Below are 121,896 nucleotides of genomic sequence, written 5' to 3'. Positions count from 1 at the left end.
TTAAACCCCTGGCTCAAGAATTTCAGTGAATAAAATTTCAAGGAATATGAGAGTGAAGTTAAAAATCACAAAACACAAGCAAATCAGGCACCATAAGTGAGAGAGATATCAGAGATACCCAGAGTCAGACACACAATAAATTCAGATACTGAAATTATCAGATGCGGAGTATGAACCACTATGATGAATATGTTTAAAGGCAAAAAAAGATTGAAAATAATGAGCAAGGAATTAGAGACTATGTAAAATGACCAAATTTGAAAAAGAGTCAACTAGAATTTTGGTCAATGTTACAATTATTAAAGCTTAAAACTCAGTGAGAGGCTGGGGCGCCTGGTGGCTCAGTCAGTTGAGTGTCTAACTCTTGGTTTCAGCTCAGGTCATGATCTCAGGGTCTTGAGATGGAACCCTGCTTTGGGTTCTAAACTGGACATGGAGTCTGCCTGAGATTCTTTCCCCCTCCCTCTCTCTCTGCCTCCCCATCACCCACTCCCCACCCCCTGCTCTTGTGCATGCTCTCTCTCTCTCAAATAAATAAATAGAAAATTTTAGAAAAAACCTCAACGGGAGGGTTAAATGGCAGATTAGATAGAACTAAAGATAGAATTAGTGATTTGAAAGATAAATCTCTGAAGACAGTGAGAGATAAAAATAGTAAAAGAATATTAAAAGATAGAGATGATAGAGCAAGTTCTGACAAACATTTAATGGCAGTTCCAGAAGTAAATAAGAGATTAAAAAGCAAAGAAAGAGAAGTTTCAATATTTTAAAAGAGAATGGGTTGGGGGGGCGAATGGGCAACATGGGTGAAGGGGAGTGGGAGACACAGGCTTCCAGTTACGGAATGAATAAATCACAGGGATGAAATTAACAGCATAGGGAGTAGAGTCTATGATATTGTAACAGTACTGTTTGGTGACACATGGCAGCTACACTCGTGGTGAGCACAGCATAACTTATAGAGAAGTTGAATCACTATATTGTACACTTGAAACTAATGTAACATTGTGTGCAAACTATACATCAATAAAAAATAATAAATAAAGTATTTAATTTTAACAAAGAGAATGGATAAAAATTATTAATAGATATTTATCATCAGACCTAGCAAGTCCGGTGTATTACAAGCAGGATAAATTAAAAATATTTCCACATGCAGATTCATCATGGTGAAATATGCACCAAAGACAAAGAAAGATCTTAAAAACAAGAACAGATTACCTACCCCACCACCCCTTTGCCTCCAAGGCATTTGTACTGAAAATTGGTGTCTCAACAGCAACAATGTACAGCTCAAGAGGGTGGAATAATATCTTTAATGTACTAAGAAAAAATAAATTTCAACCTAGAATTATCTACCAGGTCAAAATATCTTTTGAGAAAGAAAACAAAATTAAGAGTGTTATTTTTTTTTAGACAAGCAAAAACAGAGTTTACTACAACTAAAGGAAATTCTAAAGTATATACTTTAGGCATATAAAAATTGATTTTAGATAAAAGATTAGAGATACAAAAAGAAATTATAAGGAAATATAATAGCAAATATGTGGATAAACCCAAACAAAAGTCAAATATAATAGTAAATATAATGTATACTTTATAGAGTTTTAAAAAAGAGCAAGAACTAAAGTAATATTCAATAATGGCACATAAGTGGGAGAGGGTGATGAACAGAGTTATAACATTCTAAGCTCCCAGCACTGTTCCAAAGGAAAAAAAAAAAGATACTGGTTAATTGTAGACAGCACTGAGTGACATATTAGGTAGGCATGTTAAAATAGCTAAAATCACCATAAAAGAATATAACTTTCAAACTAATAGGAAAAAAATGGGATTAAAGAAAGAAGAAAAAGCTATAATCAATCTCCCCCAAAGGAGTCAAGGAGAGAAAAGAAAAAATTGGGACAGATAAAAAGCAAAGATAAATCCATCCACAGTAGTAATCATAATATACATAAAAGGACAACAGTGAGAAAGGAAAGCCCTTCCTTATAACAGAAGGCCAACTAAAAAATGTAGAAAAACACAATTTGACAGTCTGCATAATAATAATTGACTTAAGAGTAATCAATAAAAGCTGAGATGAAGGAGTGAAAGTTTAATGAGAAACAGAATATTTGCATAATTTTACAGCATTTGCCCACAAGATACTTATTAGTTACAAAGGGAAAAATAGCAACTTTATATTTGAGAAATGTGGTAGACAGCACCTTAATTAAGAGATCAAAGTTGGGGTGCCTGCTTGGCTCAATTATGCATGGGACTCTTTTTTTTTTTAAAGATTTTATTTATTTATTTGAGAGAGAGAATGAGAGAGACAGAGCACAGAGGGAGAAGCAGACTCCCCCCTCCCGAGCAGGGAGCCCGATGTGGGGCTCAATCCCAGGACCCCTGGATCATGACCTGAACCAAAGGCAGATGCTTAACGACTGAGCTACCCAGGCACACCAGCATGGACCTCTTGATTTCGCCTCAGGTCATGATCTCAGGGTTGTGAGATGGAGCCCTGGGTTGGGCTCTGCACTGGGCATGGAGCCAGTTTAAGATTCTCTCTCTCCCTCTACCCCTCCCAACCCACCCCCCTACTCCTGCTCATGCTCTCTCCCTCTCAAATAAATAAAAAAAATAAATAAATAGTACAATTTTGTCAGCCACCAGAAATACATAAAAGCACTCTAATACTAAAGATCCCTAATCTGAAGGTGTTGTTTAAGCAAATCTCAAAGTTTCCTTGAATGAGCTCACATGTTCTCTCTAAAAAAAAAAAAAGCGCGAGAGAGATCAAAGTTGACATGACTAATAACAGCACAAACTGGCACCTGTCAGAAATGCGTATTTCTGATCCAATAGTAAGGGAACAGTAGATAAACCCAAATTGTGGGACATTTTATAAAATAATTGGTTTATCCTCTTCAAAAATGTCAATATCATGAAAGACAATGACCGAGGAATCTTTCCAGATTAAAGGATAAAAAGAGACACGCACTCGCCTGCCTGAATATAACGAGTGATATGAACATTTTATTTTGTTATAAATGACATTATTGGGACAATGAGTAAAATTTGAATTAGTATGCAAATTAGATTCTAATTTTGGTCACTTTCGTGTGGTCATGCAACAGAGGATTTTATGAAATACTGAAGTATTTATGGATAAAGCAGCATCTGCAACTTACTCTCAAATGATTCAGGAAAAAAAGAAAATATTAGTTATCTATTTCTCTGTAACAAATTACCCCCAAACTTAAAGACTTAAAACAATTTACCCATTAATATTTACCCAAGGGAATACCTTATGTTCACACAAAAACCTGTATGTGCAGGTTTATAGCAGTCTCATTCATAATTTCCAAAAATTGGAAACAACCAAGATGTTCCTCAACAAGGGAAAGAATAAATAAGCTGTAGTATATTCATACAGTGGAATACTCCTTAGCAATGAAAAGAAATGAGCCATTGATTCATGCAATATAGATGAATCTTAAAAGCATTTCACCAAAGTAAAAGAAGTCAGACTCAAGAGGCTGTATGATTACATACATATACTGTATGATTTCATTTATAGGATGTTATTAGAAAGGCAAAACTATAAGAATGGAGAACAGATCATAGGCTGCCAAGGGTTGGAGAAAAGGAGAGTAGCTGACTACAAAGGGGTTGATGCATGGGGAGATTTTTTAGGGTATTGAACTGTTCTGAACTGAAATGCTCTACGGTACTGAACTGTTCTGCATAACACTGGGGTGGTGGAGAAGTTATTTGTTACATTTGTCAAAATCCATAGAACTTTTACTGGAGGCCGATTTTAAGAAATCAACCAAGAAGTTGGGGGAGGCAGAAATCAAAGTATGAAATGCAGATTGATACAAGTGAATCTAACTGTATGTCTAAGTGTAGGGTGAAAAAAGGAGCTGAGCTCTAGGCAAGGTGAGGACATGGTGTTCTAAATGGGTACGATAAGGCTGAAGAAAGAGAGAACTATACATGAGCACTTCACACATGAGCACTGCACTCGAGGTGGTAAATTTGTTTCTCACAGAGGTTCTGGTTAGAAATTCTGAAACTGCTGTACATGTTTACTGGAGTTGAGCAAATAAGTAAATAGTTTGAAGATAAGTGGTGCTGGGTTATTACTTTCACAGAGAAAGAAGTTATAAATAAGCAAGGCAGGGACAGAAGGGAAGACCAGAATGGATTAGAGTTAGAGATATCAGTATAAATTTATGTTTATTTTTACATACTGATACAGAAATAAATACAGATACGTGATATACATGGGTTAGTGTATATACATTTATTTCCTTGCTCTGTCCGGTGAGAGGATGTAGGGACAGTTATACTCCAGTAGCAGTTAGTACATCCAGCACCCAGATCTTGGGTTTTAAATTCCATTCTCCAAAAAGGGAAACAGGCTCCTTGGAGAACTAACTGATTCTGGGGCTGGAGCAGGAAATATACAAGATGAATCTGGAGCATCACTTAGTGCCAGAAAGTAAGGAAGTACTAAAAATAAAAATAAGAAAGGATAGGGACATGTCTAAAGTACACAGAAACCAACCTGAAAGTGTCCCCAGTAATCAAAGCTGGAACCATTTGAGCAACAAATAGTGGCAGTATTAGATTATAACCCAAAGAATAAAACAAATCTCTAGGAGTTTATACTGATATAAACAAACAAATAAATAAATAAGGGAGAAGGGGCACATCTTCTTTAGAGAGGAATTCCAAATGATATATGTAAGCACTCCCCCTTCTCAGAGGTGGGGTTTAACTCCCTTCCTCTTGAGTGAGGACCAGACTTAAAAACTTGCTTCCAAAGAATGGAATATGGAAAGAGAAAAACAGTCATGTCACTTCTGGGAGATGTGGCTGATAATGCCTTAACAGAGTGATCCATGTGAACATCACCAGTGATAAGTTACATCGATGTCACGAATACCTTGATGTGATGCAGTGAGGAGGGTACTTCACTTCTGCGGTACTTTCCAAAAAAAACAACAACAAAAAAAATCCATAACCCCAATTTAAAATAAAAACAGCAGACAATCCAAAATTGAGAAGTATAAGATAAAATTCTATGAAATACCAAATACTCCTCAAAATTGTCAAGGTCAGGAAGAAGGAAGAAACCGAGAAACTGTCAAAGATCGGAGGGGATTCAAAGAAACATGATGACCTAAACCAGTGATGCAGAAAAATAAAACTGAGATATGACAGAAAATGACTTGCAGGTTGGATTGGGTGGTGAGGAAAGGCTCCCATGGGGAGGTGATACCCAATCTAAAATATGAATGACCAAAGGAGTAAGCCATGAGAATCAAAAAGGAAGAGATGTGGGGACAGATGGTGGGAAGCCTGTAAGATGTTCCTCACTTCACCCATGTTGGAGGCACAACGATGTTGGTGTGGCAGGACTGTCAAGACAAGGGTGAATGTGAGCTGGGAATGTCGCAAGAGGCAGATGACACAGAAATTCCTGAAAATTTGATTCGGCCCATGAGAACCAGAGGAAGGAAACAATTTTCACATGGTAAATACTTCTTCAAAGTACTGAGCTAGGATAATTACTCATTATGGGAGAGAAGATTGGAAAACTTACGTGCCAGGGACCTTGGGATCACAGGGAACTAAGACATCGAAAAGGTAGGGAAAAGGTTTTATGGAAATTTGAATTTATACTGGCTCTGACTTTTCTGTTTCCTAGGAAGAAGATAAAAACTTCTGAGAGATCCATGGGTCTTCAAAAACTATTTCATAAAAATGTTTTTTTGTTTTAAAGATTTTATTTATTTATTTGACAGAGAATGAGAGAGAGAGAACACATGAGAGGGGATAGGGTCAGAGGACGAAGCAGACTCCCCGCCGAGCAGGGAGCCCGATGCGGGACTCGATCCGGGGACTCCGGGATCATGACCTGAGCCGAAGGCAGTCGCTTAACCAACTGAGCCACCCAGGCGCCCCATAAAAATGTTTTTACTGGGATATTAACTCAGTGTTAAATGCAAAGCTACAGAAATTTATGTTTTCACCAGAAAGCATATAAAATAGAATTTGTTGTAGGAAATTTGTTCCAGTAATAGTGAATAAACTTTGAGTACAACCCACCCCATGACTGTTTAAATAATGAGTGACTTCTGGTAGACTTCTGGTAGATCCATCTCCTTTTGACCAGGTTTGCCACTGAGATCAAACAGTAGCCCTAGAAGATCAGAAAAAATAATACAAATAAATATAAAGTAAAAGTTCCTTCTGACAATATGATGATATAACTGGAATAGCAATTCCCAATAGAAAGCCAGAGATGGCCCAACACAGGATCCTGGCTCAGCAAACACCTGCAAGAGAGATGTTAAATGACTCCATGTGGTTGGATCCCAAGGGGCACGTAAGGAGCTTCTGTCTATTGGTCATCTCTAATTCGGGATCATTGTTCATTCCTTTGGTCAATGAAACTACAAAACTTAACCAAATTAGATAGAAGGGTATGGACGGGGGCGGGGCACCTTGTTCCTTCATGAATCCAGAGTGGGTCTTAGTTGAATGTCTCTTCTTTCTTTCCCACCCCAATCTGTAAGCCAACTCAGAAAGTGGGGAAATGGTCGGCATGCTGATAGTGTGCAATCTTGACTCCCATTGTTGGGACACTATGTAGCAGCAAGCAAACCCCCAATCTGTCAGGAACAAGTGGCCATAAAGTGATACAACAGCCTTTGGACAGTAAGTGTCTATATCACTTTGTGACTTTGTCTCTTTGTTGGTGAGAGGTTACCTAAAAATGAGGGGCAGTATAGGATTTTTGTTAAAAGCACAGGCTCTGGGGCCAGACTGACAAGTTCAACTATGTGTTTGAGTTCAAATCCTGGTTCCACTACATAGGGCTTTAGTTTCCTTGTCTGTGAACTGGAATAATAATAATAATAATAATAATAATAATAATAATAATAATAATAATAATAGAAGCTGACTTTGGGGCGCCTGGGTGGCTCAGTGGGTGAAGTGTCTGCCTTCGGCTCAGGTCATGATCTCAGGGTCCTAGAATTGAGCCCCGCATCGGGCTCCTTGCTCAGCAGGGAGTCTGCTTCTCTCTCTCTCTCTCAAGTAAGTGAATAAAATCTTAAAAAAAAAAAGCTGACTTCATAGACTGTCAAGAAGATTAAACGACTTATTGTACACAAAGCAATCACTGTCTTCATTCAACCAACATTTACTGGGCATCTACTTTTGTTTCAGGAATTGCTCCAGGCACTGCAGACAAGATACACAAAGCCCCTAACCTTTTGTGAAGTTTGCATAACCATTTAGTCCCTCCTGTCATAAAGGTTCCTAAGAACTCTCTAGGTCCTTACCAACCCAAAGTAAGGTCCGTAAACAAGCACCATGATGACGTCTGGAAATCTATTAGAAACGTACACTCTTGGGCCCCACCCAGACTTACTGAATCAGTATCTGCTCCTGAACAAGATTGTCAGGTAACATGTTCCCTGTGTTCTAAGGGAGAATAATATTGAAATTTAAAATTCACATTCAGAAAAACAAATTTCAAGATTATTTTCATGTAATAATGACATGTTGGGGGTGAAAATCTGTACTTTATATGTATATGCATTATGTTCCTACGAAAGTGTACTAACAGGGTTAATCTAGGTAAATGGCTCCATCTAGTGGAAATATTTTGATTTATACATCCTTGGGTGTACAATTAAAGTTCATGTTAAGAACCTTAAAGAAGGGCACCTGGGTGGCTCAGTTGGTTGGCTGACTGCCTTCAGCTCAGGTCATGCTCCTAGAGTCCTTGGATCGAGTCCTGCATTGGACTCCTGGGATCGAGACCCGCATTGGACTCCTTGCTCAGTAGGAAGCATGCTTCTTCCTCTGACCCTATCCTCTCTCAGCACTCTCTCTCAAAAACAAAAACAAAAACGAAAACAAAACCTTAAAGAAAATGTGCATGCCTACAATTGACAAAAAGGATGAGGCTTAACAAAAAGAAATTCTTATAAAATCCTGAAGTTCATAAAAAAAACCCCAAAAAACTCCCTTCTCTCATATAAAGAGTGGGCCTTCGAACATGAGTTAAATTTTTCAAAGTCTGAGTTGTGATAAGGAAATAAGTGTTAGGAAGACAACATCTTAAATATACTTTATTTGGGAAAATGTGCTTCAAAGTGAAAATATAAAAACAAAATAGAGAAGTTTATCAGTAAAACTGCCAGAAAGGTGAATATAGAACTCTATTACCTGGCCTTGTACAAAGTATTGAATACCTTAGAAGTTTAACAACAAAATTCTTATGGATCTTTACTTCCTAAGTATATCGGATTGAAATGATCTTGAGCTAACACATGATGTGTTACCAGAAACTTGCCTTCTTTTTTAGTTCAGGTCTGATTTTATTACAAAAAAGATGAATTTGCCATGAACTTATGTGTGAAATATACATGAGTACTTATTTATGTACCACTTAAAGAATAACCATAAAATGTAACCACAACTCACTCATCATGATTGCATCCTCAGTTCTCCAAGATGTAATCATCTTCATTTTGTACTATACATGTATGCATCCCTATTCATGTTATTTTTTAGTTTTGGCTTTTTTGGAATATTTATAAATGGTTTTTCTGTAGGCATTCTATCAAAACCCGCTTCTTTTGCTCAGGACTTTTTTTTTTTTTTTTTTTTTAAGATTTTGTTTTTAAGTAATCTCTACACCCAGCGTGGGGCTCAAACTTACAACCCCAAGATCAAGAGTCGCACGCTCCACCGACTGAGCCAGCCAGGTGCCCCTGCTCGGTTCTGCTTTTAAATTTATCCATTCTGTAGAACATTTCGACTGTTACTTTTTATTTTTTGCAATTACAATGCCGGTATGAAGATTCTTGTATGTTTCCTGGCACATATATGGAGCTATTTTAAGCTGAGTCTTAGCACATACAAGTGTTCAACTAATGGCAAACTGGCTTCCAAAGCAGTTGCGCTAAATAAGCATTGTGAGTTCCTGTTCCTCTGTTGTGCACTGTTATTTTCAGTTTTTGCTTATTTAGTGAGTGTGAAAGATATGTGGCATCTTTTCTTTTGTGGGCTATCGTATAGATTACTCAGAGAATGATTTAAAGGTCAAAGGGTATAGGTGTGTATTTGTAATTTTGAGGTGTATTTTGAGATTTCTAAATTGTCCTTCATTTGTATTAATTTCGTGCCTACTAAACAATGTATGAATTCCCGTTTCTGTATTCCCCAGGGAGGAGTACACCGTCACCAAGCCTTTCCAACATTCATCTATGTCAAAGCAATTTAAGTATAAATTTCAGTTGACTGATTTGAATATATGTATAAAACTATATTCAGTCTTCTGTGAACTATTACTATCCTTTTACTATTTTTCTATTGGGTTGCCTTACTGGCTTCTTTGTAATTTAAGAAAACTAACCATTTTCTGTGAAAGGAGCTGCAAAGTTTCCTCCAAGTTTTTACTTCGTCATGCAGAACTTTTAGGCTTTTTAAACCAATCTCAAGACTTTTGGGGTGTCAGACCTAGAAATGCCTTTCCCACATCAAGATTATATAAAAGAAACTTAAAGTTTTCCTGTAAGTATTTTTCATTTAGAGCTATCTAGAATTTTCTTACTCAATATGAGGTAGGAGTAAGCTTTCTTTTTGCAAATGTCTACCCGGTTTCCCCAACAGCTGTCAAATAATCCATCTTTTTTCACTTAAGTGTCATATAATAGTTTCATGTATATTTAGATGTTTCTAGATGTAGTTCGAGTTGCCTGTTCTTGAAGTAGTTTTAATTCCTGTGGCCATAATTAAAAAACAGCTGATTGGGCTTGCCCCATCCTCACTACTACCTTTCTTTCACAATTTTTCTGGCATCTCTTGCTTTTTCTTACGAACTCTGCAATAATCCTATCTCGAAACAAAAACCTGTTGCTTATCTTCTGGGGAAAAGTTTTTAAACTTTAGACAATACGAGCTTCCTATCATTTAGGGAAGTTCTGAATCTCTGGCCACTTTGACCTGCCCACTCTTGAAAAGCTTCCACATTTCTTGAACAATTTCAGTTTTTAGGAAACAAAGCTACTTGGCCTTGAGGCAAAGGAAAACCTATGGGCTCTCAACCCTTGGGCAAAGAACATAGCTCCTATTCTGATTTTTCTACACCCGTCAGTCTGCCCAAATGACTTCCATGGTGCTAAGCTAAACGCAAAGTTCTTATTCTATACATCAGGGTATCATGGTGCTCTAGTTTCATCATTTCACACTTCAGTGTTGGGAGTGTGTCTGGTTTAGTCACCATCCGTTTTTCCCGTCCTCAAACGATGTTCACCTCCATGGTTTGAAACACCACTAATACATTACCAGTTTTCTATCTGTAGCCAGGTCATCTCCCCTGCACTCCCAACTGCCTACTCTACTTCGCTCCCCACAGGCAATATCTCAACCCAAATGCTAGATTTTTTTCAATTCTAGTTAATGACATTTCCATCCTTCCAGCTGCTCAAGTCAGACCAAGCAAGAGTCCTCGAGTTCCCTCACAACCCATACCCCTATGCTGGCAAATCCGGATTCCTCTTTTAAAACAAATCCAGATAACCCTTCGATGGTTCCTTGACTCAGATGCAAAAATGACCTATACTTTCAGGCCCCTTCAGTTACCGATCACAACTAACTTCTCCCTCGAACCCAGCCCTAAAGGTACACCCTTCTCATTTGCATGCCAAACATGCTACCATCTTAAGGAATCTGTCTTTATTGTTCCCTTTACTTGCAATACCCATTCCCAAACATCCCTGGGCTTGCTCCGTTTTTGCTCAAATGACACCCTTTAGACCTTTCTCTATCTCCCCTCATCTCATTAAAAATATCAAGCCTCTCTCCCACCACTGTATCTTCCATCTGTATTTTCTCCCTGGTATTTTGCCACCATGGAACTCACTTATTTGCATTCCTACCAGAGAATCTAAGTTCCATGAAACCAGGGAATGTGCCTGTGACAGAAGATTTAGACAATTGTTAAATATGTAATAGGAAAACAGATTTTGTATATTGAATTTCCTAAAGTTAGAAAACCTTGCTATTAAATTACAATTTATAGCACACGGTATCGCCCACTTAAGTTGCTGCCGGGTATGGAAATTAGTTGTATTATCTGAAAGGAAGCTGGGCCACAGCCATCTTCTTTCAATATGGCAAGTGCACTAAGAAATCACTGCAGGCATACGCAAACATTTCAGCATGGGGACATTCATCATGACTTTATTTCTGAATAAAAAATGAGGACATCTGAATGTCCATCACTAGTAGTAAGACGGTTGTATAACTGTCCATGCAATAACATCGCTATCACATCCATGTATATTAACAGGCAAATTTGGATACCGAGAACAATGCACCAATTCACTATCTTCCTGTGTGCACAGTAGTCAATTCTTAAAATGTTTAACGAAGTTCTTCGAAAGGCAACATAAAGCTTGAAAAGAACGCTTAGAAGAAACAAACTGTCAGGGAAGGATCGCTGTAATAGGCATGGAACGAATCGCATAAAAGCCTAAAGGCTCTTAGTATACCAATTTTTCCAGTTGTCACTTTTGCCAATGGCTTAGAACTTGTGTTGAATTTCTACATTGTAATTTGCAATTGTGTTGGACTGGACATCAATGTGGATGTTTCAAGAGGTTCTTTTACATCAAGTGAACACAACTCAGATCAAGGATTACAAAACGGCAGTCACAGCTTCAGCAGTTTCTATTCAACTGTATGGGAATGAGGCAAAGTCCATATTCAGGAGCTGTCTAGTTCAAATGCTTCTTTTCCCATCATTCCTAAAGAATCAAATGTACATTATGGGAGTCACATGAATTATGAACTCATCACAAGATAAAAATGCCTGTCAGTTCAAAAGGAAGTATAAAGTGAAAACATCATGAAGTTTGTATTTCAGTCTCACTAAAATGTTAAAGACTTACCAAAAAAAAAAAAAAAAAAAGATTTTTTAGCTTCAGGCACAATTTCTGAGATTGCAGCAGCAAATCAGGATCCTGAGTAACTAATAACTAGGCTGCTTTTGAGTATCCTAAATCCTGAAATCTTACGTTCTTTCTTGAAGATGCGATTTGTATTTTAGAGTAAGATACCACCCAAGTTTCAATTTTTTTTTTTCCTCTCCAGCACAACTGAGGTTATCTCAAATATTTTCATGAGCAGGTAACAAAAGGAAAGAAATCTGAGGAGCCTCATTTCCCTTAATGTTTTTTGGGTTGCACTGATCTAATTTCAGGTTCCTTCCTTGTTCTGAGATGTTCTAAATCTCAAATAAAAAAAAGACTATTCAACAGCTGTGCACACATTTCTCCTGAAATGTATTAATACATTTAATTTTAATTAGTCACATGCAACTGTAATAATGGATTACAACCTGACCACTATTTTTATAACTATCAATTTCCAAAAACCAAGTCTGAATTTTTTGAAGGATAAATAGGAAGTCTTAATAGGACAAACATTCATACACATTCATGCAATCTATCCTTACAATGTTTTATTCAGGACTTCGTCTTTTAATTCCTTTTGCAGAGCAGTATTTTTTCCCTCCTCGCCCACCAAGAGGTGAACCTAGAATCTACTGTTTAGAAAATACACCAACAGCAGTTAAAAACGTGGGGCAAAAATTTTTACTGAATTATACAAATAAAAAAATACTCCATTTAAAAATGGTTGTCAAACAAGAGTGTACTATGTGTAAGTTAAGAAAAAAACCTCAAATGAAAAAAAACCCCAGAGAACAAAAAACAACACAACAAGACTTATCTGGACCCAAAACGGGGGGAGGGAGGGAAAGCTCATTTCCTTTCATTAAAAATCAGAGTGAAACATCTATAGTTAAACAACTTTATTAACATAGTCAAGCAGTGATTAACATTCACATCTATTATGTCACATCATACAAATGTAAATACAAAATTACTACAGTACAATATATATTCTCTGCATGATCCAAAATATTTGGTGGCCCCAAAAAACTCTCTTTAAAATTCAGCAGCTTATCAAAAATTAAAACCATATTCTATTTAAAATGAAGATCTGTTAGCACAGAGTTAGACTTCAAGAAATATCAATTTAGTACAGTTTGAGAAGTTGCAGGAGGATATATTTGAAGGACACATTCTAACATAGTGTGGCAGGTACAGGAAACATCAGATTTAAAGCTTTTAAGCATAACTCATACAACCTAAGTTGTCAGCAGAAAGATCCAGTTATTTATAACTAAAGCTAAAACTACTAAATTATTGCACCCAATGTTAACATGAATATTAATTGTAAAACTGCTTTATAATATGAAGTGAAGTCATTAACCACGTTTAAACATCTCTTCTCACAGATGATAATCTATTAAGTAAAATTAATTACACAGTATTGTCTAATTATTATCTCCATAAAAATCATCCAATCTTAATTTGGTTATATATCCACATAGGAAAACATCAATAAGGTAATATGGGGAAAGTACAGTAAAACCCCTTTATGAGGCTGGAATTAGGAGGGGACAAACACTGCCTTATAGGCTAACCATGTTATAGTAGGCTTTGAGGAAGATACTTAGATTTGCAAAACAACTAACTCTGCATAATACCAAGCCATAGTAAAAGGGGACTCTATGGTAGATGAACAAAAATTTTAACGAAAGGGAAAATACTATTTTCCTAATTAGTGATACAATGCTTGGCAAATAGATTTGGTTTGGTTTTAAAATATACAAGAGGTGAAAAAAACATTCACCATTTTAACTTCCCTCAAAATCGTGCATACAGTTTTTTTTTTTTTTTTTTTAAACACAATACATTCTGGGATACAAATCACAATAAACAGCTGCTATAATTAAATGTGTACCTTAAAATTAATATGTATAATAATTAGGCATAAAGATGAAGAATCTTCTACATATAAGTAATACCAATGGGGGAAAGGTCTACATAAGACTGAAAAAATTAGTCACAAGTCACCTGGAAAGTGTACAAGTGAATGACTTTTATGTAAAATTTAAGAGGCATTAGAAATATCTCCATATTTAATACAGTATGAAATGTACTAAGGTATACAATGCTCTTGCATGGTATAATTACTAGATGATATTGTTACACAGCTCTTTATTGATCTGATTTTTCAACTAGATTATCCCTTAATCTGAAGACCACAGTTTTAAGATTCCAAGGCCTACACTTCAATAACAGTACTATAGCAACAGTTAGTGTTTTCCCCCTTGTGATATTTGCAAAAAAACATAAACAAAAACACCTCAATAAGCAAAGCCATATGTATTTTAAGTACTACTAAAGAAGGACTTAAATTGCAGTTATGCATGGTACACTCTTCTCTTGGGAAGAGTGTCTTTTGCACCGTTATCTGTTAATACATTCAATATGAATAATATAGATTATATGAAGCAAAAAACCCACTTTTTTCTTTATGGCAAAGGACTAAAGTTAAATTTAGACTAAAGGGCTTAAGATATAATTAGTTTAGTTCTGGCATTTAAGCTATGCAGGGTAATTTAATATCGGACAAAAAAAATCCATTTTCCTTTCTTGAGGGTTTGGTGAAAAGGAGGACCAGATCGAACTCACTCAAGGTAAACCTGCATGCAAAAGGCTTGCCAGGAGGGATCTTGCTACCCTAGTCTGCTAGAGTAAGGACTGGAAAATCCGACTAAATGCAAAAATTCTTAATGAAATACACTAAAAAACAAATTAAGTATGATGACCCCTTATAAGCATATGTCACCAAAGCAAAAAGGATACAAGAGTATTCACCTGAGATAAAACTTGTATCTGAATATTCCGTAACTGAGTAGACAAAGCATTTCAATAGAGGAAAGTCAGTTGAAATTATTTTAAAATATACATCTGATCCTATTTTACAATATATGCAATTTAAGCAATTCAGATCAATGAAAAAGTCTTAACAAAAAAAATCACAGTGTTTATCAATATGTTAATTACAAAATGTAGGCTACTTATTTTGTTTTTAAGATGTAATGGCTTGGTTAAGTGTCTTAAAATCTATTCTTCTGAAACCTAACTTGCGTCACAAAATCAAGTAGCAATAATGTAAAGCATCAGAACTGGCTCTTAAAGATTATTTACATGTTGATTATTTGGGAAATAACCAACTCAAAAATATAAAAAAGTGATTTTTTTACACAGTATGAAGTTATTAAAGAGATTAGACAATACAAAAAGCAAAATTCTTTCCTGAATAAATGAATTCTGTGGCACTAAGTTCACCTGCTAATGGACTGGCTACGACACTGAACTGCCAAACATGCATTTAAATTATATTAAATACACTTTCTGTTTCCAACTTAGGTTGATCAGCAGCTTTTGTTCTGTTAGAATCCTTCAAAGAGAGAAGCTCGAACAGGAAAAAGAAGGCATATATAAAACAGTAAACACTGACCTCCTGAGGTTCCTACAACATAAAAATATTCAAGTAGAAAATCTACATCACTTAGCAGCGGCTATTTCTGTAGTTGAGCACACTAACAGCACTTTAGTGTGTAAGGAGCAGATGAAGTAAGCCGTGCTTTAAGCATGCCAAGAGGCAGAAACACTGGAATGTAACAAAGACAAACACAAGTTCATAGACATTCAGTCAACATTCAAAACTATTAAGACTACACCACAAGAATTAAGTTGCTTTATATATATCCCATGATGTATTAAGTTTTATCAGAATAATAAATGCTAAATCAGAGCTTACCTCAAAAGATAACTTAAATGGCTTCTGCAAATTCCTATGCTATACTATGTATCTGAAATATAAATTAGGGAGAAACAATAACCTCAAGGGGGGAAAAAACACAAAAAAACCCAACCCAATCAGGTTGCCAGTCATGTTTACTTAATTTTATTTTCTATTTTTAAATTAAATTTCCTTTTAATTTAAAAACAGTTAAGCGACTACAGAAACGGGCACATTCTTATGTTATCTGCTTAAGTGAAAACCAATTTTTAAGCAAATAGGTGACAAATTGCTTTTCAGTCAATATAAGAATTGTCAATCACAGGTCCAGATAACTTTATCGAAGGTTGTTTTTTATGTTTGTTTTAGTAAAGTGTTTAGAGAAGAATTTTGCCATATCTTTTCGACTTAAAATTTACTTACTCCAGAATACTAAGATATCTCCCATATCAAATTCTAAAAAATATTTGAGAAAGTACAGACTATCACTAGGATTTAAGAATAAAATAGCTACTTTAATCAGGTTTTGAAGACTATGAAGCAAATTTTGAGCTCCCAGTGAAGCAAGGTACTAACTAGAAAGCAAAATGCTACATACCCTTTGGATCCAACTTATAATTAAAAAAAAAAAAAAAAAAAATTGGACATTGTAAAATAGGATTTAATTTCAGGCTCTACAGACTGAAATTTGCAAAGCCAAAGTAGAGGAAAAAAGGTGAAAGAACATGTTTAAAAAAATACACACATATACACACACACACACACATACACACACAATAACAAAAACCTTTTCTGCATGCTACCATGCATCTGAAATTTTTGGAACGGTATTTTTAAATTCACACACACACAGCTCAAACTTCAGTGCAATGGCTGTATCATTCAACACCTTTAGAAGAACAGAACCATGCAAAGAGGAGCAACTGCTTATAAAAATGGTTATTCAGGATTTATTCCGCAATGCAAAGGTGACAAACTAAAATATAAAAAGGTTGTTATGGCTTAACATTTTTGTTGCAGATTAAATATGCAGCATTGAAAAATGGAAAGGTGTGGCTTCATCTCTGACCAGCAGAGTTAAAAAGAAAAATCTCTCCATTTTCCTTCATCATCATGGGATACACTGTTCAGGCAATCCAAATTAATAAAGACTTGCACTTTCATATGGACACAAGATCAAGTGTACCAGTTAGGTTTTCACATTCACAGTATATAAGAAAATACACATGGAAGGAAAAGTAAAGGGTTAACTTAACAAGGATTTATTCACAGGAATACATGTAAGTAGAGAAAAATAACAGAAAAGCTAAACAAATGAAATGAAGAGGATCCAAACCAACTTTCACTCTGTAGCTTTTTACTTGCACCCTGTGTGCATATATCTAGGGCACAGAGGGCCACCAACATGCGCCAATACAGTGTAGGAACCCTGCATTACATCCATTAACTTAAACATATCTTTAAGATCATGCTTTGAACAAAAAAAGAAAGCTTAGAAGGCAATATGTTGAGTGGGAATAAACACTGAAATATAGCAATCATGTCTTCAACTTCTACAATTGTCTTTATGTGCCGACTAACATTTATGCAGCCTCTTACAGATCTTTTACCATGTATTGTAAGTTTTAGCAGTTCTGATAACATCACTAGTAGTATATAACCATGCAGAAAGCACATCACACTGACAGCACATCGGCAAAGATTCTGCACAGGTATATCAGCTTTCCACATTGTGCAGGTTACACACGATACAATATCAATCTTACTCCTAACAAGATCCTAAGAAGATATTTCAAGGCCTAGCTGTAAACTACAGTACTTTATATCTATATTCTTAATAAAAATAAAAAATCCACAAATCTTAAAAAGGAATTTTAAATGCAGGGCTATATTGAATTGGTAAACTGCAACACAAACTGGCGCAACAGAGGTAAATGAATACCAATCTCACTCTATGTGATGCAAGCATGCTACTTTCCCACTAATTTAAAGTACTTTCAATCACTATGAGCCAGAATGCATGCCTGAACCTTAAACTGCACTTTAAAAAGAACGTCTTGGCCTAGAAATTAAATCTAATGAAGTACAACCATCAAATTATATCCACTACATTAATGTTATAATGCAAAATCAAGATGTCAATCTTTAGTCTGATATGCCCAACCCCATTTATTCCTCCCTCCCTGCCCACCCCACAAAGGTAAAAGGAGTGACTCATTTGGCATTTCACAGGGTGCTTCATTGTTTATATTTGTTTTGTTTTATTTCCAACTTTTTTTGGGGTACCTTAAATTGTAACTTCCAAGAACCTGCTTCTACTATGGGTAGGCAAGCTGATTTTAATTCTATTAGCTTCATTTGTGTAGTTCTTCATCAGCATGCAAAAAACAAGGCCCCAACACGTGGGAAAATTTATAAAAATCTTTAAATTAAGGAAAAAAAAAAAAGCTTCTTTACTGTTTGTAACCCCCATTCTTAGGTTTCCTTTATTGTGCGCTATAGAATTTTTCCTCTTTCTTATTATCCCTATGCATCATTTATGTGGTTCTTGTTTTGGTACAATTCCCCATAATATTCCAGGATGTACTGTTTTGTGAGTAGACTGAATAGGTTTTGTTTTTTTTTGTTTTGGTTTTTTTTTGTTTGTTTTTTTTTGTTTTTTTGTTTTTTGCTTCTTCACATCCAGTGCGGAGTTGTAATTGGAGACAGATTTCCACCCACAAAGGCTCCAGATGTTAAAACGTTTCCCAACATCGACTTAATACAGTGACGGCAACACCTCCCTCCCGCCCCTCCCAGTAGGGTTGGGATTGTACTGTATTCCCTACTGGTTTACCCTTCCCCCCTGTAAAGGGTAACATTTTCCCTGGGTGCAGAGGCTCCCTCATAGTCTCCAAGACTGAAGGACCTGTAAGAAAACAAAACAAAACAATTTTATATTTTAACAATGGTTTCTCTTAAAGCCAGTGAACACAAGATAAATCAAGTAAGAATGCTACCTCTAACTAGAGAAAATGAAAACTGGACAAACTGCCGAAGATCATGCTAGCAGTCAATGATAACCCATGTTGCTACCTTCCCCTATGGCTTTCAACGGTCATCTACATCAGATATGAAAACTGACAGCAAGCTGGGCACATGCAGAGAGATGTGTGGAGCACTACATTATACAGATGAAATTCAGGTGGCTGCCTTCCTTGGAGGATGCTATCAGTCTAATTTCTTATCCCCCTTAGAACAATGGGCCCCAGTGGGAATTGGTTATTCTTCACTTAACAAGTTGCCTTACTTTTTTCAAAATCAAGTAACACTTTCTTTAAAATAATCCTTTACTTGGTGAGAATGAAAACATTATTATTATTTTTTGCCAATATGTCCAATATTAAGCAAACAAAAATTCTAATCCATCAAAAAATAAAAGAACATTACTTCCTGTTGGTTGTCTGGTGTTCTAGCTTAGGAGGCAACTAAAGGTGTTCACACTGCACTAAGGTTACTACATTCAGTAAATAGCAAAAAGTAAATTTTAACATCTCCTTCTAGACGTTCCTTATTAATAATTCTTCTAACCCTATCCTACTCAGTCGTTTCCTATGTTCTCAGACCTCTTGATTTTCCTGTAAAGGACCTTTTCAACACTAGCAGTTTTAGTGATTCTGAAGCACATTAAGAAATAAAATTAGATCACTAGGATATTGTAACCAGTGCCTGACAGTGGTCCTTTCACAACAAAAATCTACTGCCCTCTCATGCCAAACACTGGACATAGATGAAGACTGATGTGAATTCACAGAGGACGATTAGCCCATCTGTGGGAAAGTGCAAGCAGCACCTTTTCTCTGCCTCTCAAAAAAGGCAGAAATAGAAGATCGTGATCTACTTTTACCTCTAATTAGAAAGAGGTAATTATTTCATGCCTTGTCTCAGAACACGATCAACTCAATAAATTCATAATTGGTGATATGATAGAGATCACAGAAGTTAATAAATCTGAAAGTGCTAAAGACTGCTCACTGTTGTATCTTTCAGGCTTTGATGTTAAGAGTCATTCCTCATCCATTACATTCTCATGATTTAACATAAAGACGATTAAGCACTATTTCAAAATGCTAAAGCCACAAAACAGCCAGAAGGTCTCAAAACTACAGGGGGGCAATACACAAAGGGCTCTGAGATATTCCAGAGGCTGCGAGTCCATTTCTATTGCCTTGTAGGTTACACAGCATGTATGTGGAAATCTTCCCAGGTTTAAAACCTAGCTCAAAGTAAGCAAGAGAGCAAACAAAACTCCAACAGAGAAGATAATTAAATTTGGTGGACATCTTCTGGACACACATTCAGTATACTCTCTGGTCCTCCAGTCAAGTGTGTCTCAGAGTTCACGTTCAAAACCTAAAGATTATCCTTGTTCACTGTACTGACCCATATTCCTAACATTTATTGAGCCACCTTAGTGTGTTAGGTAATATACTAAGTTCTGGCATCACATATAGTTTACTATTTAATCTTCAAAATAACTCAATGAAGGAACTGAAGCTATGAGATCAGGATTGTTAGTTTAAGTACAGAAAACTGAAGGAACAAGAGTCCAAATGGACTTACCCCTCTACTACCCCAAATCCAAACAGACTCGTCCATTGTCCATTTTAAAATATAGTGCAGGTCACATGGTAGGTGCTCAATAAAATACATGTTGAAAAATGAATATTAAATATTCCTATCTACAGAGCCCAAAACTAGTTGCAATTCTAGCGAGTTTTTCTCAAAAGCTCACACCATACTAGTCCTTGATATATCAGAGATTATAAACCCACAATTCAAAATAATGTTTACCCTGCCAAAGTGAATGTGGGTGACTTCTTATAGGGCAAAAATTTAAAAACTGGGATTAGTTTGTTGAGTAATCCAAATAGCATACTAACTTGGTTTTCTTTTTACTCAGGATTCAAAGTAGAACCATGCATTTTACCTTGCTTGCTAGTTTCTAAAAAAAAATTCTCTAGCCTTAAAGTAATTTTAAATTTCAAGTCTAACACTGCATGAGTTTTATTCAACCTCTGTAGAAAACATACAGCTTTTATTCTACTCAGTATTTTTAGATTGCAGACCTAAGTTTCTTTACCCTGAAAAACTCCCACAAACTTCTTACAACTTACCCCTAATTATGGGACTGCAGCTTAAGTGTATGAGATTAAACACCGTAAAAGGCTGCAAGACGCTCTTTTAAGGGAAGCGGAAACTGGTCAGAGAAACGCCTCCAATTTTCATCCCCAACTTGATTTTTAAATCCATGAAGGATCTGCAAAAAGTGAAAAAAATCATTATTCATCACTAAGCAAGAGAAAATTCCAATCTGCAGAGCTTCTGAAGTAAAACACTACTTATTGACTTTATTTTTCTAAAATTTTATCCATTTTATTTATTTTTTTTAAAGATTTTATTTATTTATTTATTTGACAGAGAGAGATAGCGGGAGCAGGAACACAAGCAGGGGGAGTGGGAGAGGCAGAAGCAGGCTCCCTGCCGAGCAGGGAGCCCGATGTGGGACCTGATCCCAGGACCCTGGGATCATGACCTGAGCCGAAGGCAGACGCTTAACGACTGAGCCACCCAGGCACCCAAATTTTATCCATTTTAAATCAATGATTCTCAAACTTTGTTGGATTCTATATCACATGTCTTGCCTAAAAGCACCTCATAATATATTCTAAACCTTGCTTTTGAAAAGTTTAGAATTCAAGCAAGTGTCCTAGTAACAGATGTATGCGAAGCAAACTCCGACCTATCACTAATGGAAAACAAACAAGAAAGTACAGAATTCACCCAAGGGATAAAATTTCCATGCCACATTAAGTTTTTTCAAATTGGAAACATACAAAGCTTTAAGTTCATGTCTGCAACCACAGTTGACTAATTTTAATAGGAGAGGATTCAAATGGGTAACAACATTTTATTTCTTATTTTGTTATGGTTGAGTACTGACTGGAATTAATCCAAAGGGACACTACTAAAACAAAGAACTATACAGATTTAATCCCTGTGGAAACCACTTCAGATTTACTTTGTTCAATAGTTTACATTATACTCCAAATCAGTCAGCCATCTTTGAAAATACATGCTATTTTGGATAGGTAGAATAATGGGACCACATGAATCAGTGGTACTGCTTGAGAAAATATCTTTGAAGTGTGTCCCCTATGGATACGGACTCACTGTTGTACCTTAAGAAAAGATCAAGCCAACTTCTTCGCCAAGAACAAGGGATATGGATGTGTGTGTGTGTGTGTGTGTGTATATATATGATCTACCAATATTGATTCGAAGCAGAGTCTAAGTTTCATATGAAATATAAAAATAATTTAAACTGTCCAACTAGTATTGTAATAGTCCCAAGATGTTTATCATAAAGACTTTATGGTTACCTTACCTTACAGAACATGTCTCTCAGATCATCTTTTGGGTTAATCCACGATGCAACAGCATCACAAAAAAATATAAAATCCTGTAACAAGCAGGAAATACACCTTAGACTGCTACTTGTCAAATACAGCAAAATGTACCTATCATGACAGAATCCTACCTCAAAAAAAACCATTTTTTCTTATTTTTTAAAAATTTTATTGTTATGTTAATCACCATACATTACATCATTAGCTTTTGATGTAGTGTTCCATGATTCACTGTTTGCGTTTAACACCCAGTGCTCTGTTCAATACGTGCCCTCTTTAATACCCATCACTAGGCTAACACATCCCCCCAACCCCGTCCCCTCTAGAACCCTCAGTTTGTTTCTCAGAGTCCATAGTCTCTCATGGTTCGTCTCCCCCTCCGATTCCCCCCCCCTTCATTTTTCCCTTCCTACTATCTTCTTTTTAACATAAAATGTATTATTTGTTTCAGAGGTACAGGTCTGTGATTCATCAATCTTACACAATTCACAGTGCTCACCATAGCACATACCCTCCCCAGTGTCTATCACCCGGTCACCCCATCCCTCCCACCCCACCCCCCACTCCAGCAACCCTCAGTTTGTTTCCTGAGATTAAGAATTCCTCATATCAGTGAGATCATATGATACATGTCTTTCTCGACTGACTTATTGTGAAGATGTCAATGCTACCTAGAGCAATCTACACATTTTAATGCAATCCCTATCAAAATACCATCCACTTTTTTCAAAGAAATGGAACAAATAATCCTAAAATTTGTATGGAACCAGAAAAGACCCCGAATAGCCAGAGGAATGTTGAAAAAGAAAAGCAAAGCTGGTGGCATCACAATTCCGACTTCAAGCTCTATTATAAAGCTATAACCTTTTTTTTAAAAATCAACTATGATAAGGAATTATAAAATAATGGCTGTCCCTATTATTTCACCATCAAGGAACCTCTACTCATTGTTTATATTGGAATGTGCTTTTGTATTTTTTACATCACAGAGCCCCAGTCTAGTAAATATTTAGCACCAACAATGGAATGAAAGTACCAAATGAGCACCAATTTTAAAAACCTTCATTTGCTGAAATAAAGAAATACATAAATTCAATAATCTCACAGTTCTGACTGGCCTAGAAATAATTTAAAGCTAAGTATATGTCAAATAAGCCTGATTTAAATTTTTCAGTTTCAGACTGAAACTTAAAATGACCAAAAGCTAGAAGGAAAAACTAATTATGTAGTTTAGGTATAATTAATACCTAACTCAACCCAACCCATTGCAAACAAAAAAGAACAAAAAAAATCCAATGCTCAATTACTAGAAAAAACTGGGTTATTCTCACTACAAGAACAAGGTGACAAAAGGTATATACTTTAAATGTTTCATTTAAATATTTTTCAGTCTTGACTATCATACTGAAACAGCAGTTCAATACAGAGCATTTAAGATATCGCTTATGTTCTGATATGTCAACTATTTAAAATTTTACTGTCAGTGAACTTTCTTAATTTAAAAATTTACTGAATGATGTGCATAAAACACATATTTAAGCAAATAAAATTCCAAATGCCTGAGGTTCATGGTTTATTCAAATCGATTCCTTGTCTTCCAATATCAAAGTCTGATGTTAAAAATTTAAATATACACATCTACAATTTGTGATTAAAAATTTAAACATAAATAAAACATAAGGTATTCTTTTAACCACATCCAAATAAAATATGTAAAAAGCAGAGATTTCTACCAACCCTTAAGTTGGTAGTGATTTAATGACCACATATATATGTGTGTTACTTACTTTCAGAGTCTTAAACGTTAATTCAAAAACAAACAAAACAATAAAATTCTGATGGGAAAATGCTTCTTCTTAATATAATATACATTGTATCAGATAACTCTAAAACACATTTAAGATGACACAAACTTCTTAAGCATTGAAAAAAACTAGAAACTTAATTCCAGGAATTTATTTTGCAACTAGGAACTATTTCCAAAGATAGTACCGGCTTGTTTTCATACTAAGCTATTGTTTTACAAATGTGAAATTAGTCAAAAGATTTTTTCCATTTCTAATTTGTAAGTTTTCAATGCCTATCACAACATTAATTTGAGTTTTATAGCTGGTAATTAATAATATTTCTGAACAAATTAACAAACAACACAATCATTAACACAAGACAGGAGGTATCAAAGAGTATTAATTAAAAGATGTTCAAAGCATGTATCTCCTGGAAACGAAAGGCTATTTTCTTGAAAATACCTCCCATACTTTCTTTTCCTTACAATTCATCTGCTGAGCAACCTGGGATACTTAACCTAGAGTTCCACCGCCTGCATTTTGTTGAGTTCATACACACGAGGTCAATCAACATGTTCCTCTGTTTTGTGTGTCTTGCAATTTGACACTTGGATCCAGAGGTTATCAGACTCATATATGATACTTTTGCCAAATAATTTTTTTAAATGCTAAAAATGTCCAGATACTATCTAAACAAAGACAGGAAACAAACAGAAATAAATCCTAAACTTTCCAAGTTAAAGCAGTTTCATTGGTTAATTCAGTATTCTGAATACTGGAAAAAATTTTTTTTTTAAGATTTTATTTGTTTGACAGAGACACAGCCAGAGAGGGAACACAAGCAGGGGGAGTAGGAGAGGGAGAAGCAGGCTTCCCGCTGAGCAGGGAGCCCGATGTGGGGCTCAATCCCAGGACCCTGAGATTATGACCTGAGCAGAAGGCAGACGCTTAACGACTGAGCCACCCACGTGCCCCCACTACTGAATTTCTAAGTTTAATTCTGAATAAGAGAAAGTAACCTACTACTTGGGTCACTCTCTTAAGTGTAGCTATCTGGAAATTCAACAAACTGATACTCAATGAAAGGAGGCATGTACAGAGTGAATGTGGATGAAAGATGCTCTGGCTTAATATAAGGCAAGAATATAACTTCAATATCCTAATGTACTATTTACTTCATGACAAAAAAAGATTTAGGGAGTCATAAACAAGTATTATCATTTCAAAATATTAAGAAGTATACAACTTTTTAAAGATAATTTTTTATTATCTTTCAAAAAATATGCAATATATGTGATACTTTCATAATTAAAGTGTTAAAATAATTCACCCTTTAAAGTTTCATTATTCAGAACATTAAAAATTGAAAAATCTTTGTGACATCTTACTTGGATTACTCCACTGGGATTCACACTGATCATGGTACAAATCCCACGAAATGCTGAATCCTTTTCCTCATTGTCCCTTATGTTTCTCAGAGAGGTGCACCTATTAAATTATAGAACTGAGATTAGCATTTAAGTAAAAAGCAGGTTTAATCACAATACTAATGGACAGTATTTAATGGAATAAGCACCACAGTATAGATAATGTTTAGATTCAAAGAATTTTCATAATAAGCTTTCTCATTCTTCCTGCATGTTTGGCCCATCTAATCGCAATATAGTGGAAGCCTTGAAATTCACATTTTCTTATTAATAGATTGCATCTATAAAATGGACAGTTGATTTTAATCTCCCATTTAAACTATTAATGAGGTTGAGCCAAAAGTAAATTATGAATTTTTATAACTGCATTATGACTTGTATTCCATTAAACACTACTAAAAATGACTTGAATTGAAAGATTATCAATTGAAAGAAGCAGAACATAGGATTTACTGCCACAATATAAACTATTATTACACAACTTATGGTGTAGATGTTTAACTTTAACATTAACAAGCAAATAAAGTTTTTATACATAACGTAATTTAAACATGTATTTCTTAATGCAATCCAAGTTTTCAAATTAATTCTAAAAAAGAAACAATGCAAAAACCTAAATTTATAGAATTTGCATGCATCTTTATTTTACTGGTGGATATTTAAATGCTTTTCATGTATAGTCAAGCTTTTTAACACAGCAAGCATGTGACAATCTTATCCCATGCATCAATTAGTCGTTAGCCACAACATAAAATAAATATACATGACGATGCTACTGAAAAACCTCACAAACCTGCTAGGACAAGATTAGTCACATGGTTGGCAATGATTAAGGATTGTGATTTTTGTAACCAACTGAAAATATATCTAAAAGTGAGATAGAAAGAGAAAGAAAGAGTGAAGAAAAATGAATTAAAAAAAAAAGATTGAATAATACACACCAGGGTCTTATAAACTGCTGTAGCATGGGGGCCACCTCTTGAGGACAAACGTAACCAAGACGACCAATTGTTATTGCTAAGGTAACGCAATCACGGTTATACACCACCAAACGCCAACCAAGACATGAGCAAATGAGGGGGAAGGAGAAAAAATAAAGAAAAAACAACAAATAACTCAGAAACAGAAACCAACAGAATTTGTGTATGATAATAAACATAAGATTTCACCAGTGCTGTTTATTACCACCCCCTAAAATAAGGGGCAGCAACATATATGGCATACTCTTGGAAAAAGGAAAACAAAAGGAATTAAAAAAACTTTAAAGGTTGAGAGAACACCAAAAACCATAATGAATTGCTTTTCTCGCTCAATCAAATAAGATGTTCTGTTAATAAAAAGATGAGCGATTAAATGCATGGATTTAGAGATTCTCCATTCAAAGCCAGTTGAAATTTCAGAATTTAATAATGAAATCTATGTTTTTCCCCCAAGAAATATTAGTAAATGTGAATGATTACATTTCTGAATTGTTTACTCAAACACAGTTCTCAGAAGTTAAAACAGTTAAAATTACTTCTCTATGTCTTTTTAAATAAGTGATTTCCAATCTTCCAAAATCAACTAGGAATTTAATCGCAATTTAGGTAGTTTTGTTTGTTAACATTTCTAGTGGACCATTTGTTGCCTGATATCAAAATCAACCATCAAATTTTAGGTGTTGCAGTATGCAACCAATGAATGAATTAGAAAATTGCTGTGCTGTGTCAAATTCCATTCCAATTAACCTCTGATGGTGATGATAATGGTAACAACTTGGATAACAGCCCACTAATTTCACAAACCATATTTGACAGGAAGGAAATTTACAGTCCACTGTAATGATGTGAAATGTGGACGAAAGGAACAAATAATCTGTCTTTGCTATATAAAAGGCATAGCACAAACTAGATAAAACATTATACTGATCACATGCTAATATTTTACTTAAAAATTTCGAAGTGGGAATTACTCAAACATATTCACCATCAAAATTCATTCAGGAAGTCCTTAAACTTACGAAGAGCTAAAAGAAGTTGCAACTCAGAACTGCATTCTGCAATTCAAAGGTACATACATATAAATACATTTATACACAACGGGAAAAAAAATACAAACAGAAAACAAACCATAAGGTGCTTTAATGGTGTTCTCTCAAAAACTTACAGGTTAACCTTTCATAAAAAAAGGGTGGGGGGGGGTAAAGAAAAATGTTTAAGGATTACTTGAAGCAAACTACACAGATAATACTAAAATCCAGCAGATTCATATGAAGCAAGAGAAAGAAAACCTATGTTCAAAAGACACAAACTATGCAACATTCTCATTAAACAGGCAAGTATGAACAATCCAATGAAACATGCGATAAAGCAGATGATGGTCCATTGAAAAAGTTCAGTGTAGGATATACTAATTGGAAAAAGAGCAAATAACTGCATACACTAAGGAATTGGCTTTATGAAATATTAAGAAAACGGTAATTAAGTTGCTAAAATCTACAGACATTAGCCATTGACAACGGTTTTATTTTTGTAATTAACATCCACCCGCCCCTTTTGGATAAGGAATAATGGAAACATTTTTTGCAGCCCCTTGTGATAAGATTACTCCAGTGAATCACAAGTGTTTTTTCAATCATATCAATTGAATCTGTCAACTTGATGGGCATTATCAACTACTTTTTGGTTTAGATTAGAATCATACTTAGCATATAAACTTATAAAGCCAATTTGTTAAAGGAACTGTCTAACAAATTCACAAGCTGATATCCCACAAGAAACTTTAATATACATTACATTCAACATTTATCTGCAGTTATGCATTCACATTTAAAAATAAATAGGAAATTTCTTTAGGTTCAACAGTAATTTTATAATGGCAAGTGTTCCAAATCTGAATGTCATGTATAGGTACTGCATTCTAAAGAGATAAAAACCTGACAAGACTTCATAACCATACATAGATTTTTTTGTACTTTTCAGCAAGAAAATCTAATTCACTTTATGATATAAACAGTACCCATACAGCCAAACAGCTATATAACTGTTTCTTAATTCAAAGATTTCCTTCCATACCAATAAACATATCAACTTTAATCACATTAAAAATACACTTTCTATAATTAAAAAATATAAAATTAAAATGTCTTTGAAAACAAAGTTTTCTTATTTAGAAGACCTTATTTTAATCTTTGTCCAATATTTTGGTAAAACCCTCACTGACTATGAATATATTTACTGGAATTATCTTAGTTATATAAAGAAAAGGATGTGCCTGATTGAAAACAAAATTCACATCTTTTATCATTATTAACAAAAATCAGGGAGGGTGGAAAGAAATCAACCTGAAATGTGTTCTATAGTATGGAAGGTACTCTTTAATATCAACATGCTCTCTATAAATGCAAAAGAGAAACAAGCCTCCTGAATAAAAACCCTACAAGGTACTGCCTAAGTTCTCAATTTGAAGGAAAATATACAATGAAATACAAAATACACATGCCATTGTTAACCAATTAGCCCCTACACTGATGTCTATTTTTGGCCACAGTTTTATAGATTAAAAAAAAAATTACTTCCCAGCTGCCAGTTACTCTCTGAATTAATATAAAATTAAAATTCATATTGTTCAATAGTTATTTTAGCTAGGGTCCATTTGAGGGAGTATTAAAACACAGAATAGGGGAGAAGTGTTTTTTAAAGTCTCTGAAAATTGGTTATGCAATACAGTTAAAACAGTACATATCATTACTGAAATCTCAAACAGCTGTTAATAAGCTGGGTTTCTAAAGCTAGCTTTGCTTTGGTTTCTCTACGCATCTTAACTTTAAAAGGCAAATAGTTTTCTCTTCACCATTAACAGTTCAGTCATATGGTACCTGTATTCTCTAACAACGTCTTTGGTGTGTTGGGTCTGTTAATGATTTCTACAAGCTGGTGCAACACCATAGGAATATAAGGCTGCATCTCTATACCTAAATCACCCCCAAAAGAGAAAACAAAAGAGAAAAATTTTAATGTTAAAATATCAACATAAAATACCTTGCTCCCTTTATTAACTGTGACATAGGTTAATAATAAATTAATAATAAATATATATGTATAAAACCCACTTAAGTTAAAGAGAAAAAGCAATTACAAAAATACTAAGACATCTAAAAATTTACAGTGCTTTTAAAGGGGAGAAAGGTCTTACCCATTTGAATGGAGATTTCTCCAATTGCCCATGTGGCATTATTGCAGACTGAAATGAACTCTGGATTTAGGTTGGTTCCCAGTATAGGCATGAAATCAGCTAGAAAAAAAATTTTTTAACAACTATGTAGTAAACTTTTCAACAGCAGTGTATTGTGCTTTAAAGGAAATCTACTAGGTGGAAACTGAAATCTAGGCAAGAAATAGCAATTTTTAAAAGGTTTGATAATATATAAAGTGAAAAAGGCATTATTTGGCCACTGAACTTTCTATGAAGTAGACCAGGAAACATAAGTTTTGGTCTATTTTAGGTATCTATTTTAAAAGAGTTGGTCAGAGTAATTGCTCATCATCAGACGGAAAAAATTCAAATTAAAAATGAGGAAAACATGATACAACTTTCTTCAAAGCTAGTTTTTCACACACACAATTTTTTTTAAAAAATCAATGATTTTGGCTTTTAAAGTAACTTTGACCTTAGTGCTCAGATTATGGTCTCTAAATATCATTTTCCACTTAAAAGGAATGAGGGCTCTCAGAGAAATGTCTCATTGCAGGCTAAAGGCAGGAAATGTACAAAACAAGCCTGGACTATTTTGTCATACCAGGAAGGACTAAGGAGCCAGTTTGATTAAGCTCCCACTGCCAGTGGTAGGACAATTTGAGCATCATGAATTCATACTGACACTCAAAAAAGAACCAAACACAAACAAAAACTGAACTCCGAAACACAATATAGATACCTGTGGAAGATGCTGGGAATCAATTCATTATTTTGAAAACTGGTAAACAAAGAGAAAGAATCAAGTAATTATCCTGCCTCCCCTATACGGTTTGTACCTCACGGTAATAATACACTGGTATGAGAAACGTCTCTCTGTATATATTCTCACTGTTAAATCAAGAATTAGAGTAGCATCTTTTTAAATCCCCAATAAGTTAGATTTATTTATTTTTTTAAAAGACTAAGAGAGTGTGAAAACGAGAGAGATCACAGAGGGAGAGGGAGAAGCAGACTGGCCGCTGAACAGAGAGCCCGATGCGGGGCTGGATCATAGGACCCTGAGATAACGACCTGAGCTGAAGGCAGATGCTTTACCGAATGAGCCACCCAGGCGCTCCAAGTTAGAGGAGATTTAAGCCAGGGTTTCTAAATCTCAGCAATACTAATAATTTGGTCCAGATCATTCTGCCATTGCGGGGAGGTTGGGGCGCATGAAGGGTACTGTATCATTCGTTTAATGTTTAGCAACGTTCTTTGCCTCTACCTACTAGGTACGAGTAACATACCCCCAGGGTTAAATAAAATGTCTCCAGACACTACCAAATGTTTGGGGTTGAAGGTGTTAAAATTGCCCCTGGTTGAAAAACCCTGATCTAGAAAATAATCATCACGGTCGATAACATAAAAAAACAAACAAAACGATAACTAGACACAGTGTACCTCCTGAAGAAGATATACATGGTTTATAAAGTCTTAAAAAAAAAAGAAAGAAAATCCTTCATACAAGTTTAAATTCATAAAAACTACATCAGGTGGTAAGTATTGGTAGAAAAAGCTTTCCATAAAGTAAGAATTCATTACACTTTCACTTAAAGTAGTTAGGCTTAAACTTGAGGGTTTAATATAGCATAATTAATGTTATTATTCAAAGTTCAGAAATACAGTTGTTACTCAAAAGCACAACTGGGAATTGGGTGGGGTTGGCCAAAGGGTACCAACTTCCAATTATAAGTCAGTCTTGGGGATGCACTGTATGACATGATGACTACAGTTAACAATACTGTACTGTATATTTGGAAGTGCTAAGAGAGGTCTTAAAAGTTCTCTTAGTAAGAAAAAAAATCTTTTAAGTATATGAGGTGATGGATGTTAACTAAACTTACTGTGATTTTGCAATATAAACCTATATCAAATTATGTCATATACCCAAAACTTAAACAATGCTATGTCAATCATATCTCAATAAAACTGGGGGGCAAAAAGCCAAAAAAACCCGCAAAGTACAGCTGTATCAAATGAAAAAACCATTTCAGGTCCATGCTTTAAACCATGGTCCACTAAATCATGTATCATAAGAAACTAGCATCCAAAACACTGGGATATAGAAATCAAAGAAAACCAAAAACCCATTTAATCCATGATTTTGAAAGCAATTCAGTTTACGTTATTCAAGGAATCCCTTATTATCGTCACAAAAGGCTAAAGACAAATGCTATAATATTAAAACAAAAACAAATTATTTACTTTCAAAGTAAATTGTTTGAAAAGTTTCCTATGATATCTGAAAAAGTACACTGGTTTATGAGAAAGACTATTACTACTTGTGGGTACCTCTAACCCCCCCAAGAAGGCGTCTACTCAAAATTACCAGTAAACTAGCATATTGTACCAAGGTTTTGCAGGTGGCATGTCCTTCACACTAAAGTAATACTTTTCCAGCTTTTCTCCAGTCATACGACTGCAGCCTAATGAGCTGTTCAAGTGATTATGAATTCAAGGAAGCAAGGGTGTTCCCATCCTACCTGCTTCACTCAGAGCAGCTTTAACTAGTACATTTATAAATGTTGGGATTCCATGACATTGCAGTTTAGTAATACAGAAATATAACTGATGTAAAACTAATGTTAAGCACATCATAGCAGTAGGAAATATTCATACCTATACAAGGCTTAACATGCTGAAAGCAAGCTTTCGTCAGGTCACCTAACAGGGCGAAGGAACTCTGTCGAACTTCTGGCATTTTATCCTACAAGGAATAAGAAGAAATTAACCCCAATGTGACACAGAGAATCAGGTCTTGATACGTTTTAATTTAACAAGTCTCACCTGCATGCATTGATACATTAGTGTTAGAATGTTACTTCGGGCTACTAGCTGTTCAATGTTGCCTCCAAGTCCTTCAGCCAGGCCACTGAGTAAATCAAGAGCCACTATCATAAAATCTTTATCAGGAGCCTCATATTGATCTGGTTGAGCATTGTTCAGCTGAAATTAGACCAAAAGTTTTAAAAAACAGTCTGAATCAATTAGATTAAAAAATTTGTATACATTATGTCTACCCTTAGAAAAATGTTTATGATGCCAGGGACGGTGGATATAAGTATTGTTTAAAAATACCATGGCTTGTGCAAGAGTCTTCTGTACTAGGTTTACACAACGCTGGTACACAGGTTCACAGTATGGAAGGAAACCAGACTGCAGGGCTGTGGCAACTGAAGATAGGCACTAGAAAAAATAAAGTACAAATGTAAATTTCTGGATATACTTAAAATTATGATAAATGCTTAAGAGCATACTCAGTAAGTTTCTGGTCATTTATGAGCCCGCTCTACTATTCTACAATAGTAGGTTATCTTTTCAGACCTCTCCTTTTTGGATGCCACTCATTGCTGTTAAGTTTGCTGCTGGTAAAGGGAGGTTTCCTCAAAAAAGTTTCTGTAATGAACATTATCGTTAGAGAACCAGGTTAACTATTATGTATGCTTATTTTTTCATCAAATATAAGAGATATCTGTTTATCCTCTCATCCTGCTCAACGATATGGGTGGACTTTTTTTTTTTTTTAAAGATTTTATTTATTTTCGAGAGAGAGAATGAAAGACAGAGAGCATGAGAGGGAAGAGGGTCAGAGGAAGAAGCAGACACCCTGCTGAGCAGGGAGCCTGATGTGGGACTCGATCCCGGGACTCCAGGATCATGACCTGAGCCAAAGGCAGTCGCTCAACCAACTGAGCCACCCAGGCGCCCGATATGGGTGGACTTTTAATGGGCATATTCTGAGCCCCTGCCTTAAAGTAAATTAATGATTTTTCTCGTTTTGTTGGGCCCAGAATCAGCCATTGCTTAGGCATGGAAGTTTTTACTTCTCTGGCTAGGGACAAACTATGGCAGAAGTGATGACCCCTGAAATGACAGGGGAAACAAGAATGACAAGGATTAAAATGGCTTTACCAGTATCAATTCATTTATCATATTTGATTGCATGTTCAGTTATTTGAATAACATCAACTATCAAACCTCAACCTGGACAGAAAGGGTATGAAACAAAGTCCCTCCCTTACCAGCATCAAGACTCAACGCTACTTCACATTTGACTATATGTCTGTATATACAATAGGTATAGAACACATTAAATAGTTGTGTGTGTGTGTATTTATGTGTGTGTGTGTATATATATATATATAGCTATATAACATAAAATAATTTGAACTATATTGTCATGGCATAGCTATATGTATCTATATAAAAAAATGCAATTAAATACAGGACATATATATGCGGATATGGAAAGATCTCCAAGATAACAGATTATCACTGAAGCAGAGCAGGTGAGAAAACATGTAATATAATCCTTGGACGACCTTAAGAAAAACAAAATGAAACAAAACAAAAACAAACCAACTTAACACATCCATTATGGTTTTTCTATTTAACAGTATTTCTTAGTATGGATGTACCATAATTAAATAAGGGCAGTTACACACTTATTCAGCATTTTTGACAGAAATGGTTCAAAATGTACATCTATTAACATTTTACTTCTCACATATCCCCACATTTTATATTTACACGTGTTTTTGATGAAACACACTATTAGATTAACTAAAGGTTACCCAGCTTAACATACCTCAAGTAAAGGGAAGAGATCTTTATCTTCATCCTTTAACATGTTCCATTTCTGGATCAGCGGAGGCATTAGCATCTGAATATATTCCTATTTGTGAAAAACACATAAAGCTCCACTATCATATGTAAACAAGTCCATTTTGGGTCTATGAAAATTAAAATCTGTTTAGAGTAATTGTGTAAAATCATTACTGAATGCATTTTAAGACTCAGTCTGCTCTACTTAGCACCTTTAAAATTTTTATTTTCCACTTTTATATAACCTTGTTCTATTTTTAAGTATCTTATATCCTTTTTCAAATAAAATGTATACAAATATACCACTACCCAAAAATTATTTGATCATAATCAGGGATAATTTGTGTAAGTTTTACTCTGAATTTTTTCAGTCCTGGAGCTTATAACATGTAGTATGGTCCTTGCTGTATACTATGTTATAAATTACAGGTAAACTTACAGAGGCATTTGCATAAGAGTCACAATCATTTAAGTGTCTTTATTTAAACTTTAGAATCCATAAATACTAAATAAACAATAGTAATCATGTAAACAAGGGGCACAGATTCCGAAGGGTCTAACACATTCAGAAAAACATTCTCCAACCCCTGCACACAAAACAAAACCAACCAACATCGAAGCAAACCCACAAACAAAGCGTCCTGCACCAAATTTTAGGTATAACTTCTATACACAATTTTTTAAAGACTTTTCATATAGCAATTATAAACGTGTACTCTATTCCTCTGCTGGGAATTTTCAGCCTGAAATTCTATTATTTAAATCCTATTTAAACAAAGCCAATTCCACCATCCTCTTTTTAATTCTACTAAAAACAGAGTTTGGATCCTTGGCCATATCACTATTTAGCATTTCTAACTAATTATTATCCCAATTTCTAACTGTCTTATCTTAGTGTATATTCCCCATACTTCTAAGTTCCAGTCAGAAAACAAAGATGTCTAAATGTGGTACTCTAAAGCTTTAATATTTATGAAGTGGTAGATAAATACTTGGAATTAAGTAAAAGCTGAAACCCACATGTAAGACCTTTATCATCCCTTTTCTCAAAAGTGTTGGTGCATTCATGTGATATGCTGATAGGATTTCCACACCAAGAACTTATTTACTTTTAATACTATCTAAGTAAATATACTTGCTGACTTCTTAAGATCTGTATTATTAAAGTAGCCCACACTAAGTGTTCACATCTCCCCAATTTCATTTCTAAATATATGTTAACCTTTTGATTATAAATATGGTACATATTCTTTTCTTAATAATTAATCACAGATACTCACTGGTTTGTTTAAATGATGTCCTACTGAATCTGCTAAAGTTCCTATGGCATCATAAAGAATGAGCAGGTTCTTATGCTGGTATTTACTAAACGCGAAGACCAAGGTATCAAGTATATAAGCAAGGTAAGGAACAAGTTCCGTACAAGCCTCCTCTTCTAAGGTAGCAAAGGCACTACAGTTAAAAAAAAAAAAAAAAAAAAGAGAGAGAGAGAGATTATTACTGCTGTAGTTTATGACAGAGATAGGAAAATAAGTCTATAGAACATCTATTTACACTTTATATGCCTATCTCCTTACCTCACCATACCAGAGGCTTATTTTTATTATTTCTTCCCTATTTCTTTCAAAGAGGCTGTCACCTACGGGCATTTGCTTCACTACAGTAGTAAAATCTAAAACTGTTGTTGGTTCTTATATTCAGTCATTCAACAAATTTAGCATAGTGTCATGACCTCCGAAATGTTTCTCTTAGCCGGAGGGGGAAATGGGATGATGGAGGTGGTCAAAGGATACAAATTTTCAGTTGTAAGAATAAATTCTGAAGATCTAAAGTACAGCATGGTGACTATAATTAATAATGCAGTGTAGTATACTTGCAAGTTGCTGAGTGTAGACCTTAACTATTCTCACCACACAAAAAGACTTACTTAAGTCAACTATGTGAGGTGATGGATGTCTTAATTATCTTGATCTTGCTAACTGTTCCATAATGCATATGTTTATCAAGTCATCACGCTGTACATTTTAAATACATGGATTATTTTTGTCAATTTTTAATCAATAAAGCTTACAAATGTTGGTCTAAAGTTCTACACCATACATTAGAATGCACAGTGTGTTTGTTACTACAGATTTGCCTTATGTGTGGCTTACCTACTAAGACAAATATACACAAAAGGCAAACACTCCAGAGTCTGAGTAGTTACTTCAATTTAGGCCTAAACTTGTTTGGACTCCAAGGTGTACCTGGCTCTTCGTTTCTAAAATTAAGGTCTGTATTATTTTCTATTCTACCCACTCACAGCAATTTCCTAAAACATTAGGCCATTTATTAGTGAAAGCCCAGTCTTAAATTGTGAACTATGTATGTATATCCTTTACAGCACTTGCCATGAATTATGATTATACAGTTAGTTGTTTAGTATTCTATACTAGCCTCTAAGTTTAAAGATGGCAGGGACTGTAAACACAGCATTTAATATATGCCTAATGACTAGTAGAGAGTTAAAAAAAAATCTGCAGGAAACCAAACATAATCTGTATCCGCCCCTCATTTAAAAAAAAAAATGTAGTGCTAGTAATTCCAAAGCCCCTTTGGTTCAACGTTCTTTCAATCAGAATGCTTTCAGGTATTTTTGCTTCCCATCTGGTAAAGTACAACTCCACTTAAATTTATTTTCCTCTTTTTCAACAGCTATTTCTTACTAACAAAGTCAAGAGTAAAACAATTCTAATTAAAAAGTTAAGAGCTATAAATGTGTAAGGCCTTTTTAGAACACAAAGGTTTGTTCCAGAAAACTGGAATATTTATAGTAATGAAACTAACTGCTGATCTGATATAAAAACACAGACAGCCCCAAACCCAAATGACAGAGCAGCTACTGGAGTGGATTCACTAAGTGAAAAATGGTAAGTCACTGTGGGACTTTCTATGGAGTTGTGGTAGCTGACCTTTAAACTAATGATGTGAATCTGCTCAAACTTTGTTATTCCTTCAAGAGCAAGACCCCCACTATCACCCCTCCAGATGTCTGCGAGAATTAGGATGAAAGAGAACTCTACTGTTATCATAGCCACAGAGAAAAAAAATGAGTTGAAGGAACAGCAAAGACTGACACCTAGTTGACTCACATTTTGATTTACAGAATCATCAGATAAAAACTACAGGTAATAAAAGCTCCATTAATGGTTTAATACCAACATTCCACCACAAAGCTAAAAGTTATTTTCTCACTGAAATACCCACTCCCTTTCCCCACAATAAACGTTATGGATTTGTCCCACCTGCAGGCAGCTTCTTGTACTCTCTTGTTGCTGTCCAGGATTCGCTTTAGCAATTCTGTCATTAATGGCTTCAGGTACGTATCGGGGGGCTGGCTGACTACCCAGTGTGCATAGCGGCTAAGAGTCCAGCATGTTATGGAACGCACAAGAGCCTTTTTATCAGAGAGGCACTGAATAAGGTGAGGAATGAGCTCAGGCAGGTATGGAATCATGCCTTGCATACAACCTAGAAAAAAAAAGTAACAGATCTCTCAGAAAGTGCTAAAATTCAGTTAAAATTATTTCAGTTGAATACTAAACTGATACATGCAGCCATGAAAAATATTCAGATCAAAAAAATAGAAAAAACACTGAGATCATCTCCACTGCAATAAATATTCCCTAATAATCTGCTCCAAAATTTAAAAAAAGAAATGAAAGCTACTTGCTCCTAGGTCTTCTGGTAGGGTTAGGAAAGCTTATTTTACTTCTGCTACACAAATTACGGCTTTCAGAAGTGCCTACAAAATACTTCAGTTTCTTGTAAATAGAGGCCTATCTCCAAGACACAGTAACCTTTATGGGGGTTGATGAGGTTCCTACCATGTTTCTTGCACTTACCAATGGAGAAAATTATTTTTCTGGCAATTGGGATGCTTCTGACATCAGTCTTCTCATTCTGTTCCTTTTATTGTAACAGAAGCATTTGTAAAATATCTTGGTGGGGTTAGAAATAAGCCTATGGCTGTTTAATAATAGTTAACTGGTTCAAGGTAAAAACTTATCCTAGGACGGCTTTTTTTTTTTTTTTTAATTGCATTCTTTTACTGTGAGGTTGAGCATCTTTTCATGTGTTTAAGGGCTATTTGTCTTTCCATTTTTGTCAGTTATCTGTTCATATCACTTGCTAATGCTTTTTTCCTAGTTCATTCCTTTTATTTTTTTAAAATTTAAATTCAATTAATTAACATATAACATATTATTAGTTTCAGAGGTGGAGGTCAGTGATTCATCAGTCTTATATAATACTGGTGCTCATTTTATCACATGCCTTCCTTAATGTCCATCATCCAGTTACCCCATCCCCCAACCCCCCTCTCCCTTCCAGCAACCCTGTTTGTTTCCTATGATTAAGAGTCATAGGACTTATGGTTTGTCTCCCTCTCTGATTTCGCTAAGACGGCTTTTGAATTTGAACATCTTTTTTAAGGTTAACATAGATCATAGTGTCATCTATTCCACATGAGCAACACAAAAGCAAAAAAGTGTATGAATTCCAGACTGAGTAACAATGCTTATTAGAATAACATTCCTTAAAGTGGTCCATCTGCATTAGGGCCTATTAAGGACTTCACAGTTCAGTTTTGACCTAGACTTACCTTCAGCAATTGCTCCTAAAACCAAGATGCCGGATTCTTTAACAACCCATTCATGATGAAAAAGTAATTCTTTCAAAAGGGGCAAAATGTGTGGCAAAAGCTCATCACGATACACATTTGCAAGAACATCTAGGGCAGCAGCAGAACATTTTCCTGAAGAAATATTTAATTCAAAAATATTACATTAAACTCTATTATCATAACCCTATTATCATATCTGTTATATGTACAACACTTCATTCATATATCTAGAGTTTCAAAGAATTCAATTAAATAGGAGGCAGTCTGTTTCTATCAACAAGAAATAGTTTATGACCAAGAATTAGCAAACTAATTATGAAGATACTCTATTGTGTACATGACGGTCACACCAGGATTCTTTTGTCTATACAGAAAAATCAAAACACTGTTCCACTCAATTTAATGCTTCTACGATATGATGCCCACTTCTAACAAACCTGCAGTAAAATGTGTACACTTAGTATTTCTACTTAACATTCTTAGTGATAGATCATTCAGAATCAAGTACGTAATGACTCAGCAGGAGGTCAGGCAAATACATCTCACCAAGTCACCAGCACATGAAGCATTAAATAGGCCAGAAAACATTCCTTCCAGATAAAGGAACTATTAGCCATGGAACTATGTATCAATTCAGATTTCATTTAATGTAATAATTAAGAAAACAAAAATTTTAAACAAAGATATAATTATAAAAATTTTTCCCAATGGGATTAGGCATACTAAACAGTTGAATACAAATCATTAAACAATATTAAAATACTTTTTGAAAAAAAGGCCGTTCAATTGGCTAGAAGTAACACCTTACTCATCTGTAAGGGTCTTATTTATACCGTATGGTAGATCCATATAAATGAGTACTATACTACCATGAAAGACAAAGAATCTTTATGTACTGATACAGAATGAGTTAGTTATATGATAAATGGAAAAGAACCAACAGAATACATTTAATCTCATTTCACTGCTGGGAAGTCAGCCTCTTCTCAAAAAAAAAAAAAAAAAAAATATATATATATACACACACACCACACACACACTCTTTTTCTGCATGTGAATAGAAAAACTTCTGGAAGGATATAAAAATGGGTGGGATGTTAAGAGAAGTAGTTCCCTCCCCCAATTCAATGTACATTATTGCTTTTATAAAGTTACCTATATTATAATCTTTTTTTTTTTTTTTTTAAGATTTTATTTATTTGACAGAGAGAGACACAGCGAGAGAGGTAACACAAGCAGGGGGAGTGGGAGAGGGAGAAGCAGGCTTCCCGCCGAGCGGGGAGCCCGATGCGGGGCTCGATCCCAGGACCCTGGGATCATGACCTGAGCCAAAGGCAGATGCTCAACGACTGAGCCACCCAGGCGCCCCACCTATATTATAATCTTGCCTCCAGCCTAAAAGTAGGGATATACTATGAGGTATAGTAGCCCCCCACTGCATCAGTTTTGCTTTCCATGGTTTTGGTTACCTTCGGTTAAGTGCAGTCTGAAAGCAGATGCTCCTCCTTCTGATGTATCACCAGAAGGTTAACAGTAGCCTAACACTGTATCATAATGCCTAGTTCAATCACCCTCCCATCTCATCATGTAGACATTTTATCATCCCATATCATCACAAGAAGGGTGAATGCAGCACAGTAAGAAATTCTAAGAGACCACATCACATAATGTTTATTATGGTATATTGTTATAATTGCTCTACTTTATCATTAATGTTGTTAATATCTGTGGTACCTAATTTATACATTAAGCTTTATCGTAGGTATGTATGTGTTAGAAAAAAACAGTACATACAGGGTTTGGTACTATCTGTGATTTCAGGCACCCACTGGGGAGGGGTGTGTCTTAGAACATATGCCCCTGCGGATAATAGGGGCTACTGCAATCTGATAGCAGTGAAGACCTTAGGTTCTCTTATTGTGGGAGATTTGGGTTCCAAAATGAAGTGTGCCGTCAGTACTAGCCATGTTAATTAGCCAACCTCGGGTTAGTTTCTCTTTTTGCAGTTTCCTTACCAACCTAAGGCTGTTGTAAAGATTAAATGGGATATGCACATGCCAAGTCTTTGTCCTAGTACTGGGCATACTGGACACTCTAAAGGAACTGTTATAGGAAACTAAACGGGCAAGAGGAATTAACATTATTTAACCAAGTGAATTACATAGTCTGGGCTAATGATTCATGTCTTTAACTGGTTCATCAGTTACTAGAAATCTCAACACTCTGAACTGCAGCAGTGGTTCTTAACTAGGGGCAATTTTGTTTCCCAGGGGACAACGGGCAATTTCTGGAGACACTGTTGGTTGTCACAACTGTGTGTGTGGTGGGGTGCTGCTGGTATCTACTGAGTAGTCAGGGGCGCTGCTCAACATCCTACAATGTACATGACAGCCACCACAACAAAGAATTATGTGGCAAAATGTCAACAGTGCCGAGGTTGAGAAACCCTGAACTAGAGCAGTGAAGCTTTAAAAACCAGCACACCAACAAGAACAAAACACAGGTCTCGGGTCCCTCATTTCACTAGACTGTAGCCCAGAATGCCAGTTCAACAGATGATAGGGATTTGCAGCCAAGGCTAAAAACTAACAAGAGATTTTACAACACTTCTTTTGTAAGTTTGAGTATGACAAAGCAATTTATCCTATTTTACATTGATACTTGATGATTAACTAACACACGCAAATTATCATGAAAAGTAAGTTTATGTTAAGAAAACAGGAAAAGCTTGTGGCCAATGGTCCTATTTCATAATGTCAAATAAAACGTATGGCCTTTTGAGAAATGACAGTTTGAGGTAAGAAGTCTTTAAGAAATAGAATGAACATTAGATATAATTAGGTAAGAACAGGTCCACCAGGAAAACGCAAGCCAAAACCACAATAAGATAATCACATCTACTACGATGGTTATAATAAAAAGGATAACAAAAGTTGGCAAGCATATGGAGAAACTGGGACCCTAAAGACAATGCTGGTAAGAAAGTAAATGGTGGGGCCACTTTGGAAAACAGCTTAGTAGTTCCTCAAAAGGTTACACGAAGAGTTATCACATGACCAGTAATCCCACTCCTGTACTTGCAAAAGAAGTGAAACATATGTCCACACACAAACTTTACATAAATGTTCACAGCATCATTACAACAGCTAAAAGGGAGAAACAAAACGTCCATCAACTGATGAATGGATAAATAACATGCGGTATGTATATCCATATAATGGATTATTTTTCCACATTATAAAGAAATGAAGTATTGACACATTCTAGACCATGTACAAACACTGAAAACATGCTAAGTGAAAGAACAGTCATGAAGGACCACATATCGTATGATTCCATTTATAGGCAACATCCAGAATAGGCAAATCCAGAGACAGAATAGAGATTGGTAGGGGTTTTGGGCTGGGGGACTGGAAGAAAATGGGGAGTGACTGCTAGTAAGAACAGGGTTTCTTCTTGGAGTGATGAAAGTGTTCCAAAATTTACTGTGGTGATGGTTGCATAACTTTGTGAATGTATGAAAAACCACTGAATTGTACTCTTTCATGAGGGCATTGTACAATGTATGAACTAGTTCTCAATAAAGTTGCTACCAAAGCAACTTTTCTTTTTGACTTACTTAGATTCCAGTCAGAAATTGTATCATCATCATCAATTTCATCGTCGTCATCATCTTCCTCTTCAATTCCATCTTCATCATGCTGCTGAGCCACTGTCCTTGATCGATGAAAACGTGGCCTTATATCCTGTTCACTATCAGGAATTGTTTCATCTTCTTCAACATCACCCTTTTTTTTTTTTTAAAGAAAAATTTTGATGATATTCAAATATAAGCTATTATGTACATGAGTAAAAGAATCAGAATATTGAGAGATGATGCCATGTACATGGTTTTGAAGTAACCCCCACACCTCTTTATTACCCCCACACCACTCCCCTCTGCAGAAAATAATTCTTTGTTGAGGAGAGAAAAAACTATCATATAACGCATGTTAGGTTCAGGCCCTTTTAACTGCATTACACTGTCTCCCATCAGCTGGAATAATCCAGAGTATCTGAATAAAATTCAGACCATATTTAATATATTTTAAAATAAACTACAAATAACTTGAATCAACAGGAAATTTATGCTAACTCTACCAGTGTCACCATCTGGTTCCAATGAAGTTAGAGTACATTAGCACCCAAATTCATTGTTAGCTTCTATCTTTGAACTCTGTAGCATATAATATATAAGAAGAAACATACTTACACAGGGTCTATTTTAAATAAATATGCTATTAGTCAGATTCAAAGATTCTCTAAAGTCAATAAAAAACAACCATGCCTATTAATCAGAAAACAGTTTCCTTACCTTAAGTAGGATAATATCTATATCTGAGTACTTCATGCCATTCACTAATACAGGAATCAATCTATAAAGAAATAAATTCATGAAACAAAGATCTAAAAATCTCATAAGAATTATTAAGAAGTCTTAATGACCTTAAGTATACTAGAAATACCAAAGAGACCACCACTGCTAATCTGGTCTTGGAGCATATTCTGTGATGTCTGCCCTTCTCAAATGATGAGTATTCCTAATACATATCCCAGGCCTCTTACATACTCAAGCATGGGATCTACCGGATGGAATCTTAGTAAAAATAAGGTAGACTGTCAATAGTGGTTAGAAATAAGACTAGTAACAAAAAATTTAGTAATTTCTCCCGTAAGAATTTATCCTGAACATCCTAAGAAACATTCCCATTCTTAAAGATTGAGGTTTCTTGATGAAGTAACAAAACTGCAAACAATCTGAATGTCTGTCACTTAGGGCTGGGTTAAAAATAAATTACAGTAAAGTTAAAAATGAAACAAAAACGTGTAAAACACATTTAACGTGGTTCCAGTGGAGTTAAAATAATGAGATGACCCATGTAATTACTTGTATAAACAGACTATCTAGGAAGTATATACAAAAGAAACTGGTATTTTTGAAGAGAGAGAACTGAATAGGCTAAAAAGGGATAAAATTAATCATTTCCTTTATTTCTAAATAGTGTGACATTTTTACAGTTAGCCTACATTCAATATTTGTACTCCTTTTAATAAAAGAGACGATGGTGTTTAAATATATATTAAGTCTAAAGTAATTTATTCAAAAGAAATAAAGAAAGAGCCCTACCGATAAGGTTATTACAGCCTTCAATAAAGAAGTTAGGAAATTTTAATTTTAATTTCTTAAGAAATTAAGAACTTACATTTCCAATAAGAAAATACTTAAATGAGGATATCATATCTAATCTGAAGCATTAAGGTAATCATTAAAACAGAACCAAGATGTCTATAAACATGGAATCCCAGGTATTGTGGAAAAGTTGGGAAAAAAAATTTACCAAAACACATAAAAGGTCAAAATACTAACTTTAGTTCCTTTTGTAGCTATGAGAATTTTAAGCTTTGACCAGTTTCTTAACTTTTGAAGATTTCCTTTCTCACTGGCCCATCATATACTTAGAAGTCTACTGAGGATAAAAGGTTTGAGAAAACTTGAGAAACATTTAAATAAGTCCAGTTATAGGGGGACCTGGGTGGCTCAGTCAGTTGAGTGTCCAACTCTTGAATTAGGCTCAGGTCATGATCTCAGGGTCAGCAGATCAAGCCCCACCTAGACCTCCAGGCTCAGCACTCAACCCAGAGTCTGCTTGGGATTCTTTCTCTCTGCACCGATGCCCCCCACCTCCCCGCCCCACTGTTGGCACGTTCTCTTTCTCTCTCAAAATAAATGAATAAAATCTTAAAAAAAAAAAAAAAGTCCACAGTTCTCTGCTTCTGAATTCTACCTTTAATTGTTCTGAGTGGCTTGGGAAATGTGAACAGCCAAAAGAAATTCATATTCATGACTACCAGCTGTGGGTTTATTAATAAGCACTTTCCTTATAATCTAGTGAGAAAGATATTATGATCTTCATTTTACAGATGAGTCAACTGAGGCTCAGAGAGGTTACATTATTTCCAGAAGGTCATTAATTTTAAGTAATGGGAGAGTCAGAATTCAAAACCAGTTTGGCCTGACTCCAAAAATAATTTTCTTTCCCCACACCAGATATAAGAAACTCTCATCTCTACGCTCATGTGTTAGGCCTTTGTAGAGGCCTTACTTCAAAGAGTTAAAGCCTTTAATGTCAATTAAATAAATACGTGCAAAACCAATTTTGAGTACAACTCTACCATCAATGAGATAAGTTTGTAAACACTTGTTAACTAAAGGAATAGTAAATAGGGAAAAGGAGTGGGATTTAAAATTCCCTAAATAAATATAAAAAATGTGGGACAGCCACACTTCCACGTTGAAAGTCCTTCTAAATTCTAAAATACAGATTAATAGTAATTTAACATTATAGCTAATATAACACACAACTATAAATAACACTCTATTTTATAAGCTACATGCATTTTGCAGCAGAGTCAGATCCATTTCAATCACCAACAATTAAATCATTTATCATCTCTGTCAGTAATTTGGGGGAAATAGTGAGGACAGATGGCAGGCTATAAAATACTGCAGTTAATATAAGGTGAAGTAAAGAAGTAAAGACAGTGAGCCCTGTCTATTCTAAGATGGAAAAAATTATAAAGTTACGGAGAAAGAAGAGAAAGTTCAGAGAGAATATAGCTATTTGATGGAGTGAGGTGCCTGAAGAAAAAAATTATGCTATCCAAGACCATCAACTGAAACACTGGTTAGGTAAAAGACAACTCATATGAAAATCTATCTTTAAGTTTTGGGGCAAGATGAAGGGTCACTTATTTTCCCTATAAAGCAAAAGTGCTCAGAATGAAAGAAGAGAATTCAGAAGAGCAATAAAGGTTTGAATAGTTGCTCTAGTGAATGGAAGATAAAAGATGATCTGGAACAAGAAAAACTAGCAGCATGAAGGGTCCACTTGACACTGAAAACCATGGATTTCTATAGCCATCAATCCTCCTGGTGGTGGAACTTTTCCCAACAGCGTTAAGACAAGAAGCAAAGAGAGTTTATTAGTCCAAAGCAGGGGAGATGCAGGGTAGCTGGACGTTTATGGTCAGTAGAGTTGATTTGTGGATCATTGATGTCTGTGCCAAAGAAAGAAAGAAAAGATGTGCAGGAAATAAGGGACTGATAAAGATGGGTAAGAAAATGAAGCTGGCAAGTGAGATATGGGGATTAACTGTGACCACATAGCAACATGGCATGTCTCTGATGAATTCCAATCTTGTACGGCAGATCATTATTTTTAGGTCTAATTGTAAAGGAGCTTTCTCCGAAAGCCTCATGTAGCCAATGAAAAAAGAGAATTTTTTCCCCTTTCTTTTTAAAAGTCAAGCTCTACGCCCACATGGGGCTTGAACTCATGATCCTTAGATCAAGAGTAGCATGTTCTACCAACTGAGCCAGGGAAGGTGCCCCAATAAAAAAAGAAATTTTTTTAAAAAAGATTTTATTTTTATTTATTTGAGAAAGAACAAGAGCTGTCCCGGACAGGGAGAGGGAGAAGCAGACTCCTCGATGAGCAAAGAGCCCAATGCAGGCTCGATCCCAGGACCCTGCAATCATGACCTGAGCCGAAGGCAGATGATTACCTGTGCCACCCAGGCGCCCCCAAAAAGATTTGAGAGAGAGAATGCGAGTGAGCATGAATGGGGGGAGGGGCAGGAGAGGGAGAAGCGGACTCCCTGATGAGCAGGGAGGCTGACACAGCTCAATTCCAGGGTCCCAGGATCATGACCTGAGCCAAAGGCAGACGCCTAATCAACTGAGCCACCCGGGTGCCCCTGAAAATTTCCACATCTTAATGTTCTTTCATGAGGCTGTATTACTTTATTTTCAAAAAAAGGTTAAGCATTACTTCTTCTAAAAGTAAATGATTTTAATACATGTAATCAAATCATGTCGTACACCTAAAACCAATACAATGTTTCAGGTCAATTATATCTCAATAAAATTGGAAAGAAATAACCTGATAAAACAGCATTCATTGAATTAAAAATAAGCTTAGTAATACGCTAACCAAAAATTAAATAGCATCACAACTACTGGAAAATCAGGTTTTGGGGAGAAAAAACCCCATCAGAGTCTAGAGTCAAACTGAAATGATTAAAAAAAAAAAAGAACCATGCCATGAATTATCCAAAATTAAGATTATGGTTTAGAATAAACCATCTGTAATAAAAAAAAGTCCCAAAAAACAATTGCTTCCTGAAAAATCTTTTTATTTTTTAAATGTTTTTACTTATTTATTTATTCATGAGAGCCAGAGAGAGAGAGAGAGAGAGGCAGAGGCAGAGGGAGAAGCAGGCTCCCCGCCTAGCAGGGAGCCCGATGCGGCACTTGATCCCAGGACCCTGGGATTGTGACCTGAGCCGAAGGCAGACGCAACCATCTGAGCCACCCAGGTGCCCCCTTCCTGAAAAATCTCTTTAGTTACAACCTATGGTTATGCTAAGTAAAACTAAGTCTGACTTCTTTAGAACTTCATCCCTGATAGCAGAATGCAACATAAAAATGTAAAAATGAGGAATCATTGTTAAATTTAGGAACAAGGTAGCATTCAAAAGAAGGAACACTTACTTAGGAAGATGCCTTACGAGTACATCTTTGCATATGGGTTGCTCAGCCAAAGTGAGCCAGAATTCACAGGCTTCTAAAGCCACATTTTCATCTTGATCTTGCGTCCTCTGTAGCATGTACTGAAAACAAAGCAGCATTAATATTAATCAGTTTAAATCACAAAATCAAAATAAACCTACTCCTTTCTCAGCAAGTTAAAGGTCCTCTGCTATCGCCTTGAACTTTACAGTGATTCTCAACCTCAGCTTTGGATTTTTTATGAAGTTTCCAAGTCAATTCTAAAATGCAGCCAAACTAAGAACAACCGCTTTAGAATGCTGCCTAATGAAAAGTGTTCCAACTATGTACGGCGTTATCTGCTTCTGTACAGGCATGTTTTCTTTTATGAAACCACTGAGATTTTACTTTTTTAAAATTTTTATTCTTTTAAAGATTTTATTTATTTATTTGACAGAGAAAGACACAGCGAGAGAGGGAACATAAGCAGGGGGAGTGGGAGGGGGAGAAGCAGGCTTCCCTTGGAGCAGGGAGCCTGATGCTGGGCTCCATCCCAGGACGCTGGGATCATGACCGACGCTGGGATCATGACTGGAGCCGAAGGCAGACACTTAACGACTGAGCCACCCAGGTGCCCCGAAACCACTGAGATTTTAAACATGTATTAATCAACAGTTTTCTTAGAAACATCAAAAAAGTCCATTATACTTTTCATTAAAAAATGAAGAATCTTTTTATAACAATTATTCAACCTGTCTCTTGTATATATTTTCAAGTCTGTAAAGTGATATATACATATTATACAATTATGAAACTTAAATTTTTTTATATTTGGAAGTAGGGACATTTCTTAATGCAACTATTATAATCTGTAGTCTCCAACATGCCAAGCCAAATTCACTCTTAATTGTAGGAACACCTGATCTGAAATTCAAAGGCAGTGTCTACCCCTCTTTAAAAAACCTTCACGTGCAAAAACAAAATAAATATAATCAAAGGTACGCATATGATTTCCCAGTGTACCTGGGCCTGGAAATGGGGTCAAGTGTTGGATGAAGCCTCTGTACATATCCTCTTCTAGACTGAAATATCTCCCATGGCAAAATGTGGCAACGCAAGAGTTGTGATAGGCCAAGCCCTATTACATTCCACACCATGTCCTACTACCATGCTGAATACTGCTAAATAACTGTAGCATTTTAAATTAGCTCCCCCCCCCCCCCCCAGCCCCGTGACATGGCCCTAGCAAATGATAAGTATCTTTAACTTTCTGGTTAGCTCCAACTTTCACTAAACCTTCAACCAACTCGACCTGATTCTTCTAAGCACTTCAGAGAGAACAGGTTCATCAGATAAAAGGTCACTATTCCCATCTAATGCTGCTACGTATCTTTACAACTATATTTCCTTATGTTTTAGAAAAGGAGTTGCTATACACTATAGATGCTAGCCTTTTTCTAATAGGTCTTAGACCCCTATCCTTTAAAAAAAGATCTTCCCTCTCCACACCATATAAATCTCTGGAGGTGTAAAGGAGAATCTAAATAATGTATTATTTAATACACCTGGAAAGCTCTATATACTACTCACATACTATGATCCAGTAATATGAAAATGAGGTGGTACGGTCTGCAGCTAGCAGGACTGAGTATTGCCCAAACGAAGTTATTTTGTTCTAATAATAATTTTATCTTGTTACTATGTATTACTTCCTTTAAATATGGTTAACCAATGATCACCGTACTCAGAATTTCCTAGTAAAATTATTTTAATTGCATAGGGATTGAAAGAGTTTTAAAATCTAAATGGTTTGCTGGAACTAACTGTAGCAATTACGTATTTTCTACTCAGAAATTTCACTTCTACCATAAATCGTAAGTGAATCAGATCAGCTTTAACAGTAATGGGTGGAAAACAAACACTTATAATTACAAACTCCAATGACACAAGAACGTGCCACTTAACCTACCACAGTTCTAGTGATCGTTTAGCCTAACACATATCTAGTGAACACAAATAATTTAAATATTTCTTAGTTATTCGTGTTAAAAGCTATCTATTCCTTTAAATAACTTTCCCCCTCTATAAGCATCTTAAATCTCACGAAAGAAAAGTCACCATAAAGAGAACTTATAATTTTAAGATAATCATGAACTGTTTTTCATAGTTCATTGCCAACAATGTGTTATACAAATTTAACATTATACATTTTGTTCCCAAGATCTTTCTTGGGCGAAAAAGGAGGAGAGCGCTTTTAAGTCACCTGTATTACCTCAACTATGTTATGCATGTGAGGAAGCAGGCGATCCATTCGAACTTCAAGCAACATCACAAGTGCCCGGCACACATTTTTCCGTACCTCTGGTTCTTCATCACCAGCCAATGCAAAGAGGTTCTATTGCATGAGAAACATTTTTTTCTAGTTAAGCATTCCAATATATTAGAAAGGTTTATACATAATAACCAGTCATCTGTAAGTTAGTAACATTTAAAGAAACCCTAAGAAGATAAGATACAAATAAAGACTGAATTAACTGGCCTGTAATATTAGGTCATAAATAATTAATTAAATATAGGATGACAACTGCCAAAAGTATGATTTTGATAAATAATCTAAAGCCATTCTTTTGGCTCAGGTCATCATCTCATGGGTGTGAGATCAAGCCCCATGTTGGGCTCTGCACTCAGCGTTGAGTCTGCTTGAGTCTCTCCCCCTGCCCCCCCCAACCCAGGCTCACTCTCTAAAAATAAATAAATCTTATTAAAAAAAAAATAGCTGGAGAGGAAAAGACTATTTAAGTCTCATTTAATGAACACTGAAAATAAAAGTGAAGTGCTTAAGGAACTTTAACAATTTGTTCACAATTGCTGTTATTAAGTGGTAGTAGTTCTGAAAAAGAATTCTATTGCTTTGAGCTCGTGGCCAGAAAATTATGCTTGACTTTCTGCTTTTACCAAAAAAGTAAAAGGGCCTTTAGAAATGCTTGCTGAGATTTAAGAGTCAAATTTTTCCCGACACCTCTAATTCTACAATGGAAACCAATGGAAAATGAAGCACCAGCCTTTTATTAATCTGTGCCTTCAGATTCTTAATAAAGAATAAGTTTAAGGTTAATTTTAAGTTTAAGATTATTCAGACTCAATGTTTTATGTTTCAACTTCTGCAAATGAACTGGGAGACTCAATTTACATTTGGAATTTGAATAGTATATTCAAATAAAAAATTTCTAGTTAAGATATTAAACATCCACAAACCATAATTGATGTTTGTACCATAAGTAAAAAAATCAGTTTAATAGAGGAAAAATGCTTTTATTTTCAGTTAACAAAAATGACCAAGTCTACACTGTATCCAATTTTAATACTACGAGAAATAATTTAACATTTTCTAACTTTCCCAAAAGCGAAAGGGGGAGGGGGAGAGACAAATCTTACCTCAATAAAAGAATCAATGTGCAACATCAGAGCTTGAGTCCTACTGATGATAAACTGATTGACACATGCAACAGCATGAGACCTAGAAACAAAATTTAAAATTTAACACATACTCACTACAGCTTTTTTCTATTTACAGAAGATTGACAAGAACTTAACTATTCCTCCATAAAATAATCATGGTGTATGTATAACCATAAATGTATGTGTTTATACATACATATACATGTATATACACATACACACCCTGAAAAGCATGAGTTAAATTTCTTTGTATATTTAACACAGAATATGAGTGATATTAAGCAAAAAACACAGGTTCCAGAGCATTAAGTTAGTACTTCTCTTCAAGTGTAAAGTGTTGGAAAGGACATGTGCACATTTTTAATAGTGTATACCTCTGAAGAGTGGGAAGGTGGATAGAGGCATAATGGAAATTTATTTTGCATACCTACAGATTTTAAAATAATGGCTATTTATTCCTTTTAAAACTAAAAATGAGGAAAGTCTATAGTCTTTGTGTTCAGACATAGCCAATTCAATTCCACAGCAATTCCTAATGGCACTACCTTTAAAGCCAATCACTTCTTCCCTAGTCCAAACCATAATTTCCTATCAGGATTACTCCAACAGGCTCGAACTGGTTTCCTGACCTCTACTATACCAAACCCCACTACAACCTTTTAGACACAGATGAGTAACATCACATTACACCCTTTTATAGATTGCTCCAAAAACACACAATCTACTTTTCCTACAAAAGATCAAGTGGTAAATATTATAAGACCTCTGTGGCAGCTTCATTCCCCATCCCCCAAACACAACCTTTTAAAGTATAAAATCATTCTTAGCTCACATTATGGGCTCAATTTGGCCCCATGGGTCACAGTTTGCTGACTACCGGCCTAGACATTCCACTATAGTGTGGTTACTCCTACTTTCCTAACTTCATTTCTTACTGCGCTACAAAGGTTTCTTCTTTTGTCACTGTAAAAGGCTTGTCCCTAACTCCAGGACCTTTATACTTTCTGTTCCCTGTCTTCTATGTCCTTCTCCCTGACCTTTCAAAGATTTGCTACTTTACTTTGTTCAGGGTCTCTGCACAAATGTTACCTTTACAGAAAACCTTCTATATACGATACCTGTGAATCACTGTCTAACCCCTTATTCTCATTATTTTTCCACAGTATTCATCATGAAATTATTTCATTTTCCTGTTTCCCTTTTCTGATAACCCAAGAGAAAAAGACAAAAGAAAAAGGTACTACAAACAGCCAATAAACCTATGACAAGATGTTCAACATGACTAATGACAGGTAAACCATCAAATTCTTAATGAAACATAATTTTTTATCTATTTAACTGGCAAAAATTAAAATACATGACAACACTAAACGCTGTGTACCCAGAGAATCTTATGCTTTGTTAATAGAGTATAAATTGATGCAACTACCCTGGAAAACTTTGGTGGTCTTCCCTTGTTATTTACCTCATGTCCCAGAAATTCCTCCCCAAAGATTTTACATCTTTCTAGAGAAACTCTTGCAAATAAACAAACAGAGACAAGCAAATAAATGTCTTCAGCTGCACTACCCACAACAGCAAATACCTGGAAGCCACCCCAAAAGCTGGCCGGGGGTGGGGGGGGTGGGGAGGAACATGAATAAACTGTGTAATCAGATGCCAAGTAGTATACAACAGCCAAAACAAATGAGCTATAATGACAAAATATGGATGAATCTTAGCAACATAATATTAAATTTTAAAAGCTGCCAAAGATTAAATTCATGAAATACTTTTTATAAAGTTAAAAGCAAAGACATACACACACAGACATGCATTTTACATATATATGCAATACATTTATTTTTTAGGGACGCTTGGATTGCTCAGTCGGTTAAGCATCTGCCTTCGCCTCAGGTCATGGATCCCAGGGTCCTGGGGTCAAGTCCTGCATCGGGATCCTTGCTCAGTGGGGAGCTTGCTTCTCCCTCTGCCTGCCGCTCCCCCTGCTTGTGCTCTCTTTCTCTCTCTAACAAATAAATAAAATCTTTAAAAAAAACTATTTAACAATGCAAGAAAAGGAAAAGTTGGGATTAAATGTGGGTTGTTGTCATCAAGACCTTAGCTTTTCTTTTAGGTGGTAGATTTGAGTGATTATTAAAAATAATAAGTAACTAAAGACAAAATGGGGGGCGCCTGGGTGGCTCAGATGGTTAAGTGTCTGTCTTCGGCTCAGGTCATGATCTCAGGGTCCTGGGATCGAGCCCCGCATTGGGCTCCGTGTTTGGCAGGGAGCCTGCTTCTCCCTCTCCCTCTCCTGTTCCCCCTGCTTGTGCTCTCTCGCTCTGTCAAATAAATAAATAAAATCTTAAAAAATAAATAAATAAAAACAAAATGGAAGTGGGCCACGATGAAAACGCCATGAGCTAAAAATCATAACCCAACTTTGTGTACCTCTGGTATGATTTAAAAAATAAAATGGCTCTAATTTTTCAATTGCTTAGTCATGTGATGGATAAAACTACATTCCTTTGCCTCATTCTATATTCTCAAAGTTCAATAGTTATTGAGATGGAAAAACATTTTTAAGAGTACAGAAGAAATATCAGTTAAGCTGTATAAATAAGATATTAAATAAAAATGTAGAATAAAAATCCTATAAAGACGGAGTTTAGTGTACTGCTAAAATATACAGCAGATACATTTATCCAAATATACATTAAAATGGAGAAAAATGTTTAATGGTATGTAGAACAGATTCTCAAACGGGTAATAATGAACATTCATTGAATGGAAACATTTCTGTATTACTGAACTCTACCTAGTTAAGTTTAAACAAATGACCAGCTACAAAAATGTATTAAAATTACAAAAAACTTTTATGTCTAGCAATGGACATAACTGCCAGGAATATGTTTTTTGGATTTTTCTGTTTTTCTTTTACTTGCTAAGAATTGGTCACAAAAAAGTGAGTTTCTGAGAAATAACAGGCAAATTACCACAATTTCTTTCATCACCTTAGTTCAAAGATTAAAAGACAACTTCCTAGGGAACATGAACTCTATCTAGTTAACTATTTAGGGATGAGTAGCATTTTATTTTGAAAATGTTACTACTTATTTGCATGACACTACCATAAATGAGCATCTATTAAGTTTCCTCTCTGAGAACAACGCTGCATTAAGTACCACTTAAGATGAGAAGTAACTAAAATTAAATCGAGATAAAAGAAAAAGAACTAAATACCGAATTTAAGCAAGAAAAAGATGCCTGATTACCCTCTGGTCACACTGTTTAAACCATAATCCTCTGAATACAGCTTGGAATCTTGGAGTAAGCTCTGAAGGACATCTAAACTAACAGTTATAGCATATGCATTAAAGTCCATGCTGTTGGATGGATATCCTTAAATAACCACATCTAGGATCCTGCATAACTTCTACTTTAAATAGTAATATGGTTTTTGATCATTCTACATAAAAACACGAAGCACTGACAACTGGAAACAAAAAAATCAAAGCAACTAACAATCAGAACAGCAATGACTTTTCCACAGTAACAATAAACAAAAGACAAGTTGGATTAAAACATGTAATTGGAAAAGAGGGGGGAAAAAGTACAGCAGTTTGGGGGAACTTCTGGTGTAGTTACAGACAGGAATCTTACACTTAAATAGTGTGAAAGCATCATGATAATTATAGCTTGATAGGACAACAGATGATAAATTAGTCAAAGGTTAATTTAATATTTAAATATAATATTTCAACAACTATATGCTAGGCACTGTTCAAGAAACTAAGGATATACAGAAAAACAAAGCAGGCCAAGGTTAACTTCTGGCCAAGCAGACCTACTGATTTCAAAGCGTACTCATAAATCCTTCCACCTTCATGCTCAAAACGTTTTTAATTAGATGCAAAACTCTTAATCTAAAATTACTAAATAATCCAGATGTCATACTGGAGGAATTTTTACCACACAGCTGCAAATGAAGGTACATGTAACTTGGCAAGATCCATAAATTAAAACAAAAACAACCCCAAAACACAATGAATTTCAGCCTTACACAAAGAACCTTAAAAGCATGCCTGTTAATCACTACAAATATAATTAGCTATATAGAAGGTAAAGAACTATCCTGTTCAATTACAATTTCATCAGAAAAAGTTAACAGTTCATGGGTTTTGCTATTAAAAGGAGTACATTTCAACTACTGAAGTTCACCTTTGTAGAACATCAGTATCTTTTGCCAGTCACAAAAATATTAGGTAATGCAAAATATGAGAGTGGTCAGGCTTAGAGTTTATGAATTAATTTAATACTGGCTACACAGATACCTTATTTTTGGACTACTGTGCTTGAAGAACTGTAGAAATTTGGGGATCATGATGTTGAGAGGACGATCTAACACATCACTATCTAAAATCTCAGCAGAATCTTCACAGATCTTCTGAAGGGCGCCAAATGCTCCCTGTGAAAGACATTTATATTATTAGAATTAATTAAAAATGAAGCCATTTTAAAAGCAAATTGAGGAATATTGACTAACTTGTATGCATTAATGTTCTCAGCCCACATAAAATACTGCCTCGTAAAATCCACAAATTTAGTCATCAATTCTAAGACAGAAATCACCATGCCACTAAGTTACCTAAAATCTCAGTCCAAATATAATGGTACGTTTTTATCTTAGCATTTAATAACTTAAAATTAGAGGATATTCTGGTTGGCAGAGACTGCAATAAAAAAGCTAACTTCTAAATATTCTTGTTAATTTTAAGTCAGAAAGAAGTCTTAACATCATTTAAAAATTATGTATATGTAAACCATTCACTGGATAATGACGAAGTCAGTTAAAAGGGCAGAAAATTCAAATTAGCAACTATTTCCCTATAACCATTTTTACACCAAAGGGGCCAACCTAGAGCTCCTATACACAATAACCTGCTAATCACCTCAAACTCTAATTTACTGCTTATAATTCCATCAGCAGCAGAAACCTGGTGCTTATTTCCATGGTACACTTAACTGAAGAATACTTTCTCTTTAAAATGTGACTTACATAGAAGCTCCATAATTTCATGATTATTGCAGTTTTAATTTTTTTATTCTTGGTAAGTGCTTGTTTTAAAATTCTGATCTCCTTTCGTATTATTACCACTATACCAAAGCACAATTTAAATTTAATCAATTCTTACTCAATGGTTGAGTACTAGTATTATTTTAGTTTTTCTGGAATCTTAATGTATTTCTTTTCTTTCTTTTTTTTTTAAAAGATTTTAGTTATTTATTTGACAGAGAGAGACACAGCGAGAGCAGGAACACAAGCAGGGGGAGTGGGAGAGGGAGAAGCAGGCTTCCTGCTGAGCAGGGAGCCCGATGTGGGACTCGATCCCAGGAGCCTGGAATCATGACCTGAGCCGAAGGCAGATGCTTAACAACTGAGCCACCCAGGTGCCCCTCTTAATGTATTTCTAAGATGTTATTGGAAAATGTATATATGAGAAAGAAAGATTTTTTTCTAGGGAGGGAGAAGCGTAACTTTAAAGACCCCTTTGCTCACTCCCTCTCTCCAGTCCTGCCTTTCCCTCTTTCAGATCTGGTAACAAACTGCCTTTTTTGTTAGGTTATTCCTTTAAAGAGGCAAAATACCTAAAATGGTTTCCATTCAAAACAGATTTCTACACAAACTAGAGGCCCGGTAATGAAAGAGATATTTACAAGTACTGATAAATAGTGAGAAATCCATAGACTCCCTTTCCCACATGGAAAGGTTGCTACTGATCAGTGGCAAACAGGAGATAATTACTACATGATTAAAGCTAGATTACATACACTTCAGCCATGTCACAAAATAAGAGGCACAGAAACAATTTAGAGAAGGCAAAAAAGTGCTCATGGTTGGTAAATTTAAGCCTATCTTCCAAAAATACCACATTATGGATTAACTGATTATACTTCCTTGTAGTAATTATAGTAAAGAGGATTTATAACAACAGTCCTTATAGAAACTGTAAGATAAATGGTCACTAATGTAAAGTAAGAGGGTAACTTGAAGATTTCAAGTTTTTGAAGTTGTAAGTTTCAGAAGTTATTTTTTCCAAAAGTTACAAATACACAACATGACAAGAAAAATAGAGAAGAAAATGTAAAAAGCAAATTTCTTTACCTCACAAGTGTTGTAATCTTCAGAATCCAATAGGCTACAGAGTTTCGGTAGGAGGTCAGGCCAGTTCTGCAATTCTCCTTTGGAGGCTATGGTTGTAATCAAAATACCTTAAAAGAAAACACATATATTTAGGCAATCTGACTGCATTATGTTAGATACTGCCATGTGAATGCACGCATGCACACACATTCATTTAAATGACCCACATCAGTCCAGGACCTCCAAACCACATAAACAGTAACATTCACCAAGGACCCCCTTTTCACCACATCTGTAGAAAAACCATAGCATAAATTGGAGGTTTCTAATCTTGTTTTCCAACACTTTACCCTCTTTTGTACTTTTAACAATTATTTGTACAAAAAGTCTATACAACTTGCGCTTTTCCAATAACAAGAACAGTTCCACTCATTAAAATTATAGTTGACCCTTGAACAAAGTGGGGGGATTAGAGTGCTGGCCCCCCTCAGTCGAAAATCGACACGTAACTGCTTACTCCTCAAAACTTAATAGCCTATTGCTAACTGGAAGCCTCAATGATACCATAGTTGATTAACAAATTTTGTGTATGACATTATTTTATATGGTTTTTACAATAAAGCTAGAAAAAAAAGGTTATTAAAATCATAATGCAAATACATTTATTGTACCTACTGAAAAATCAATTCCACATATAAGCAGACCCACGCAGTTCAAATCTGTATTGTTCAAGGGTTAAACGTGTTCCTCCTTTACAGAAATTGTACACAAAAGAGTAGAAAGACAATATACCAAAACATGAGCAGTGCTTATCACTGGGTGATGAGTATGAGTCTGTTAGTTTTCCACAAAAATACATAAAGCGAAAATCAGCTCTCTGATCTAAGCTAAGATGGATCACAGCCATGGACCAAGGTAGGGAAAATGAAAGTAGATGAGCCATCAATGGATAATAATCCATGTGTGCAACAATCCATCTGGTGTGGAAAGACCCACACACTCCTCCACCAGTTCTCACCACTACAGGATCAAGGATGAATCACTGGCAAGGTGATCTTGGATTCTGGAGGTTGAGGGTCACATGCTCACTGATCACGTCACTGACTGGATTGTTTCAACGTGTTGTGTAGCTTAGTTGTGATAGCAAATGAAATTTGCAAATATACAAATACATAACGAAAGTTTTGTGTTAATGTTTCCCTCTGCCTTAGCAAATTTAATATGAATAATATTCTTCGTTTGATTATAGACCTTTTAGTACCATAATTAAGATTTGTATAAACTCTGACAGTGGGCAAATTACATGTACTCTAAACTTCAAAATACTAATTTGTAAAAGTGGGAAAAAAAAAGTGTTCTCTTGTTATTATGAGAATTCAGTGAGATATGCAAACAAAATCCCTGCCTGGCATACAATAAATAATCAATGATTATTACTAAACAACAAATTCTACTTGTTTGGGTGTATAAATTGTCTTTACGGTTTGAGAAGGTTGCTCCCAGTGGCAAAAAGAGCTAAAAAACGTAAAGTTGTTGGCCAATATGCACTCTGCACTAAAAACAAAACAAAACAAAACCTAATTTATATGGTAAGAGTCAATGGACTGATAGCATTTTTAAGATATAACCCTTAAAACAGTCTTCTAGTAAGATCAAAAAGCATCAAGGCTGCTCCTTCTTGCCAATTATTCTTTCATAAAGTTAAAATTTGTAAGAATTGAGGGTGAAAGAAAGCTCTGGATCTGCCTAAAGAAAACTAAGCATGTCTTAAAACAAGCAGTAACAAAAATTAAATGCCAAGCTACAACTTGGCACTAACAGACGGCTGACATTCATTACTTCTGCTAGAAGAGCATTAGAGAATGTTGATCGACCAACAAATTCAAATTTAACTGGCCCGTATAATTTCATCCACTCCCCCAAAAATCTATTTCCCATATTATATAAACACACATAAAGGGTAGTCACTAAAATAATAAAATTATAAACCAACCACACATTTTTTTTTTTTAAGATTTTATTCATTTATTTGACAGAGAGAAACAGCGAGAGAGGGAACACAAGCAGGGGGAGCAGGAGAGGGAGAAGCAGGCTTCCCGTGGAGCAGGGAGCCGGATACGGGGCTCGATCCCAGGACCCTGTGATCATGAGCTGAGCTGAAGGCAGATGCTTAACGACTGAGCCACCCAGGCGCCCCCTAACCATACACTCTTTAACAAGAGAAACAATTTTACATTTGCCTAATGGATTACCACATAGTCAACGAAATGTGGTCTTTTCAAATAAACTTCCTTGGCAAGATTCCTAATATGTATTGTTAAGATTAAAAATATTTGAGAAGTCTGGCATACACTCACCATTCTTTTTTACCAGTGTCAAGCGAGTTGGTAGAACATTAGGAAGGTATATGAGGGTCCATCAGAACAAACCAGGAATTCCCTTTTCTCAAATCACAAATGCCCTCCATCCCATTTAAAATCAGTGTTAATAATGGCAGTATTCAAGACATGTGTATTTTGAGAGATGTCAGAGAGCCTTTGCTTTTTAAGTAAAAGATGAACTGGGTACTTTTCAAACCCACCATGAGACAAAAAATACAAAAGTAAAGAACTTTCAATGAAAATGATTTAATCATTATGAAGGTTCTTAACTGACTTCCATTCAACCAACCTGCCAGATTAACAGAAGCTTTCCAGGTCCTTGTAAAATTTAGCTGCTTAAAGCCCATGGCATACTGAATGCTGCCCGTTAGTAGGCCACTCTTGAGTCCTCCTATTTCTGCTTCCATGAATGCTATTACCAAAAGTCGGTTGTGTTTACTCCCAAACCTATTTATACCAGCTATTATAATTAAACATTTTAATTCAATATTACATAAACTGATAGTTCTTTTACTCAAGCTGGACACTCTGGAAAGACTCAAAAATTGCTGTAATTAGATACAGACAAGGCAAATATTAAAAACAAGGGTAGACCTAGTAAATAGTAAAACCTAAGGTCTTATTCTTTAGTTGTTTTACGAAGTTTTCTTTCCATGTAAAGAAAGTGAAACTGGAAATTATATCCCATGTATTACATAAGGAAGTCAGATAATAACAAACTCAAATAAAAGGTATTAGTCCTAAATTAATATCATTTGTTAATGTCCCACTTCAATGAACTTTGATTAAGCAACTACCAGTTGCTCTGGTCTCACTACTTGAAGAATTTTACTGTAATAATGAACATTATTTCCAAAACATTTGAAAAGTGGCAATGAAAAAGTCCCCTCCCCCCTCACAATTCAACATGAAACGGATGACAAAAATTCCTATGAGAACAGTCTATCATGTCAAAAAAAAACCCAGTTACAAACCGGATAAGCAAACTACCGTAACAATATAACTTACCTACAGTGGCTCTAATCAAAGGAGAGGAGTCACCAATATTGTTTAAACATTCACTCTTAATAAAGTCTGTCACACCATTTGGGAAGTTCTGAAAATGTGCTTTCACGTTATTCTTCAAAATGAGACCACTCAATGATCTTGTGGGTTCATCTGTAATAAAACAGTATTATTGACTTTTAAAGTAGTTTTCATTTCAAAATATATAAAAGCAGTAACTTTTAAAATACTTATAGTCAAAAATTGATTGCAACATTCCAGTAATTTTGCTATAACCAGGGGGAAAAAAAGTATCATAAATGATTATCGAAAGATTAGCTCCATGATTTGTAGTTCAGAGTTTCTCAACCTTGGCATTATTGACATTTTGGGCCAGATAATTTTTTGTTGGGTGTTGTCCTGTGCATCCTATGATGTTTAATAGTATCATTGGCCATAGATGCCAGTATCACCCTTCCCAAACTGTGACAACAAAAATGCTTCCAGATAACGTCTGGATTGTTGGAGGGGTGGGAGGGGTGGGGTAAACTGCACCTGGTTGAGAACCACTGACTTAGTTTAAGAGTTAATTTAGTTTCTATATGGCCACTGTACTCAAGCTTTATTGGAACCTGATATAACATCAAATTACAGATCTGAAAATATTAGTGACTAAAAATATCCTATTAAAAAATTAAGGGGACAAAGAATATATGGGATCACCTTCACATACAAATAACTGACGTTCATTTTTATCATCTTTTTCACTTGACTCTGAGCTAAAAAAAAAAAAAAAAAAGGGTAAAACAGTTTTAAAATTTCCGTAAGTTAAAAATAGAATTTACATGAAAAAGTTTAGTCCCTAGATGGGTGTTAACAATTTTTTTTTTTTTTTTTTAAGATTTTATTTGTTTATTTGAGAGAGAATGAGAGACAGAGAGCACGGGAGGGAGGAGGGTCAGAGGGAGAAGCAGACCCCCCGCCGAGCAGGGAGCCCGATGCAGGACTCGATCCCGGGACTCCAGGATCATGACCTGAGCTGAACGCAGTCGCTCAACCAACTGAGCCACCCAGGCGCCCGGTGTTAACAAATTTTTTAAAGAAATTTAATACTAGTAGAATGGAACTGATGCTTTACCAATTGACATCACCACCAGTATTAGCAATAGTTAATATCTTCTCAGTGCTTATTAGGTACTAAACACTGCTAAGTGCATTCCAAACAGTGTGCTTTTAATCCTCACAACCTCACGAGACAGGAGTTATTATCCCCACTGCACAAATGAAGAAACTGAGGGCTGTGCCAAAGTCACACAAGGCTATTAAGTGGGGAAGCCAAAATATGAACCTCAGGAGTCTGGCTCAAGCCTAGACTTTGATGCACGCTCCAGTATCACCCTCCTCACAAGAATGGAAGACATGAAGAGCTGGTGTGGTGAGCAGAATATGCTATTACAGCACTACTGTTCCACAAACGCTATTGAAGAACAGAATACTCCGAGCCTGTTCTAGGTTGCAGTTTGCTCCCACAGTCTGACTGGCACGGGGATATTCTAGGGTGACACATACTGAGGGGCGAAAGGAGAGCAAAGTTTCTTTGCACGTAAACCCCATTCAGGCCATCGGAGCAATATACTCTAAAACCTTTTAGGTCACCGTTTAAAAACTTCTTTCTGGATTCAACTACAACCCATTCCAATGAATAAATTAAAATGAAACAAAAACAGTTCTAAATTCTCTTGCAAGTTTAGAACTGCCATAAAATGAATGAATATCCAGATACTTAACTTCTTCAAGCAATTATCCTTTGTCTAAGTTAGCCCTTAATAATTCAGTCATATAATTTTATCTTAAATGGCATGTATTTGTTTGTAAGAAAGTCACTACCGTTTTTACAATAAATGCTATAAGATAAAGAGTCTTAGTAAGTCAAAATACAAAGCAGAAATGGTTTAAAATTAAAAAGTATTTTATATTAAAATATTTACTTTAGTTAAGGTAAAACATATTCTGTCCTAAATCCAAAAAGCCACCAATCAACCATTTACTTTTTAAAAAAAAGTTAAGGCTTTACTCTATTGGACCTCAATTTGCTGTTTGATGAGCTTATCTCTGAGGTCTCTTCCAGATCTAAAATTTTACTCCATGTAAAAATTCCGTGTAAACAAATTCACAAGAGGATGGTGAACAGATTACTAAATAAGCATTTTGTGTGTGCTCTCTCTGAAATGTTAAAAAAAAAAAAAAGATGTCATTTACATTCTTCACTAATATGATGACCCCAATGCCAATTTTCTTTTACATAGAAAACTAGACGTTGTAAACTTGTGTCCCAAGTAAGACACAAGAAGAAATATTAACTGTTACACAAATGTTAAGCTCTTACTATGTCCTTTGAGAAATGGTGACTAATGAATTGGAGGTAGTTACACCCAACCTCTCTTGCTGTTTGAATTCTATGTGTGCTTTTAAAAATACCTCTTATTCAAAAAAATAAAAATAAAATAAAAATACTTCTTATTCTTACATCCCCAAAAAGCTTCAAGAAAGTATAATATCCTAACAATCTTTAATATTCGGAATTTAGGATGTGCACACTGACCTGACAGAGTAGATGGCTTGGTGAAAATAAAGTTTAAAATTTTCAAGTAAAACAATGAGTTTAGAAAAATTCATTTACTATATACTAAGGTTCTTTAAAAAACAACACTGATTTGATTACAAATTAGTATGTGGGAAAAATAAAATTTCTATATTAAGAAAGAAAGTATCAAGTATATTTAAGAAACTAAGAATATTAATTGCTGAATTTAAATGTATGCTGAAGGAATTTCTAGTTTCTTAAAACCTAGATTTAGAAAGTTTTAAAGTTTCCACTACATCCCTCAATCACAAATTAAAATCCCTAAAATTAACTAGAATATTTGAAATTAAAAACAAATCACTGTGCTGTATAAATTATCAAAATCTTAACATACAAGATTAAAGAGGGGTGCCTGGGTGGCTCACTCAGTTGAGTGGCCGACACTTGATTTCAGCTCAGGTCATGATCTCAAGGTCCTGGAATCAAGCCCTGGGTGGTCAGCTAGAAGTAGGTCTGAGGATTCTCCCTCCCCCCTCTCCCGTTGCCCCTCCCCCCACTCGTGCACGTGGCTCTCTCTAAAATAAACGCATAAATCTTAAAAAAAAAAAAAAAATCAGTGATAAATCTTAAAAAAAAAAGATTAGTGAGATTTTACTACACCTTAAGGCCATTAACCCCCTAGAATCTTGAGGATGAACCCTTACAGATAGTCTGGTAGTCTAACACAGGCATTATATAGCTGAAAAAAGCAAGACAGGTGAATCAGTGTCAGTGTCTGAGACTTGCTTTCCAACTCCAAGTGCCCTTGTTTTTTTTTTTCTTTTTAACTAATTGCTCTATGGCTTCTGAAACACTAATCACTGAACAGGGTATGATATTTTCATTTAGAGGCCAGTTACTCAATAGTATTTTAGTGCCTATTGTGTGTCTGACAATGTTTCAGGGAATCTTCAATACTCAACTCTATGAAGAACACCTTTCACTACAATGTAAGTTCCAGGAGGGCAGAGATTCTTATTTTGTTTAGTTTTATTGCCCCTGGGCCTGGAAATTAAGTGGTGCTCAATAAATATTTGTGAAATGAATAAAGTCTACTGGGACTAGTGGTTACTACAAAATGCAAACCTTTGAAATGAGAGTAACTCTCATATTTTAATAGGTCTCGAAGACCTTTCCAAGTAGTTTTTACAAACCTTACTTACCTTCAGATTTTAATTTTGTAAGAACAAAAATCAGGTAGTTGTTAAAATCTGGATATTGATTGAGTTGTTCCAGTTTCTAGAACAAACAGTAGTTAAGGAAACTTCTTAATGTAATCTAAGGAAAAAATTAAGCGTTTAAAATCAAGAATCCCTTTCATGATATTTTTAATCTAGCATTTTTTTCTTAAGAAGAATAAGGTTATCTTATTAAAACCATCAACACACTATTCCAAGCACACACTAATGGTTATGTTAAATCTCTTAGGTGCTTTATGGTTGAAATATTAAACTTAATACTTTATATCAATTATATTCATTACAACATAAGCCAAGTTCCACCTTCAGAATGCTCAACATAGCAAAAAAACTTTCAAAACAGAATTTTTGATTTATTTGAACTTTAAAAACTTAATCAGAAGGGTATTTAGGTATAAAAATGACAAAAGTGAAAAGCATTCCAAAGAAATGAAAACAGGTCTTTAAAGATCATTTAGAAAAATTAACTTTATAAAAATGCCACTTATACACAAATCTATGTATCAAGTCTAATATTACATAAGGTCAGTATGCAATTACTGAATTGCAATAGTTCTACAATTGTCCACACCTCCCCAAGATCTAACATTTCTAATGACTTAAATTTGCAGGTATTTCATTCTGTTGGCTGTCAACAGTAACATAATGTTCTATTATATCTTTCTTCACGCCCTCTTAACATCTAATATTCTTTTTAATAACACTCCTAATTTTATTAGACAGAAATATTCAAATGTTTTTACTGGGATCTAAAATTTTTTTAATTTTTATTTTTTAAAGATTTTATTTATTTGAGAGAGAGAGAGAATGAGAGCACATGAGAGGGGTTATGGTCAGAGGGAGGAGCAGACTCCCTGCCGAACAGGGAGCCCGATGCGGGACTCGATCCAGGGACTCCAGGATCATGACCTGAGCCGAAGGCAGTTGCTTAACCAACTGAGCCACCCAGGTGCCCTAAAATTTTTTTTTAATTAAACCCATGGTACAAGCTCTAGGTACATTGTATTAGCTATTTATTTCATACTAGAATACCCTCAATAGTTAGTGGTCAGAACATTAAACTAACTAGCAAAAGGCATTCTCTAGAAAATTTCCCAAGTCTCCTTTCTTTGACCAAAAAAATCCAGTGGTTTCTTTCTTTAGTAAATAGCCAATATTAAGAAGCTGATGTGCTAATTTTGCATAAAAACTTCCTGGTAAGATTTACTTTCTTACAACTTGGGCCATCTACCCATATTACTAAACGGTCTTGTAAAAGGTGCTCAAGCCTATACAAAAACAACAATAAATGCTTCCTAAGGACACACAAAAGAACAAAGTCATCCATCATTAGGCACTTAAAAATATAAAGCAATGTGTGTTTTTATTCGTCTACTGAAATTTAATTTGTTCCTTGTGCAGAAGGCATACTATGCTCCAGGCACACAGAATAAACTGTAAAATTGATTGTCAACCCAAGCACAGTACTGGGCATATAAAAGGTATTTAATAAATACGTACCAAAACAGGAAATAATGATATATAGTGTTATAGAAGAAATTACAAGGTGGTTATGGGCTTGGCTAACTTAAGAAATAACTGTGTCATACAATTACCTGTAAATCATTAAATATCAACTTCTATCATTCCTACAGCCATGACAACACAAACTAAGACTGGGCTACAGCAAGGCTTCAGATACAAGGTCCAACACACCCCAAAGCTACCATTCTTACCTCCGTATTAGCAGCATTATACCCTCCGGTTTTAAATTAGTATATTAACTAAGAAGCTATGTATTTCCTCACCTAAAGTTTTAACTTACAGCAATGCAGTACTTCTTCGACTTCAAAACTTATCTACCAGAGTTTCTCACGGAATTGTATATAATTTCACCTTTACAGTGTATTATATTCAAGTAAGCCCAAACTACACTAAAGAGCTTACTTACCAAATTCTATAGTTTTGCTGTTCACTAACAATAAAAATCAAATTGTTTCTGCAAAAACAGCAGACTTTTAAGATTTTTTTTTTTTAAAGAATTCTTTAGCCTCAAAGGAACAGGCTAAATAAGCTAATGAAAAAGCTTATTTATGACTGGGTGACTCCATCTCCTTTATCATATCCAGTAAGAGCTCTTCCATTTGTCCACCGTTCAGGGCACCACAGCACACAAGGCAGAGATTTTGCTGCTGCTTTTAACCTTTTCGGTCTCTAAAACCGTAGCAATATGACCGCTACCCCAGCAAACTCGGTAAACACGGAGTAACTGAGCAGTCAGCCTTTGAGCCAAAAGGACTATTTCACTCGGAAGCCAGGAAGCTTGCAACAGGTGTGAGCAAGAGCAGCTCCGGGGTGAGACCTGAGAGCCCCCCACTTGCAGGTCTCCAGCACTTTTACGGCAGGGGCCTCGAAGAAACCCCAGGCCCAATGCGGCGGCAGTTTAAACCCCGCGCCAGCTCCACCCCGTTTCTGGCCGACGCTCGGCCGGCGAGCAGCGTCTCGCACACAGCGCCCTCCACCCGGACTCTCGCTCGGCCCGCCGCCCCCTCGGCGCGGGGCGCATTGTCTGGGGCCGGGGTCCGCGCCGCACCCGGGCCGCGCCCGCCCGCGCCGCTCTCCACCCCACCGGCAGGTCAGCAGTGGGCGGGCGGGGACGTGGCGGCCCGGCGGGAGCACATGTCGCGATCGCGGGCGGCGGCCGGGAGCCCCCGCCTCCCGCGGGCCGGAAGCCGGCGGAGGCGGCAGCACCCCGGACCGGGCTCGAGGGCCGCGTGCGCGAGGCGCCGGGCAGGAGCTGCGGCGGCGGGCGGGCCTCTCCCCGCGGGCTGGCGGAGGGCGGAGGGATCCGGGGAGCGGGAGGAGGGGGAGGGGCGGCAGGAGCCACCCGGCCGCCAGGAGCGGGCCCCGCGCAGGGCGAGCTGCGCGGGCGGCGGCAAGGCCTCGGAAAGGATACTTGTTGCACGGTTCTCTGGATGGTGGTGTCTGGGGACTGGGACTCCTTCAGCAGCTGCAGGATTTGCTGAAGCCCTTGCTCGTCAGGTTTCCACTCATACTCCATCTTGGTTTGCTGCAAATAAAGCCAGACACAGGAAGAGACGGAGCAAATGTTACTCCCCGTGCACAGGCCCGAGGGCTTCCCGCGCCGAGCAACCCCCCTTTCCCCGCCAGAACGACCCCTTTACTCCCCAGACGTCTCGGACCTGCTTGGGGTGCCCCGAAAGAAGTCTCGGACGGCGAAACCCGGGGGAACTGATCCTAGCAGCTCCGCCGCCAACGTCTGGTGCTGCTGCTGCCGCCGCGGCCGCCGAGCGCAAGGAGCCGACCAGACTGAGTCACCGCGAATTTGCAATCTGGCCCCTAGATCCGCTCACGGGAGCCCCCTGGGTCCTAGTGCCACGCAGTTTTCTCCAACCCAACCCAACTGGAGTTCTGTCCAGATTATTACTGATTTAAGGACTCATCAGAAGTCGAGTTCTTATCGAAACCCCTGCGAAACACCTGAAGAGATCTGATTTTGGGTATTAGTCATTTTAAGTTAACATAGTGAATAATGAAGAATGACTGGAATAGGGAAAAAAGCCTGATAATGCCTGACAACTCAACAATACTTAGAAAAAATTAAAAAGTTTACATTTCAATTTGATATACATAGCACTAATATTTGGTCTAAAATATTAAATTTGTATTGTAATCACAACCCACACCTCGATAAACAATGTTGCATTTACATATGCAGAACGTGATTGAAAAAACTGCATTCTTTTATGAACTTAAACTTCTGAACTCAAGTGAAATAAATTCCATCTGAAATAACCACTTTTCACAATTAAGGACTTTGGGGTGAAGGAAAAACAAGAAAAATAATGTAATTTTATAAGTGGATCGTGTTTAATTCCATTAAAGTGTTCTCACATACATTTTCTCGTTTCATTCTCAAGCCAACCTAGGGAGGTATTATTAGCTCCCAAGTGCCAACTATGGCTCAAAAAGATCTGAGCAAATTACCACGGTTAATTAGCAAAGACTGGGCGGAGAATAGGTTTCTTAAGCTACTAAGAGTTGCATCTGCTACAATCAGTTGAAACTATTTTATCAATGACACAGTTCCATTAAAACTAATGCTTAAACAAAAACAAAACTTAAGAATTGTAAAAACCAAACAGTATGATGAAAGAATATTTCATATGGCTTTATTACTACATGAGAGTTTGACAGATGAAATTAGTCCCTTCCTAGTAGGAGTCTCTTCCTAGTAGGAGTCCCTTCCTAGCAGGGGTTAAAATTACCTGACCTTAGGGCATGTCTCTAGTTAGCATTGTTTTTCTTTCTTTCCTTTTTTTATCTTTCAAACCTTTCCTCTCTCCTTCACCCTTATTTTCTGGTTAGTATCTTTTAATGCGGCTTTGCTCACCACCTCCTACAGACTTCTAAACTACCCAAAGTGAAAACCCAAAAACAAAAACAATAATCATCTAGACATGGTATCTGTTAGTATTGTAGTGTTTTTATTCCAGTCCTCACTGTGTGCTTATATGTACATTATATTTTATAAGGGAATTGTCCTGTTTTTTGCCCACCTTCATATATCATTAAGTATTTACTGAAAGTATTTTTTAAAAACATGATCATATTCCCTTGTATTGCTAACATAATTTTAATACACTTTGACATATACACAACCTATACAAATCAAAGGCATACAACTAAATGGATTATTACAAACTGAAGATGCCTGTGTAACCAATGCCCATATCAAAATACAGATCATTACCAGTGCCAAGGTTTCCACTGTACTCATTTCTCTGTCATCCAAAGTAATCCCTATTATTAATTTCTATCGTTATAGATCTTCTCCTCCTTTCCTCTTCTTCTTACTTCAGAAATTTGTTAAAAATTACAAAAATTATAACAAATCAAACAACATGGTTGTACACATAAAGTTAATTCAATCCTACCTCCAAGCTTATGTTCATGACCGAATCCGTTATAAGTTTGGTATGAATCCTGCTACACCTTTCTCTTTCTCAAACATACATATAGTTCTGGTTTTGTTCTGTTTTAGGATCATACTACAAATTATTAATGCTACAACTTTTAAACACATAATATACCATCATTCCCGGCCAAAGTATAGATTTAACTCATTTTTAATAGCTGCATATGGGTCTTTAGAATGGATAGAATAATAATTAACAATAACATATAATAATAACATATAACAATAACAAAAATAACATAATTTGTTCAACCACTTCTTGACTGGCTTCCAGGATGCCTCTACTTTTTTTTCTTTTTTAACCACAATAAACAACACACACAAAAAATAATCTTGTATTAATGTCTCTACACAGTCGTGGCAACCCAGTGGGATTATTAGACCAAAAGTACGTGCACTTAAAAATTTCTAACAGTTATTACATTACTTTCTAAAAACAGTTATGCAGTTCACACTCACCAACAATATGAATGTTTCCCATATCTTCACCAGCACATTCTTTTAATTTTTGTGAATCTAATGGGTGAAAACTTAATTGCTCCTGATACTGGGGTAGGGGGGGCAGGGAGAGGTTAAGAGGAGGGAACCTAAAAATCTGAACTTTAGTTATGAGTTGGAGCTGCAACCATGCACATCACACCAGTGGAGGTGACATTTGGATAGCCTACTTAACTCCTTAGCTGCCCTTTTGAATAAAGTGCAGTTGGGGCCAATAGCAGCCAGTCCAAAAGACATCTTTATCACATTCATTCCGAGGATGAGTGCCCCATAATATCATTATCATGCTTCTGTCTTTATCCCTGCACCCAAGTAGAATTCTTTTTTTCAAAGAGTTTAGTATTAAGAACATTTAATTTGATCAGCCTATGACGGTGGGATAGGTAGAATGAAGATTAGAACTCAAGTTATTGGGGACAAAAGATTCTCAAAAATATTTGGAAACTACTTGATAAGAGATCTCAGGTCATTTTGAACTTCTATACCACATTTTTCTTATTGTGGTAAAGTGTACATAAAATAAAATTTAGCATTTTAACCATTTTAAGTGTACAGTTTAATGGCATCAAGTACATTCTCATTGTTGTGCAATCACAACCCTATCTCCAGAACTTACCACATTTTCATAGCCATTAAAATTAGGAATAATCTTCTGCTAGGGTAGCCAGAGGGATCACAAATCTAGATAACATATGAAGTACTTCAAGCTAACCAAGGACACCAGAATTCTGAGGCAGAACTCATTATTTAAATAGTAAACTACATCCATAATAAATAGAATATCAAGATTGACACTGGGTGTTCTTAAAGTAATCCTTTATACTATTCTTTATTCATGTTGAAGACTAAGATCTAGATGTTTCAAAAAAGGGAAGTAGTACTTCAAATTTTTCTCTTCTAGAGTATGCAAATCATGCTGACTGGGCCATGGCATTCCATGGTGAACACCCTTCCCACCAACCAAAGACTCTTTTTTTTTTTTTTTTAAAGATTTTATTTATTTATTTGAGAGAGAGAATGAGAGAGAATGAGAGAGAGCATGAGAGGGGAGAGGGTCAGAGGGAGAAGAAGACTCCCCACTGAGCGGGGAGCCCGATTGTGGGACTCGATCCCAGGACTCCAGGATCATGACCTGAGCCGAAGGCAGTCGCTTAACCAACTGAGCCACCCAGGCGCCCCCAAAGACTCATTAGGCAAGACAGTTACTTGAACTAGCTAGATAGAAGATGACACCAGAATAGAAAGGAGTCTGCTAAGTTACTGTAAGATACCATTTGGGGCCTTCAGCAAATGAAAGACTCCCAAACTGTTAAGAACTTAGAAGTACATAACAATTTTGAACTTGCCAGAGTTGAAAATCATGTGAGGTAAAGACACTGGTTGAAAAAAGTAAAAATAAATCTAGTTTCTTCCCTGCTGGAGGGGCTGTAAAATATAGTTTAAAAAGCAGATGGGAGGTCTGGACTCAACCAACCTAAGTTTAAATCCTAGTTTTTCCACTTAGTAGCTGTGAAAACCTGGGCAAGTTAATTAATCTCACTGAACTTCAGTTTCTCAACTATAAAATGAGACTATATCAACTCTATAGTAGGATTATACGTACCTGCCTGGCATATGGTATGATCTGAAATATAGTTGTTGTTGTTTTTTTTTTAAAGACTTTATTTGAGAGAGAGAGAGAAAGAGAAAGAGACAGAATGTTCAGGGGGAAGAGCAGAGGGAGAAGGAGAAGCGGGCTTCCCGCTCATCAGGGAGCCCAAAATCATGACCTGAGCCAAAGGCAGATTGCTTAACTGACTGAGCCACCCAGGTGCCCCTGAAATATAGTAGTTTTACTTGTCACATCATTGGTTTTCTACTGCCTGCAAGATAAAAATCTAACTTCTTTTTCATGGAAGAGGCCATTCATGATCTGGTTCATCACCTCTAGGAACAGCTTTCTCTCTGATGACTTAACCTCAAACTTTATGCTCCACCAATACCACCTGAGCCTCTTATACCTCTGAGCCTCTGAATAGGATTCCCTGACTGCAATGTTCTCTTTACATTTGACAGTTTGGCAAACTCCTTTGCACTCTTCAGAGCTATGCTCATCTATCCAATTTCTAAATATTTATTGAGAGTCTTCCTTGGCACTATGATTGATACCGGATACTATTTTTCTTCCATGATATTATTCCAGGACTTCCCCATAAGACTTACATGTTTTTTTCATTACAGATCTAAAGTTTATAGCTATTGCCATTTAGGAAACTATCATATTATATTATAATTATTTCCAGTTCTGTCTTAGCAATAGATCATGTATTCCTTGAGAAGAGGGACAGCATCTTTTTGTCCTCTTTGCCTAGCAGAGTCTGATTCAATAAATATTTGTTGAATAAATACTATTGCTGTTGCAATTAATTCAACTGAATATTAAGCTGAGCAACTACCATGTGCTCAATGAGCAACAAAGATTCAAAGGTAAGTAAAATATTGTTCTTGCCCTCATTAAGCTCTGATTTAATGAGAGAGACAGATGTGGGGCCTATGAATGAAGAATATGAATAAGGTGCAACAGGGACAGAGAGGAACACAAATATATTCTGCCAGGAAAGAGAAACACGCTTTACCCCCCCACCTTTGGTTCAGAGCTTTTTTTTCCTTCTAATTTCAATTACATTCAAAAAAATATTTACTGAGTCAGATGTTTCCACCTCTATGGTGAATTACAAGAATGTGATAACTGTTGCTATCATTGACATAATTTCCCAAAATGGTGAACAACTCCAAAGAACACAAGGCATACTCTTCCTTCAGTAGTACAGTAGTTTTATTCCCGGAAAACTCAACATTTAATAAAAATCCTGCAAAAAATTCCATGTGTATATGTAAAATCATGTTATTAGGCTTTAGGCTGACATTTTTTCACCTATGTGACCATCTAAGTGGGAGAGTCAAAAGTCATTCAGGGCTTAAGATAATTCTTAATGGTAAACATCTAGAATCCCTCAGCCCCACTGACTAAATACCAATAGCACTTCACCAATTCTAGGACCCCCACCCTCACCCCAGACAGCAGCACTATTGTAGGGGAACGACTATGGTAGAACAAGTAAAAGGGCTGGGGGGACATTAAGCTTACCCCTTTAGGAGGTCAGGAAAGAGCCTCCCTGAAGAAGTGACTTTTTACTTGAGAATCGAACAGGAATTACCAAAAAAAGAAAAAATGAGAGGAAGGCAAGGGCTAGGAGGCCCTCACAGCCATGTTAAGAGTTGGAATGCATCCTAAGACTAATAGAAAGCTTGTGAGAAGGGTTATAAACTAATAGAAGACATGATCAAATACAAATATAGAAAACAATTACTCTTCCTAGGAAGTAGAAATGAGAAAGGAGAGGTTAACTTTCTGCTGTTCAGTATTACGTTAACTTTCACAATAAGCAGAATATTTTCCTAACAAAAAATCATTCCTATATAAAACCCATCAGACTGCAATGTGGGAAATCAGTGGAGGGGTAGGGGCCACGGAAGACCTTACTGTCCAATCTGAATTTAAAATGGAGTTCTGGGAGCCTGGGTGGCTCAGTGGGTTAAGAAGCTGACTCTTGATTTAGGGTCATGATCTCAGGGTCATGAGATCGAGCCCCACGTTGGGCTCTGCACTAAGTGTGGAGCCTGCTTAAGATTCTCTCTCTCCCTCTGCCTTTTCCATTCCCCACTCGAGCTATCTCGCTCTCTACAGATAGATAGATAGATAAAATGGAGTTCCAATCTCAGAGTTGTGAGTTTGTGCCCCACGTTGGGTGCAGAGATTACTTAAGTAAATAAAAGAAAATAAGAGTTCCAGTTTGTTAGGGGAAAGGGTGTCATCCTTCACAGAGAGCCAAAATACTACCACAAAATCTGGTATTTACATGTTAAAGGGATAAACACATCTATTATTTTGTCAGTAGTATCAATAGCTTAAAAAAATACCAATAGCTTAAAAACATACCAATAGCTAATGTTTTTGAGAACCAGGCAGTGTCCTAAACACTTATATATGCTAATTTAGTCCTCAGAACTCTATGATGTATTAAAATTACCTATATTTTACAGATAAGTAAATTGAGGCACCAAGAAGTTAAATTACTTGCCCAAGGTTACTTACATAATAAACGAAGCCCTGATTCAAACCCAAATAATCTGGCTCCAGAGTCCCGTCTCTAAGCCTCTGATATACTGCCTTTCTAATAGAAACATCAATTTCTGTAAACTGGGAAACTAACCGTAAATAAAACCATTTGTATTCTAAAGGAATAACATATATTTGATACCTTTGTCATGAGGTAAAAGAGAAAAGTAAAAATCGTATTTCACTATTGTAAAATAAATAAATAAAAATAAATAAAGCAGTATGTATATTGGGAACATATAATATAAATGAGATATTTTGATAGTGCTGAGTTCACGAGTTCAAGATATTCTAAATCTAATCTTCACAACAACCCTTTGTTGTAACTAGGTGGTAAGTATTATCTTCATTTGACAAACAGATAAAACAAAATACAACTTAAGTCATTTGCTGAATGTGAATCAGATTTGTAGACTTCCAAAGTCAATGTCTCTTATACTGGCTTTTTACAAAAAGATGCTACGATGAACAAGGAAGAAAAAAAAATTAGAGATATCCAAAGGGCTAAGAAGAGACTCCTATTTTTTTTTAAAGATACTTAATAAAACTTTTATGAGAAATCAAATCAAAGTTCAGGTATGAAAGAAAAAAGGCAAAGTCTAAAGGTAGCAGATTATTAATAACTTAAAAAATGAGGTATTTTAATGTCAAAGAATCAAAATGTCAACAGGCTTGTTAAATTATAGCTATCAGTGAAACTACAAAGTCCTTTAAGAAATTCTACAAAGTAATCAGAGATCAAGGCTCAAGAACGAAAAGCAGAAAAAGCAAAACCCAACTGTGCAGCCCAAGCTATTTGAAAGGCGCTCAGATTAAAGGGAAGGGACCACAGCATATGGCTCCTCCAATGTTACAAGATGTGAGGCACATAATAGGTTTTAAATCATCCTGATTGATTGAATGATCTAGTTCACCACTTGGAAGAATTATGCTAAGAGGTTAAAATTATAATCCTCAGGCATTACAATTTATTGTCATCTAAAAGCAAAAAAGATTAACAACAAAAAAGAAAAGGGAAAACAGGTACTAAGGGAAATTTAAATAAATATATTCTTAGAGTGCCCTTTCAGGAAGACCTTTAAAGATGACTAGACATGTGACTCAAATACAAACATTAAAAAATTTAAAAAAGGAGTCTAGTATCAGAATGAACAGGTGATAAGAAGGAAAACCCAATTTCAAAACCCAATCCAATCTACAACCAGGTACTTCCCATATACTTCAACTCATTTAATATTCACAACAGCAGTATGAGGTAGATATTAACTCCATTTTATATTAACTGAGGTTGAGGGAGGTTAAGTACTTGCCTGGCCAGTGTCTGGCAGATTGGGCATTCAAAACCAAATCTGTGTAATTTCAAAGTCTCAACTGTGCCTAGTAGTAACAGCAACCCTGTTATCATTTACGGAGCACTTTTATGAGCCAGTTATTATAATAAGTGCTTTAAATGTAACATCTCATTGAATTCCATGAGTAGGGACTATTATCATTTCCATTTTACAGAAAAGGAACAGGCTTAAGTCAAGTTAAGTATATCCAAGGTCACAGAGGTCGTAATGAACAAAGGCAGGTCCTAAGCCCAGATGTACCTGACTCCAGAGCCTGTCCACTGAACCATGCTGTTGTATTATTCTCATTCTGCCACTTTCATGAACACGTAACTAACCATTAACAGAACTCTTGGGTAGACTTCTTGAGTAGACTTCTCTTTTCCATGCATAACCAAAAATTCAATAGCTCTATTGATTAGTGTCTACCTTCTTCAGTTCAGGTGTGGTAACTGCACCTTGCTTTTCAGAGTTTAAACTCCTCTTTCCGGAGTTTAAACTTTTCTTTTTCTTAAGGTTTATTAAGTTGTCTCTATACCCAATATGGGGCTTGAACTCATAATTGTGAGATCGGGTTACACACACTTCGAAATGAGCCAGTCAGGCGCTCCAGAGAGTTTAAACTATTCATTTTTATTTTTTAAATTTATGGACTAGTTTATTATAAAGGCACTATATCAGAATATCTTTAATACATACCTACTATCTTTACTTCACAGCCCAAGCACAAAAATTCACATTGGTTTAAAATCACATGTTAGCGAAATGTGTTCATTACACACAGAGGTTTTCTTAAATTTTATGTCTATATAGATCAGGAAACTATGGTTCTCCATACAAAGTCATCTCTTTACATCAAATCTGAGTTAACTATCTGGTTGAAAATAGTTGGCAATTAATTGGAATAGTAAGATAATGCAAAATATGCCTGTGGGGGGTTGTTTATTAATATTGACCTTAAAGAACTATACAGTTAATTTGCATATTTTGGTCGGATGTCTTTGTGAAGCTTTTTTAATCTTTCAAAATGGTAAATTATTTATTTTTATTATTAGTTTCAGAGATGGAGGTCAGTGATTCATCAGTCTTATATAATACCTGGTATTCATTACATCACATGCCCTCCTTAATGTCCATCACCCAGTTACCGCATCCCCTCATCCCCCTTCCCTCCAGCAACCTTCAGTTTGTTTCCTATGATTAAGAGTCTCTTATGATTTGTCTCCCTCGCCGATTTCATCTTGTTTTATTTTTTCCTTTCTTCCCCTATGATCCTGTTTTGTTTCTTAAATTCCACATATGAATGAGTTCATATAATTGTCTTTCTCTGATTAACTTATTTTGCTTAGTATAATACCCTCTAGTTCTGTCCATGTTGTTGCAAGTGGCAAGATTTCTTTTTTTGATGGCTGAGTAGTATTCCATTGTGTGTGTGTGTGTGTGTGTGTGTATACATATATCTCATATCTTTTTTATCCATTCATCTGTTGATGGACATCTGGGCTCCTTCTGTAGTTTGGCTACTGTGAACATTGCTGCTATAAACATTGGGGTGTAGGCACCCCTTCAGATCACTACATTTGTATCTTTGGGGTAAATACCCAGTAGTCCAATTGCAGGGTCGTAGGGTAGCTCTATTTTCAACCTTTTGAGGAACCTCCATACGGTTTTCCAGAGTGGCTGTACCAGCTTGCATTCCTACCAACAGTGTAAGAGGGTTCTCCTTTCTCTGCACCCTCGCCAACATCTGTTCTTTCCTAACTTGTTAATTTTAGTCATTCTGACTGGTGTGAGGTGGTATCTCAGTGCGGTTTTGATTTTATTTCCCTGATGCTGAGTGATGTTGAGCATTTTTTCATGTGTTGGTTGGCCATTTGTAGGTCTTCTTTGGAAAAATGTCTGTTCATGTCTTCTGCCCATTTCTTGATTGGATCATTTGTTCTTTCGGTGTTGAGTTTGATAAGTTCTTTATAGATTTTGGATACTAGCCCTTTATCTGATAATACATTTCCAACTATCTTCTCCCCTTCTTTCATTTGTCTTTTGGTTTTGTTGACTGTTTCCTTTGCTGTGAGAAAGCTTTTTATCTTGATAAAGTCCCAATAGTTCATTTTTGCCTTTGTTTCCCTTGTCTTTGGAGACGTGTCTAGCAAGAAGTTGCTGCGGCCGAGGTCGAAGAGGTTGCTGCCTGTGTTCTCCTCTAGGATATTAATGGATTCCTGTCTCACATTTTGGTCTTTCATCCATTTTGAGTCTATTTTTGTGTGTGGTGTAAGGAAATGGACCAGTTTCATTCTTCTGCATGTGGCTGTCCAATTTTCCCAACACCATTTGTTGAAGAGACCATCTTTTTTCCATTGGACATTCTTTCCTGCTTTGTTGAAGATTAGCTGACCAGAGAGTTGAGGGTCCATTTCTGGGCTCTCTATTCTGTTCCATTGATCTTTGTGTCTGTTTTAGTGCCAGTACCATACTGTCTTGATGATGATAGCTTTGTAATAGAGCTTGAAGTCTGGAATTGTGATGCCACCAGCTTTGCTTTGCTTTTTCAACATTCCTTTGGCTATTTGGGTTTTTTTCTGGTTCCATACAAATTTTAGGATTATTTGTTCCAGCTCTGTGAAGAAAGTTGATGGTATTTTGATAGGTATTGCATTAAATGTGTAGATTGCTCTAGGTAGCATAAACATTTTAACAACATTTGTTCTTCCAATCCATGAGCATGGAACGTTTTTCCATTTCTTTGTGTCTTCCTCACTTTCTTTCATGAGTATTCTATAGTTTTCGAGGACAGATTCTTTGCCTCTTTGGTTAGGTTTATTCCTAGGTATCTTATGGTTTTTGGTGCATTTGTAAATGGTATTGACTCCTTAATTTCTCTTTCTTCTGTCTCATTGTGAGTGGATAGAAATGCAATTGATTTCTGCACAATGATTTTATATTCCTGCCACTTTGCTGAATTCCTGTATGAGTTCTAGCAGTTTTGGGGTGGAGTTTTTTGGGTTTTCCACATAGAGTATCATGTCATCTGCAAAGAGTGAGAGTTTGACTTCTTTGCCAATTCAGATGCCTTTTATTTTTGTTGTCTAATTGCTGAGGCTGGACCTTCTAATACTATGTTGAATAGCAGTGGTGATAGTGGACATTCCTACTGTGTTCCTGACCTTAGGGGAAAAGCTCTGTTTTTTCCCATTGAGAATGATATTCACTGTGGGTTTTTCATAGATGGCTTTTATGATATTGAAGTATGTACCCTCTATCCCTACACTGTGAAGAATTTTAATCAAGAAAGGATACTGTACTTTGTCAAATGCTTTTTCTGCATCTATCGAGAGGATCAAATGGTTCTTGCCCTTTCTTTTATTAATGTATTGTATCACATTAATTGATTTGTGGATGTTGAACCACCCTTGCAGCCCAGGAATAAATCTCACTTGGCTATGGTGAATAATGCACTGTTGGATCCTATCGGCTAGTATTTTGGTGAGAATTTCTGCATCCATGTTCATCATGGATATTGGTCCGTAATTCTCCTTTTGGTTGGGGTCTTTGTCTAGTTTCGGGATCAAGGTAATGCTGGCTTCATAGAAAGAGTCTGGAAGTTTTCCTTCCATTTCTATTCTTTTTCCATTTCTATTTTTTGAAACAGCTTCAGAAGAATAGGTATTAATTCTTCTCTAAATGTTTGGTAGAATTCCCCCTGGGAAGCCCCAGGCTCCTGTTAGTTGGGAGATTTTTGATTACTGCTTCAATTTCCTTGCTGGTTATGGGTCTGTTCAGGTTTTCAATCTCTTCCTGGTTCAGTTTTGGTAGTTCATACATCTCTAGCAATGCATCCATTTCTTCCAGATTGTCTAATTTGCTGGCATATAGTTGCTCATAATATGTTCTTACAATTGTTTGTATTTCTTCGGTGTTGGTTGTGATCTCTCCTCTTTCATTTATGATTTTATTTATTTGGGTCATTTCTCTTTTCTTTTGATAAGTCTGGCCAGGGGTTTATCAATCTTATTAATTCTTTCAAAAGAACCAGCTCCTAGTTTCGTTGATCTGTTCTGTTCTTTGGGTTTCTATTTCATTGATTTCTGCTCTAAACTTTATTATTTCTCTTCTCCTGCTGAGTTTAGGTTTTCTTTGCTGTTCTTTCTCCAGCTCCTTTAGGTGTAAGGTTAGGTTGTGTATTTGAGACCTTTCTCGTTTCTTGAGAAAGGCTTGTATTGCTATATATTTCCCTCTTAGGACCACCTTTGCTGCATCCTAAAGATTTTGAACAGTTGTGTTTTCATTCTCATTTGTTTCCATGAATTTTTTAAAATTCTTCTTTAATTTCCTGGTTAACCCATTCATTCTTTAGTAGGAGCTCTTTAGCCTCCATGTATTTGAGTTCTTTCCTAATTTCCTCTTCTGTATGAGTTCCAGTTTCAAAGCATTGTGGTCCAAAAATATGCAGGGAATGATCCTAATCTTTTGGTACTGGTTGAGACCTGATTTGTGACCCAGTATGTGATCTATTCTAGAGAATGTTCCATGTGCACTTGAGAAGAATGTGTATTCTGTTGCTTTAGGATGGAATGTTCTGAATATATCTGTGAAGTCCATCTGGTCCAGTGTGTCATTCAAAACCCTTATTTCCTTGTTGATATTCTGCCTAGATGATCTGTCCATTGCCGTGAGGGGGGGTGTTAAAGTCCCCCACTATTACTGTATTATTATCATTGTGTTTCTTTAATTTTGTTATTAATTGGCTTATATAATTGGCTGTTCCCATGTTAGAGGCATAAATATTTACAACTGTTAGATCTTCTTGTTGGATAGACCCTTTAGGTAGGATATAGTGTCCTTCCTCATCTCTTATTACAGTCTTTGGTTTAAAATCTAATTTGTCTGATATAAGGATTGCCAACCCAGCTTTCTTTTGGTGTCCATTAGCATGGTAAATGGTTTTCCATCCCCTCACTTTCAATCTGGAGGTGTCTCTGGGTCTAAAATGAGTCTCTTGCAGACAGTATATGGGTGGGTCTTGCTTTTTTAAAATCCAATCTGGGGGCGCCTGGGTGGCTCAGTTGGTTAAGCGACTGCCTTCGGCTCAGGTCATGATCCTGGAGTCCCGGGATCGAGTCCCGCATTGGGCTCCCTGCTCGGCGGGGAGTCTGCTTCTCCCTCTGACCCTCCCCACTCTCATGGGCTCTTTCTCATTCTCTCTCTCTCAAATAAATAAATAAAATCTTAAAAAAAAAAAAATCCAATCTGATACCCCATGTCTTCTGATTGGGGCATTTAGCCCATTTACATTCAGAGTAACTACTGAAAGACATGAATTTAGTGCCATTGTATTACCTGTAAAGTCACTGTTTCTGTATATTGTCTCTGTTCCTTTCTGGTCTATGTTATTTTTGGGCTCTCTCTTCACTTAAAGGATCCCTTTTAATATTTCTTGCAGGGCTGGTTTAGTGATCCCAAATTCTTTCAGTTTCTGTTTGTCCTGGAAGCTTTTTATCTCTCCTTCTATTCTGAAGGAGAGCCTAGCTTAAACTTTTCATTTTTAATCAAATAAGACTCACAGCAGTAATACTTCCCATACACTTAACTTTTGGTCACATCATTTTCATCAGCTTAAAACAGGATCTTATAAGATTCTGTACGTTAAGACTCGTAACCACAGAGGACAAATCTGATAGATTATGAAAAAGGAATTAAAGCATACCAATATAAAAAGTCATCAGTTGATGGGAAGAAAGAAACAATCTACAAATCAGTCAAAAAAACAATTATCAAAATGGCAATAATATGTCCTTACCTATCAGTAATTACTTCAAATGTAAGTGGATTACATTCTCTAATCAAAAGACAATGGGAGAATAGATTAAAAAAACAAGATCAACAATATGTTGCCTATGAGAGATTCACTTTAGCTTTAAGGACACACACAGGCTGAGGTTGAAGAGACGGCAAAAGATATTTCAAGTAAATGGTAACCAAAATAGAGCAGGGTAGCAACACTTACATTGGACAAAATAGACTTTAAACTAAAAATGGTCTAAACAAAGAAGTTCATTACATTAATATAAATAGGTCAATCCAATAAGAAGTTATATAATTACTGTAAATATTTATGCATCCAACATCCAAGCACTTAAATATATAATGTAAATACAAACAGAACTAAAAGGAGAAATAAAAAGCAATACAATAATAGTTGGGGACTGTAACATCCCATTCTTAACAATGGATAGATCATCCAGACATAAAATCAATAAGGAAGCAGTAGACTTGAACAACACTATAAAGCAAATGGACCTAACAAACATTCCATCCAACAGAGGCAGAACACGTATTCTTCTCAAGCACACAGAAAACTTTTTTTTTTTTTTAAGATTTTATTTATTTATTAGAGAGAGAGAGAGAGAGAGAGAAAGCACAAGCAGCGGGAGTGGCAGGCAGAGGAAGAAGCAGGTTCCTTGCTGAGCAAGGAGCCCAATGCAGGGCTTGATCCCAGGATCATGACCTGAGCCGAAGGCAGACGCTTAACCAACTGAGCCACCCAGGCATCCCCACAGAAAACTTTCTATGACAGATCATATGCTAGACAATGAAATGAAATACGTCTCAACAAATTCAAGATAGCAATTATATCAAGTATCTTTTCTGATCACAATGGTGAAACTAGAAATCAGTAATAGAAAGATGGAAAATTCACAAGTACATGGAAATTAAACATCACACTCCTGAACAACCAATGGATCAAAGAATAAATCAAAAGAGAAATAAAAAATATCTTAATACAAATGAAAAGGGAAATCCAACATCTCAAAAGTTATAGAATGCAGGAAAAGCAGTTTTTTTAAAAAAAGATTTATTTATTTGTCAGAGAGACAGAGAGAGAGGACGTGAGCACAAGCAGGGGGAGCGGCAGGCAGAGGGAGGAGCAAGCTCCTCGCTGAGCAAGGAGCCCAATGCAGGACTCGACCCCAGGACCCTGGGATCTTGAACTGAGCCAAAGGCAGATGCTTAACCAATTGAGCCACCCAGGCATCCTAGCAAAAGCAGTTCTAAGAGGAAAGTTTATTAGTCATAAGCACATACATATATCAAGAAAATATATCAAACAACATAACTTTATACTTCTAGGAAGTAGAAAAAGAACAAAGTAAGGCCAAAGTTAGAAAAAAGAAGGAAATAATAAAGATTAGAGCAGAAATAAATGGAATAGAGATTAAGAAAACAATAGAAAAGATCAACAAAACTAAGAGTTGATTCTTTGGAAAGATAAAATTGACAAACCCTTAAGTAGACTAAGGAAAAAAAGAGAGAACCCAAATAAATAAAATTGTAATGAAAGAGCAACTATTACAACTAAAGGATCATAAAAGGCTACTATGAACAATTATATACCAACAAATTGGACAAGCTAGAAGAAATGGATAAATTCCTAGAAACATATAACCTACCAAAACTGTATCATGAAGAAAGAAAATCTGAAGAGACTTATTTATAATCAGTGAGGAGACTGAATCAAGTTAAATCCCAATAAAGAAAAGCTTAAGACCAGATGGTTTCACTAGTGAATTCTACCAAACATTTAAAGAAAAATTAACATGAATTCTTCTCAAACTCTTACAAAAATTGAAGAGAAGGGAAAACTTCCAAACTCATTTTACAAGGCCAGCAATTCTCTGATAGTGAAGTCACATTAAGGACACTAGAAGAAAACTATAGGCCATTACCTCTGATGAATATAGATGTAAACATTCTCAACAATTACTAACACAGTGAATTCAACAGCATATTAAAAAAATCATACACCGGGGTGCCTGGGTGGCTCAGTCATTAAGCGTCTGCCTTCGGCTCAGGTCAAGATCCCAGAGTCCTGGGATTGAGCCCCGCATCGGGTTCCCTGCTCCGCGGGAAGCCTGCTTCTCCTTCTCCCACTCCCCCTGCTTGTGTTCCCTCTCTCACCCTGTCTCTCTCTGTCAAATAAATAAATAAAATCTTCAAAAAAAATTAAAAAAAAATCATACACCATGATCAAGTGGGGTTAATCCCTGTGATGCAAGGACAATTCAACATACACATATCAATGTGATATATCACATTAATAGAATGAAAGAAATGATATGATCAGAAATGCAGAAAAAGCATTTGACAAAATTCAATTTCCATTCATGGTAAATCTCAACAAACTTGGTGTAAAAGGAACATATCTCAACATAATAAAGACCATCTATGACAAGCCCACATGTAACAACATCACACTCAGTGGTGTATGGTTGAAAGCCTTTCCTCTAAAATCAGGAACAAAATAAGGATGCCCATTCTTACCACTCCTATTCAACATAGTACTGGAAGTTCTAGCCAAAGCAATCAGGCAATAAAACCATTTTACCTTTTACCTTTGCATAACAAAGGCGACCATCATTAAAATGAAAAGGCACCCTTCAGAATGGGAGAAAGTTTAGCAAACCATTATCCGCTAAGGAGTTAATATCCAAAATATATAAGAAATTCATACATCTTAATAGCAAAGAATCCAAGTGATTTGATAAAAAATTGGACAAAGACCTGAATATACATTTTTCCAAAGATATTCAAATGGCCAACAGGTACATGAAAAGATGCCCAACACCACTAATAAAAACCAAAACCAAAATAGCATAACACCTCAAACCTGTTAGAATGGCTATTATCAAAAAGAATAGAGATAACAAGTGCTGGCAAGGATGTGGAGAAAAGGGAACTCATATTGATGGGAATGTAAATTGGTGCAGACACTATGGAGGTTCCTCAAAAGTTTAAAAATAGAACTACCATATGATCCAGCAATTCCACTTGTGTATTTATCAGAAGAAAATAAAATTACTATGTTGAAAAGATAACAGCCCTCATGTTCATTGCAGCATTATTTATAACAGCTAAGACATGGAAATAAATTTGTGTCCATCAACAGATACATGGATGAAGAAAATGTGCTATACAGTCGACCCCTGAACAACACATTGGGTATGAACTGTATGGGTTCACGTAGATGCAAAATTTTTTTTGATAAAAATACTATAAATGTATTTTTTTTTTTAAGATTTTATTTACTTCTTTGAGTGAGGAAAAAAAACACGAGCGGGGAGAAGGGCAGAGGGAGAGAGAGAAGTAGACTCCCCCCACTCAGTAGGGAGCCCGATGCGGGACTCGATCTCAGGGCTCTGGGATCATGACCTGAGCCCAAGGCAGATGCTTAACCGACTGAGCCACCCAGGCGCCCCACATGCCTGCTTGTAATTAGAAAATTACTGTCGTTTCCCAAGGTCTTGTCTCAGACCCTAACTAGAATACTTTGCCCTTTCAGAAAGTATGGGAAGAAAACTTCTGTGTTTCTCTCTTGGATCCTCCCTAATTCCTCCACTGGGGGTGGGGAATAACTTAGTTGATGGTGAGATGGGGCAGTCAGTTCTCCATGCAGAATGGGCTCTTGGCTCTGTTTCGGAGAGTTCCCTACTTTCAGCTACTCATTGAATTTGTTTTGCTGCACATCGGGTGCAGGTCAGGGGAGGATGGCCTTTTAGAGATAGGCCTAGAAATTTGGGGGCTCCTCCTTGGGATGTGAGCCAGAGAGGCAGCAACCAGCACTGCATCTGCCCAGCTGATGTGTGCTCCATGAGCCCAGACCTTCCCGCAGGTGAGTTCCAGATGAAGAGGTGTGAGAGGGAGTGGACGGCTCCCCTCTGACTTTAGACCCAAGACATATCTTTCTCAGACACAAAATATCAGAAATCCTCCATTTGGAGGTCAAAACTCTGAAAGTGATTGAATTCTTATCACTAGGCTCTGTTTTCAGTTGATTTAAGGCAAAAGAAAAAGAGAGGCATGATGAATTGGCATCCTACACCTCAAACTTCATCTACCATACAGACCAGCTCTAGGAACTGATTTTGATAGCTACTCTGATGGGGGGCATCATCTTCCTGAGAACCTCTGCAAGGCTCGGCTCCACGTTATCAGTCCAGTCTTAAATGTTCTCTTTGTTCCATTTTCTAGTCTAGTGGACAAATACTACTTTTCAGCTTCCTTGCATTGTGGAAAGATGAACACATCTTTCATATGAATGTTCCTCATGTCTATGCAAGCTCTCTTCCATCTCCAGTTCTCAACTATGCCCACATTTTAAAAAGTCTTGTTTCTGTTCCTGTCCCTACTCTAGTAGAAGTTCTGCCATTAAAATATGTTATCTATAGCTATATAATAAACCAACCCAAAGTTTAGTGGCTTAAAACAACAGTAATGATTTTGCTTACAAATGTGTAATTTAGACAGGGCTTGGTGGGGGCAGGCCATCTCTTCTCCATGTGGTTTCAGCTGAGTGGCTTGACTAGGGCTGGAAGATGTACTTTCAAGATGATTCACTCATATGGTTGGCAAGTTGGTGCTGGCTGTCAGCAGAGAGCTCAGTTGGAGATATGGGCCACGGACTTTTGCTCCTTTCCACATAAGCCTTTCCATGAGCTGCGTGGATTTCAACGCAACATGTTACCAGTAAGGTTTCATCATAAATTGCAGAGGGGGAGCCCAAGTAGAACAGGCCGAGGTTCTCAGTGTCTCTCTGGTGATATGGGTGTAATTCCTGAAACTCATCTTCACTGCTTAGCCTAGAAAGCCAGAGCAGTGTTGGTGCTGGTGGAGGAGACAGCATGCAAAGACTTCTTCCCCCAGGAGGAGAGGTGTGGGAGCGCACCACAGGGATCTGCTGGATTTGGAGACTCCACACGGGGTCGGGTGCCAGAGATAGAAATGCGCCGTCAAGGCTGGGAGAACACGGAGTGTGGCTGGAGACCGGGGAGACGGGAGTGACTGGTGGCTTTTCTCTGGGGGCTCACCGAGAAGGGGGGCCTGAGTTCTCGGCTCCTCCAAGGCAGAGACTGGGAGGCCGCCATTTTCACTCTCCGCCTCCAAAGCTCTAAATGTATTTTCTTAATAACACTTTCTTTTCTCTAGCTTACTTTATTTTAAGAATAAAGTATATAATACATACAACATAATCAACTTTTTATGTTATTGGTAAGGCTTCTGGTCAAGAGTAGGCAATTGGTAATTAAGTTTGGGGGGAGTCAAAATTATACATGGATTTGCGACTGCACAGTGGTCAGCACCATTAACCTCCATGTTACTCAAAGGTCAACTGTGTGTGTAAAATGGAATATTATTCGCCATAAAAAAGGGAAGGAAATCCTGCCATTTGTGACAATTTGGATAAAACTTTAGGGCATTATGCTAAGAGAAATAAGTCAGACAGAGAAAGACAAAAACTGTATATCACCTATTTGAGAAATAAAAAGAACACCAATCTCATAGAAACAGCAGACTGGTGCTTGCCAGGGTAAAAGCAGGGAGGGGAAATGAGTAAAGACAGTCAAAGGATACAAACTTCCAGTTATAAGCTGATTAAGTTCTGGGATGTAATGTATAGCATGATGACTATAGTTAACTAAGTTGAAAGTTGCTAAGAGAGTAAATCTTAAAAGTTCTTACCAAAAAAACAGTAATAATTTAAAAAACTACAACTATGTGAGATAATGGATGTTAACTAAACTTACTGTGGTAATCATTTCATATATATACATATATCAAATCATTATGTTGTACATTTTAAACTTTCACAATGTCATATATCAACTGTATCTCAATAAAGCCAAAAAAAATTTTTTTAAATAAATGTTTTACTATTATTTCTTTCCCCCTTCTCCCCCACCAAAAAAGACTTGGGTTTGGAATGGAGGCCTTCCTATTCTTATTCCAATGTTTCCTCTACTCCAAACTGTTCCTTTAATTCATGGCTCATAAAATATTTAAGCATAATTAGAAGAGTAGCTTGTTTTAAAATAACATTGCTCTACATTATTTATGTGTGAACATATATGCAAGAGGGTGACAAATCTGTATGTACTCTAGCAAGACTATGATAGCTCTTGGTAAAATCCTGGTATTGAATGATTTAAAATATATCGGCACCAGGCAAGTTACTGATTATATAGCTACACTTACTATATTTAAGGAGTTGATAAAAAAGGGCTATGATGCAAATAGTCTAACATTTTTCTGTGTAACACATCTGAAATTATAAAGTAAGTCAATACAAGGTATGAGCCAATATTTTAGAATCTACTTTATGTGTTTATAAAGTGAGACACTGTACAGTTGATAGAAATCTAAGTTGATAATTTTTAGAAAAATTAGCATGTTAGGAAAACCATTACACATCATTTTGTTAACCGCAAGTATACTGTGTCATTGTGGTTAGATTGCTCCTAAAGTTCTGAAGTGACAGGGCCCTAAGAATTTCTCATTCATGTCTATATACTTGATTGTTATGGTGTAATGAGTTGATTCACTAGTTCACATTTTCAAGTGTAAACAGAAAAAGGAATATAGCACTATACCCATTGGCAAAGGCTGAATTGGAAAAGGAGCCAGAGTACCTTAGCCAATAAAACAGAAAGGTAATAAATGGTAAGTGATTAGTAGGCTGATCATCATTAGCTTTTACCTAATCCTTCCTTTGTTCACTGAAATCTTTCTCACACTTAACAGAGGCACATATCATTCAGATTTCAACTGTGGAAAGCAGAGACAGGAGAAACAATTTATGAAAGGAAATCAATTTTTGCAATTTTAGTTCCTAAGCTGAATATTGTTCTACACTATTTATTGTTGGTAAGCTGGAAGATAGAGTAAAGGAAGCATGGGTTCCAGAGTCCTACATATAAGGGTTCAAACCTCAGTCCTCCCAATTGTCTTTTTGAGAAAACTAGCTTAACTTTCTAAGGCACAGTTTAGTTTTTTGTGAAATGGGATGAAGAGAAGATTAAATGAGAATGCAAAATGCTGCAATGGTAGGTACTTAACGTTCATTCCCTTTGCACTTCACCTCCCACTAAAATTATCATTAAGACTGGGCTGCAAGGTTGGTTCAACATCCGCAAATCAATCAATGTGATAGAATACATTAATAAAAGAAAGAACAAGAACCATACGATCCTCTCAATAGATGCAGAAAAAGCATTTGACAAAGTACAGCATCCTTTCTTGATCAAAACTCTTCAGAGTATAGGGATACAGGGTACATACCTCAATATCATAAAAGCCATCTATGAAAAACCCACAGCGAATATCATTCTCAATGGGGAAAAACTGAGAACTTTCCCCCTAAGGTCAGGAACGTGGCAGGGATGTCCACTATCACCACTGCTATTCAACATAGTACTAGAAGTCCTACCCACAGCCATCAGACAACAAAAAGAAATAAAAGGCATCCAAATTGGAAAAGAAGAATTATGTGGAAAACCCAAAAGACTCCACCCCAAAACTGCTAGAACTCATACAGGAATTCAGTCAAGTGGCAGGATATAAAATCAATGCACAGAAGTCTGTGGCATTCCTATACACCAACAACAAGACAGAAGAAAGAGAAATTAAGGAGTTGATCCCATTTATAATTGCACCCAAAACCATAAGATACCTAGGAATAAACCTAACCAAAGAGGCAAAGAGTCTGTTCTCAGAAAACTATAAAATATTCATGAAAGAAATTGAGGAAGACACAAAGAAATGGAAAAACGTTCCATGCTCATGGATTGGAAGAACAAATATTGTGAAGATGTCTACGCTACCTAGAGCAATCTACACATTTAATGCAATCCCTATCAAAATACCATCAACTTTTTTCAAAGACACGGAACAAATAATCCTAAAATTTGTACGGAACCAGAAAAGACCCCGGATAGCCAAAGGAATGTTGAAAAAGAAAAGCAGAGCTGGTGGCATCACAATTCCAAACTTCTAGCTCTATTACAAAGCTGTCATCATCAAGACAGTATGGTACTGGCACAAAAACAGACACATAGATCAATGGAACAGAAGAGAGAGCCCAGAAATGGACCCTCAACTCTATGGTCAACTCATCTTTGACAAAGCACAAAGAATGTCCAATGGAAAAAAGACAGTCTCTTCAACAAATGGTGTTGGGAAAATCGGACAGCCACATGCAGAAGAATGAAACTGGTCCATTTCCTTATACCACACACAAAAATAGACTCAAAGTGGTTGAAAGACCTCAAAGTGAGACAGGAGTCCATCAAAATCCTAAAGGAGAACACAGGCAGCAACCTCTTCGACCTCAGCCACAGCAACTTCTTCCTAGAAACATCGCCAAAGGCAAGGGAAGCAAGGGCAAAAATAAACTATTGGGACTTCATCGAGATAAAAAGCTTTTGTTCACAAAAGAAACAGTCAACAAAACCAAAAGACAACCGACAGAATGGGAGAAGATATTTGCAAATGACATATCAGATAAAGGGCTAGTATCCAAAATCTATAAAGAACTTATCAAACTCAACACCGAAAGAACAAATGATCCAATCAAGAAATGGGCAGAAGACACGAACAGACATTTTTCCAAAGAAGACATCCAAATGGCCAACAGACACATGAAAAAGTGCTCAACATCGCTTGGCATCAGGGAAATCCAAATCAAAACCGCAATGTGAGATACCACCTCACACCAGTCAGAACGGCTAAAATTAACAAGTCAGGAAAGGACAGATGTTGGCGGGGATGCAGAGAAAGGGAAACCCTCCTATACTGTTGGTGGGAATGCAAGTTGGTGCAGCCACTCTGGAAAACAGTATGGAGGTTCCTCAAAAAGTTGAAAATAGAGCTACCCTACGACCCAGCAATTGCCCTACTGGGTATTTACCCCAAAGATACAAATGTAGTGATCTGAAGGGGTATGTGCACCTCAATGTTTATAGCAGCAATGTCCACAACAGCCAAACTATGGAAAGAGCCAAGATGTCCATCGGCAGATGAATGGATAAAGAAGATGTGGTATACACACACGCACACACACACACAATGGAATATTATGCAGCCATCAAAAGGAATGAGATCTTGCCATTTGGAACAACGTGGATGGAACTGGAGGGTGTTATGCTGAGCGAAATAAGTCAATCAGAGAAAGACATGTATCATATGATCTCACTGATATGAGGAATTCTTTTTTATTTTTTTTAAGATTTTATTTATTTAATTGACAGAGAGAGACACAGCGAGAGAGGTAACACAAGCAGGAGGAGTGGGAGAGGGAGAAGCAGGCTTCCCGCTGAGCAGGGAGCCTGATGCGGGGCTTGATCTCAGGACTCTGGGATCATGACCTGAGCCAAAGGCAGATGCTTAACGACTGAGCCACCCAGGTGCCCCGTGATACGAGGAATTCTTTTTTTTTTTTTTTTTTTAAAGATTTTTTATTTATTTATTTGAGAGAGAGAGAATGAGAGACAGAGAGCACGAGAGGGAGGAGGGTCAGAGGGAGAAGCAGACTCCCTGCCAAGCAGGGAGCCCGATGCGGGACTCGATCCCGGGACTCCAGGATCATGACCTGAGCCGAAGGTAGTCGCTTAACCAACTGAGCCACCCAGGCGCCCGATACGAGGAATTCTTAATCTCAGGAAACAAACTGAGGGTTGCTGGAGTGGTGGGGGGTGGGAGGGATGGGGTGGACCGGGTGAGACATTGGGGAGGGCATGTGCTATGGTGAGCATTGTGAATTGTGTAAGACTGTTGAATCACAGACCTGTACCTCTGAAACAAATAATACATTATATGTTAAAAAAAAAAGAAGATAGTAGGAAGGGAAAAATGAAGGAGGGAATTGGAGGGGGAGACGAACCATGAGAGACTATAGACTCTGAGAAACAAACAGGGTTCTAGAGGGGAGGGGGGTGGGGAGTTAGCCTGGTGATGGGTATTAAAGAGGGCACGTACTGAATGGAGCACTGGGTGTTATACGGAAACAATGAATCATGGAACACTACATCAAAAACTAAGGATGTAATGTATGGTGATTAACAGAACATAATAAAAAATATATATATTAAAAAAAAAAGACAGATTTACTGATGGTAGTTCGTACCATCAGACATTAAGATGAAGGTGAAATTATTATTTTTTTAAGATTTTATTTTTAAGTAATCTTTACACCGAGCGCGGGGCTCAAACTCACAACCCTGAGATCAAGTCACATGTTCCACTGACTGAGCCAGCCAGGCACCCCAAATATGAAATTATTTTTGTATGATTAAAGGATATGCAACAAAACAGGCTGTGTGACTTGTCATTTAAATGAGGTGGTAGTCTAAAGAAATAAAAAAATCAAAACAGAAATATTGAATAAGAATAAGAAGAACAAAGTATTAGAAATAAAATGTCAAATAATTAAATCAGATATGAATGTAATCAATCTATAAAAATTTTATATGGGCAAAAATTAAGTAATTGACTGAGGGGAGTCTTCACAGTATGCAAAGAGATAGGAAAAGAATGTCACAAAACGAATTCCATAGAGGTAGTCCACAAATGGAAAAAAATAGCAAGAAATAATAACAGATGGTACTATACAACTAACCATTTAGCACAAAAAACAACAGCATACATGTTGTGAGTGTTCAAGTCTGTTTTTCTCTGTGACAATGAGACTCAACCAAGACTGAGGCATAAAAAATTAACATAAAACCTACAATGAAATGTGAGATGGTAAGGCAATCTGAGGACACAAACAATAATGCTAATCTACTATATATACTAACAAAGTGTTCGGCTTATAAGAATATACCCTTAAAACTGAATCTTGGCTTAAAAAGCTTACTGTCCTCTTCCAAATAGAGATACTGAGTTATTAGCCAACTGAATATCATGTCCTTATCACCATCCATCCCCTTCAGACCATGAAACTGGAATTCATCAACTTTAACTGTACTCAGAGAATAGCAATCATAATATCTTATCTTCAGAATGAAAACATTAGACAACATCTATCCAATTCTTTTATTTCTAAAGATTTTGTTTATTTGAGAGAGAGAGGGAGGGAGAGCACAGAGGGAGAGGGAGAAGCAGACCCCTACCCTACCAAGCAGACAGCCCGACATGGGGCTCCATCCCAGGGCCCTGAGATCATGACCTGAGCTGAAGGCAGATTACTCAACAAACTGAGCCACCCAGGCGCCCCCAATCCTTTTATTTAAAAAAAAATGGGGAAACCAAGACCCAGAAACATTACAAATGAATTAAGAGAAGAATCTGACTTTAACTTTTAAAAACATAGAAGATTCAGTTCTATAACATGAAGTTCTTAACCCCCTTCATTTTTTCATAATATACAGATTTTTTGCTACTTATCTACCAGTAAACCCAAAAGTTTTTTTCTAAAGGGAACTGGGTAGCCCTCAGTCCATGCCTAAGTGTTGGGTCTAATGGCAAAGTTGTGACTGCATTTTCTAAATGCGACTGATTAAACCAAGACTAGGTACCTGACCCTCCATAGGATGAATCCTGGCATGAAAGGATGAGCTAAATCAACTGAATTTCCTTTCTCATAAATATGAATAGAAAGTACTAGGATCATTTACCACTTACCAGTTCGCAAGGAAGATGCTAAAATGTTATGATGTGGAGGCGGGGGGCCATCATTAGATTGCCCATGCAAGACAAAATTACAAAGAGGAGGAAATTCTAAGCAAGCAGAGAGGAGAATGGATGGCACAGAGAGAAGCAGGGAACTACTGAGCAAGATTACATGGTCCACCAGACTGAGAATAACTACTCCTGGGAGCTGCCTTGCTTGTGATGGCTTTCTACTTCCACAAATGACTTAAATATAAACCTCTCACTTTCTCTTAAAACAATTTGGATGCATTTTTCTTCCTTGGAACCCAAACAGCTTAATTATAATAGAAATATTAAGTAACTACTATATATATAATCACATGATTATATATGTTAAATGTTATATTATAACAAGCTATTCCCAAATTCTATTTGCTTTAATTGGAAGGAATTAAACTTTGTAGGGAGTTCTTTAGGAGCTGTAAGGAGGCTGATGATTATTGTGGAAATCAATTTCCTTAGCTTGAACAACCAGAATAAATTGGAGAGCTGACATGTAAGTCTCTGAGAGATATGGAATCTAATGAATATACCCAAATGGGTGGAGAATAAACTGAGTAGGAAGACAGAGAAAACCAAGAATACAGCCAGCTGCCAATCCACGTGTACATCCTCTTTACAGACAGCAGAATTCCTTAACTCATCTACTTCTACCTTTCCCCTGCCTTTTCCAAATTATACTATTTTGGTTTTGAACACTGGCAATCACTGCCTCTGCTGACATCAGGGGAAAAAAATTCCTCATGATATCTGTTTTATGAATACTTTACACCTGTGAGAGATGTAGGACTAGTGGTAATTTACCCTCACTATGATGTTAGCTTTCAAGTAATACTGGTTTCCCAAGGCTAGGACAGTCCACATGTCAAAGAACCTACAGTATCTTACATTTCCAGGAGGCACCACAATTTATAAATATGGTGGAGCTCCTAGCATATCAGAGCAATACAAAGTTAGATGATGCAACAAGATAGTAATATATTAATTATCTGGAAAACTATTTTAGAACCAATAGACAACACATGAAAGAAAATTCACAAAATACAAGAGCAAACAAACCTGGGAAAATACTGAACCTTATTAGTAATAAAAAAAATGTAATAATGAAGTAGTATTTTTAGACTAATTAGCAAAGATAATTTTATAACAATAATACCCTATGCTGTTGAAGATATGATGAATCAACTCCAACAAATTGCTGAAGGTAGAGTAAACTGATAGAACCCAACAGAAATCAACTCAGCAACCTGTAGCAAGAGCCATACGCATTTTTATACCCTTTGTCCTCATGATTACACTTCTTAGACTGTATCTTAAGAATCCTAAATAAAGGGAAAAAAAGTGTTATTCTCAAAGATTTTATCTTGGGATTATTTCTAATACAGCAATAAATATATGGGTAAACATTCAACTCTTACTATGTTACAATCAGTCATTCAAAAAGACCGTTAATTTCTGTAATGACATGGAAAATGCTTATGATTAGAAAGTGAAAAAAGCGATAAAAAGTTGTATGTAGAGAACAACTACAAACAAGTAAAACATAAAGATAAAGACAGAATTGTTAAATGAAAAAGACTAGAAGGAAACAATGAAAAGGTAGCAGTAGATTAGTGTTAAGATTATGGGCCTTTTTTCTTTTTAAAAAATTTTCAATACTGCGGTCATATTACTTTGAAAATGAAAATAAATAATAAAAATCTCCAAAAGTGTAATTGAAGTCATAAATAGGACAGGGCAAAAGACCTTAGAAAATATTCATAATAATGACAGAATCATCAAAAAGCTTAAATTACACCTTTTTTACCTGTTAAAAAGTCAAGAAGGTGTGAAATATAGTTTAGAAAGTTTTATGTGAAAATGCTTAAAGGTTATGGCACCTAAGGGGTTAAATTTTATAAAATTAGAAAATTGAAGTACTTGCAGAACTTTTTCCCAGATTATGCCATTAAAATGAGTAGATACAATGATATAAAAGAAGATAGTGGAAATAAAAAATCTTTATAGCAATGGAAAAAAATTCAGTTTCTGTAAAGCAAAAGAATTATACCAAAGAAGTTGTTTTATAATCCCAGAGACCTAGTCTCAGAAAAAGAATGGAAGTTTAACTTTTACTTAGATAATGGAAATTACTATAGTTTCTACATTTCTGATTAGTTTTTTAGATTACAGTTTAAATATCTTATATGCATGGAAAAATTTTTAATGTTATGATAACGAATTAATATTAGGACTTATTTAAATGTTTAAATGAAATACTAAGTAAAGATATACAGAAAAGTAAGATTACTACAAAATTTAAACAAGAATACCAACATTTTGTTTAATATAAAAAAAATTTCAGGGCACCTAGGTGGCTTAGTTGGTAAAGCATGTGACACTTGATCTTGGGTTCTTGAGTTCAAGCCCCAAACGGGGCTTGGAGACTACTTAAAATTTTTTTCAAATCACCTCTCATCAAGTTCATAATTTTTCAAAATACGGATACATAATTCCAGAGTACCATTTAAGAAAAAAAATCAATAAATAGCTTGATTAAACCCTATGTGGAACGAAAAGAAATGAAAATCCTACGAAAATGTAAAAGCCAAAAGCAAATTAAAATAAATTTTAGCTTAGAAAAGAGGGTCTATAATTCTTCTACAATGGTTCTTAAGACTTTTGTGGGAATAAATTCTAAAGATTCTCTCAGTAATCACAAGTATGAATATTACAAGCAAAATTTACTAATGTATGATAAGAAAATTTCAACTGCAGAAATAAATAAATGAGCACATACTACAAATAATTTGTCATGTAGCATATACTAAACTGATAAAGGTTAGAGTTCTGGTTCTTTTCATTTTACTATTCAATCATCTGTGTCATATACTATTTTACTCTTTAAGAAAATAATTCATAAATCATTTAAAACCTTCAGAAAACAGTAAATAAAACTGTTTAAGGTTTAAAAATTGTTAGAATCATCAATGGATTCTTCTTAATATATTTTTCTGCCTAAGGAAGTTAATGTGATAACTAAGAAGGGATGGAAAACAAATACATGTTTATAAATCATCTTCACTTAAAACCAATGGTAAAGTTCTGTGTACCTATGTAGTCTATGAGATAGATATCATCCATGAGCATACACTTGTAATTGGTAGACAAAGGAGTCTAATGAAATGCTTCAAAAGCACACATTATTTCCATTATACTAAACTGATTCTTAGGAAAAAAAATTAATTCATTTATTATTAAAAAAAAAAACACTTTTCCTACATGATTTCCTTGGAGTAGGGTTGGGTGCAAAGAAAGTAAATCTTTAAATCACATGAAATATTTCCATTAAAAAAAATTTCATAGGGGCGCCTGGGTGGCTCAGTCGTTGAGTGTCTGCTTGAGCGTCTGCCTTCTGCTTGGGTCATGATCCCAGGATCCTGGGATGGAGCCTGAGTCAGGCTCCCCACTCAGCAGGATGCCTGCTTCTCCCTCTCCCCACTCTCCCTCCTTGTGTTCCCTCTCTCGCTGTGTCTCTCTCTGTCCTAATAAATAATAATAAATAAATAATAAATAAATAAAATCTTTAAAAAAATAAAATAAAATTTCATACAGCAACTAATCCACATTATTTACAGTTCATAAAATACATAATCTCCAGTCAACTCTTCATTATGCTTTCTTACAGTACTATGCATATTCTAGAAGGAAGGAACTGCAGAAATTAAATCAATAAGCAAACATTCATTAAGCACTGATATATGCAGGGTTTTATAGCTGGAAACTACAAACACAAATTCCTAAGATTTCTTTATGTTATTAAGTTCAACAATTCACTGTGTTGTGAGGTATTTGAGGAACCTGACTCAAAACATCTGAGATGTCCAGGAGTTTGTATTGCCAAGATTCAGAAAATGATAATTTTACCTGAAATCACAATTTTGTCATGACTGCTGAGCAACTGAAACTCTACTAGAATCTCATGGAAGTATGAATGTATCAATTCTGTTTTACAAATAAAAATTGCCTGCTGTGTACCTGATCAGCAAGTACCAACAACAAAACAAAAGCCTCTAGCCCTCTAGGAAATAAGGGGAAAGTAAAGCTGGGATTTTTATTAGAGCCTTTTCCTTTTCATGCTTCAACCTTTTATTTCTCTACCGGCTTTTAAAATTCCCCATCAAATCCCTACATTAAATCTTAAACTACTAAACAACACTCATGAATCTGAGCTTACTATTTGCACTAAAACAAGACTCCAAGAAAACCTCCTACCTTTACAGTTTTCCAGTTTCATCCTTGACTTACAGAAGGATAAAGTGTGAGGCCAGGAGAAGGATGGGCAACACAGACCTTTGAATCACAGCCACAGCCTTTCTGGAGCTAACAAACCCAGGGTAACTCATGGAGCTTTAGGACCAACTGCTTTCGGACCATGGGTCTTTAAGTCTTCTGTGCCATGAACAGCCAAAATAACATCAGAAAAAAAAGGCATGTCAGAGATCTAGGGTGATTGTCTCAGTTCTTCTCAACAGGAAGAATAGCTGGCTGGCAATCCTGCAAAAATCACTTACACTCATTTGGTTCATTTCCCCAGCTATAAAGCAACTAAAGACCATGGTCCTCCCAGCTTTCTCTAGAAGTAAAACATTTTGTTGATTATAAACAGTCTGGTCATATTCCACACATAAAAGCCAGACTTTCTTCTTTATACTTGCTACTGAAATTCTCCAAGCCTTCAGCGAAACTTGTATTCAACTCAACCGTTCAAATGTAGTTATGGGACTACTAAGTTACATGGCATTTGATTCTTTCTGCAAATACTTGGGCTCTTGTATCAGTCTTAGGTCACTTCTTACAGAAGGCACATTCAATAGCAAGAACAATCTTCAGTTGAAAATGTCCAAAAATGTTTTATCATAACTTGGGTTTCTATCCAACAGAAGTCTTTACCCATTATCCCTTTAAAAGTGTAACAGAGACTCTGTAAAGCATTATTCAACTAAAAGTCCAATGCCTGGGTGGGTCAGTCAGTTGGGCTACGGAATCTTGGTTTCGGCTCAGGTTGTGATTCAGGGTCGGGAGATAGAGCCCTGCAAGGGTTGGGTTGGGCTCTGCACTCAGCGTGGAATCTGCTTGAGCATCTTTCCCCCTCCTTCTCCCTCCTCCTCTGCTCCTCCCCCCTGCTCATGTATGCTGTCTCTCTCTTAAATAAATAAATAAATAAATAAATAAATAAATAAATAAATAAATAAAATCTTTTAAAAAAATCTAATGGAGCATTCTAATTCCTGTTCTGGAGCACCTGTGGTTTCAATGATCCACTGTTCAATGCTCTTTTCCTAAACGTCTCATAATATTTTCTAATAAAGGTGTGATAAGCAGCATTTTTATGAGCTTAAATAAACTCTTTTTGAAACACAGATCAGGGCTCTTTAGATCATGCCCATATACTGCCAACTGAACTTTATCACAAAAGAATTAACCAAGTATTTTATTTTGCCTTTCTAAACAATCAGCACCAATAACCCTGAAAACATATAATTTATGCCAAACTCTGGTAAGTTTTACATACAAAGTTTAAATATCTTCACTTTTCTTGCTTTTCTTTTTGTCCTAAAGCTCATCAGGGTGACATATTAAACTCTGATCTACCACTACGAGGAGTTATAATCCAGATCTAAAAAGTTAAAATCATCCTTTCGATATAAGGATCATTGCCTCTGATCTATATGTTTGACTTACTTGTCCATTTCAAACAGGGAATTTCAGATTTTTCCATGCATTACTTGAGAGGCACTGTAGTACAGAGCTTAAGAATGCAAACCCTAGGGACGCCTGGGTGGCTCAGTCAGTTAAGCTCCTGCCTTCAGCTCAGGTAGTGCTCCTGGGGTCCTGGGATCGAATCCCACATCGAGCTCCTTGCTAAGTAGGGGGCCTGCTTCTCCCTCTGCCTGCCGCTCCCCCTGCTTGTGCATTCTCTCTCCGACAAATAAATAAAATCTTAAAAAAAAAAAAAAAAAGTGCAAATCCTGGAGTTTCTTTGCCTGATTTTGAGTTCCTGTCCTGCCACTTATTAGTCAGAGAAAGAATAATTAACCATGGGGTCGTTATGAAGATAAAACAGTCAAGCTTCATACACTTAAAAACCTCTATGTAAAAAAGACAATTACATGTAATATAAAACCCTGGCTGGATCCTGTACTGGAGGAAAAAATGTTATGAAGAATGTTACTGGGGGGCGGCTGGGGGGCTCAGCTGGTTAAGCATCCGACTCTTGATTTTGGCTCAGGTCCTGATCTCAGGGTCGTGAGACTGAGCCCCACATTGGGTTCCACACTCATCAGGCAGGGAGTTTGCTGGAGATTCTCTTTCTCCCTCTCCCCCTGCCTCTCCTCCTGCTTGTGCATGCTCTCTCACTCTAAAATAAATAAATAAATAAATAAATCTTAATTAAAAAAAAAATGTTATTGGGACAAGTAACAAAACTTTAATACAGAATGTAAAAAACTTAAATATCCTGAATTTGGTAACTATATGTGGTTTCAGAAGAGAATATCCTGGCTCTTAAGATACACACGTTAAAGTATTTAAGGGATAAAGAGGCAAGATGTATGAAACCTATTCTCAAATGATCAAAAAAATAATTGTGTGTTGGGGGGAGTGGGAGGAAAGAATGTGGGAAAATGTAAACAACTGGTGAATCCAGGCAAGGTGTATTTGGGAACTGTATGAATTATTCCCACAATTTTCCTCTAAGTTTAAAATTATTTTAAAATAGTACCTTAAAAAAAACAGCTTTGACTCTATTCCTCCTCTACTATCACTCAGTTTCTCCACTTCCTTCCATTCACAGAAACATCTTGAAAGTTCTATACAGTCACCATTTCCCATCTTTACTCCACTCCAATGAGACTGAGATTTCCTTGTTGCCAAACCCAGTGATTTCTTCCTGGCCTTACCACCATTCCTCCACAGTGCTGAACACACGCAACCACTCTTTTCCTTCCTAGCCTCACATCTCCCTGCTTTTCTTTTTATTTCACTGGCTGCTCCTTGTCGGTCTCCTTTGCTGGCTCCCCTATCCCTAAATATCCTAACTCCCTTTCTTTTCTCTGTCTATATAATCTCATCTAGTCTGTGCCATTGAAGAGCACTCTGAATTCCACACTTAAGCGTCAACATTTTATGAGACATACTCAATTCGTTTTTTTTTTTTTTAAAGATTTTATTTATTTATTTGAGAGAGAGAATGAGAGAGAGAGAGCATGAGAGGGGGAGGGTCAGAGGGAGAAGCAGACTCCCCGCCGAGCAGGGAGCCCGATGAGGGACTCGATCCCGGGACTCCAGGATCATGACCTGAGCCGAAGGCAGTCGCTTAACCAACTGAGCCACCCAGGCGCCCGAGACATACTCAATTTGTTTGTGAAGTGGGCATCTTAAACTTTGCTGGCTAAACCACAACTCTCGCTACTTTTCCTCATCCCATTCATATCTACTTCTCCTCCAGCTGCCCATGCCACTCAGTCATGCCTGATATAGTTGTTCAGGCTAAAATACTAAGGGGTCACCCTTGATCTCCTTTATGTTCCACATCCAAATCATCAGCCAGTGCTATCAAGTTTTACCCTAAAATATACTCTGAATCTGACCAATTCTCACCTCTTCCAGGCTACCCTAGTCCAGGTATGTAGGATACACTAGCATGTTCTACAAGAGAATGGTCTACTAAAATGGGTTTCCTTGCTTTTCTGTTTTGTCCCCTTACAGCCCATTCTCTGAGATGAAGCAGCAAAAATGATGTTAAAGCTGCAATTAAATCAAGTCTTCCGACCATCAAAACTTTCCAATAGTTTCTCATCACACTTAAAATAAAATCTCATATCCTTAGCACAGCCTACAAAATTGTACCTACAACTGTACCAAAATTGTACCTATAGTAATTAAATTACTTAAATAATTAAAAAAACTCTTTCAAAATATGCCTTAGCTTCTTATTCATTATATATAGCTCTACTTCATTACTAATTGCAGTATGAGTTATTGAATACTTAACCTATTTATAATTTTATACCATTATAAGCAATTCACTCATTTAACAAATATTTATTGAATTCCTACTATATTATAGGCACTGTTCTAGTTGCTGCAGATGGAGCAATAAATAAAACAAAGATCTCTGCCCTCTTGGAGCTTACATTTGTGTGGGAGGAGAAAGACAATAAACAGAATATACAAGGCAAACTCCCTCTGCAAAGGGCCAGATAGTAAATATTCTAGGTTTTGCAGACCACATGTCTGTTGTGTATTCTCTATTTTTGTTCTACAACCCTTTAGAATATAACTGCTCTTAGCTCACAGGCTGTACAAAAACAGGCCAGAGGGCAGTGGTGCTCTAGCTTGCTGACCCCTGATACAGCATTGTAGGAGCTGGTATGTGCTATGCAAAAAATAAAGAATCCAGGATAAGGGGGATGGGAGAGGGTAGGATGCAGTATTAAAAAGGGTGTTTAGAGTAGGTAAGATCTGAGCAAAGACCAGAAGGTAAGGCCAGTGAGCCAAGCAGATATTTGGGGAAAGGAGATTCCAGACAGCTGAACTAACTGAAGCAAAGGTCCTAAAGTAGGAACATGACTGATTTGTTTTTGATATAGCAAGGCAGCCAGTGAGCAAGGAGGGAAGTAGTAACAGGAAATAAGGCCAAGGAGGTAAGGAGAAAGGAGAGTGGGTTGGGCAGATTATACAGAGCCTTTGTGGGCCACTGTAAGGACTAGATTTTCTCTGAATCAAAAGGAGAGCCAATGCAGTGCTCTGAATAAGGAAGTGACAGGGTCTGTCTTAATTTGTAAAAGACTAGTTTTCACCACTATATTGAGTTTAGATGGTATTTAAAGCCATGAGACTGAATAAAATTACCAATGAAGTGAGGACTGATAGGAAAAACCAAGAACAGAAAACAAAAAGCAAGGACTGAGCCCTGGGGTTCTCCAACATAAGAAGTCTGTGAGAAAAGGAAAGGAGAATTACAAGAGGCCAGGACAGAGGCAGAAGGTAAGCAGGGGTGTGTGGTATACTGGAAAGCAAAGAAGAAAGTCTTTCGAGGATAAGGGAACAAACAGCTCTGTCAAATGCTGCTGACTGGCCAAGTAAGATGAACAGAATCAATGGCATATGGCATTTGATAACATGGAAGTCACTGGAGAACATGAGCTGCTTCAGCAGGAATGCTACAGACAAAAGCCTGATTGCAGTGGGTTTAGAAGAGGACATGGGAAGGAAAAACTTGGCATACCAAGTGTAGTCAAGTCTTTTGAAATAATCCTGCAAAAGGAAATCTGAAAAATGGGGAAACAGGTGGTGAAAAGTGAATCAAGTTTTTTTTTTTTTGGCTTTTTGCTTTTTAAATAATGGGAGAAATAACAGCATGTCTGTTTGCTGATAGAAGTAATTCAATAAAGAAAAAAGATGATGTGGAAGAAGAGAAGCTGAATCAGTGTCCTTGAGCACATGAGAGAGGATAGGATCTAGTACAAAAGCAGACACAAAACATGAACGGTTAACCTAAGTAACGAGCAGGAAGATAGCACGTATTGACGCAGATGCTGGGAGATCCACAGGATGCTGGGAGTCTGTGGAAGTTCTCTGATTGCTTCTATTTTCTTAGCAAAGTAGGAAGCAAGGTCATGAGCTAAAAGTGAGGATGGGAAAAGAGATACTAGAGGATTGAAGAAGATATGAAATAGCCATGCAGGAATGGGAGAGTGAACAGATTAAGAAACTATAGTAAAACAATAGGCAGCATTAAAGGCCCCTTGAGGAATGTGGTCAGGTTGTGTGTTTTCTTCCAGCTATACTAAGTTACACAAAAGCAGGTACAAAGCAGAGAATTGGTTTTAACTAGGGCTATGTTTCTACCAAACAAGCAAAGGGCAAGAAAGTGGATTCAAAGGAGTGATTAAAATGATTAACCATGAAATTTCAGCTAAGAAAGGGACTGAAAATATCAAGAAGATGAGTGGCAGGGAAACAATAATAGGATCAATGCATTGGAGATTCCACTGGGGTCATAAGATGGTTGGGGCTGAGATACTAACTAGGAGTGAACTACAAAATAGAAAGTGGGGTCACAGTAGAACACCTAAAATTGTAACTACAGAAGGACTGCAGTTACTGACAAGGCAAGGGGGTGTCAATGTGGGAGTGAGAGACTGAGACAGGGTGGACATACACTGGAGGAAAGGTCTAGGAATGAGAGGCCAGGGTACTGGAAAGATTAATTATGTATATTCTTTTCAATTTCTTTATAAAGACTGAGGTAGTACTGAAGAGAGGCAATGAGGCTGGAGCTAAAATAACTGAAGAACGAAGAGGAATGACCTGGAAGTGACTGATATCAATTATGTTATCCATAGTTGGTAACAATCTTAAGGGGTAGTGGATTACATAATCTGAGGATCTTTAGGGAGAGGGGAGGGAGAATAGTCCGAAAGCTGCCAGGAGATGCATAGCAGACACCTTTCTCACCTCTAGGAATAGTGATAAGGAGAGCTACAGGGAAAAAAACCAAAAACACAAACAATAGCCACACCTACACAGTGCAAAAGTCAGGTTTCCATAAGAGCAAGAACGTGAAGGGAGTGTTTAAGAATAGGCTGAGGTCGGGGCGCCTGGGTGGCTGTCGTTGGGCGTCTGCCTTCTGCTCAGGTCATGATCCCAGGGTCCTGGGATCGAGCCCCACGTCGGGCTCCCTGCTTGGCGGGAAGCCTGCTTCTCCCTCTCCCACTCCCCCTGCTTGTGTTCCCTCTCTCGCGGCATCTCTGTCAAATAAATAAATACAATCTTAAAAAAAAAAAATAGGTTGAGGTCGAACTTTGCAGTGGGCACAGTAGAAGGGTACGAAGAGTTAGAAGGGTTTTGGTTGTTTGTGGTAAGATTTATTTACTTGAGAGAATGAGAAGGGGTGGGGGAATAAGCAGGCAGACTCACTGCTGAGAGCGGAGCCGGAAATGGGGCTCGATCCCAGGAACCTGAGATCATGACCTGAGTCGAAATCAAGAGTCAGACACTTAACAGACTGAGCCACCAGGGCGCCCCTGTTTTTTGTTTGTTTGTTTGTTTTTAAAAGACAAATATAGATCATTTTATGAACTGGAGTGTAGGCGATGAAAGGTGACCTGGAAATCTGGAGGTTCTGTGGCTACTGACAGATCCTTGAACACAGATGACTCCTGATACACCCACATGCTTCTCTAAGAAATGGAAATTGCTGAGTCAAAATGTTTTTGCTCTAAAATTAAAATGGCTTACTGATTTATTTAATGTATAAGTTTCGGTACAACCTTGCCAATACATCCTAGCAAAACTTCTTCACTTTTGCCAGTATGATGGGAAAAAAAATTTCACCGTTTTACTTTGCACTTCCCTACTGGTGGGGCAGAGCATTATCTCATGTTGGCTGGCTGTATTTCCTCTTCTGTGAATTTGGCCATTTAAGAAATTGAGTTGTCTTTTCCTAATGGTTTATAGTGCTTAGAAAGAAACCGTTTTTCTATTTTATTCCACTCTTAACGCAAATCAATGTTGTAAATTTCTTGTTTCAAATCTTCCAATGGCTCATGCTAGGCCCAGTAAGTTATCTCTTCCTCAAATCCCTCTACTATAAACTAGAGATAATTAAGACCCACCAGTCAAACTGGTCAAACCCTTTAGTTTCCATACTGTCCCTGACTGTTTTTGTACCACATTTGAGATGGTATGACTCACAAAGCAGAAAATATCTAGTATTTAGTCCTCTACACAAAAAGTTTGTGGACTCCTGCTCTGTACCGTTTAGGGCCCCTGAACTACTGGGAGATTCAAGAACACAGTAGGTCCTTATCTTTGCTGACATACTCTCTGAAGTGCTGCTCCTATTCCCCTGAAATGCCAGAGCCATTTCTCCCACTCTCTGCTTGGAAGCTACTACTAACCTCGCTGGATGCCTCCAGATTTATATCATAAAAGCTGTAACTACACTTTGTTGTACTTTTTCATTTACTTCTCTCTCCTCAGTAGTATGTCAATCTCTTAATGAAAAGGGACAATCCCAGCATTAATAAATGTTTAGCAAATGAATAAATGGCACACAAAATAAATCCATCAAAATTTGCCATAATTTTCCTGCTTTCCTATGCTCCTATTTTTATTTTTACTTCATTAAGTATTTTTCAAAAACATTATTTTTAATGGCAGCATATTACTAATTTTATGACTATTTCTTTATGGTTTTGTTGGATACCACCTACCTATTCCTAATCATTCATTTGCATCTATTTAGAATAGTCACGATTTCATAAAGTATTTCTCTGCTTTGATTCCTTCCTTAGTAAAGGCAAAAGCAATGAAATCTTGGTCTTTCTGAGATGTCCCTTTTTATCTATGGCAGCCACTTCTGCACCTGAGGATTAAGGGGCTCTGTTGAGTATTATTTTACTAATGGCTTCAAGTGCTTCAAAGTCAACTGTAAAATCCAATTAAATTTTTTTCCCTTTAGTTTTCAGTATATAATTAATTTCCAACAGCTTGTGGGTAGTCTTCTCCTTAACTGGAATATCTCTGATTTTTTTTTTTTTAGTATTTCTCTATTAAGACCTTAGTTAACTTTGGCAGGGGTTTTACTAAATGTATTTTTCAATTTGGTTACTTAATAGGCCATTGTCACTTCTTATATAGACACCCCAAATTTGATAGATTTGTTTTTTTCCTACCCTATTTTTGTTGAGGTCGTTACTAAGAGTGTTTCACCACAAATCATTGTAGAAACCAGCTTTATATATTCATTACCAATTACATCTCATTCAGGTAAGGATATTTTTTCCTTTTGTAAAATATATGCAGATACTTAAGTCCTGTCTGGTTTAACTTTGTAATTTACACATTCATTACTTCCAGGTCAAGTTTTACTATCTTCATAATGTGGTCTATGATCTACAGTTAGTAGCTCCACTATACTAAGTTATAAGATTCATTACAAGGTTCTGTATTCATTCGATGTATATGTATTCATTCAATGTATACGTATTCATTATAAGATTCCTAATATGTATATTACATGAAATTTTACAAATAAAGGACATAAGCTTTGCTATCAGGCAGATCTAGATTCAGATTCACCTTGAACACTCTATGAGTCCATGGACAAAGTACTTGCCTATCTATAGGTAACTCCCATGCATAATACAGGGCTATAAGGAGCAAAATGAATGTAAAAGTAACATGATAAATGCCTACAAATAATGCCTTGTATATTACATGGAAAAACTGTTAATTCACTCCCTCTTCTTTCCCATCTCAAGCAATTAACAAGGGCAATAAATGCTGTGCTCCTCAATTTATTTTAAGCCCATTATTAAATTCCCTTAATTAAAAGCAATATGGGAATACGGACCATGAGCTTTTGATGTTCATATACTCCAACCCAATATTTTCACTTTGGAGAATCTATCTTAATGAAATAATCTAAAACACAGAAGTTTTTTCATGTACAAAGGATGCTCAGTATAGTGTTTCTTAGAACTACAAAAAAAAAAAAAATCAGAAACTTGCCAACTGTCTAATAGGAAAATGTTTAATTATGAGAAAGTCACATTATGTGGTCATTTTAAAAGATGCTGACAAAATAATAGCATGGGAAACTGCTTATGATGCTAAGTGAAAAAAGCAGAATGCAAAGTTATTCATATAGTAAAGTCTCAACTATGTACAAATCAAATAAACTGAGAAAAAATACTGGAAGGAAATGTATCAGCGGGTTTACAGTAGTTATCTCATAGTTTAGATATTAATGATTATAATTTTATGAGTTGTTTTCTAAAATATTAATGATCATGATGATGATAATAGCAGATATTATTTATGGAGTGTTTACTACATCAGGCCCAGTTCTCCCATCCAAGTACTAACCAGGCCCCACCCGGCTTAGCTTCGGAGATCAAAAGAGATCCGGCGCGTTCAGGGTGGTATGGCCGTAGACACAGCAGGCCCAGTTCTAAGAGCATACTTTATTAACTCATTGAATCCTCACAGAATTATGAGATGAGACAATCTGAGACACAGTGAGATTAAGTAATTTGCCCAAATTCACACATAATTTCAGAAGGTACCACGATTTGAAGTCTGGCCCTAGAGCTTCTGTTCCTAACTGCAACATTCGAAGATTTGCTTTGCTTTTAAATTTTAACCATTAAAAAGGTTCTCCTTGGGCACCTGGGTGGCTCAGTTGGTTAAGTGACTGCCTTCGGCTCAGGTCATGATCCTGGAGTCCCGGGATCAAGTCCCACGTCGGGCTCCCTACTCAGCAGGGAGTCTGCCTCTCTCTCTGACCCTCCCCCCTCTCATGCTCTCTATCTCATTCTCTCTCTCAAATAAATAAATAAAATCTTTAAAAAAAAAAAAAAGGTTCTCCTCAAATCGTGTGGTCTTTCAGTTACCAGCTTTCTTTTAGCGTTAGGCTTTCCTTCAGTTCTGAAATCAAATAATTGCTCTGCCATTAGGTGCCATTTTGGAATAAGACATAGCCACCATTCCTCTATGGGTTCTATATACTCCAGAAAATTCCAAGACAAATCTGCATCCCTATTTCCTGTCCCATTATCTCATTTAACCACGAAGACTCATTTAACCATTCTTAGTTATTACACCTACTTTCAGTACTTCAAAGAATTCTAGTAAGGAGGTCCAGGGGTAACTAAACATGGCTTCTAGGAACTCTCTCCTACACTAACACCCATCCATATAACTACAAATCTAGTTACCACCCTTACAGACATCCATCTTCCATCATAAAGTTCATCTGCCCTGTGACCCAGGAGACACCCCTCACCTCCCAACTCTCACTGGATATCTACCATGGCCCTGGTTGAATGGGACCAACTAAGAAAGACTCCCAACATTGGGGAATTTTTTGTCCCTGATCCCTATTTTTGAAGATGGCATTATTCTCTATTGTTTTTGAAAACAATCATCAGTTAATCAATCACTTTGGTTCTTTCAGCTTTCTCACTCTTTTGCTGGTAAACCAAATTGGTTTTTTGGAACAAGACCTTTTTGGCACCAATATATATATTCAAGTATCAATCCCAGGAAGAAATATTCACAACTTATACCCTGGGCAATAAAAACAATTCCCACTTAATTGCTCTGCTCCTCTCTGCAGTTTACACTTGATAAATCTATTTCATGACATATGTCACTTGTTTTGCCTTCCTTTATTAAGCAAATTTCTTTTCTTAAAAACAGTATTTGCAGAATCCAACATGGATAAAAGCAAGCAATTCTTCTAAAGATAGTACATTTACATTTCAATGCAGTCATTTACAGTATTTAGAAAAACTGAGTTCATGTGAAGGCTTTAACATTATATAAAAAAGAAAAACTAGTCATAAAAACAATGAATACAATATCAAGTGTTGATAATGGAAATATTTACAGCCAGAATCATATATATTTTTACCAAAATCTTATCCTGCTCATAGTATATAATGGTAACAAGCTTGATTACTTTAAAAGATTTTTTTTTTTTTAAAGATTTTATTTATTTATTTGACAGAGAAAGAGACAACTAGAGAGGGAACACAAGCAGGGGGAGTGGGAGAGGGAGAAGCAGGCTTCCTGCTGAGCAGGGAGCCCGATGCGGGGCTCGATCCCAGGACCCTGGAATCATGACCTGAGCCGAAGGCAGGCGCCCAACGACTGAGCCACCCAGGCGTCCCAAAAGATTTTTATAGATATTTCAGCAGGAGGAATTTAATAATTCCCTGAATACCTAGGGAAAAAATGTAACTACATCAAGGCTGATCAAGGTGGGGGTCCCTTTTAGGAAAAAGAAAATGGAGCACCAATAGTTCACTAGGTTCACATTAAATGAGGTGAAGTAAAAACCGGATTGCTAAACTCTTATGCATTTATGACTACATATGCGGGGGAGTAAAAAAGAAATCTGCACCTTCAAACTAATATTCCCCTTTTGCGGCTACAACTTTTCAACTTGGTGGAGCCATTCCCTAAGAATGGTGTGCAGAGCAGGGTAAAAGAAAACAGAACTGTTTCCCCCCAAAAACGGAATGCTCCCCTGCTTCATTAAGTATAACTTCTTTGCCATTCTAACATGAAAGCTCTGATGTAACAGGGAAACTTAAAATCCAAAAGGAACTTTTGTTATCCTAAAAATGAGTGGGTCACAATAGCCATTTTACAACCTCACATTTCCAAATATCTATTAGACGATACAACTTTATAAAAAAAAAAATCTTTTCTTTAGGCTGAAAAATAAAGTACTATTTATAAACTCATCGTTGAAGTCATCACTGTTTCAAGGCAGGATTGTTATTAAGCTTCTTAATACAACTGTCAAAATCAATTTGTGGACAGCCGCCAAGTTTAAATTTCTACATCTGTTGATGAACCAAACTGATTAGTGATTAAGATAACGGACTTAAATTGTAAGCAATCCTGGCAACATCCAGTTGGTTTTTACAGTGTAAACAAATAGGCGATCATTTTTAAAAAGGAAGAAAGCCGTTTCTTTTTAACTGTGGCAGCCGGTCTGCTCCTCAGCAGCTGTTCCCTGTTGCGTGTTCGCATGGGAGTACAAAAGGGTGGAAGTGCAAAAACCAAACCCACGCAGAGCTCGTACAAACATTAAACTTATGTAAATATGTCGTGAGGCCAAGAGGCCCCAAGCGGCAAGAACAGCCCAGAGAAAGCGATCAGCCAGCCGAGTGTGGAGGCGAAGGTGTGCGGGCCCCGGACACCCCAGGGCCGAGAGGGCCGGGCGGGGGGACAAAGACGGGCCATCCGGGGCAGCGCCCCGCAGTGTCCCAAAGCGCCCAGAACCGGCGGGAAGCAGCCGTCCTGGGGCAGCGACCGCCACACCAGGGCCCTCAAACGCCGCGTGTAACAAAAAGCTCCCCGGCGAGAGGGCTCTCCCCTTCGCGCCGCCCCTACCGGGCCCCAGGCCCTGACCTCCGACACCTGAGGAGCGCTGCCGACCCCTGCCCGTGCCCCGCAGGACGCCCCGGCCGGCAGCTGTTGGGCTTAGAACCGCGCCGCCGCCGCCGCCGGGCTCCAAACGGCCGGGAGGGTGGCCGGTCGGGCGCCTCTCCCCGCGGCCCGTCAGGCAGCTCCGGAACAGCTGGCCTCCGCTCCCGCCCTCCAGGCTGGGGCCGCGCACCCTCACGCCACCTACCCGGTCCCACACCATCCCAGAGGCCTCCGGCGCTCGGGCCCTCAGCCGTAGCGGCGCTGCCTCCCGTCCGGGGCCTGAAATGGCTGCGGAACAAAGAGAATCTGGGCTCCGGCGAGCGCGGGTCCGATTGGCCGGGGGGCGGGGCCCGCCTCGGGAACGTTCGGCGGCGGTCGCCTAGGCAACGGCGGCGCGGCGGGGAAAACCGGGCCCCGGCCTGCCAGGCCTTCGGACCTGCGCCCGGCGGCGCGCGGCAGCGGTTGCTCAAGTCGCGCTGCAGTCCGCTGCTCTGCGCCGTGAGGCCTCGACCAAAATGGCCCTGCGGGGGTGCATGCTTGGGGGCTGTCCAGGGCCTCCTAGCAGGACCACCCCGCACCAGCGAACTTCCGGAGCCCGGGGTAATCTCCCAAGAGACAGCCCTGCCCCGGGAGCCCATTTAACAAGGAGCAGGCCGCATATCCCCCAATAGTACAGGTCCAACGTCGCTGGTAGAAAAACAAACGGCTTCAGTAGGTGGATATGGGCAGAAGGCTGCCTGCTAATGTTGCGTGATTGACTTTGGAGGTATACTGCACCTGGCGTATCAACTGCTGTGTTTGGTAAAATTGAAAGATTTATAAAATTAAGTTTTACATGTCCGAGTGCGTATTCAAATAAAACTAGTTTCTTGCTCTTAGAAATAACAAGCCCTCCTCTCCGTAAGCAGCCGTCACGAGAAAGGAAGATGTCTTCTGTTTTCTAAACAGAACATAATTCAAAATGGGAGAGGTAGATATTTTGATACTCAGTTATAATAATGGTAATGAATTGATAAATAACAATTCCTTTCCCCACATTATTCTTATATATAAATTTACTATATATGAATATTTTTAATTTGCGTAGCTGGATAATCATTGTATCCTATGGTGATGATGCCGCTGATAATACTCTTCCTCATAAGATCGACGTGTGTAAAATGCCGGCAGTTTCGGGCGCCTGGGTGGCTCAGTCGTTAAGCGTCTGCCTTCGGCTCAGGTCATGATCCCAAGTTTCTGGGATCGAGCCCCGCATCAGGCTCCCTGCTCTGCGGGAGGCCTGCTTCTCCCTCTCCCATTCCCGCTGCTTGTGTTCCTGCTCTCGCTATCTCTGTCTCTGTCAAATAAATAAATAAATTCTTAAAAAAAAAAAAGGAAAAAAGAAAAAAAAATGCCGGCAGTTTCGACTATCCTACTTGCAAGTGCTGTATATATATTATGTTTTGAAAATGTGTAGCAGTTGTTGCCTTCCAGGCATATTCTAGATAAAAGTATAGTACCGATACTAGAAAGTTTTAAAAATTTATATTGATGTAGCTTATTTGTTAACAAACTTGCTAATAATTTTCATTTGCAACAAGTCATTTTACAAAACAATTTATTTCACTTAAATGTTGAGTACAGAAGGACTATCTTTATCATTAGGAAAAGGAACATAGTAAGAAAAAGTATTTTAAATAACTGAAATGCTCGTAATTATGAACCCACCATTTCCTAATGTTAATTCGATAGCACTTGGATACTGGAGCATGCAGCAAAAGGAGGTCTCCAAATAGGGACAGATTGCAAGAAAAAAACCTTAATGTAAACCTTCTGAAATGGTAGTTTAGTGTATCTGCAAGAACATTTATCCAAAATATGTATATTTATCCAAATAACAAAAAGGGCTTATTTCTACATTTGAAAAGTCCCATTGTGGGACTTTTCTGGGACATCAAGGGAGCCTTGAGCCATACCAATCAGGGGATGTGTGGCATCTGCATTTTACTTTGCTAAAGCAAAATAATAGGAATACTTTCTAAATGTGAAGGTTGAGCAAATAATGATGGGTGGAAAGAACTACTGACAAAGCAATTAGTCAGGAATTCACCTGAATAATACTTTGGATTATTATATGTAATAATTGAAATTAATTTTAAAAAGTGAAGTATTATTTGATGTAAGAGGATTTATTGACCAAAATCATTTGAAAGAAAAAATATTGATTATCGAATGTGAAACTGAGACTGAGCAAATTAATATTCATACGTCTATGAAATTTAAATGAAAATGAATTAAAAATTTAGTATGAAATAGTTCTGCATTGAATGAAGAGATGCTTATACATACAGCATTTTTGTCTCTACCTTCTAGGTTAAATTAAAAATACATGTTTTAAACAGTAGATCTTCTTACCATTAACAAGGATTTATTAACGTGGCTTATTTTATTTTACTTTTTCTGTTATTTGTTTACCCTTTGCACACTTTGCACATGAAATAGTAGCTATTCAGTAATGTTTTCTCTTTATACCTAAATACAAAACAGCAGAACTCCTGTAGTAAAACTTTGTCAGTATTTTTTAATGACATATACTTAAAAGTGGTAAATAACTTAGATTTTTAACCCCCAAACCTACTACAGATACCTATATTTAAAATTTCTTTATTAATTCTTTTCTCAGGTGAAAAAAATCAAAGAATGGTAGAAATTACAAAATAGCATTAAGGGAGAAACATACCTATAAGCTTTCCCTTTGGAAGAAAAAGATGCTTACTCTGTCAGATGTAGCATTGTCAAAATAAGCATGAAGCTGGGAGGCAGAGGGACTGTATGCAGATGATTCCAGTTCAGCCTTTCTGAGCTTCACTTGTCTTAAATGGGATTAAATAAGATAAAGTATATTAAGAGCTCATTAGCAGAGTGCCTGGCAGATAGTTAGAGGGCAATAAAAGATAGTATTACTAGGTATTAATATATATAAAAGAACAAATGTTTGAGAAGGAGGAATGGTGATTGAAAAAAAATTATAGGTTTGGAAATCTAAAAATTGTTAAATATCTTTAATAGGCAATTGTTTGTGAATATATAGAAACACAGTAAAAGATGCGAAATAATCTTTTAGATACAGACAATCTTCTAAAAGAGAATACCTCTTTTTTTAAAAAAAATATTTATTTTTAAAGATTTTATTTATTTATTTTGACAGAGAGAGAGAGAGAGACAGTGAGAGAGGGAACACAAGTAGGGGGGGTGGGAGAGGGAGAAGCAGGCTTCCTGCTGAGCAGGGAGCCCGATGCGGGGCTCAATCCCAGGACTCTGGGATCATGACCTGAGCTGAAGGCAGACGCTTAACGACTGAGCCACCCAGGCACCCTTAAAAGACAATAAATACTTCTGAGAAATATTCTCACCGTATACTTTGGGAATGATGTGGGAATTCTCATTTTAACCTTTAATAGTATACAGTTTAAGGAATTGCCTTCCATTGCAACATCTTCAGATTGGCATTAAGAAAAAAAAATTTTTTTAAAGTAATTATTTAGAAGAATTTATTCAAATTCTGAAAGAGAACAGTTATAGTCAATATTTAGAAATGTGTAAATAATCTATAGACATTTTTCATTTAAAGCAAACCCACTATACTGTTTGAATGTACAAAAAAGATAAATTAGAGAGTTATTATTATCTGGGAAAGGATTAACTTCAAAGTTTCTTTAACTATGAATGTCTCTCCGTGATTAAAATATGATTCTATTTATAAAAAGGTCCACTTAGACTTCTACTTCTGGGAAGATGGAGTAGACCTACTTTTCCCTATTCCTCCCAGTAAGTACAATTACAAGCCCCTAAACATTACGTATAAAACAAACATAAGAAGACTCTGAAAGATGGAGAGAAGACAGACCAGCAAGGGCCTCAAGACCCAAGGTCAGCACTATGGTTAGTTCCCTGGGGGATTTTGTTTGTTTGTTTGTTCTGTTTTGGTTTTGCCTCATCTATCCCAGACTTGAAATGGAAGGTGCTGGCAACGTGAAAATGCCAGTGGTTCAGACAAAAAATCCCCAACAAAATACTGCTCTCTTTAGCTGAAGAACCAGAAAAGAGGCAGTATAACAGATTAGAAAAAAATACAAAAACAAAAAACAACCAACCAAGCAAACAAAGAAAACCACTTAGACAATAACAGATAAAACTAAAGAAAAGCAACCTACAGGAAAAAATCATGACCACTCCTCCCCAGCCCCCACTCAAGTCAGCAAAGGCCTAGTGGAAAGCCTAGACTTCCTCCTTCACCAGACTGTAACAAGGGGCCCCAGCCCCATCTCCCATCCTATGGTGTCAGAGTTAAGTAGGCAGCCAAGACTTTCATCCCCACTGGCCAGTAATGAGAGAGAGAGAGAGAGTGACTTTCATCTTGGGTGTCAATGACAGAGGCCCAGTGAGGAACTTAGACTACTCTCTAACCTGGCAGTAATGAGGTGGTAGCTGCTCCCCACCCCCACTTCCTCTAACAATGCTTTGTCAGAAAAAGCCAGCTAAAACAATATTTAAATAAAATCCAAAGTCTTATAACATGATACCCCCAAATGTTTAGGTTTCACTTGAAAATTGCTCATCTTATCAAGAGCCAGAAACATCTCAAACTACAAAAAGAAAAGAAAAACAAAAACCCAACAACTAATAGATGACAAAACCAAGACAACAGAGATGTTAGAACTATCTGACAAAGATTTTAAAGCAGAAATAAAACACTTCAATGAGCAACTACAAAAACACTTGAAACAGGGAAAAAATAGTCTCAGCAAAGAAATAGAAGAGGTAAAGAATGGCTGAATCAAATTTTAGAACTAAAACATACAATAATCAAAATAAAAAACAAAGTGGATGGGTTCAGCAACACAGTGGAGAAGACAGAGGAAAGAATCAGTGAAAATATAGATAGAGCAATAGAAATTGCCCAATTTAACAATGGAGAGAAAATAAATTGAAAAAATAAATGAATAGAGTTTCATGGAATTAACAAAAGTTCTAACGTTCATGTCCTGAGTCCTGGAAGGAGAAAAGAAAGAGAGTGACACTAAAAAATAAAGAAATAATAGCTGAAAACTTGAGAAATTTGACAAAAGACATACACCTACAGACTTAAGAAGTTGAATAGAGTTCCAGCAAAGGTGCCAAAACAATAAAATGGAGAAAGACAGTTTTCAACAGATAGTCCTGAGACAACCGAGTATCCACATGCAAATGGATAAAGTTGGATCTCTACCTCACATAATATACAAAAATTAACTCAAAATGGACCATAGAACTAAATGTAAGAGCTAAAACTATAAAATTCTTAGAAGAAAACATGAAAGTAAATATTTTTGACCTTCAGTTAGGAAAACTAAAGACTTGTTAGATACGATACCAAAAGCACAGTCAACAAAGGAAAAAACTAGACGAATTGGACTTCATCAAAATTTAAAACATTTGTGCTTCAAAGGATACCAGCAAGAAAGGAAGTAAAAAGGTTATCCACAGAATAAGAAAAAATATTTGCAAATAATCTATCAGATAAGAGACTTGTGTCTGGAATAAAGAATTCTTACATCTCAATAATAAAAAAAGATGAATAACCAAATTTAAAAAATGGGCAAAGAATCTGTATTTCTCCAAAGAAGATATACAAATGGCTGATAAGTATAGGAAAAGATATGCAACATAATTAGCTTTTAGGGAAGTGCAGATCAAAATAATGAGATACCACTTCATACCCAGCTATAATAAGAAGGACAGGTAATACGAAGTATTGGCAAAAATGTGGAGAAATTGGAACTCTCATACTTGCTGGTGGGGATGTAAATGCTGCAGCTGCTTTGGAAAACAGTTTGGCATTTCTTCAAACAATTAAACATAGAGTTACCATATCATCCAGCAATTCCACTCCTCATGGAAATGAAAACATATGTCTACACAAAACTTGTGCACAAATGTTCACAGTAGCGTTATTTATAGGAGCCATAAAGTGGAAACAACTCAAATGTCCATCAACTGATGAATGGATAAACAAAATATATTATATCCATATATGGAATATTAATTGGTACTAAAAAAGGAACAAAGTACTAATACGTGATACCTTGAAAACATGCCTAGTGAAAAGATTCAGTTACAAAAGACCATATATATCTTTCTATATATCTAGAATAGGCAAATCTACAGAGACAAAACGTAGATTCATGGTTTCCAAGGATTAGAAGAGAGAAAATAGAGAATGACTACCAATAGATATAGGGTTTCTTTTGGGGGTGATGAAAGGAGTTTAAAATTAGATAATGGAGGTTGTTCAAGCCTGTGAATATACTAAAAACCACTTTATGGTACATTTTTAAAGGGCAAATTTTATAATATATAAATTATATCTCAATACAACTTATTTTAAAAAAGAAACAAATGAAATAGGATTAACCTAAAGAAATCCATGGCAAGACCCACTGTTCAACTTCTGAAAACTAAAAACAAAGGAAAAAACCTTGAAGACAAGGAGCAAGAAATGACATTTTACCTATAAGGGAAAAGCAATTTGAATGACAATGATTTCACATCAGAAATCATGGAATGGGGGATGGGGGTGGGGGGTTCCTGGGTAGCTCAGTTGGTTAAGTGTCTGCCTTTGGCTCAGGTCTTGATCTCAAGGTCCTGGGATTGAGCCCCGCGTTGGCTCCATGCTCACTGGGGAGTTTGCTTCTCCCTCTCCCTCTGCCCCTCCCCCCTGCTCATGCACACACTCTCAAATAAATAAATAAAATCTGTGTAAAAAAAAAAAAGAAACCATGGAGTCCAAAAGGAAATAACACTACATTTTTCAAGTGTTGAAAGGAAGTAACTATCAACCCAGAATCCTATATCTGGCAAAAATATCCTTTAGGCGTGAAAGGGAAATCATAACATTTTCAGAAAAGGAAAACTAAAAGATTTTTGTAACTAGCAGACTTTTCAGAAAAGAATGGCTAAAGGAAGGTCTCTAAACAGAAATGAAATTATAAAATAAAGAATGTAAGAACACTGAGAAGGAAGAAAGCTTAAGTTAGGCAAAAATATGGGTAAATATAGGGGCGCCTGGGTGGCTCAGTTGGTTAAGCGACTGCCTTCGGCTCAGGTCATGATCCTGGAGTTCTGGGATCGAGTCCCGCATTGGGCTCCCTGCTCGGCGGGGAGTCTGCTTCTCCCTCTGACCCTCCTCCCTCTCATGCTCTCTGTCTCTCATTCTCTCTGTCTCAAATAAATAAATAAAATCTTTAAAAAAAAATGGGTAAATATAATATGTTTCCCTTCTCTTTTTTTTTAAAAGACTTATTTTTATTTTAGAAAGAAAGAGCACGTGATTGGGGGAAGGGGCTGAGGGAGAGGGAGAGAAGCAGACTCCCCGCTGAGCACCGAGCTCCATGCGGGGCTAGATGTGGGGCTGGATGTGGGGCTGGATGTGGGACTCAATCTCACAGACCTGAGATCATGACCCAAGGGGAAATCAAGAGCTGGATGCTTAACTGACTGAACCACCCAGGTGCCCCTTCCTTTTCCCCTTGAGTGTTCTAAATTATGTCTGACAGTTGAAGCAAAAATTATAACATTGTCTAATGTGATTCTAAATGTACGAAGAGGAAATATTTAATATAATTATAACATTAAATAGAGAAGGTAAAGAGATATAAAAGAAGATAAGGGTTCTACAGTTTACTTGAACTGGTAAAATTACACTACAGTATACTGGGATAACTTATACATTCATAATATTTATTATATAGAACACATATATATAACACATACAATATATAATTATAACTATATATATAATGTAATAACTAGAGCAACCAGTCAAAAAATTATATAGAGATACACTCAAAAACATTATAGGTAACTCAATATAGAATTCAAAAAATGTGCAAGTAACCCAGAGAAAGGCAGAAAAACAAAATTAAAAACAGAACAGATGGAAAATGGAAAGTAAAATGACAGACTCAAAGCCCTTACATATCAATAATTACATTAAACATAAATGGTGTATAAACATCATTGTATTTTGATTGGCAGAGTGGATCAAAATTTGAGCCAAGTGTCTGTTGTCTACGAGAGACTCACTTCAAATATAATGTAAGAGCATGCTGAAAATAAATGGAAATAATAAAGATAAGAGCAGAAATCACTGAATTTGGAGACAGAAAACAACAGAGAAAAATCAATGAAACAAAAAGCTTCTTGGGGAAAAAAAACTCAGTAAAGTTGATAAACCTCTAACAAGACTGAGAAAAAAGAAAGACACAAAGATTGCGAGCGCGTGCTCTCTCTCTCAAATAAAGAAATAAAATCTTTAAAAAACCCCAAAATAATAACTAGTCAACATCATTAGCCATCAGAGAAATGCAAATTAAACCACAAAGGATGAGATATCCACCTATTTGAATGGCTGGTGAAAAAAGAAAAGAAAAAGCAACACCACCCAAATCTGAATCACTCACACATTGCTGCTGGGAATACAAAATGGAATAGCCACACTGGAAAATAGTTAAGCACTTTCTTAAGAAACTAAACATGTGATTACCATATAATCAAGCAATTGCACTCTTGAGCATTTATCCCAGAAAGTGAAAACTTATTTTCACACAAAACCTGTAGGTTTATAGCAGCTTTATTTGTAACAGCCCCAAATTAGAAACAACCCAGATGTTCTTCAATAGATAAATGGTTACCATAGAATACTACTCAGCAATAAAAAGAAACACACAACAACCTGGATGGATTTCCAGAGAACATTGAGTGAAAAAAGCCTACCCCAGGTTTCTTCTAGCAAAGGCCATTCCCCTCTGCTTGATCTCCTTCCAGGCTCCTCTCTCCTGTATCTTCAACCTTTCCCTCTCCACTGGATCCACAACTTTTGCTAATTTAAACTGGGTATGATTTTACTATTTGTAAGAGTTGTGGGGTCCTACATTAAGAAAGAATGCAAGATTCCATCAAATTCAGTTTTTTTAGGGTTGGAGGGAGAATGTATTTGCATATCTTAAGTCAGAGAAACACAACGTTCAGTCAAGTGAGTGGTTCACCAGAATAGAAGAGGCAGACTTCATTGAATAGACTGGGGCTGTTTACTACGTGGAGTTTGGGCACCACAATGAGCAAACTGCCAAGTTCTGACCTCTCTATTATAAAACAAAAATAGGGCTCAGAATGTTGTATCAGTGTTGCTGGGAAGACTCCTATAAGTGTCCTGGACCATGGTAACCCTATCAACACCCTATCAAGGTAAAGACCCTGTGTGAGACCCTGTCTAGGAGAACAGCTCTGCTTCCTCTGTAACATTTTTAGGTTTATTTTTATCTTCAACTTGCAAAACTTTAAAAAAATATATTTTATTTATTTGAGAGAGAGAGCATGAGCGCACACGAGTGGGGGGAGGGGCAAAGGGAGAGGGAAAAGCAGACTCGCCACTGAGTGTGGAGTCCTGACACAGGGCTCGATCCCAGAACCCTGAGATCATGACCTGAGCTGAGGTCAGACACTTAACCAACTGAGCCACCCAGGCATCCCCAGCTTGCAAGACTTTTGAGGAATACATCTATCAAATGACATATGGCACCAGCATACCATTACATCCCCTTCTATTTGCACCCTTACGATACAACTTTGATTTCCTTTTTCTTCTTTGAGAAGTAGTGAACATGGAGGTTCAAGGCAAAGCTTTAGCACCGGGCACAGGTAGATTCAAATCCTTTGTCATCTTGGAGATGTTGAGTGACCTTTAGAATCCTTGGTTTCTGTGTCTGTATGATGGGAATAATAGCAGTACCCACCGACTAAGGCTGTGGAGAGCATGACAAGAGACTGCTTGTCCGTAGTCTGTCAGAGTGCCCAGCCCAAAGTAAGCACTCAGTACTTCTTGGAACAGGTGATGATTTTTGCTAAGCAAACTGAAAATAATGCTCATTCCGCTAATATTATTAACCATATAATAGAGGGATGCAAACTTTTTTTCTGTAAGAATGTCTCTGTTTTGATAAATGTTTTGAGTAATTGTGTTATACTCTACTAAAGATAAAGATGGCTTGGGCAGAGTGCCTAGTCCCAACAAAGCAGAAATAGTGGCAGATAGTGGCAGAACTTAGTGAGAGTGACACCTAAAGGGTTCTCAAATCCAGCTCTTTTATGGAGAGCATGGGAGGAAACCTTCAGGGTTAGTCTTATATCTTGGAGGATATTGATCAAAGTTTAAAAATGAAGTTTTCTTCTACTGCTTGCATTCTCCCCCTTACCCCAAATTCTTTTTATTTTTGTCTCTGCCTTTCATCTTTTCACTTTGGAGCTTTCCTTAAATATCTGGTGAAACTTTGCTCACCATTCAGGCATATTTAAGAGTAAGGCACTGGAAAAGCTGACTGGAAGCTCTGCTGTGCTGGAGAAATTATGGACAAGTGGGTGTCTTCATTGTGTGATGGGGCACTGAGACAACTTTTAAGTTGACAAGTGTTCTGATGTCTTGACTGCGAGGAATGAGCATGCCTGTGGGTGTTCCGGGATCTGGAAGGGGTTCCAGGGATGGAGGGGCGAGCTTGCATCTGTCATCATGCCTAACTCTGATTTATTTTCCTTTTGGTGCCTTATCGCTGCCCTCTATAGGGTCTAGAATCCTCAAGTCTGGGGCCTCTCTAGCTCAATTACTGGGGAGAATAAACCTCCCATTTTTCTAAGATGAGCCAGGAGTCCTGGTCTAGCTTCATAGATAGGGTTCCGAGTTCTTTTCAACAGGTTCTCCTGTTGTCAGTCAAATTCTGCATCTCTGCCTGTTTCAGGACCACCAGTTCCTGAGCCCTTCCTTGGCTCTACAGAGAGAATCAGCATGCCTCAGTTTGGTATTAGGCACTTAGATTTCAGGTTTCTCTGTTCCTCCAAGCCAGTTTCCACTTCTTCATCTGCTTTCCATCTTCACAAATTTGTTAACATTCTTTGTCTGCTGTAGTGTCTTTCCAGCTCTCCTTGTGCTTGTGGACTTATACGTTTTAGAAAATTTCCTTTACTGCCATTTTCAGGGGTTTTTTATACAAGAGAGGAGAGAAAAAAATACATCTAACAGGTTAAACCAGAAATTTTGATCCTGCTTTTAAAAAGTAAATGGTAGGTGGAACATAAGGAATAGCGCGGAGGATCATGGGGGAAGGGAGAGAAAACTGAATGGGAAGAAATCAGAGAGGGAGACAAACCATGAGAGATTCCGGACTCCAAGAAACAAATTGAGGATCACAGAAGGGAGGCAGGGGTGGGGGGATGGGGTAACTGGGTGATGGGCATTAAGGAGGGCACATGTGGGGATGAGCACTGGGTGTTATACACAACTAATAAATCGTTGAACACTACATCAAAAACTAATGATGTACTATATGTTGGCTAACAACATAATAATAAAAAAAAATAAAAGAAAGTAAATGGTAGATAATATACTGGACATGGTTTCATTTTAAATTTTGAGTAAGAAATGAAGTATTTCAATGTATGTAATTTGAGTCAGTAGATTAGGTTAGCAACTGGGAATTGAATATTAAAAAAATTAGGCTTAATTCCACTGGTATCTTAGGAGTTCTGGTATGATTTTATTATAGCCCATGGAGGACAACTTTAAATCAATCCTCCCCCCCAAAAAATACCTTTAAATCAATCCAAATAAACTGCCCTATAATTTTTCATGTTTTGTATGTCATGAAAATTCCTCACAAAATTAATTTACAAGTGAATCTTCACCTCTCATACAAGGAAGATATTCTGTCCAGAAAGATTTATGTTTTTAAACATAGACTATCATAGCAAAACTTACAAATTAAATATATATACACATGTTTTCAAATAAATCATCCCTGGAGACAGAAAATAGGAAAATCTTTTTCTAACTTTTAATTTCTGTACCAGAAATTCTGGGGTTATAGTATTGAAGCATTCCACCAAACCACAGGGACTCTCTGCTATATTTATTCATAAATTTTAAAGCAATGAAAGATTTCCTTATGAAATTTTCCCTTGGGGCTCTGAAGTTACATATATGCTGGACTGGCTTCTTTCCACTCAGGCCCTTCTCTGCATTTTTAGTTCAATTTTCAGCTGCATCTCTCAGCCATTACTTTTGTCTTGTCCTTGGTATTCCCTGTTGTTCTTCCTTTAAGAGTCACTCGATTGGCAGTTTGTCAAAAGACCAAT

General features: G+C 36.8%; 1 protein-coding gene across 2 annotated transcripts; it reads right to left on the bottom strand.

Moving 5' to 3' along the window:
- Positions 1 to 12,877: 12,877 nt before the first annotated feature.
- On the bottom strand, positions 12,878 to 110,053 carry TNPO1 (transportin 1). Of its 2 annotated transcripts, none has more exons than XM_045896309.3 (25): positions 109,901 to 110,053; positions 67,186 to 67,299; positions 64,215 to 64,290; positions 60,453 to 60,602; positions 57,085 to 57,191; positions 55,253 to 55,386; positions 50,913 to 50,994; positions 49,750 to 49,872; positions 47,481 to 47,599; positions 43,242 to 43,302; positions 42,507 to 42,675; positions 38,867 to 39,019; positions 37,509 to 37,734; positions 35,505 to 35,676; positions 34,208 to 34,294; positions 32,698 to 32,805; positions 32,407 to 32,565; positions 32,239 to 32,326; positions 29,578 to 29,676; positions 29,261 to 29,356; positions 26,346 to 26,421; positions 25,366 to 25,465; positions 22,169 to 22,243; positions 20,898 to 21,040; positions 12,878 to 18,649 (listed from the first exon to the last, which is right to left on the bottom strand). In XM_045896309.3, exons 1-24 carry the CDS (start codon positions 109,913 to 109,915, stop codon positions 20,933 to 20,935), a joined length of 2,697 nt encoding a protein of 898 aa, XP_045752265.1. In that variant the 5' UTR covers positions 109,916 to 110,053; the 3' UTR covers positions 12,878 to 18,649; positions 20,898 to 20,932. The 2 variants fall into 2 exon arrangements, with proteins under 2 accessions (XP_045752265.1, XP_045752271.1); XM_045896315.3 differs by lacking the exon at positions 109,901 to 110,053 and adding an exon at positions 67,433 to 67,793.
- Positions 110,054 to 121,896: the final 11,843 nt, after the last annotated feature.

Source organism: Mirounga angustirostris, unplaced genomic scaffold (genome assembly GCF_029215605.1).
Source record: "Mirounga angustirostris isolate CCGP_5_RB_7025 unplaced genomic scaffold, mMirAng1.0.hap1 SCAF_7, whole genome shotgun sequence".
Taxonomy (NCBI): domain Eukaryota; kingdom Metazoa; phylum Chordata; class Mammalia; order Carnivora; family Phocidae; genus Mirounga; species Mirounga angustirostris.
The sequence above is the reverse complement of the archived record's forward strand: the minus strand, read 5'-3'. Positions and strand labels throughout refer to the sequence as shown.

Bases quoted from the DNA above. Each gene is read 5' to 3' on its own strand.
- TNPO1 (XM_045896309.3), bottom strand. The intron at 39,020-42,506 runs GTAAGTCAAAAA...ATATTTCTTCAG, and splicing joins AATTTCTGACTGGAATCTAA to GAAAATGTTCTGCTGCTGCC. The intron at 21,041-22,168 runs GTAAGGTAACCA...CACTTTTTGCAG, and splicing joins TGAGAGACATGTTCTGTAAG to ATCCTTCATGGATTTAAAAA.